The 141633-nt window shown below is 37.3% G+C and overlaps 14 protein-coding genes and 3 long non-coding RNA genes across 21 annotated transcripts in view; 1 reads left to right on the top strand and 16 right to left on the bottom strand.

Annotated features, from left to right (window-relative positions):
* LOC112575255 overlaps positions 1-615 on the bottom strand; it is a 28274-nt gene extending 27659 nt beyond the window's left edge. The window contains exons 1-3 of the mRNA XM_025256977.1: positions 398-615; positions 153-271; positions 1-12 (exon numbers count right to left, since the gene is read on the bottom strand). The exon at positions 1-12 is cut by the window's left edge and continues 97 nt beyond it. Of these exons, the coding sequence (XP_025112762.1) occupies positions 1-12; positions 153-185 (45 nt within the window). The 5' untranslated portion in view covers positions 186-271; positions 398-615. The remainder of the gene's footprint in view (positions 13-152; positions 272-397) is intronic.
* A 1047-nt stretch (positions 616-1662) lies between these two features.
* On the top strand, positions 1663-4085 carry LOC112575260. Its single transcript, XR_003101589.1, has 4 exons — positions 1663-1851; positions 2521-2650; positions 3401-3496; positions 3958-4085. It is a non-coding gene; the product is annotated as an uncharacterized LOC112575260 (long non-coding RNA).
* Positions 4086-4705: 620 nt separating this feature from the next.
* Positions 4706-6329, bottom strand: LOC112575259. Its single transcript, XM_025256982.1, has 4 exons — positions 6100-6329; positions 5655-5842; positions 4952-5428; positions 4706-4841 (listed from the first exon to the last, which is right to left on the bottom strand). Exons 1-4 carry the CDS (start codon positions 6298-6300, stop codon positions 4805-4807), a joined length of 903 nt encoding a protein of 300 aa, XP_025112767.1. The 5' UTR covers positions 6301-6329; the 3' UTR covers positions 4706-4804.
* An 8-nt stretch (positions 6330-6337) lies between these two features.
* On the bottom strand, positions 6338-8112 carry LOC112575702. The gene is made up of 4 exons (XM_025257681.1): positions 7722-8112; positions 7194-7235; positions 6401-6894; positions 6338-6359 (listed from the first exon to the last, which is right to left on the bottom strand). Exons 2-4 carry the CDS (start codon positions 7233-7235, stop codon positions 6338-6340), a joined length of 558 nt encoding a protein of 185 aa, XP_025113466.1. The 5' UTR covers positions 7722-8112.
* A 3947-nt stretch (positions 8113-12059) lies between these two features.
* Positions 12060-13803, bottom strand: LOC112575701. Its single transcript, XM_025257680.1, has 4 exons — positions 13677-13803; positions 13039-13562; positions 12816-12867; positions 12060-12428 (listed from the first exon to the last, which is right to left on the bottom strand). The coding sequence occupies exons 2-4, from the start codon at positions 13092-13094 to the stop codon at positions 12060-12062; spliced, it is 477 nt and encodes a 158-aa protein (XP_025113465.1). The 5' UTR covers positions 13095-13562; positions 13677-13803.
* LOC112575700 lies at positions 13327-16348 on the bottom strand. The gene is made up of 8 exons (XM_025257679.1): positions 16284-16348; positions 15805-15923; positions 15154-15288; positions 14739-14939; positions 14485-14619; positions 14047-14247; positions 13677-13811; positions 13327-13562 (listed from the first exon to the last, which is right to left on the bottom strand). The coding sequence occupies exons 2-8, from the start codon at positions 15908-15910 to the stop codon at positions 13327-13329; spliced, it is 1149 nt and encodes a 382-aa protein (XP_025113464.1). The 5' UTR covers positions 15911-15923; positions 16284-16348.
* Positions 16349-19255: 2907 nt separating this feature from the next.
* LOC112575763 lies at positions 19256-22001 on the bottom strand. The gene is made up of 5 exons (XR_003101687.1): positions 21871-22001; positions 20883-21260; positions 20667-20717; positions 19743-20421; positions 19256-19390 (listed from the first exon to the last, which is right to left on the bottom strand). It is a non-coding gene; the product is annotated as an uncharacterized LOC112575763 (long non-coding RNA).
* Positions 22002-24382: 2381 nt separating this feature from the next.
* Positions 24383-29151, bottom strand: LOC112575699. The gene is made up of 10 exons (XM_025257678.1): positions 28928-29151; positions 28506-28700; positions 28086-28208; positions 27667-27870; positions 27363-27480; positions 27139-27190; positions 26224-26913; positions 25662-25840; positions 25215-25309; positions 24383-24471 (listed from the first exon to the last, which is right to left on the bottom strand). The coding sequence occupies exons 1-10, from the start codon at positions 29055-29057 to the stop codon at positions 24383-24385; spliced, it is 1875 nt and encodes a 624-aa protein (XP_025113463.1). The 5' UTR covers positions 29058-29151.
* A 3299-nt stretch (positions 29152-32450) lies between these two features.
* On the bottom strand, positions 32451-47686 carry LOC112575762. Of its 5 annotated transcripts, none has more exons than XM_025257775.1 (14): positions 44181-47686; positions 43532-43671; positions 40654-40788; positions 40292-40486; positions 39942-40064; positions 39538-39741; positions 39242-39353; positions 39038-39089; positions 38108-38779; positions 37574-37755; positions 36967-37407; positions 36296-36657; positions 35417-35651; positions 32451-33412 (listed from the first exon to the last, which is right to left on the bottom strand). In XM_025257775.1, exons 2-14 carry the CDS (start codon positions 43653-43655, stop codon positions 33244-33246), a joined length of 3006 nt encoding a protein of 1001 aa, XP_025113560.1. In that variant the 5' UTR covers positions 43656-43671; positions 44181-47686; the 3' UTR covers positions 32451-33243. The 5 variants fall into 5 exon arrangements, with proteins under 5 accessions (XP_025113560.1, XP_025113558.1, XP_025113559.1 ...); XM_025257773.1 differs by having other exon boundaries at positions 39242-39359; positions 44181-47685; XM_025257774.1 differs by having other exon boundaries at positions 39242-39359; positions 47513-47685.
* Positions 47687-50004: 2318 nt separating this feature from the next.
* Positions 50005-66805, bottom strand: LOC112574912. The gene is made up of 8 exons (XM_025256285.1): positions 66711-66805; positions 65918-66049; positions 62181-62320; positions 60066-60194; positions 55322-55528; positions 54434-54569; positions 53038-53095; positions 50005-52402 (listed from the first exon to the last, which is right to left on the bottom strand). Exons 3-8 carry the CDS (start codon positions 62302-62304, stop codon positions 52361-52363), a joined length of 696 nt encoding a protein of 231 aa, XP_025112070.1. The 5' UTR covers positions 62305-62320; positions 65918-66049; positions 66711-66805; the 3' UTR covers positions 50005-52360.
* A 2842-nt stretch (positions 66806-69647) lies between these two features.
* LOC112575698 lies at positions 69648-77552 on the bottom strand. Its single transcript, XM_025257677.1, has 10 exons — positions 77346-77552; positions 76249-76371; positions 75843-76049; positions 75250-75355; positions 74115-74205; positions 73066-73719; positions 72566-72756; positions 71536-71997; positions 70944-71305; positions 69648-70003 (listed from the first exon to the last, which is right to left on the bottom strand). Exons 3-10 carry the CDS (start codon positions 75850-75852, stop codon positions 69648-69650), a joined length of 2232 nt encoding a protein of 743 aa, XP_025113462.1. The 5' UTR covers positions 75853-76049; positions 76249-76371; positions 77346-77552.
* Positions 77553-77943: 391 nt separating this feature from the next.
* Positions 77944-79128, bottom strand: LOC112574913. The gene is made up of 3 exons (XR_003101523.1): positions 78981-79128; positions 78405-78605; positions 77944-78072 (listed from the first exon to the last, which is right to left on the bottom strand). It is a non-coding gene; the product is annotated as an uncharacterized LOC112574913 (long non-coding RNA).
* Positions 79129-83783: 4655 nt separating this feature from the next.
* On the bottom strand, positions 83784-94465 carry LOC112574910. Its single transcript, XM_025256283.1, has 15 exons — positions 94374-94465; positions 93161-93285; positions 92728-92862; positions 91994-92197; positions 91730-91864; positions 90996-91202; positions 89757-89882; positions 89361-89564; positions 88225-88336; positions 87997-88048; positions 87044-87724; positions 86489-86667; positions 85676-86128; positions 84882-85246; positions 83784-84312 (listed from the first exon to the last, which is right to left on the bottom strand). Exons 2-15 carry the CDS (start codon positions 93267-93269, stop codon positions 83966-83968), a joined length of 3309 nt encoding a protein of 1102 aa, XP_025112068.1. The 5' UTR covers positions 93270-93285; positions 94374-94465; the 3' UTR covers positions 83784-83965.
* Positions 94466-99635: 5170 nt separating this feature from the next.
* Positions 99636-111450, bottom strand: LOC112574906. Its single transcript, XM_025256269.1, has 15 exons — positions 111155-111450; positions 109747-109865; positions 109112-109246; positions 108569-108769; positions 107790-107924; positions 107007-107213; positions 106260-106376; positions 105819-106022; positions 105335-105440; positions 104680-104749; positions 103431-104132; positions 102804-102943; positions 102026-102517; positions 101213-101565; positions 99636-100797 (listed from the first exon to the last, which is right to left on the bottom strand). Exons 1-15 carry the CDS (start codon positions 111169-111171, stop codon positions 100376-100378), a joined length of 3420 nt encoding a protein of 1139 aa, XP_025112054.1. The 5' UTR covers positions 111172-111450; the 3' UTR covers positions 99636-100375.
* A 4076-nt stretch (positions 111451-115526) lies between these two features.
* On the bottom strand, positions 115527-125641 carry LOC112575697. The gene is made up of 13 exons (XM_025257675.1): positions 124978-125641; positions 122348-122422; positions 121145-121284; positions 120674-120805; positions 120067-120267; positions 119688-119813; positions 118814-119020; positions 118379-118504; positions 117931-118134; positions 117515-117632; positions 117272-117326; positions 115963-116673; positions 115527-115580 (listed from the first exon to the last, which is right to left on the bottom strand). Exons 2-13 carry the CDS (start codon positions 122413-122415, stop codon positions 115527-115529), a joined length of 2142 nt encoding a protein of 713 aa, XP_025113460.1. The 5' UTR covers positions 122416-122422; positions 124978-125641.
* Positions 125642-125700: 59 nt separating this feature from the next.
* LOC112574911 lies at positions 125701-131433 on the bottom strand. Its single transcript, XM_025256284.1, has 9 exons — positions 131183-131433; positions 130866-131005; positions 130408-130539; positions 129815-130015; positions 128740-128865; positions 127694-127900; positions 127091-127216; positions 126630-126833; positions 125701-126454 (listed from the first exon to the last, which is right to left on the bottom strand). Exons 2-9 carry the CDS (start codon positions 130987-130989, stop codon positions 126390-126392), a joined length of 1185 nt encoding a protein of 394 aa, XP_025112069.1. The 5' UTR covers positions 130990-131005; positions 131183-131433; the 3' UTR covers positions 125701-126389.
* A 1879-nt stretch (positions 131434-133312) lies between these two features.
* On the bottom strand, positions 133313-136947 carry LOC112575696. The gene is made up of 5 exons (XM_025257674.1): positions 136757-136947; positions 135817-135971; positions 135022-135513; positions 134205-134557; positions 133313-133824 (listed from the first exon to the last, which is right to left on the bottom strand). Exons 1-5 carry the CDS (start codon positions 136928-136930, stop codon positions 133451-133453), a joined length of 1548 nt encoding a protein of 515 aa, XP_025113459.1. The 5' UTR covers positions 136931-136947; the 3' UTR covers positions 133313-133450.
* Positions 136948-141633: the final 4686 nt, after the last annotated feature.

Genomic DNA, 141633 nt, shown 5'->3' with positions numbered 1-141633 from the left:
TCGGCTCTTTGTCTAGAATTAGAAATTTAGTGTACACAAAATTAATTATTAATTATTTCCGCTGGTATACAACTACCCACGTAACTGGGTGGTCCGCCATTTAGTTTCTACAGATGGTATCAGTAGTCAAACTCATTTGTGACAGTTCTCACCTGCTGTGAAGCAGACGGCTGACCACGTGACATAACTGACTAGTAGTCTCCCCTGACAGACTGAAGTCTCTCTGCTGTCCTTGTAAGGGGAGGAAACTCATCAAAGCGCTAGTCACTGGCTGAAACAGAAACAACAAAACATAACATCAAACACTTACAAGTGTGACTATGTAGATACGTGGTATCGTAGTTATTACAAGATGTCTGTGCCGTGCTTTAGTGTCTTTGCAGGCTCCTGTCCTCACTTTTTCTCTCAACTTCTCGTCAATGACGTCACATGTTGCCCTGGGAGACGACTTGCCCTCGCTTCATAACGACCCCTGAATGGACTACACTAACCCATCTTTCTGTCGTCTTTCGGCAGTTTATTGACGACTGGTGTGACGACCACACCACACAAACCGTCCGTCACACTTCAGCGACTGTCGTCTCTCACTGATGCTCGGCTTGTGTGCACTTGGCCTCCCACACTCAATAATGTAAGACTCCAGACGACAGACGATTTTCGGGAAGTGACCTCTGACCTGATGTAACTATTGCCGCAACTTTCGAGAGGTTTCGTGTGGATGCAGTCCCTGACCTCTCGAGATTGTCAAACATGGTGACAACGGCGTTGTTGTCTGTTGGGCCAGACACTGGTGGTCCTCTGTAGTGTTGACACAAAGTCTTCATTGACTCACACGTGATGCAGCCTCCCACACAAACACTTCAACGTTTCCTGATGTTGCTGATCACCCCTAGTATCACCGGATGTTCACAACCGCTCACAGCCGGCACGAACACAGCCATCTAATGAACGTAGACCATAACAAAGACAAAATGAAAGAAATAAATAATCATCTTAATAAAATGTAAATAAAAAGATTGAAAAATTCACTCACATACGCAAGAAAACACAGATACCCTACTCACAATCAAAGTGCGGTAGCTTAACCATTCAATGTAGTTTTTACAGTGTAAGCTTATGTAAATACATTCATTTCAGTACTTCTATATTTCTAGGCATGTTGATATTTACATATGAACAAAGGCTGAAACAAAACTCGATTTATGAAAATACTTGTCAGTGAAGGTCAGCTAAGTAATTTTAATAAAAAAATACATTTTTCTATGGTTTTAAAAATCTGCAGATTCTCAATCCTTATTATATGTCAAGAGCTTTTGTTTTCACTTGCATTATCTAGAAAATACCGTCAAATACTGTTCAAAGCTAATTTGAGTATCATTTTCAATCTTATCAGTTGACAATTTATAAACTACTGCAACTTGTTTATCCAGTCGGCATAAACTCACAATAAACTTACAGGTGTTTAAATATATATATATATATTTCTAGTGCAATGTCACTTGGCTAATAAAGAAATTCTTTTTATCTTACATCCATAGACCAGTTCAACTAGAACGAGCATTCAATTTACATGCCGACAGTTCTATAATTCTTCAGAAGCTTTTCATAAAGAGATTTCCGTATGTTATTAATTTATAATTACATCAAAATATCGACTTTTCTAGGTAACAGCGAAGTGATTCACCGGCTAGGAGACCGTAGCTATACATGTTGTCGGCATTTTTCCGCCAAGTCTGCGACCAGTGCCTCAGGAGATGTTTACGAAGGAGTGTCCATTCGACAAGAAAAATTCTTTGAAGTTGCTGGCAAGAATAAAGCCTATATCGCAAATGACTGGGATAACAGAAGAAAGTAAGTTGTCTGCTCTTGATCCATCTGACCGTGAAATATTAAGTCGAACTGTCATTACTTAGAAATGAAACTAGATAGCTAAGGATGCACTAACCAAACATGAAATAATGCATTTTACCCTTGCTTCTAATAATGTAAGAAGAATAAAATACAAATGTTAAATTCCGTAGATTTTGTAAGACCCCAAGCAATACAGAATATAATAAATAGCAAATAATATCAGAAGCCTAGTATTTAGTTGTTAGTAAAAATAAACAAGCTTAAACTGTATAAAAATAAAGATACAAAAGCAATAAAAAAATAATGTTGAATACTAATTATTTGATTCATTGTTGTTCATTAGCTAAACATTGGCCCTATTTCCAATAAATTTATATTATCTTCTGTTTTATTCTCTGCCATTGAAACCAAATTGATTTGGAAATGCTTGTAATTATCATTTGATAACTTTTTAAGAATCTTTATCAGAATAGCATTAGGATTTAACGAGTGAATGCATCTGTGAGTCCATCATTTGCTGTCACTAAATTAAGTCAGCCTCCAAATTTGACTGGCTAATTGACTGATAGACGGATAGTCATGTTACGAGACAAACATGCAAGAAGACAAATGTATAAACAAGAAGCATGCCACACTGTGATTATATCAGCATTTAATTTGCATCTTCAGGCCACTCCCTCCTGACAGGATCATCCAGAATGCCAAGGACAAGGTGGGCGAGCAGGGCTACAACTTCATCTTCAATAACTGTGAACACTTCGCCACTACTTGTCGCTATGGACAGGCCAGAAGTCGTCAGGTTAAGGATGTGTTTAATAATTTTATAGGTCTAATTGTATTTGTTGCTTTTTTTCTTTCTATCTACCTTTGTATGACAATGAATATCGAGATTAATCCTGTATCTTTGTTACCTTACAACAGTAACCATACATAACATCAAATGACAGTTTTAATAAGAAAAAGGCCACACCTTGTAATCAAACTAAAAGATGGAGCTTTTTTTTTTCGCTATTTATCTCGTTTACATTTGTTTATAAAATGTTGCCTTCAGTATTAGAATCTAAAACACTTTACCAGAAAACAGTCTGGCAAGACCTCTAGATATTAGTTACCTTTCTAAATCGCCAGAAGTCATCTAAGCCCTCTTGAATTGTTGTTGAAACAAGTTTAAAGACTGAATTCTGTGCTACGTGTTCTTTTTTGGATTTCTCAAAAATATTTGTCAGTAGTTATAATATACCTTGTCAAAAACGATTGAATCATAAATCGCACCTAAAGCTAGGCTACAGCTATTAATGGAGTCAGGTACATAGCAAGTTGACAGGTGTACATGCCAATATCTGATGTGGAAACTTGAGCCACCAACAGTCGAGAACAGCATCTTAACATTATGGAAAATGATTTACCGACAAAAGTATACATTTCCTGACATGATTATTCCAAATCATTGTTCTTCTTGCTACTTTTATCTAGTCGCTGTCATACATACGTTTGGCAGATTTTAAAGAACTGAAATAAAAGAAACATATCCTGTTGTATGTAAATTCAGGTGTAGTACCTGGTGCATGTATGGGCATCGGGTGTGTAGCCAGCGCAGTTGAAGAGTGTCTCTAGTCTCGATGGTCTAGTCAAGATGGCCGACCGGGTTTGTTTACTCCAAAACTTTTGCAGACAAATCTTTTACATACTCTCTCTCACACACAATCACACCTCTGTGATACCCAATGTTCCTATAGTAAGAAGCTAACAATACACTTATACCTGAGGAGAAAATCGACATTCAGACTCATTACAGTCACAGAAATTTAAAGATAAGTTTACACTGTAATCATGTGTAATGTTTTTCAAAATCTTTATATGTAGTTTGTGAACAGCAACCGTGTTCTCTAATGACAAATTGTAGATTGTACTACTTAGGAAATAATATGCACAAAGACAAACATGTCGTCGATATAAGTTGTGTAAAGTAACTTGCTCTTCATCAGTGGGATCGTACCTAGTGATACGATGAAAAACGACATAAATAAAACTATGAAATAATGAAAACACGACGGAATACACAAGATTACAACAGGCAACAGATGAAAAAGTGTTATCTATGTCCAGGTGTCTACGTGTCAGGGGAGACAATCACAAGTTGTGATGCACACCTGGACATAACATGAAGTCGGGCGTAGACATCCAGACACACGACAACTTTTCTCTCCAGACCCTGGATACGATCTCCATACGCCACCCACACCACATCACTGCGGCCAATGGCCACGTCCACAGTGTCATCGTCTTCCATCACCCGCACTGGGACACCCGCTTCCTTCAGTCCCCTGACGATACCCGACTTGTCACTGATGTTCGCCCAGTACAACACCAGCACGTCTCTCCACTGCAGGTGTGGTGGTGGTGGTCCGCCGTTGGTGGAGGTGACGGTCGTAGAATCGTCCGTGTCAGTCTCTGTTAACATTCAAAGTAAGTTTCTTCATAAATCGGGTATCAACGATGGAGCCTACACATTCAAACATATATATATATATACTAACATTTCTTTACAAGAGTGTTTCTCACCTACTTGCTGTTTATCACATCGTTAACTGTCCAGCCGTTAACGGACATTTAACTGTACAATACCCACACCTACCCGGGACACCAACACGGAGACTGTGTAGGAAGCTGGCCACCTCACGACCACACCCGATGCAGTCAACTGGCAAGAGACTTGAGTGACCGTCACCTCGGTGGTGCAGTCGTGTGACTGGCGGGCCGTCTGTGTGGTCGGGCACACCCCGCTCCTTGTACTGCTGGACGTAGTGGTTAGTGAAAGTCACGTCCTTCTGCACTTCCCTGACGACGGCCGGTGGAGAGCGGAGGGGTCTGGTCAACGATTCCACTTGCCAGCCGGAGGGTGCGTAGTCATGGAAACAACTTGCCGCCCAAAGATGGAGACGAGGGACACGTGTCAGCAGCTTGTTGCAGAAGGCACTGAAGTCCCTTCCCTGTCATAGATATGACCAAAGTATTATTTCTACTATGTAATCTGTGTAATTATCACTAATGTTCTAAGCTCAACAAAAAATTTCATCTACTTCATAACATCACAACTTACACTTCATCGGCGATGACGTGTAACGACCCTCCTCTCGTCGCCTGTGACAAGTCGTTGACGGCCTTCTCTACATCTTCATCCCTTTTCAAATCAAACTGCAGGAGATGAAGCTGACGGGCTGATGATTCATCTGTCATTTGAGTCCTTCGTGTGTTTAATGATTGCTGCAGCAGGTGGTACAGCATGCAGCACGCTGCACGACTCCTCCACACAGTACTCACAATGAAGACCTCGTGGTCCAGTCGCAGCCATTCTGTGCCCATCAGCATCAACACTAAAGTTTTACCTGTGCCGGGGGGTCCGGCCACAAAGAGTCTGGGAGGTGACATGTTGAGCAGGTGAACCTGTTCCGGGAATAAAGTTATGACAGCAGTGTAGCACTGTCCTGTCCACGACACGGCCTGACCCAGGGTCTTGACCCTCAGACGTGGGGGAGACGTGCATGGGACAGTCACTGTTGTCGCCGGACCGCAGAACCTAACAAATACACAAAATAATTCCTTGATATATAAAAACCCTCTGTCATTAATTAAATCAAGGGATAAAGATTTCTTTTTCATTAATTATCCCAGACTGTGCTAGAATAATTATCATTAAAGATCGGATCAATGTGTAATAAATTAATTTTTTTATACCGAGTTAATTAACGACTAGAAGTTAACACTGTATGAAGTATTAACTACATGCAACATTTCTTGTTTACCGTGCTACCAATGTCTTGTACACGTGACAGGTCATGTGACTGTCAGGTCCAGCCTCAGTCACACGTCGCTGCCACCAGTTCTCCATCTCCTTCAGACCATCGCTACTGACCTCACCTGTCTGATCAGAGCAGAGACACAGACCAGGGATGTCGGCAGGTTCTACTGTTCCAAGACACCGACACAGGTCCTGTAACAACAATGTAATTAAAAAATAATTAAACATGCAAAGGGTGTTTGAAAACGCTGAATGTTAGAAATTCTTAATATGAAAAAGTCACATAAAAATGAAAAATGTACTTAATGTTGTGTTGTACTATAGAGAGGGCAGACAGACATCTGAACGCTGTAAAGAAAAAGATAATAATTCCAAGAAACAGCTCTGAAAATTAAAACAAAATGTTCACGAGGGAATACTGTATTATGTCAATACAATGTCAACATTACCTGTGTGAGCTGTAAGTCATCAGAGACAGCCTGTTGTACCTGGTGCCTCGTGAGGTTAGGGACGGCGATCGTCTTAGAGATTCTCAGACCAGGAGCGATGTCGGACACCAGGTGAGACAACATGGCCTCCGCCTTGTCCAGCTGTGTCATGGCGACTTTTAGTTTCTTCCTAATGTTGTTGTCTATATCTTGCTGTGTCATGTTAATTTCGGTCAAGTTGTCACCAAATGCTTTCACCTCACAGACGACTAACCCGTAGTCTCGGTGAATAAGAAGAACATCAAAGTCCCCCCGTTTCCACTTCCGTGGCAAGTCAGGAGAAAGGTTGGCGGGTTGGGGTAGGTGTGCAGCCGCAGCAGAGTAACAAGGTTCACCCAGGTACTGTCCAAACTGAAGCTGACTGATTCCAACAAAAACTTCTTTAGTCTTCTCTGACAACTTCTGAAGACAGAAGAGAACCCGCTGCATGGCTGTATCGTCTCTGACATCACTCTCCAGAACAAGAGACAGTTGTAGGGTGGACATCTGAGCAGCAGCAACGGCAACTGTCAACGGCTGGGTTGAATTCAAACAGGTTTGGTTTGACGGTGTAGTTGTATCACATGACACTGGTTTACTAATACTTTTAGGTGGTTTTTGAAGAACAAGAGCACGCTCACCAGCGACCGACACCTGGTTCATCGGCACGCGGTTGAAGTAGACAGGAGGCAGGAAGTAGGCGCGAGAGTCGAGGTCAGGGAAGGCGGCCTCAACCCATTGTATCCAGAATGCCTCGGCTTGTGGTAATAGTATTTCCTGTATTAAAACCACCATGGGATCTTGATATTTTTACTGCTAATAATAATGAATAAGGGAGTCAATCAGTTAAAAAAATATCTAAATTTTTGCCATAATTTAATAAAGGATTTTAAAGACTTCTTACTGTTTTTTGTTTTCAATTAACCATTAGTTTTTGTGTACCTTCGAACCCCAGTTTTGTGTGTGTAAAAGTTTCTACTGTTAAATCTACAATTTTGCTGTTATGTGTTAACACTTAGTTAGGTAATTAGTAATTACAGCTGTTTGATAGTTGATTATTTCTGTTGAACACAAACCTGAGGACTAGTCTTCTGACTGCTGGGCCTGACTGCCTCCATCTGAAATGATAGTTTGTCTCTTCCTTAAGCAGGGACCAATCATCATCATCTAGTTTGATTGATTCATGACTTCAATGGCCTTACCATGTTATAAATAAAGCGACAGAAACAAAAAATACATATCAAATTACTGTCGACAAAAAATGAAATAACAATACAACTTGTAACCACTGGCAACGGACTAGCATTTGGCTACAGCTACCCACAATCTCGATATTACTGCTGCTGACACCCAAAACACTTTTCTGAGGAATGTATCATGTGACCATGGGTTATATATTTGACCTTTTGATGACTTCTTACTCCATTTTATTCATCGTTCACAAAAGTAAATGCTCTATATGTTTACAGTATTTTTTCCAAGCTGCTAATTCAGCAGGTCATAGGTCAGTAACTTCGACAAGCTAAACACTGAAAATGTGGTAATTGTAAAATGACTAAGCATTAAAATTTTTGTCAAATTAAAGGAAAAATACAGAGATATACCTGATAGCTCGCCGCTAGGTCTCCCGCCTGTACATATCACGAAAGACTTCAGAATTGAAGAGGGAAGATCTAGTCGGAGAGAAAAGCAAAGCAAACAAACCACATGCACAGGTAAGTGTCGCAATACAGCAAACATCCGATGTCTGCCTGGGAGAGAGACTATAATAATTCAGCCACGCTGAGAATACTTTTGATGACACTATCACTCGTTGTGTAGCACACTTAACACATAATAAAAATGTTCGTCAAGTAACATGCATGTTTGATAGAGGTGAGATGCACAAGACAACAAGTGGACTCTGTACTCACGTCTAGCGAGGAGACGACAAAACATGTTCATCGCAACTAGACCGTGACAGTAACCTGCGGAGGGGCAAACATTTCCACCTCCCCACCAAAAAAAAAAAAAAAAAAAAAATTACAAGAGCATCTTAAATATTACCAAAGTGTTTTGAATAAATAATTTCGCACAAGCGGGGCTTGAGCATAGCACACACACACACATCTCTCACACTGAGTATCAGTGTCAGGGATACACGTGTACGAGCACAAAATATACAGACACACACACACTTCTCTCACACTGAGTACCTGTGTCAGGGATACACGTGTACGAGCACAAAATACACACACACACACACACCTACCCTCTCTCACACTCTGAGTATCAGTGTCAGTGTGACATGCCGGGTACAACACGTTACACTATATTCTCCGTGTCTCTCGCACGGCCTTCCTCGACCTTTGCAGATGTCGGGTAGGTCCCACCTACATTATGGACACCCACCCTCACTTTACAGACATTCACCTAAAAGTATACGCCGGGCCTAAACGTAGTTCGACAGAAATGTTTGCATGGAACTGCCTTTGTTGGTTTTATTTAATCGGGTAGCACACGCTGCTAATAGTATTTTTTTCTCGTCTTCCCCGAATCGCGGGGGTTGACATAATGTAGACAGTCAACTGATTCTGTCGGTTTTGATAAACCATAATATAACATCGATAATCACACACATAAAGGTAACTTTTGACATCGGGAGAAATCAATGTTGGGTGGTGCACCTGTGGTGTACTTATTTTTTTATTTGTACCCTACAGAGACCACCTGCGAAACTTTGAGAGTAGAAAGACTTTAAATAATAAAGAACACATTTAATCATAAAAATTGTGTAGTATAGTTTCATCAGTTTCAGTCAGGTAAACCAGGAGATTTATTTGAAGTATGCAATCTGCTCAGGTACAGTAGATAATTTATAGGTCATGGCAAAAGTGTCTATGCCATTCTTTTTCTCAGTTTGTCTACCTGTCACTGACACAGTTGTGTAGACACAGAAGAATTATTTATCCTAACCAAAACCCTATATGTAATCATTGACATATTCTATGAAGTTCCATGAACCCAGATCAGCTGAGAAGTCGCGCTGGTGAGACCTCGTAGTCGGTTCCACTTCATTTCCTTCGTCCCTTGTTTATTTAATTCCATCCTTGACTCACTTGGACCTTCTTCCACATAAATGACGATTTTCTTCTTCACACCAAACATGTGTTCTACTTCAGATACCATCACTTCATTATTTGTGGCCTGTACAATACTTTGAACAGGATCAACATTACCATTGTCAAGTAATTTCACTCTCGCACCTTGTTGATGAAGTGCATGACACAAAGGAGAGTTCCTGTTAATTCTACTTTCAACTAAAACCATCACATCCTTAAAGTGCAGATGAAATGAAGCATCGGTCATCTGAGAGCAGTCGACTGAAAACAAAACAAAATGCTTATTAAACTCCCTTCTTATTTACATTTGTGTATTTTGTGTTTACTACTTACATTCAACTTATAAATACCCACTCTTCATGTATGCACATTTCAATCTGCACATCTATAATAAACACATTCACACATACACTCCATATAAACATGTCCATATTTATTTTTTTTCCACTAATGACACTGCAAATGTGGATTCTCTTATTTATATTATTTTAAATGAATTAGGAAATACTGTCTGTTATTCACTGCACTTGGTATGTGATTGATAAATGTAATTTATAGTTTCCTATGGATCTACATGATATATATATATGTGTGTGCATTTATTTACACACACATATATTTAAAATAGATACCTTCTTTACAGATGGGTAGAGTTTGAAGGTATGCTTCGACTTCATTGCACATGTTTCACAGTCGAGTGGATGATTACCATGGTGATCGTTATTACCATGGTGAACTAATTTTACAGGTGGACCTTCTGTGGGTGCTGTGGCTCTACTGTCTGGATTCCACGGTCTGATTCCGCAGTCAGAGACAAGTTGCATCACTTCCACCTGCAGCAGGATTGTGGGTGGACAGGTGAAGCTGTTGCTAAAGACATGAACCTAACAACACTGGGGGGCGATGTCTGGGAAACAGCTGGCCGCCCACAGATGAAGGTTTGAAACCTTCGTGTTTAGAGCTTTCACAAATTTATTGAACGGTGAGTTTTTCGTGCTGGAAAATTCGAAAGAAAGACTTATATTCTATAGCACACAGGATGTCATCTTAACTAGTCAAAGTAACAAACATCTGTATAGACAAGCTAAAGTAAATTCACAAATAATGTCTTGTCTCTGCGATTTGGCAACTGATTTTACAAAAACAAATTTAACAAGATTCAATTATAAAAATGTTTGATAAAAGGTACAGAGACTATGTTCACGAGAATACACAAAACAAACAACCCCTCCCCCAAAAAAAAAATCAGCTTACTTTTTTGACACCAAAGATAAGAAATACAAATTATATCATAATGTGAATAAAAGTTAATACGTAGAAAAACTGTGAAGACGTACTCGCAAGGCCCTGCTTCATCAGCAAGTATATACAAAGATCCCTTTCCAGCCAACCTGACGATTCGTTTGACTCTTTCATTGACATCTTCGTCGTTAAAGACCACTAGTCTGCTTTCTCGTGGTCTTTGTTTTTGTATGGAGAATCTCTCCAGCTGTGAGTGTATCAGTCGACTTGCTGCATGACTTTCCCGCCTCGTGGACACCACGTGGACTGTGTGACCCTCGACCATCCATCGTATGCCTGCCAAGACGAGGGTCCTCGTTTTTCCTGAAGCTGGCGGTCCCTCGAGAAACACTAAAGGCTTGGCTTCCTTCAGTACATCCCATTGTTCGGGCTGTAGGACTGGCTTCTTGAAGAGACATCCGGTCATGCGCACTGAGTCTGCATTTGTCTTGGTAGCATACTGCTTTGGTGATCCCCGGGTATTTTCAAAGACCAGCTAGTGGCTGGCCCACAGAATCTGAAACAAAAGAAAAGCACAATAAATTGCATGTTTAATGTGCTTGAAAATCGACCATGGAATAACAAAGGATTAATTAAATTTTAGATAATTTATATTTATTTTAATAATTGTCGTTTCTGGATCTTGCAAAAAAAAAGTAAAAAAAAAAAAATACAAGGAGAAGTAGCTTTACATTTTTATAGTAAGCAGATCGTCCTACGTACATGTGCAAAATATTCGTCTACGTTTTCTACCTTTGTGCAATAGCTACCTTAAATGCATTTCAATCAGAGCTCCTAATTTAAATAAAGTCGTGTAAGCAGTTACCCTATCGTCTCTACAGGTTTTTTTCCCTAGCCAATGCCTCTAGTTTTACCTGGAAAGGATTGCCACATATTGGTTGTCATCAGCGAATGCACTGTCACCTGTCTGAGGAAACCGATGATTAAACCAATCCATTATTTTTTGTTCCCTCTTGTCCCCCATGAGATTATCTTTACAGAGGCAGTTGTGATAATGTCAGCAGCTTCCACACATCCAATGCATTTGCCTATGATCTGAAAGTATGAACTCAAAAATCTGACAAAAATGGTATCAATAAAGAAGATATTCAGTTACTGAGTTAAGAATTTGATTAATTTGCTAGTCAATTTTTTTTTAAAGTTGAGGCAAGTAAACAAAAAAGGAAACAAATTTGATGTCAATTATACACAAAGGGAATTATTTCAGTGTTGCAGAAGGTAAGTGTAATTTTTAAGCTTTCAGATGCAAATGATTTTATGGTTTCTGGCGCACTTACCTCTTCCACATGTTTGTTGTTATTGAGCACACTACACAGAACCTTTTGCGAAATATTTGGTAATATCAGTAGTTTATTGACATGAATTTTGTGCCTTTGGTCAGACAAAAGATGTTGAATCATTTCTTCTGCATCATCCAGTTCTTTGCAGCCTTTTATCAACTCGTCAATCATTTCATTTCGTTCCTTTTTATCTGCTTCTTCACGACAAGTCTTCACCACCCCGACCACTACCCCGTGCTTACGATGAACGACGAGGACATCAAAGTTTCCATAACGATTGTCTTCTTTCTTCTTTGTGTTCAACAAATTCTTGTTTAATAGAATTCAAGTAGCTGTCGTAGTTGTACTGAGTTATGACGAACATCACCTCCTCTCTATGTTTTGCCAGAAGACGAAGACTTCCAAGGACCCGGTGCATCGCCATGTTGTACCTCAGGAATCTTTCCTCGGGTGGATGTGTGACATACATGTCTTCCCCCGCAAACTTGACAGATTTGTTTGTGTTTATGTTGATGTACAGCGACGGCACAAGATACGATTTCGTTTTATACTCTGGATATATTCTCCGGAATTCTTCTGACAGAAAGCTCAAAAAGTTTTTGGTAGTCTCATCCACCTCCTGAGTGGACTGGAATGTAATGAATGTAAAGCTGGATTTTTTCATGATTTTTTTAATTCTTAAGTTAAGTAGTAAGCTAGTAAATACTTTCTTTCCAATGCAAAATACCCAATTTCGCTTCTTTCTTACAGGTCTTTTGAATGTATTAGAACTTTCTCACAATGACCTCATGGCATCGTTCGGTATAATTAACATTAAGATACAAGTTAATATTATGTCTGTAGAATGCTTAAAGCCCTGAAGTCCTAACTTTTTCTTATTCAAATATATGGTAAACGAATAAGATATTGTCTGAAGACAGCTCATTTGAATCATACTGGAAATAGTTTTAATACGTAAAATAATACTGTTGTCTCTTTGAGTAAAAATTAAAAAGCAAAAGTTGATATCAAATACCTCTGATAACATGAGCTCCGCTTCACCTAAAACCTTTTTTTCCTGTTGTACACTGTCGGTCATAAAAGAATAAATCAATTTGTACTCAGATGACATATTTAGTCAAGAAAAGAACAGAAAACACTTCTATTTCCTTTTTTGATTTAAAAAAGAAATGTATATAACAAAACACTTACACAAACAACATACGTACACCTTCAGTTAACAACAATTGTTGTCTTACCATGATCTATGTTTGAGTATGATGATAACGATGATCAGTGTTAGAGGAATCAACATAACGATAACAGCTGACGGTCACAGCAATGAAAGATCCGGTGAGGAGGGAAACACCTGAAGCTGACAGTCAAGCATCTTATTACTTCTCCTGACAGGTGTCAGCAGTCTAAGATACTGAAGAATATTTCTATCTACTTCGTTTGAGTATTTTTGTTTACGACTAAAATAAGACAACAGTAGGAGTAGAGATGCTATGAAAAGACTAATTGGTTTTGGATTGTTAATCATTCAATCATTCTATATCGTAAATATAGATTTTTATACCTGATATTACAACAAAGTTACACAACTCAAAGTTTTCGAACTGAACGCCTTGCAGGTCACAGACGTATGTCCCGTTATGATCGGGTGTGACCCGGGGTATCGTGATGACGAGATGATCAGTGACAGTGTTGTTGAACTCGAACCCCGGTGCGGTCAAGCAGAACGGTTGGTCCTTTTCCCACGTGCAGTTCAGGACATTGGTACCTAGGCATAAATAAGCGATTAAATGTATTTATAATATTTAGAATAGTATTATATTAAATAAAATTATATCAAACTTAATTATGTGTACGGGTATATTTATGTTATTTATATTACTTTTGTTTTCTCGACCATCGAAGTGGATCACATGGACATTCTGACGGGTCAGACTGATGTCAGCACTAAAGTCACATCTCAGTGTTGCTGACTCCATCTCGTGGACACTTGCAGCACTGCATGTAGACATTGTCTCTGAAACAGAGCAAAGGTGCAACAAGCTTAAAGTACTTATAACGGTACAGCTACAGAGCATTTACAGATATTTGGTAAATGACTGATTTGCATGTTAATAAAAAGACATTATTTAGAATATTAGCGACTTCAGAAAGTAACACACAACAACAACGACGACGACGACAACAACAGCAATGTCTAAACGGTTGTAGTTTGTAATTCATAGGGTAGCAGTAGCTCAATAAATTATTACCTTTTTTGAGAGAGAAGGAGCAGTTTTTAAAAGGAAGAGAGACAGCGCCCTCTGTCTGACAGCTGTATGTCCCTTCATGGTCTTTTCGTGCTTTGGGAATGCTGAGGGTCAAGTGAGAGGTCACTTTGTTGTCGAACACGTAGCCTGATAATACGCTGCAGCTTAGAAAGTCAGCTTTCCACTGGCATGTTAACACTGTTTCTGTACAAAAATACATCACATTACTCTGAGAGCTGATAAAATAAATAAAATGAAGAAAAATGCACAAATTAACGAGACTTGTAAACATTCATCTATTTGTTCATCTAGCGAAACCAATAAATACAAGTTGCCGGACTGCCTTTGTCACCGTTCAGAATTTTCACCTTTTATTAATTCGTATTCCAAGAAAAAGTAACTCTAATTTAAGCAATAATAATCGAGGATAGAGTGTACTACCTGTATCTCCAGGTGTGGAGTGGTGAGAGACAGAGAAGTCAGTTCGAGACTTTCTGAGGTCCTGAGGAAAGTAACACGTCAGCGCAGTTTGTGAATTTATTTTGACAGATGGAATCTCGCAGAGTGATCTCCCTTCTGAAATCACAGAACTCTATTCATCATCATACCTGTTAGTATAATTCCTGGGAAGACATCTGAAATAAAGTATTGGTTTTGATTGTATTTAGTCAAGATGCATTAAGCTCATACCTCACCTGAGAAGATATTGAGGTCACAGAGGTTAATGAGGTCAGGTGGGTAGCTAGCGACCTGACAGGCGTAGGTGCCAACATGTGATGATGAAACTCGTGGAATCTCCAGCGACAGTTTGTTGGATACCTGCTTGTCGTACCTGTATCCTGTTGCCACAAAGCAGTCGAGGATTCCAGACAACCACCAGCAGTCCAACACAGCATCTTGCCAGTCAAAAAGACAAAAATCAACATTAAATTATCACGACTGTTACTTCGTTATCACTTTTTTATTTTCATTTTATTATTCACATATTTTCTTTGCCAAACGTTTCCCACAACCAATTAAATTGCCACTTCCATAACAACATTGACATCCTATTTACCAGGAAACAGAAAAAACAAACGAAGGAGAGAAGGAGACAACATGCATGCAAACCTGGAGTCTCACTGTCGCTGTACTTGTAAACAGTAAAATCTTTCTTGGTTTGACCAACATCTTCAGGTAGAAAGCAGGTCAGGAAGGTGTCTTCATGTAGTCGGACGGACGGCACATTACAAGAGATTTTGACTTCTGTATTTCGGGAAAGTAAATAATTAAATAACAGCAAATAACTGAGATTATTATTCTTATTTTTAGTGAAACTTTTATCAGACATCAACCATAGTGAATAAATTTCATGATACTTTACTGTTTGTATATATATATATAGAGAGATAACGAGCAGTCTGCTGAATAATTTTAAAAATTTTTATATATTTGTCTGTCATCTTCAAAATTACACTCACATCGGGAGAATAAAAGAGAGATTTTGTAAAGAAAATTGTATTGTGGTAAAAAGAAAAGTTTTCGTGTTATTTACAAGGAAAGTATTGTGAATCAATACAAACCAATTAATGTAAATTGTTGTCATTGAGTGTTGGAATTGTTATCACAAAATCAACTACTGTATATTATTGAAATAGAAGTAATTGTATTCTCTGAAAACTTCAGTGATTTACAAATAAACATCTCTCTTTGTGTGTGTGTGTTTGCGAGTGTGTACGCATGTTTTTATAGAACTATATTATTTTAGTAAGTATTGCCGACCTTGTGCCGATGATTTTGCATGTAATGAGCCATGAATAATCCAGAAAACAGCAGAGACAGCGATGCGAAGAAAATATCTGCGGGACACGAAGTCCGTGTTCAACATACTGAATGTCAACCTGAAAACAGACTTAAAGTTTGAAGTGACTGGAGAAAAACTATTGTGCGAGTAAAACAATGTAGAACATCATGACAACAGATAACACACTTACAAGAATTGCATTGGGGTTGACACAGAAAAAAATGAGTAATGGGATGTTTGTATGATAAGATGATAAGACTTTCCTCAGCTTGCACTGTAAGTTCGTCACAGCATGGAGTAAGTTTTGTGGTTGTAAACAATTTACTTTGACTGTTGTCTGAATGTCGTGAAGCTATGAAGCTACTACTACTTCTTCCACCCTACTATAACTACTACCTGAGACGGCTGATAGTGGCTATCTTATAAAATATTTTAAAAAGATGAGAATGCAACTGACCTGTCTGTCCAGTGCAAGTCAAGGTAAGCTAGTAAAGAGGAGTGTCGTCTGTGTCTTCTCGCCAGAAATGTGGGGTCACATGATGTCGAAAATGTTATCTACATATGCTCATGCAATCGCAAAAAAAAAAATCAGTTTCTGAGAAACAGCTTCGTCTACCCCGTCACAGAACCACAGCCATCACAGGTATGGTGAAGCCTACTTCAGCCTGACTATCTCTGCCCTGACTTAGCTTTTTCAACCATTTTGATTTATTTTCGGAAACAAAAATGTGCTCCTAGTAATTTCTTAGGATAACTCTCTGACTAGGATAACTCTTAACAAATATGTCCAGCTCTGAAATTGCTTCTTTGTTGTACATAAGTCTGTATCCTTTTACTGCATTTGCTGCGATTCAAAAGTGAGTTTTTGTAATAATCATTTCAGTCACTGATATTAAGTTTAATTTTAGAGTAAGAATGATGCACGGGGTATTTACGAAGGAGAAATAATACATGAGTTCATTGTTGATTTCTTTGTTTAGGTGGCCGCTAGTCTGTAAAGTAGGGTCAAAGGCAAAGTAGCTCGCAATTAGTCAACAAAGATGGAAGTAAAAATGTTGAATCTTTACCTGTATGAAGGACTTCTACAATGACAGACTGAATGATAAAGGAACAAATATCTTGTATAACAGAGAAAGATTTTCATTCTCAACAATACTGACATTCTCACGATAAAATACGTTGGCAGTGATGTTAGAGAGCCTCTCGAAGAGTCTTAAAATTTATTAAAAGACCTGATACATAAATGATGTATGGAGAACAGGCTGTTGACTCAGTATTGAAGACGAAACCACGTGAACTTTGTGACCTTTGGACATCCAGCAACAAATACAAAAGTAACAAAAATTTACAGTTTGCGGACTACAGTAGGAGAGACAAGGAAAGACGAACATTGTAATGAAGAATGTTGAAATTCAAATATAAATTTGTGGCAAGTCAACATTAAGCATTTGTGCTTTACAAGACAATGTTTTCTGACAACTTTCCTATGAGTGAATATTAAAATATATGTACACGCCCTGGATGTCCCCCAATACAAAGTGTCTGTCAGTTAGACAAATACAATTTCTGTGCAGAAGTTTTTTTACTCTTCTTGGTCCTGTCAACCAGATCAGCTGAGATGTTGCACTAGTGACACCTCGCAATCGTTTGAAGTCGACAGACATTTTGTGTTTGCCCTTTGGCTTTCCTTCAACATAAACCACGACTTTCCGTTTTATGCCGAACACGTGTTTACCCTTAGCTTCCCACACTTCATTGTTGTTGGCTTCGAAAACTTGTTCACGGTTCTGTTCGTCCACTGTCTTCACACTCACTCCTGACTTCTTCAGTGCAGCACTCACAGCTGTCTCTCCATCATTTTCACACAGAACCAAGATGTCTTTACTCAACAGCTTGGTTGTCCTTTACCTTTTGGCTGGCACCAACTGTTACAAGAAACAAACAGAGGAGCAACAACAGTAATAACAAATTATGTTGAGGAAGCTCACCAAGGGATAAATGCGCTAGTTCTGGATTTTTGATACTTCATTTTTCCTTTTTCTGCCAACTACTAGTTTCGAAATTCAATCTCTCTTAATTTATTTCAATGTATATTACAGAGGTCTGCAGTATACACGTACCTGGTTTACGATGTTAAGGGTTTGAAGTATTGCCATGGCTTTGTCGGCACATGTCTTGCAGTCGTGTGGATAGTCACCATTGTGTCCTTCGCCATCATGGTTAACAACCATTACTGGGGACCATCCGTGGGCGCTGTGGTTCTGCTGTCATACCGCCAGGTGGCGACAGCATTGTCAGAGGCAAGTTTTGACACATCCTTCCTCGCTAGATTGCAGGTGGACAGGTAAAACTGTCTTTAAAATGCTCGACACTGTGGGGCGATGTCTGGTAAACAACTGGCAGCCCATAGATGGAGTTTTGGAACTTTCTTTAGGAGACCATCGACAAAATTCTGAAAACGTGATCTTTCAGCACTGCAAAAAACCCGAACCCCAACAAAAAAAACCCAAACAAACCCAGATTACTTTATGTCACACAGCTACACACGTTTATTTTAAGAATATTACTGCGTGCATCTTTGTTTGCAGTCTAGAAATAGTAATGAGAATGCATTTGTTTAATTGTGCTCTCCAAAATATGAATTATCACCACCAAAACCACCACTAAAAACAACTACCACCACAGAAATATCCAGGCACCACTTCATTCAAGCAAAGATCGTCTAATAAGAGTTAAATACTAAGACTCAAAGTGTCAAAGTATAAGTTACAAAATCTCACTTGTAAGCCTCATCAGCTATGATGTACACAGGTTTAGCCAGCTTCGAAAGTTTGTTGATCCTTTCTTTCATATTTTCTGTCTCGAAAGTGATCAGTTCACATGATCCTGAAATTATTTTTCTCTGGAGGCCGTCGACAGCTCTGTGTAAATCACATGTAACTTGCTGCCAGACTCTTTCTTCCAGTGGACACCACGTGAACCTTGTGACCCTCGGACATCCATCGTTTGCCTGCCAACACCAGCATCCTCGTCTTCCCTGAAGCTGGCGGCCCCGAGAGGAAGACCAGAGGACTGTTTGTGTTTAGTATCTGCCACTGCTGGGGATGTAGTATTGGCTTGTTGAACAGCTCACCTGTCATCCACACCCAGTCTTCCATTGTCTTGGGCACGATGCCACTCTGATGATTTGAAGACGAAATGGTTGCAGGTCCACAGAACCTGTCATTATCAATGGAATTATCTTTAAATAAAATAGACTAAAAAAATTGTAACATATGCGACCTAAAAAAAGAAGTCAGCGGTTGCAATAAAGATAATTTTAAATTATCCCTTCTTCTATTTTAGAGTTTTTAATAGTCGTTGTCCTTATTCACACTTTACCTTGCAACTATATCAGCGTATTCGTCGTCGCTGGTGAGTGTTTTGTCACGTGACTCAGAAAATCGTCGGCTGAACCAGTCTTTAATCTTTCTGGGGTCTGTTTGGACGCCACATGTGATCACCACAGAGACATTTTTTAGAAATGTCAGCAGTTTCCGGTAATCCAAGACACTTCTTTAAATTCTGAAATTTAAGTTCACAATTTAGTCACAAGTGAGTTAAAAAAAAAGTAATTACTGTAAGAAAAACAATGTAAATATAAATGTAATTTTACGTTTAAGCATTGTCGCAAATAATGTTTTTAAAGTTTTACAAAAAGAGACATTCTATTTTTTTAAATATTGTAGTTATTTGAAAACTTTAAACAAAGCACAGAAAAAACTTTAATGAATTATAGTTGGCAAAATTTAAGGCGAGTGTAAAATACACATTGGAGTTGTATTGCCTCTGCGGAAATCGAATAATAGTAAAACAAATAAGTTCAGTAAATCTTTAACAAGACAGGTAAGACATAAGCTCTTTTTAAAACACTTACCTCTGCCACATTTTTGTTTTCCTTTTTTCTAAGGACATCCCACAAAATCTCTTCCCAAAGATTTGGCAGAATTAATAATTTTTTAACCTTCATTTGTTGGTTTTGACTTCTTATGCGATCTGACAGAAGATGTTGTAACATTTTCTCTGCCTCATCCAGTTGTTTGCAGCCTTGTTTGAGCTCCTCGACCACCGTCTGGGGTGTATCCTCTACCCTTTGATTGTGACCCCCACCAGAACATGTCTTGACCACCCCGACCACCAGCCCGTGATGTCGATGAATGATAAGGATGTCAAAGTCTCCGTAGTGTTTGTCGTCCTTCCTCAGTTCACCAGGTCTTGGTAAATTGTGTTTAGTGAACTCCTTCTAGGATTAGACAAGTACTTGTCGTAGTCAAACTGCGATATGACAAACATCACTTTCTTTCCAAAGTTTGCTAGAAGGTGAAGACTTGTCAACACCCGACGCATGGCCATGTCGTGCTTCACAGTTTGTTGATCGGGTGGCCTGGTGACGTACACGTCTTCTCCAGCAAAGGTGTTCACTTCATATGTGACGTCATTGAAGTACAGCGGACGGCACAACATAGGCTTTTGTGTTATACTCGGGATATGTCTTCCGAAAACCTTGGAGAGGTCAGCCAAGAAGTTGTTTGTAGTTTTATCGACTTCCTGTGGGGCTGAAATAATGTAAACATAATTTGTTTTTTCACGTGTAACAGTGCAATTAAAACTCGTTATGTCTATTTTATTGATGTATTAAAAGATCATACTGTTTTGCAAAGTCAACCGTCTATCTTTATCATTATGATTATTTAAAATTATACACAAAGTTTATAAATAAGACATAAATATTTTTATAAAGTGAGCGTTATATTTAGCAAGAATAAAAAACAAAAGAAAGAAAAAAGTGTCTAATGCATACGGTTTGTATCATAGGCTGCCCTTCACCAACATTTTCTCTTCTGATGGTTTCCTGTAAGTAAGCAATATAAATATACCAATATGATTTTAGCTACAAATTTGAGCAATTAAAACGCCCTTAAAGGGTTTATCTGATTTGTATTTAGTCATAGGCGCGCGCTCACGTGTACACACAAACAAACATAAACAACTTAAAGCATGATTTAGTTTTCCTCACCGCGATCTGCGTTTCCTGATGAAGGCGATGATCAGTGTCACAGTAACCAACCTGACTATTATAACTACAACAGTCACAGCGATGATAGTTCCGACTGGTGTGTTAGACGCTGAAACTAAAGCAGGATAGTTATATTCAATAATAACATTTGATATCAAGACCTAGTATAGCAACTTAGTTTGGAAGATGATTATATTTTGTCGAAGTATATAACATGACAGGGTCAAGGAGCAAAATCATTATTTTTATTACCTGTGGTGCTTTGATGGATGACTTTGATGTTCTGTCTCGTGACCCTGAGGTCAACACTGAAGGTACATGTGAATGTTGTCGGCTCATTCTCCTTCACACTTGTAACATGACAAGATGAGGTCGTATCTGTAACAAACAGGAACGAGCACATTAGAACGGGACCTTGCGTACTGATCTTCTGACTGAAGAAAATTCATCATTATCGTCATCATCACCTTCATCATCAATCATCATGTGCACGTTACGTTATGTAATACAAATAATCTGTAATTTTACTTTCTCATACTTCACGATTATATCGATATAAATATGCTAAGAATCGTCGTTCAGTGATAAGAATTCGTTATTAAGGTAGGTACATTGAGGTCACAGGTGGTAATGGATTTGTCTCCATAGCCAGGTAGTTGACAGGTGTACACCTGTGGAGCTGAAACTTCTAGAATTTCCAGTGACAGTCTATCGGATATCACTTCGTTATACTCGTATCCCTGGTCATGTCGACACTCTACTTTTTCCAACATCCACCAAAAGTCCAGAACATCATCTTTGCAGATGAGAAAACAACATTTATCAGATAAAAGATAATGCTACAAGTGTTTATAGTTTTATTGCCCTGTTGTATATAATTATATATATAGATATTCATGGCTACAGTTTTTAAAGCTTTTAAATGTGCTTTTGAAATGTATTTGACTGGAAAAAGATAAACAAAACAGGAGAGAATATGTATACTCACCTGGACTGCTTTTATCTGTGTATAGATAGACACTGAAGTCTGTCCTAGTTTTACTGACATCCTCAGGAAAATAACAAGTGAGAGAAGTGTTACCATGTAGTTTGGCAGGGAGAACATCGCACTTTATTTGACCATCTGCGTGTTGACAATGAAATGATAGAACTGCTTTTCATATAATAATATGCACATTTGATGCTTTCTATTCATCGAAGGTGTTTTAATCATTAGGATAAAAGATTATTATTATCCAGAATGTCTCCAAAAATTGAAATCAGGTCAATACCTTCACCATGCAATAAAATCTTATCCTTTAGTTTATCATCATCAAGAAATTTTACAGCATTGTAACTATAGTACCAACTTGCTTCATTAATACACAAGAGTATTTGTATATTACTAACTGGAGTGCCCGGCGTCTGTCACATTATATTACTCCTGTAACCTGTCTTCGTTGCACGGTTCATGTACACCAGGCCTACCCTGGGTACATTAGGGTACATGCTGGGGTTTGTAATAAAGAGGAAATTCAAAACTGCAAGGGTGTCATTCGTCACAAGTCGCTTTCTCTCTCTCTCTCTCTCTCTCCCATTATTACCCTACGGTTTTTTTTCATAAGGTATTCTCCTGACTTTTACGGTGTTAAAGCCTTTTTTCTTTCATTCAAAACTAAGCCTAATATTTTAGGAAATGAAAAACAAACATAAGGCAGGATACACAAACTAATCATAATAACTGACGTGCTGCTTATTAAAGAAAAAAAATCTTGAGTGATGGTATGTGGCATTAGTCATGTGCACCACACAAATACACAATCCGATTAAGATTACAAAAAAATCTCTTCATATTTTTATGTCTCTTGAACAAAACATAATTACTGCGTATTATATTCAATGAAATTACTATGCATTCTCACAAATCCTATACAATAACAAGGAGGAAATTATAAATTTGCTAATACGGGATAAAATTTACTGAGACGAGAAAATTACAGACCTTGTGCTGAGGCTCTTGAACACAATGAGATTTGAAGGAAAAAGAGTAACGTAGACATAATGAGACGAAGCGGAGATGACGTGCTAGAAGTATAAAAGTCACGTGGTCTTTCACCTCCCTCCATTGTATAGGATGTCACTCTGAAATAGTGGCATTAAATATAAGTAAACAACATCCAGAGTCAAAATATCATCTGCCATGGCCACAGTCATCATGTAGAAAGAACATTCTAGAACTGAGCATGAAGCGATTAGGCTGATTAGGATAATGACAAAAGCCATGAAAAGAAATAAAAATGTGTTTTTATTTCTATTGAAGTCAAATTATCTCGATAACGGAATGAGAATATTGACCCATATGTAGAAACAGTAAAATTTACAGAGAAGTTAGACAGTTATTGTGGCTACTGTGCTAATTCTATGCTTGTAACTATTTCAAAAGAAGAAGCACATGATATTTAATGCTCTTCCCAGGGCTATTATTTGGAAAGCTTTTTTCTTTCTAATGATAGGTTTCCTTGTTGTGTGATATTATTTGCTATACTGTATAAAAGCGAGGTGGTCCGTTGGCACAGATTCGTCTTAGGCAAGCTGTTCTTTCTTCCTTTGTTCCACTTCTTCACAGGCTGGCTGTCTTCAATGATACCACCCTCATTGCTGGCTCAGCATAAAATATCAATTCCCTCACCTCCTTCGTCAAAAGCGTCGTCTTCATTATGGCAAAAATATTATCTGTTGTTAGTATAATAATAAACTCAAAACTCACCTCACGAACCTAAAGCTTAAACAAATTGTGTGCAGAAGGCTTCTTCTTGTTTTTCTTTTCGAAAATTACTGACACCAGTCTTCAGTTTAGGAGAACCACGCCATGTTGTGGATTTACCTAGAACCTATTTATAGGATAGAGTTTCTTGTTTCACTTATTCCCGGTATTCGTGTTTCAACCCTTTTATGTAGTTCGAGGTGACTGGGAAGTAGGCAGCCAACGACCACATACTACACAATGTCTTAATGAATATACATTTCACTTAGACATCAAGCCATCTGACTCAAGCTAGACCACAAGGGTTACCGCATGAAATGGTTAAGGTGACTTACAGCCACTACTATGGCAAAGTTCAAAGTATTAATACCTTACTTGATCATTCACTAACTTTGTCTATATTCCCCTAGTTATGTAGAGAATGAAAGCCGCTGTTTCAGGGCAAAATGGAAAACTCCGGGACAAAAGCATCTTAGTTTGATAGTTATGAAACGGATTCAACGCTCAGCCCACGGCAAAAGGCGGAGGCAAGTCCTTCTATGAAATAGTTGGAGGATATCTACCAAGTATTTACCCTACTAGCATACACAAGAAATGTATACGTTTCCTGCCTATTGTATATCTATGAGGTGAGAGGAAAGCGTGGCTCAGCAAACTCACCCAAGTGGAACTATCAGGTGCAGCACATGACATGGCAATTTATCCATCAGAGGGTGTTACTTTAGTAGATTGGAACCCGACAAGGAAGCTCCTGCGTTTAGTTTAACTTTTTAACGAGTCTTTTGAACAGAGAGAGGCTCCCGTTGCCGCCAATCACCTGGTCGTGGACAGACACCCGCTCCTTTTCTAACATAATAAAAAAACTAGACATTGATAACCTAATGACAGTTACAATAAGGTCTTGAATAGATATACTGATCAGTCTGTCTTTTTTTTTCTGCAAATTTAATAATTATGTTCAGCTGCTTATAGGTTATATAGCTCGTAGGAAACCGAGTCCATCACCACACAGGTTCAACGAAGGCGTTGGCGATGGACTGGACATGTGCTCCGCCAGCAGACAGCAACTCTTTACGCCATTCTAAGCAGTTTTATTTTGCCTTTAGAATCCCTTTAATGTTACCTATAAAATAGAAGCACAATCCACTGTCGTGATGCATTCTATAGGAAAGCGTTTTACAGAAAACAAAATAGATATAATTTAATACGGTGACATTTATTGAGTTTAATGTGACAGAGTTTCTACTCAGTAATTATTAAATTCATCCAAATCCTTACACACATCATTCATCCAAATCCTTACACAGATCTCTTACATACACTGAAGATATATAAACGCGCTGGTTGTCACCCAATACAAAGTGTCTGTGAGTTAGACATAATACAGACTTCTGAAGCAGGTACTAGTTGTTCTTCTAACGTCTCTTCAACCAGATCAGCTGAGATGTTGCACTAGTGACACCTCGCAATCGTCTTAGGTTGACAGACATTTTGTGAAGCTGGCGGCCCTGAGAGGAAGACCAGAGGACTGTTTGTGTTTAGTGTCTGCCACTGCTGGGGATGTAGTATTGGCTTGTTGAACAGCTCACCTGTCATCCACACCCAGTCTTCCAGTGTCTTGGGCAGGATGCCACTCTGATGATCCAGAACATTTGAAGACCAACTAATTGCAGGTCCACAGAACCTGAATCATTAACAAATGAGTGATCTTTTAATGAAACAAAGAATGAAATAAAAGATTATTACAAATACAATGAATTTTGAACTAAAAAAAAAATTCGTTTCATTTTAACCTCTATTGACTGTGTAAAGTGTTAGGTAAGACGCTGATGCTGTTGATAAAGATATTACATTTTAAAATTTTTAACAAAAAAAATTGAAATATTAAACTTTATACAAAAACAGTTAGCTTAGTGCTATAGACTGTTATGCGGGCTCAATCCAAAAGAAGTTATCGGTCACAATGAAGATAATTTTTAATCATCCCTTCTTCTATTTTAGGTTTTTAATAGTCGTTATCGTTATTCACACTTTACCTTGCAACTATAGCAGCGAACTCATCATCGCTAGTAAATGCTGTGTCATGTGACTCAGAAAATCGACTGTTGAACCAGTCTTTAATCTTTTGGGTTCTTTTTGAACCCCTCAGATGATCACCACAGAGACATTCTTTAGAAACACCAGTGTCCGGAAATCGAAGAAATTCCTTTAAAGTCTGAAATTTAAAAATTCAGAATTCATAGCCCCAATCTATCCACAAATGAGTAAATGAAAAAGTAATTAAAGTAAGAAAAAGACACGTAAATATAAATTCAATTTTTACATTTTAGCGTTAGTTGCAAATAACGCTTTTCAAAATTTTCAAAAAAAAAACCAAATGTTTTTGTTATTTTTATTATCCGAGAATACAGCCCAGAAAGCACAGAAAAATCTTTACCAGGAAAAAAGTTGACAAAACGTTTAGTTGAGTGTGACATACGCATTGGAATTGCAGTGCTCACTCGAAAATCGAATAAGAGAAAAAAGAAACACAGTGTAAAGTTCAAAACAAATCTTAAAAAAACGGTAAGATAATTAAGCGATTTTTGAAACACTCACGTCTGCCACATTTTGGTTTTCATTAAGTACACCCTCCAGACGTTCTTCTGAAAGATTTGGCAAGATTAAAAGTTTTTGAACCTGCATTTGTTGGTTTTGATTACTCATTGGATCGGACAGAAGATGATGTAACATTTTCTCTGCCTCGTCTAGTTGTGTGCAGCCTTGTAGCAGCTCCTCGATCACCATGTCGGTTGGTTCCTCTACCTTTTGTGTTGACTCACCAGAACATGTCTTGACCACCCCGACCACCAGCCCGTGATGTCGATGAATGATAAGGATGTCAAAGTCTCCGTAGTGTTTGTCAGACTTCCTCAGTTCACCAGGTCTTGGTAAATTATGATTAGTAAACTCCTTCCTAGGATTAGCCAAGTACTTGTCGTAGTCAAACTGTGATATGACAAACATCACTTCATTCCCGTGCTTTGCTAGAAGGTGAAGACTTGTCAACACCCGACCCATGGCCATGTCGTGCTTCACAGTTTGTTCATCGTCGGGTGGCCTGGTGATGTACACGTCTTCTCCAGCAAAAGTTTTCACTTCATATGTGTTTGTGTTGATGTACAACGACGGCACAACATAGGCTTTTGTGTCAAACTCTGGATATGTCTTCCGGAAACCATTGGAGAGGTCAGCCAAGAAGTTCTTTGTAGTTTTTTCGACATCCTGTGGGGGCTGAAGTAGCAACAGCTGGAAATAATGTGATACATTTAATTATTCACGCAAAACTCGTTTTGTTTCAGTCTTTTTTATCGATGTTATAAAAGCCCATACTGTTGTGTAAAGTTAACCGTCTATCATTATGATTTAAACATTACTTATATATATATATAACAATGTGAATATTTCTCTAAAGCGGGTGTTTTGTTAAGCAACAAAAAATAACAAAAGGAAGAAAAAGTATCTAATGCATACAGTTTCTATCATTAGCTGCTCTTCATCACGAATTATGTCTTCTGATCGTGTGCTGAAAGCAAAAAGTATACCAATATAATTTTTGCTACAAATTTTAGCGATTGAAACGACTTAAAAGGATTTATCTGATTTGTATTTACAACTTAAGGCACACTGTAACACGTCGATTCACACACACACACACACATATTAACAACTAGAATGCATGATTTATTTTTCCTCACCGCGATCTGCGTTTCCTGATGATGAAGACGATGATCAATGTTAAAGGAATCAACATGACTATTACTACTCCAACAGTCACTGGAACAATAGTTTCGACTGGTGTGGTAGTAGCTGAAACTAAAACGGGATAGTTGGTAATATTCAATAATAACAATTAATATCAGGGCCTACTATAACAACGTAGTTTGGAAGATATTTATATTTAATCAAAGTACACTGTCTCAGAGAAAAATCACACTTTATATCTTATGGATTCGTGTGAGATGTTCTTTATTCTACATGCAATCAGTGTAGTAGCTGTACCTGTCATTACAATAAAGTCACATGACTCAAAGTGTTCAGACTGTGAGCCTTGTGGGTGACACACGTACGTCCCATTGTACTGGAGAGTAGCCCGGGGTACTTTGATTGTCAGACGATCATTGATTGTGTTGTTTACTTCAAACCCCGGGACTGAGGTGCAGGATGGTTCTTCATTTATCCACGTGCAGTTGACGACTTCGGTACCTGTAAAGATTTAAGAGTTCAAGTTATTAATATATTATATTATATTAATGTTATTTGGCAACATCTGGGATACTCTGATCCGTTTTATACATAGTGTGTTAAAGAGGCGATTTATAAGTGTCCCGGGCTGTTCACGTGACCTGCTTACGAACTGTTTCAAATTTTGAAGCTGATATCCTGATAGGGTCAAGGAGCAAAATCATTATTTTTATTACCTGTGTTGCTTTGATGGATGACTTTGACTTCCTCTCTCGTGACCCTGAGGTCAACACTGAAGGTACATGTGAATGTTGTCGGCTCATTCTCCTTCACACTTGCAACATGGCAGCTTGTCTTATCTGTAACATAGGAACGCGCACATTACAATGGAACCTTGCGTAATCATCATCATCATCATCATCAGCAGCAGCAGCAGCAGCAGCAACATCCTCAATTATCAATCATCATCATCAATCATCAATCGTCAATCGTCGTCGTCGTCGTCGTCATCCTGTAAACTTTACGTTATATAATACAAATAATCTGTAATTTTACTTCTTATTCTTCACGAGCATATCAATATATAAATGTGTTAAGAACCGTTGCTCAGTGATAAGAACTAGTTATTAAGGTAGGTTTATAAAACAAGTTCTCACCTGGCTCAACCTTGAGGTCACAGGTGATAATGGACTCGGGTCCATAGCCAGGTAGTTGACAGGCGTACACCTGTGGAGCTGTAACTTCTAGGATTTCCAGTGACAGTCTATCGGATATCATTTTGTTATACTCATATCCTTGGTCATGTCGACACTCTACTTTTTCCGACATCCACCAACAGTCCAGGACATCATCTTTGCAGATCAGAAATTAACATTTATGACGTAAAAGATAATGCTACAATGTTTATAGTTTTGTTGCTCTGGTGTATATATATATATTCATAGCTATAGTTTCTAAAGCTATGCTTCTAAAAATATTTGACTGGAGGGAGAGAGAGAGAGAGAGAGAGAGAGAGAGAGAGAGAGAGAGAGAGAGAGAGAGAGAGAGAAAACCAAGAGGACAAAATGTGTAGACCCACCTGGACTGCTTTTATTTTTATCTGTGTATCGATAGACACTGAAGTCTGTCCTAGTTTTACTGACATCCTCAGGAAAATAACAAGTGAGAGAAGTGTTACCATGTAGTTTGGCAGGGAGAACATCGCACATTATTTGACCATCTGCGTGTTGAAAATAAAGTGAAAATTCAAAACTGCAAGGGTGTCATTCGTCACAAGTCGTTTTCTCTTGCTCTCGTTCTTACCTAAGGTTTTTATTCATAAGGTATTCTCCTAATTTCGACATTGTTAAAGACTTCTTAGAAGATGTGTTTTTTTTTCTTTCATTCGAAACTAAGTTTAATATCTTAGGAACTAGAAAACAGACATGGAGCAGCATACACAAGCAAAGCATAATCATTGACTTGCTGTTTAAAAAAGAAAAAAAGTTTTTGAGGCATCAGTCATATCCACAACAAAAATAATACACGATCTGAAATGAATTTCATATTTTTATGTCTCTTAAAACATAATTACTGCGTATTATAGTCAATGACATTGCTATGTATTCTTACAATTAATATACAATAACTACAAGCCAATTATAAATATAGTGATAGCGGATACATTTTATTAAAACAAGAAAATTACAGACCTTGTGCTGGTGCCCTTGAATGCAATGAGATTTGAAGGCACAAGAGTAAAGTAGACACAATGAGACGAAGCGGAAATGACGTGCTAGAGGTATAAATGTCACGTGATCTTTCCCCTCCTTCCATTGTATAGCATATCACTCTGAAAGAAGTGGCATTAAATGAAAGTGAGCAACACCAAGGAGCAAAGACCACGTGACACGGCCCTAACGCTCTCAGACCATCCATTAAGAGATACTGAAGTGGACAAAGGAAGAACTGAGACAAAGGTGAAGAGGTCAACTACTCTATTTATAACCTTCTTACCGCTGTTGTACTTGCACACTTTAAACCTCAATGCCTTATTTAGTTTTGTGATTTTAAGAATAAGTTTGTTATGAAATAAAAGATCAACGCTGTATATTTTAATTTCAAAAATTTTAAATCTCTTAAGTTTTCCAGTTAGGACTCACTCTGTCGGGGAAGGTTACATTTGCGCACTGAGCTTGTATCCACTTCCATGTCGATACAAATTTTGCTGGATATATATTTCATTAAGACATCAAACGATCTGTATAAAGGTAGTCCAGAAGGGTTACCATGTGTGTTCAGTGCATTACTTATTCTTGTATCTATTTCTACATTCTTTTGTCATACAAAAGATGACATTAAAGTAAAATTTCATGGACTCCAAACAAAGTAATAATAACCGACCTGTGCCAACTTAAACTGTTTTTTTTTTTTTCCGACACACACTAGCGTTCTCTTAGAGATCTTGCTAATGTTAGCTGGAGGTTATCATGACTCAGAACAGTTCCCTTATCTCTGTAGCCACACCGAAACCTTTAAACAGGAAAGAAGTACAGCACAACAAGTTGTTCACAAACATTGGGAAGTAGCAATAAAGTGTAACAGCTCAGACCTACTTTTACTGCTTCGTGATTACTAGGAGAATGTATTCCATTGCAGTTATTTATACATAACCCTGACTAGATTAGGGGTTGCCTGGAATTAGTATTTATTAGAATGAACTGTGGTGGTATATACTTTATGTGCCATTAGTAATTATCACGTTTTAATATTCCTCGGTGAGAGGTCTCACCATACAATATGATATTTATTAATCACAATTAAATGATAGTTACGGTGACAAGGATGATGACCGAGTTAAATAACACCACGAAGCATGAATCCAGCTTAAAGACTATCCTTCAAGATAACTTAGAAGATAATCGATGCAACGATGGACAAAGGACAAACTGGGGAAACATAAAAACAGAAACTGTTCGTATGTAGGATATTTTCACTACTGTCGTACTTGAACTCTTTATTCCTGCAGAACTCATTCAATTTTGTGACAAGTGAGATAGCTTTGCTAGCAAATAAAAGATCAAACGAGGACTTGTATTGCATAGTTTTTTAAAAAAAATTAATTTTATTTTTTAGTAAACAATTTGTGTAGGCTGGTCACCTTTGCGTACTCAACTGCTGACTACTTCCTTCTACAAACACAAACTCGTGTAAATTAACACTACAATAGAAAACAAACGTCTGTTGTTGTTATTATTTCAAGCTCAAAACTTACCTCACATAGCCAACATGGATTCCGACAGAGACGGACGATTAAACAAACAAACCGTGCGCAGAAAAAGTCGAGGTTTTCAAAAATTGTTTAGTTGTTTCGTACGGGTATGTCACCAAGGTTGTCTTTGTTGAACTATGCCTAGAACCTATTCTTAACTTGTCTCTTATCTTGTGGCAGTCACTTCTTGATTTGCTTTTCAAGACATTGCAATAAAGAACCCAACGATTGCCTTGGTCGTGTATACTCTCTATCACAGACCACAAAATTCACTGGACAAACAGACCCCTCTATATATGACTAGATGCACCAGACGGCTAATCTACTTTGACTCTAAGTCAATACCTAACGATGTCACATCCAAACGGTAAAATAGTCAAAGCCAGGGAGGGGTGGGGGAGGTAGTAAACATAGCTCGAACGATTATACAAGAAATTTTCTAAAATTTACATAATCATAAACTTGCTGTATATATCTTTAATATAGACATACATTCATCTGGCTCAGCTTAGAATGGCGAGAAAACCAAATTATTTGTGTGACTCATAACCACTACATGTCGTTTCACCTACAAATACCTCACTCGATCCTTCACTTGTATATTCTATATTCCTTTACTTACTATACTACAGCTCCATCACCGTCTTCAAAATTGAAGCTTTAGTTCAAATGTAACCGGGTAAACGCGGGGTATCGGTTACAGTTTTTAGTGTACAGGGGACTTTACTCTGTTTCTTATGACAGTTGGACGTGGTGGGACTGAAAGAGGAACACACAGTTGCAAGAAGCTATGCAAAAACCAGGTAAATATATATCTGGGGTCGGGGATTTCAAAACGTCAGGGTTAGCTGATAAACGACTTAGCATCTAGCTATTACAAGTGGTACAAGCCACAACACAATATTTCCAGGTAGCAAACACTTGGTGAGGATTTATCACCCTTGGATATGTGTACACAATCCCTCCCTCGGTAACCCCACTGACAATATTACGGTCGATGGGTAGCGAGTGGTTTTTCGGGGCCAGCTTTTCTGTGAGAACATCTTTCACTTCGAAGAGACGGTTGGGGAACCTTTATTCCTCCCAACTTTTTAGATTTATGAAATCATTCATGGGAAGTACAAAATTGTCTCCAAAAATACTTTACGAAGGTATAATAGATAAATAATCAAATTAATTGCAGTCTGTAAATGTGTCTTACCTCGACCTATAACCAAACAGGACGATTCACAACTCTTGTTTGACTAACACATGTACAATACTCACACGCCGATCACACACTTTACCAGGTGGCTCACGAGCCTCATCCTTGCTGTTCCTCAAACAAAAACTCGACTTGTGATGTAACGTATAGAAAAAGATTTATTGAACATAAAATATACAAATATATACGATGTAAAGACTCGTGTGAGGGGAGTCCCAGTCCTATCCGTGCTAAGCGTACTTCCACTATCCCGGTGCTGTTATCTCTCTTTATCTAATAAGAGTGAAATACGTCTTACAAAATTTTCAATGAACGTGTTAAGGAATACAACTGTTTATAAATGTAGTATTGAAATAATATATATTTCTGGCAACATCAAAGTATCAAGGAGAACGAATAAACGTATTATAATCATCTCATAAGTAGCCTATTACATGTCAGTTTAGTAAAAATAAAATGTTTAAAACGCTTATATAGTACGTTTACATCGTATGGCAAGCTTACTACACTTGAATAAAAAGCAGTTGATGACAAGAACATAAACTAAACATATAGTCAACACATGGGTATAAATATGTCACCAAGCTCTGGCTATGTAAATATATTTGTTGTTCATATCTATTGCGCATGTTTTTTTGCTCTCTTTTTCGCACATTGTAACATTTCCGACTGTGAACAATGGGGAATGTAATGCAATGAACGTTTGTGAAATTATTCCTTGGTAGCACGTGGGGCCTAGAAAATTTGTAAAAAAATTTCTTTTCGAAGTCTTTGTATGTGCACAGTTGTTATTATTGTTGTTATTGCGAACTTCTGCGTGTGGAATCTATTTGCTATGCTATCGCCATGCTCCTGGCTCAGTATAAAACATTGAGTTCTCCACCTCCGCCCGTCCCTACTTTACTACTCCACACTTCTTGAACTTCCCTAACTGTTGTTGCTATCCAAGACAAAGTGTCTGTGACTTAGAAAAATACACTTTCATCGCAGAAACTGTTTTACTCTTCCTAGGTCTCTTCAACCAGATCAGCTGAGATTTTGCACTGGTGACACCTCGCAATCGGTTTAGGTTGACAGACATTTCGTGTTTGTCATTTGGCTTTCCTTCATTGCTGCGATTCACATGGTGAGTTACATGTTATTGTAATAATCATTTCAGTCACTGATATTAAGTTTAATTTTAGAGTAAGAATGATGCACGGGTATTTACGAATGAGAAATAATAGATAAGTTCATTTTCCGTCTTTGTTTAGGTGGCCACTAGTCTGTAAAGTAGGTTCAAAGGCAAAGTAGCACGCAATTAGTCAACAAAGATGGAAGTAAAAATGTTGAATTTTTACCTGTATAAAGGACTTCTACAATGACAGACTGAATGATAAAGGAACAAATATCTTGTATAACAGAGAAGAGTTTTCATTCTCAACAATACTGACATTCTCACGATACCAATACGTTGGTAGTGATGTTAGAGAGCCTCTCGGAGAGTCTTAAAATTTATTTCAAAACCTGATACACAAATGATGTATGGAGAACGGGCTGTTGTCTCAATATTGAAACGGAACCACGTGAACTTTGTGACCCTTGGACATCCACCGTATGCCTCCTATCACAAGCATCATTATCTTCCCTAAAGCTGGCGTCCTCGTCAAAAACACACAATGACTGGTTTATTCAGAACATTCAACCCAGGGTGTAGTACTAGCGACCGGAGTAATCTCCCGTCACTTGCACAGAGCAACACTTGGAGGACGACCTGGAGTCTTTAAGGACCAGCTTGTGGGGGTTCCATACAACTTTTGACAGTCTTATATCATTGGCTTAACCTCCTGGATACCTGATGAAGTGCAAGCACTTTCTTTAAAGTTGATTATTATAGTTTTTGGATTCCTGCTGGCAAAGTTTCTTGTCAATATAGGCTAATAAAGACGACTTAAGCATCTTAAAATATTTTCAATAAACGTGTTAAGGAATACAATTGTTTATAAATTTAGTATTGAAATAATATATATTTATGGACTCAGATAAGTATTAAGAAGATTATATAAACATATTATAATCATCTATTAAGTAGCCTGTTAAATAAAACAGTTAATGTAGTAAAAATAGTGTTAAATAGCTTATATATCACGCTTCAACGCCTGACACTCTTACTGCACTTGAGTAAAAAAAGCAGTTGTAGCAACAAATACAAAAGTAACAAAAATTTACAAATTGCTGACTACAGTAGGAGAGATAAGCAAAGGCGAAGATGATAACGAAGAGTGTTGAAATACAAATATAAATTTGTGGCAAGTCAATATTAAACATTTGTGTTTTACAAGACATTATTTTCTGACAACTTTCCTATGAATCAGCATTATCCGTCCTCCGAAACAAATGCTACAAAGAATACAATAACACAATAACATGGACCAACCTGTGTCGACACGCGCATCCACCAAACAAATAACTAACACATGGGTCTAAATATGTCACCGAATATAGCTCTGGCTATGTAAATATATATTATGTTTATATCTAATGCGCATGTATTTGCTCTTTTTAGCGCATTCTAACATTTACGACTGTATTCAATAAGGAACGTATTGCTATAAAGGTTTCTGAAAATATTCTCTGTTAGCACGCGGAACCGAGAAAGTTCAGAAGAAAAATTCTTTTGGAAGTCTTTTCATGTGCTCATTTGTGTTACAAGAAACTCCGTTCTAACAACAACAACAACAACAACAACAACAACAACAACAACAACAACAACAACAACAACAACAACAACAACAACAACAGAATCTGCAACGTTACCTACAAAAATAAAGACACAATCCTCTGTGATGATGTATTCTATAGAAGAGCATATTATAGTAAACACATTAAGTGAATTAAGCGATTAAATGAATGCAAATCCTAATGCATGTTTCTTACATCCACTCAATATATGTACACGAGCTAAATGTCACCCAATACAAAGTGTCTGTCAGTTAGACAAATACACTTTCACTGCAGAAACTGTTTAATTCTTACATCCTACCAACCAGATCAGCTGAGATGTTGCACTGGTGAGACCTCTCAATCGTTTGAGTTTGACAGGCATCTTGTGTTTGTCCTTTGGATTTCCTTCTACATAAATCACGACTTTCCGTTTGATGCCAAACATGTGTTCACTCTTAGCTTCCCACACTTCATTGTTGTTGGCTTCAAAAACTTGTTCACGGTTCTGTTCGTCCACTGTCTTCACACTCACTCCTGACTCCTTCAGTGCAGCACTCACAGCTGTCTCTCCATCATTTTCACACAGAACCAAGATGTCTTTACTCAACAGCTTGGCCTGTCCTTCGGCCCTTTGGTTGGCACCAACTGTTACAAGAAACAAGCAGAGGAGCAGGAACAGTTATTACAAATTATGTTAAGACAGCAATTTAATGAACATTTTTACTCCTGTGAGCGACTGTTTGCTCACACACACTATAAACGTTAACAGCTACTCAGGTACACAAGTTTGCTTTGAAGACTATTTCGGTAAATTACCGATCGTTTTGCAAAGGTATATAAATAGAAGTATAATTAAATGAGCGTGTATATAAGTATACCTAAATACAAAGCCATTGATTAAATAAAATAATAAGAACAGATATTAAATACTGCTTTACTATTAAAGGGAAATGACATATGCTGAATATTTTTGTTATAGATCTTGTAATATGTAATTATATGTCTAAACATTTTTCTTTTTAGAATGATGTCTCTATTTCTCAGCATTTGTATTTTCTGAAATAAAGAACATTTTCCTTAGGTTACCTGCTTACCCACAAAAGAATCAACACAGAAACTGGTAAATTAGAACTTCTAATTCCTATAAGCCCACCAACGAATAAATGCGCTAGTTCTGGAGATTTACTACCTCATTATTCCATTTTTTGCAGACTATTAGTTTCAGTATCCAATCTCTCTTGATTTATTTTAAATTTAATGTACGTTAGAAAGGTCTGAGGTACATGTACCTGGTTTAATGACGCAAAGGATTTGAAGTAATTTCATGACTTCGTTGGCACATGTCTTGCAGTCGTGTGGATAGTCACCATTGTGACCTTTGTCATCATGGTAAACTTCTATTACTGGCGGACCATCCGTGGGCGCTGTGGTTCTACTGTCATACCTCCAAAAGTCGACAGTATTCTTGGCGGCAAGTTCTGACACATCATATCTCGCTAAGATTGCAGGTGGACAAGTAAAACTGTCTTTAAGGAGGTGAGGCTTGCAGCACTGCGGGGCGATGTTTGGTAAACAACTGGCAGCCCATAGATGGAGATTTGGGACCTTTTGGAGACCATCAACAAAATCCTTAAAACTTGAGCTTTCAGCACTGCAATAAACCAGATTACTAAACGTCACACAGCTACACACGTTTAATCTAATTATATTCATATGTCCTTCTTTGTTTCCAGTCTAAAAATAGTAATGAGAATGCGTTGTTTTAATTGTGCTACCAAGAAATATGAATTATCACCAGCAAAACCACCACCACCACATTCAACACCACCAAATATCACAACCACCACCACAACCACCACAACCACGACAGAAATGCTCAGGCCTTCGTTCAGGAAAGATCGTCTAAGAAAGCTTAAATACTAAGAGTTAAAGTTGTAAAGTATAAGTTATAAAACCTCACTTGTAAGCCTCATCAGCTATGATGTACATAGTTTTAGCAAGCTTCAAAAGTTTGTCGATCCTTTCTTTTGTATCTTCTTTCTCGAAAGTTATCAGTTCACACGATCCTGACATTTCTTTGGAGGCCATCGACAGCTCTGTGTAAATCACATGACTTGCTGCTCGACTCTTCCTTCCAGTGGAAACCACGTGAACCTTGTGACCCTCGGACATCCATCGTTTGCCTGCCAACACCAGCATCCTCGTCTTACCTGAAGCTGGCGGCCCCGAGAGGAAGACCCGAGGACTGTCTGTGTTTAGTATCTCCCACTGCTGTAGCTGTAGTATTGGCTTGTTGAACACCTCACCTGTCATCCACACCCAGTCTTCCAGTGTCTTGGGCAGGATGCCACTCTGATGATCCGGAATGTTCAAAGACCAAATGGTTGCAGCTTCACAGAACCTGTTATTATCAACGAAGTTATCTTTTAATGAAATGGAATTAAAAAAAAAGATTGTTACAAATATGACCTAAAAGAGAAGTAAGCGGTCGCAATAAAGATAATTTTAAATGATCCCTCCTTCTATTTTAGGATATTTAATAATCATTATCGCTATCCACACTTTACCTTGCAACTATATCAGCATACTCGTTGTCGCTAGCGAATGCTTTGTCACGTGCTTCAGGAAATCGACTGTTGAACCAGTCTTTAATCTTTTGCTGTCTATGTGGACTCCACATATGATCGCAACAGAGACATTTGTTAGAAATGTCAGCAGTCTCCGGAAATCCAAGGCACTTCTTTAAATTCTGAAATTTAAGTTCACAATTTAGTAAGAAATGAGGTAAAGAAAAACTAATTAGCATAAGAAAAACATATGTAAATATAAACCAAATTTTACCTTTATTGTATTGTCGCAAATGATGTTTTTAAAGTTTTACAAAAAGAGACATACTGTTTATTTTGATATTGTCGTTATTCGAAAAGGCAAAAAATCACAAATAAACCTTAATGAAACAAAGTTGGCAAAATGTTAAGGCGAGTATAAAATACGCAATGGAGTATTGCTTCCGCGGAAATAGAATAATAGTAAAACAAAGAAGTTCAGTAAAAATCCTTTAACAAGATAGGTAAGAATCAAGCTCTTTTCAAAACACTTACTTGTGCCACATCTTGGTCTTCATTCAGGACAATCCTTAGACGTTCTTCCCAAAGATTTGGCAGAATTAATAATTTTTGAACCTGCATTTGTTGGTTTTGATTAGTTATGCGATCTGACAGAAGATGTTGTAACATTTTCTCTGCCTCGTCCAGTTGTTTACAGCCTTGTTTCAGCTCCTCGACCACCGTCTGGAGTGTATCCTTTACCTCTACCTCATTATTTTCACACCCACCAGAACAAGTCTTGACCACCCCGACCACCAGCCCGTGATGTCGATGAATGATAAGGATGTCAAAGTCTCCGTAGTGTTTGTCAGACTTCCTCAGTTCACCAGGCATTGGTAAACTGTGATCAGCGAACTCGTCCGTAGGATTAGCCAAGTACTTGTTGTAGTCGAACTGCGATATGACAAACATCACTTCACTTTCAAAAATTGCTAGAAGGTTAAGATTTTTCAAGACCCGACCCATGGCCATGTCGTGCTTCACAGTTTGTTGATCGGGTGGAATGGTGACGTACACGTCTTCTCCAGCAAAGGTGGTCAGTTCATATGTGTTGTCATTGAAGTACAACGGCGGCACAACATAGGCTTTTGTGTTATACTCGGGATATGTCTTCCGGAAACCATTGGAGAGGTCAGCCAAGAAGTTCTTTGTAGTTTTATTGACATCCTGTGGGGGGGCAGAAATAATGTAAAAATATTTTGTTTCTTCACATGTAACAGTGCAAGTAAAACTCGTTATATCTCTATTTTATCGATGTATCTAAAAGTTCATACTGTTTGGTAAAGTGAATCGTGTATCTTTATCATTATGGTTTTTGAAAAATTACACACAAACTAATAAATAAGACACGTATCTTTCTATACATTGCACGTTATATTTAGCAATAAAAATAACAAACGAAAGAAAAAAGTGTCTAATTCATACGGTTTGTATCATTGACTTCTTTTCCTTACGATTTTTCGCTTCCGATGGTTTGCTGTAAGTAATAAATATACAAAGATAATTTTGGCTACAAATTTGAGCAATGGAAACGACCTTAAAGAGTTTATCTGATTTATATTTACAATCTAAGGCATACATACACACCGACATAAACAACTATGGAAGGCATGATTTATTTTTCCTTACCGTGATCTGCGTTTTCTGATGATGAAGGCGATGATCACTGTTACGGTAACAAACACGGCTGTTATTACTCCAACAGTTACAGCGACGATAGTTCCCACTGGTGTGGTAGTAGCTGAAACTAAAACAGGATACTTAGTTGTATTCAATAATAACATTGAATATCAGGGCCCAGAATAACAACATAATTTGGAAGATGTTTATATTTTGTCAAATTACATTATCTCAGAGAAATTGACATTGTATGGACTCTTGTATGATGTTCTTTATTCTACATGCAATCAGTGTAGTAGCTGTACCTGTCATTACAATAAAGTCACATGACTCAAAGTGTTCAGACTGAGAGACTTGTAGGTGACACACGTATGTCCCATTGTACTCGAGAGTAGCCCGGGGTACTTTGATTGTCAGACGATCAGTGATTGTGTTGTTTACTTCAAACCCCGGGACTGAGGTGCAGGATGGTTCTTTGTTTATCCACGTGCAGCTGACGACATCAGTTTCTTGGAAAATTCGAAAGTTTAAGTTATTAATACAATTATTTGGCAACATCTGGGACACGCTGAGCCATTTTATACACAGTGTGTCAAAGAGTCGATTTATAAATATCCCGGGCTGTTCACGTGACTTGCTTACTCATTGTTTGAAATTTTGAAGCTGATATCACGACGGAGTCAAGAAGCCAAATCATCATTTTTATTACCTGTGTTGCTTTGATGGATGACTTTGACGTCCTGTCTCGTGACCCTGAGGTCAACACTGAAGATACATGTGAATGTTGTCGGTTCATTCTCCTTCACACTTGGAACATGGCAGCTTGTCTTTTCTGTAACATAGGAACGCGCAGATAAGAGCAGGACCTTACGTCGTCGTCATCATCATCATCATCATCATCATCATCATGATAATGTGAAGTTTACTTTATGTGATACAAATATTCTGTAATTTTACTTTCCTATACTTCACGAATATATTAATATATAAATGTGTTAAGAATCGTCAATCAAGGATAAGTACTAGTTATTAAGGTAGGTCTGTAAAACAAGTTCTCACCTGGCTCAACCTTGAGGTCACAGGTGATAATGGACTCGGGTCCATAGCCAGGTAGCTGACAGGCGTACACCTGTGGAGCTGAAACTTCTAGGATCTCTAGTGACAGTTTATTAGATATCATTTTGTTATACTCGTATCCCTGGTCATGTCGACACTCTACTTTTTCCAACATCCACCAGCAGTCCAGAACATCATCTTTGCAGAATATAAAAAAGCATTGATAAGAGATAAGATATTGCTACATTGTTTATAGTTTTATTGTCCTGGATTCATGGCTACAATATCTGAGGCTTTGAAATGTGCTTCACAAAAGTATTTGAATGGAAAAAGAGAAAAAAGGAGGAGCGAATATGTATACTCACCTGGACTGTTTTTATCTGTGTATCGATAGACACTGAACTCTTTCCTCGTTTTACTGACATCCTCAGGAAAATAGCAAGTCAGAGAAGTGTTACCATGTAGTTTGGCAGGGAGAACATCGCACATTATTCGACCATCTGCGTGTTGAAAGTACAATCATAGGACTGCTTTTCTTATGGTGAATATGTGCATTTGATGCTTTCTTTTCATCAAAAGTTGTTTGATAATTAGGACAAAAGATTACTATCATGCAAAAGATTTCTAAAACTTGGAATCAGGTCAATCCATTTCACGTGCAATAAAAAAATCTTATCTTTTTGTTCATCATCAGGAAATTTTACACAATTCTATCAATATTACCAACGTGCTTCATTAAGCACAAGGATATTTGTATATTACTAACAGGAGTGCCTGGCGTCTATCATTTTACATTACGTCCTCTGACCTGTTAGCGCCAGGCTCACGTGCACCAGGCGTACCCTGGGTACATTAGGGGCGAGAGACGATGATGGGCTTTGTAATAAAGAGGAAATTCAAAACTGTAAGGGTGTCATTAGTCACAAATCACTTTATCTTTCTCTCGTTCTTATCCTACGGTTTTTTCATAGGGTATTCTCTTGACTTTGACAGTGTTAAAGACTTGTAGAAGATTTTTTTCATTTAAAACCAAGCCTAATATTTGAGGAAATGGAAAACAAACATGGAGCAGCATACACAAACTGCACTTTATTAAAACAAAAAAAAATCTTGAGAGATGGTGTGAGACATCAGTGATGTGCACCACATCCTTTCTGATTAGGAAACTCCGAGCTTTTCTCGGAGTTTGCTTCTATGGAGGACACTAACAGTCCTTTGCGCAGCTGATACTAACACTGGCAGCTGATACTAACACTGGCAGCTGAGAGTCTCAGCCGTTCCACGAGAAAGAAGTGCAAACTATTTGTAGTTTTGTGGTTATTTGTGGTTACTAAGGGCGATCACTGTAGATCTAACGGCGACGACTCCAGATAACAAGGATCGATGACATCGGAAAAATATTGAGAATATACTGAGAACATCTTAAGACTATGAAGGAATATTATCATCTTATACAATGACAAAGGGGATCGTCGCTTCACTTTATTTACTACAACTCAAGTTCGCTGTGACAGTGAGTGAAGCACGCGAGAGATCGACATCAGCCTGTAGATCAGTCAGTTCGCAGAATGCAACACAAAGACACTTACATCATGTGGCTTGTAGATGTTGATCACAACACAAAGACACTTACTTCATGTGGCTTGTAGATGTTGATCACAACACAAACACTTACATCATGTGGCTTGTAGATGTTGATCACAACACAAACACTTACATCATGTGGCTTGTAGATGTTGATCACAACACAAACACTTACATCATGTGGCTTGTAGATGTTGATCACAATCATCAGAGGGTGTCATCGTGCAGTTTAACAGTGTGGCCTGTATCGATCAGCTATATACAGGTCACTGAGATACGACCACAGTGCATGTAGCTCAGCACTCGTCAAGAGGACTGTGGACTGTACTGCAGGGCCAAGCACCTGATGATCTAACTTTTCATTTTTGCCATGCAAACACCTTTTTTTTTCCTTTTTCTGATTTGTGGTCCTGTGTTGTGAGTAGTGGTCATGCGCTTTGTAGCAGCAGATCGTTCGCTCACTACTGTGGTCCTTTTTTTTTTTTTTAAAAGACGTCCGATCGTTTGATTCTAACTTTCCTTTTGGTTTTCTGCAGCTGCTAATGTTTTATTGGTGTACTTTTCTTTAACATTTCGGCGCATTGAGCGTTTCCCAAGGATTCGGATTTTGCGCGTTATAAGTCTCCTTCATTCATTCATTCATTCATTCATTAGGAATATTACAAATAAATATCTTCATATTTCGTCTCTTAAACAAAACATAATTACTGCGTATTATAGTAAATGACATTACTATGCATTTTACAAACAATTATTCTACAATAACTACTAGGCAATTGTAAATATGCTAATACGGGAGAAAAGTGACTAAAATAAGAAAATTACAGTGGAACCAATGTTAGCGAACGCCTCGGATAACGAATATTTCGGTTAACGAACAAAAATTTCGTTAAAAGTTTGTCTCGGATAGCGAACAAAATTTCGGATAACGAACAGCCACGTGAACCACACGTGACCGACCAGCATGTCATCATTCGCGCTCGAGACACAGTTACGATCGGCCGTTCCTTAACTATGCGCATCCTTCTTATTTAGTGACTCTTGTGCTTTATTTTAATAAGATAATCCTCAATCATGGCTCCAAAGAAGATTAAGAGCAATTAATAGTAGTGAGGTAATGACAAGGAAGCGGCCACCACATGAATTGAAACAGGAAATGATTTCAAAGTAGGAAGGTGGCATGCGTCTGTCGGATGTGTGATGTCGTACTACCGCAGAGTTTTACAAAAAGACAGAAGGAACAGACACTGGACAAGTTTTTTCCTTTAACCTCAAAGCTACAGAAAAGGGAAGTCACCCCCGATTTTATAATGTCACGTGTGCTCATGGAGGGTGAATCCAAGCAGTAATTCCACCCCTTCCTCCCCACACCTGCTTCCACCCACGCCGTCAAAACGGCAAGTTTTCTGATGTTTAAATGCTTTCGTTAATGTTTTTATGTTTATTTAACTCCATTTATATTGCATTATAACTGTCCTCATTAAAACAAATACCTATATAGCCTGTAACTTTCAAATATTAGCGAGGGGGCTGGGAACCAATTAAATCTATTTCCTTTATTTCTTATGGAAAAAACTGTTTCGGATAACGAACATTTCGGATAACGAACAGCTTTCCAGAACGGATTAAGTTCGTTAACCGAGGTTCCACTGTACTGACCTTGTGCTGATGCTCTTGAATACAATGACATTTGAAGGCTCAAGAGTAACGTAGACACAATGAGACGACGCGGAAATGACGTGCTAGAGGTATAAATGTCACGTGATCTTCCATCTCCTTCCATTGTATAGGATGTCACTCTGAAATAGTGGCATTACATGTACGTGGACAACATCAAGTGTCATGTCATCTACCATCATCTTCATCATCAGGTAACAGGGACACCATGAACCCCTTTCTTGCAGATTGTTCTGGTCAGACCCCGTGACACGGCCCTAACGGTCTCAGACCGTCCTTAGAGATATACAGAAGTGGACAAACGACGAATTGGGGCAAAGGTGAAGAGGTCAACTGCTCACTCGACTAATGACCTTCTTACTACTGTTGTACTTGCATACTTATACCTCATTTACTATTGTGATTAAAAGAATCAGTTTAGTATAAAATAAAAGATCAACCCTTTAAGTACGGGAATTTTTAATATTTTAAATTTTCCAGTTCTAGCTCATTCAGTCGGGGCGGGTTACATTTGCGCACTTAACTTCTACCGACTTCTTTGTCGATACACAAAGTGGTGTAAATAGCGACATTGAAGCTACATTAACAGAGAAACTTCTGTTGTTATTATAGTAATAAACTCAAAACTCACCTCACGAGTCTACAGAAATGACGGAAGCTCAAACAAATTGTGTGCAGAGGACTTCTTGCTGTTTTTCTTTTCGAAAACTACTGAGGTGCTTCTTCAGTTTTTGAGAAACTCGCCATGATGTAGATTTGCCTAGAACCTATTTTAGCACAGCGTTTCTTGTTTCACTTCCGTATTCGAGTTTCAACATTTTTATGTAGGTTGAGGTGACTAAAGTAAGCAGACAACGATCACATACTATTTAATATTGTTGCTGGATATATATTTCTTTGAGACATCCAACCATCTGCCACAAGCTAGACCACAAGGGTCACCACATGGTGAAGGTGACTTATAGCCCGTATGTCCGATGGCAAATATTAAAGTATTAATACCTCACTAGCTTTGTCTATATTGACATAGTTACTTAGAGGACGGAAGCCGCTGTTTCAGTGATAAATTGGAAAAATCCGGGACAAATAGTATCTTATTTTGATAGTTTTGAAACGGATTCAACGCTCAGCAAAGGGGAAAAGATAGAGGCAAGTTCCTCTATGAAATAGTTGGAGGACATCCTCTGCCCCAGGACAAAACAGAGACTAATATGGCGAAAATGTATCGCGACGAAGCGCATTTAGAAAAAAAAGATTGGATATTGAGGAACGGATATCACTGAAAGGAATAGTTGACTGAAGATGTTATCCTAGAGAAGCTTAGAATAAGAAGAACAAGCTCATATTCTCAGTGAGGGACAATTCAGCGTCTGTGTATAACACTGTACCAAACACTATCTTCACGCATTCTTATACATTCTTTAACTTGATATACTCACTGTTTTAAGTCTTTTACTTAAAGTCAAATGTAAGGGGTCAAAATGTCTTGTGACACGAACTGGTCTGTGACTATGACTTCCATTAATGGGTTGAGCCGACTTTCCCGCCTTTGATTGATAATTGAAATAAAATTAAAGTATGAGGAGTGAGTCACTGTATGGAAATCACCGGTTCTTTTAAGGTAATTATTTATCTTTATCTCTTGCACCGTCCGTTCTGTGTGTGTGTGTGTGTGTGTGTGAGAGAGAGAGATACTGTGTGCACTTCAAGTAAACATTTTGCAAATGTTGGTGTAGTATTGGTAATGGTTATAAATCATCAAATGCAGGTCTTCTGTTGCTCTTTTTAAAATGGAAGATCTTATCATTCTATAAAACTTATAGTGGATTATAGTCAATGACATTACTTTGCATTCTCACGAACAATAACTATACAATAACTACTAGGCTCAAGAGGAAAGTAGACACAATGAGACGAAGCGGAAATGACGTGGTAGAGGTATAATGTCACGTGATCTTTCCCCTCTCTTGATTGTATACCTGCTTGATCGTGTAGTATCAAGTACCAAGAACATGCTAGAACTGAGCATGAAGCGAATTCAGACTGAAACGCTTATTGGACTGGCTGATTATGATAATAGCAAAAACCCATGGAAAGAAGAAATTTTGCTTTAATTTCTTTTGTAGTCAAATTATCTCGGTAAGGGAATGAGAATATATTTACTGATATGGGGAAACTTAGTATAATTTACAGAGATATCAGACAGTTATTGTGGCTACTGTGCTAATTCTATGCTTGTAACTATTTTATCAGAAAGATCATATAACATTAAATGTTGTTGCCATGGCTATTATTTGACAAGCTTTTTCCTTCTAATCATAGGTTTCCTTGTTGTGTGAGATTATTTGTTATACTGGTTTTCACGCTTAGCACACTCTGAAGAAACTAACTCTTGTAAGAGGTTTTGTGGCCGATACTCAATGTGCTGTTCGCTCTGTGGCTGAGCTAATGTCTGCAGGTTACAATGCCACAGAACAGTTGAGTCCCTTCAATCTGTTTTACTAGGATGAACATTGGTTGTATATACTTAATTTACCATTAATCACTATCAAACTTCTATTTCCATGGGTAAGAGGTCAATATGCAAAAGGAGGTTTGTAGATCACATTGAGATAATGGTAGGCACCAAATATAGACTACAAATATTTACCAACAGACTGACAGACAGCGCGAATACATGTGGACTGTAGACCAATACTGACGAGAACAAAGTTATCATAAAGTTGGTTGAGACCAAAGGCAACAACCAAACAGAGATCTACATGAACGGAGTACAGTTCGAGGGGGCTCAGTACCTGGGTTCAACCTTTCACACTCATTACAGTTTCCAGGCACTAGGATGGTAGCGACAGCAGCAAAGGCAAAGGGGAGAATTCGGGAATTGGAGACCAAGAGCTTGAGGCTGCTGCAGGTCTCGCACAGGGATTGCAAAACAGAGAACCTTGTACGGAACATTGTTGCCAACAATGAGAGAGACCAGGAAGAGACAATATTTAACCATTTGGGTGTTGAAAATGCTATGATAGTACTGCTTTATACCATAATGTAACCCTTAATTCTTTGTTGTAATCAAAACTGAGGGCGGTCCGGTGGCACGGCAGTTCGCGCCTGTCATGAATACAGTGAAGGTTTGGTGGCTTGGGCTTAGCTTCGTCTTAGACACGCTGTTTTTTTCTTCTTTTGTGAGATTTCTTTACAGGGCTGTCTGCCTTGCAATGATTCAGCCTTCATTGGTGGTGCAGCATAAAATACCCATTCCCTCACCTCCTTCATCAAAAGCGACGTCATTAAGACAAAAAATTATTATAATGCAAAAGATCTATAAAAACATTCAAAAGGGTCTTTCCATTCATCATAATATAATAAAAACTCTAATCTGTTTGTTTATCATCATCATCATCATCATCATCATCATCATCATCATCGTCGTCGTCGTCATCGTCATCATCGTCGTCATCGTCGTCGTGGTCATCGTCAGGGAACACGACACCAGGAACCCCTTCTTTGCAAACTGGTCTGTTAGACCACCATGACACGGCCCTAACGCTCTCAGAACGTCCTTTCAGATATACAGAAGGGGATAAAGGAAGAACTGAGGCCAACGTGAAGAAGTCAACTGCTCATTCTATTTATGTCCTTCTTACCGCTGTTATACTTGCCCACTTAATACTAATAGCTTATGTAATAGCTTATTTAATTTAGTGATTAAAAGAACAAGTTAAGTATGAAATAAAAGGTTAACCCTGTAGATTTTAATTACGTAAATTTTAAATCTCTAAGTTTTCCAGTTAGAGCTCGTTCTGTCGTGGCGTTTCGACTTCTACCGACTTCTACTTCTACTTGATATAATAAAATCTTATCTTATCTTCCATGTCGATACACAAAGTGGTGTAAATAGCGACATTGATGATACATTAGCAGAGAAACTTCTGTCGTTATTGTAATAATAAACTCAAAACTCACCTTACGAGTCTACAGAAATGACTGAAGCTCAAACAAATTGTGTGCAGAGGACTTCTTGTTGTTTTTCTTTTCGAAAATTACTGAGGCGCTTCTTCAGTTTTTGAGAAACACGCCATGATGTAGATTTGCCTAGAACCTATTTTAGCACAGCGTTTCTTGTTTCACTTCCGTATTCGAGTTTCAACTCTTTTATGTCGGTTGAGGTGACTGTGAAGTAAGCAGACACCGATCACACAAAAAAGTAAAACGCAATATACTGCTGAATATATATTTCATTAAGACATCCAACCATCTGCTACAAGCTTGATCACAAGGGTTAACATATGAAATTGTAAAGGTGACATGGCCACTATGTACGATGGCAAATATCAAAGTATTAATACCTCGCTTGATCATTTACTAGCTTTGTTTATATTCCCTTAGTTATGTAGTAGAACAGTGGTTCTCAAAGTTTTTCGGACCGCGGACCACCTTACTTAAGTAAAAGCTGTGGCGGACCACCAAGGCCTAAAAATCAGTCTGTACTATGAATTTCAAATTTAAATTGCCGCATTTGTTTCATTTTAATTCAAAACTAAATGTCCTTTTGTGACAGTAGTATAGTAATAAATTGACATAAAACTACTTATACCTCGTTCTTTGTAATTAAAATGTTAATGCGAGGAATGCATCACTTTAAACATCACTTTGCTGACACATGACGACTGTCAGCCGCGGACCACCTGACTTATGCCCGCTGACCACTAGTGGTCCGCGGACCACACTTTGAGAACCACTGATGTAGAGGAGGAAAGCCGCTGTTTCAGGGCAAAACAGAAAACTCCGGGACAAAAAACATCTTTTTTTAATAGCTATGAAACGAATTCAACGATCATCCCAGGCAAAAAGCAGAGGCAAGTCCCTCTACGAAATAGTTGGAGGATATCCTTTGCCCTAGGGCAAAACAGAAAAGAAAATAGCGCATGTTATCTCGACAAAAACATTTAGAAATTGAAGATGGAATATTCAGGACGGATATTACTAGTTTAAATAGTTTACTGACGATGTGATCCTAGCGAAGCTTAGAATTACAAGAACGAGCTACATTTCATGGCTTTTACATGATGATATTGAAAAGAATGTACAATTCTGGCACTCCAGGGCAACTTATCACTTGGTATGTTTAAAAATAAATTTTTAGACTTTTCTTTCGCATAAATGCTAACTTTCTTTTTAATGCAAAACATATTTTTCCCTTTAGTTACTAACACCTCGTTATTTATGGCAGTTATTTATAAGAGGATCGTAATTGTCAAAGACTTTTACTTTTATAACTTCTTTATTCATATACAAACACACGGACATGCATGCTCACACGATAGACGTAAAAAGCAAGTATTTACCCTACTATCATACACGAAGAAATGTATACGTTTCTGACCCATTTGTATCTCCATGAGGTGAAGGGAAAGCGCTGCTCAGCAAACTCACCCAAGTGGAACTATCAGGTGCAGCATATGACATGGTAATTTATCTGTAAGACGGTGTTAGTTTAGTAGATTGGACCCCGCTAAATAAGCTCCTGAGTTTAGTATAACTTTTTAATGAGTCTTTTGAACAGAGAGAGGCTTCCGTTGATGCCAAATACCTGATCGTAGACAGACGCCCGCTGCATTTCTAACATAATAACAAAACTAGACATTGATAACCTAATGACAATTACAACAAGGTCTTGACTAGATATACTTATCTGTCTGTCTTTTTTTCTTTGTGACTTTAATAATTATGATGTCAATTTAAGCTCTCAGCCGTCTCAAGATTCAAAAACTAACAACATGATGTGTAGATGTGTGGTCTATATCAGGTGGTAGACTCTAAAAATGCTGGAAATATTTGTGATTAAAAATGAAATTGAAAATGGTCACATTGGTACACTAGATAAAAAATTCATTAGATTAACAGAAGGACGGGAAACACAATGACGTGATTCGAGCGGGGGACAACAACAACAACAACAACAACAACAACAACAACAACAACAACAACAACAACAACAACACTCTCCCCAGAAGAGCAACATGTAAACTGTCTGCAGCTCCACCTGCAACCGAGACACAAGAACAATGGTAGACAGCAGGGAACTTCAACCTCTCGCTCTCCGTCTGCCCCACCTACCCACTCTACCCCAACAGTGAGTTGACCTTCTACACCAGCAACTGAGAAGATTTTACTCCAACTTCGACAAGAATCGGATAACTAACTGCCACGTCTGACAAAGGACATCAACTGTTAAAACACGAATTCTGTTGCCACTGAGACGGACATTTCGCTCACTATATGCATGACCTCGACCATCTGGACTCAGATTATTAGATTTTCAACACCTTCCATAAACTTTTACTTTTTTTTAAAAAACTGGCTGGAAGCTTTTCATTTGTCCCTCTCATTAGGTCTCCAGTTTGTCATAAAATTCAGGCAATCGCAACACGCATTAAGTAAGACGTAAGAAGGAATTTGACATTTTTCACTTAACATTTTATTTTGAAAAACAGACCGTATAAAGTATTTACAGCAAAATGTAGCATGAAGACATAAGACATTAAGTTATGAGAGTTTTGGTATTAATCAAGCCAAATCAAATAAAGCAAAATCAGTTGTAATTAGCACTTAAATAACTTTAATTTGCACACCAGCAGTGATCTGAGCATATTAGTAATTCTGCTTTATCAGGAACATCCTGTTATCAGAAATACTCAGAAGGGGGACTAAAGGTAATGGATATTAATGCTTTTCATAATGCACTCAAGCTGAGATGGATAAGGAAGATTTGTACATGAAATGCAGGCTGGAAGTACCTTTTGAATTCAATTCATCCACAGATTTTAAATTTTTAACAGTATGGAGGATACTTTCTGGAAAATATTGCTGAAACAAATGTATTTTGGAAAGATGTATTTGCTATTTTTTCAGACTTTTGCATTAGATATACCCCCTTGTCACTTACAGAATTTCTACATGAACTGTTATTTTTTAATACTTTTCTGTCCAAAAATGATACACAAAAAACAGTAGAAAAATGGTTAAACTGTAATATTATGAAAATTGGGGATTTACTTGATAATAATGGAATACCTATGAAATTTGAAATATTCCAACAAATACATGTCAAAAATATAAACTTTCTCGAATATTACAGTAGAATCATGGCCATTGTCAGATATAAAAGAAAGATTGGTCACTTATGGAAACAATCAGACAGAAATACTACATGCTATGCATCACTGTTAGCCATAATCAAGCATAAAAAAAGGCACAAAAGTTATATATAATAAACTGTTGTGTCCACAGACGCCTCCTACATGCATTAGAAAATGGGAAAAAGTTTCTCCAGACCTTCAGTGGGGACAAATATTTGCTCACCTTTTTATTGTTACAATGGATACAAAACTTCAGTGGTTTAAATATCGTATTCTGCATCGTGTTTTAGCTACAAACACACTATTATATCAAATAAAACTTAGAGACTCAGATCTTTGCACCTTCTGCACTCAGTCAAGGGAATCTATAGAACACTTGTTTTTTGATTGTATTATTGTTAAACAATTTTGGAAGTATCTCTTTACTAAGTTAAAAGAAAAATGTGCTCATTGTGAGCAGATAGAAGTAAAGAAACAGCTAATCCTATTTGGAGTCCAAAATGAGCTTATGACAGATAAGATATTCAGCCTTATTCTAATTATGGCAAAGTTTTATATTTATCGGTGCAAATGTTTCAATATTCATCTAAGTGTGAACTCATTTGTATTGGAAATAAAAAAAAAAGATATCATGTAGAAAAATATTACTACACAATAAATAGTAAGCCAGAATGTTTTGCACTAAAATGGATACCATGTAAGCAGCTTTTCTTCACACATTGAATGTTTCTGTCTGTGTATTTTGTTTTTAAGTGAGAATGCATTTACATTGTGGTCTAATGAGGAGCCCGCGAATCCTGTTCTTTTCCACATTCCTCTTCCTTTTTTTTTCTTCTCTTTCTCTCTTTTGTGTTTGTGTTTTGTGACATTTGTGTTTTTGTGTTTTGTGACAATCCATAGTTTTGTTTTGTTTTGTTTTTGTTTAATGTGCATAATGCGTAATGCTATTTAATGTCTACTAATTTAGTTTGTTTCATTATGTCACAAAAAAATCTGATGTATATTTGGTAAGAGTGATTTTATACATTTACAAGTGCAACATGTTACAGTTTACAGACAATATTCAAAAGTGTGTTAGCACGCTAGTTTTTCAAACATTCTTATATTTCTCTCGTCTTGCTAGACAAGTAAGAATACTTTCTTCGTGAGTAGGGGACATTCCACCTACAAAGTTTTCCGGATTGTTTTTTTTTTTTTTTAGAATTTCTTTTTAGTTCATAACAAAATCCATCTGTCCCTGGGCTCTTTCTTTATTGAAAACATTGACTGTCCATTTAATTTAAAATGTTTTGCTTTGATTCTTTTGTAACAAAGAAAGACTTTGTTTAGTACAATATACGGCGCAACAGATGACCTGTAAGACTATGGCTTGTGTTTATGTACCTTTATATATGCATATATATGTGGGTAGGGGATCGAGGAGAGAAAAAGACCTTGTGTACAATACCATGGATGACCTGTTTTGATGAGATACTGCGAAAAGACCGTGCTACCTTAACTATGCACTTACATAATGTGCTATTTGTGTGTATTTTATGTTTTTCTGTGAAATAAAAAAAACTTGTCTTGTCTTGTCTTTACTTGGCCTGAACCCGACATTTGCATGTCACGTGAGAGCAAGGTGGTCTTAAAATAGCTCAGCGCTACTTGAGCTGGAGTGGGCCGCTTTCCTTCACTGCGTCCCGAGCACGCGTGGAGCGGGTGTCCTTTTATACTGAAAATAGAGTTCACAATATCTTATGGCCAATAGGTAAGCTGTATGCCTCATTAGTTTAAACAAATCATCTATATTCTGGTGTTATCTTTGTTTATGTTTTCATGCTGTTACAAAGATTTAATGTTTATGCAATATTTTACAAAAAGTATAATATGCTTGAATACTATTCTGGTTTCCTAAACTAAAATTAAGATGAAAATAATAAATAATATTTTCTTGAAAATACCTAAGTGAAAACTTTTTGAGAACATTATTTTTTTATAATATATAATGTGAAATTATTTTTTTTTATTTTCCTCACTCTCCTCCCAGCTAAAGAAAAACAAAGCGATGAACAGTCGTTGCAATGTCACAAGTCCTTTTTTTTTACTGAAAAAATACCCTACAGCAACATGTACTTTCTTCACGTAAACAAAATTGAAAATTGGCTACATTATAACAGTTTAAAAGTCATTGCAATTCATGATACTAAGAAGATTTAGATACAAATAAACTTTGATGTAACTTCTCGGGAAACCTGTGTAAGAATCAGTAATCCACGTTCGGTTCCTAAAGAAGCTCATCTGTTTTACGCGTTCGAGCATCTTAGCTTTTACTATTATAAGATTCTAATAGTTAATGATCATGATTACCTCCCTAGACATCCTTTGCTTCCTCTTCGGAGATGATGGTTGTGTGCGGGTTATTTTACTGCAAAAAATAAAGCAGCATGATGACCTTTTGGTCCACAATCAAGACCTTTATCACTTGCTTTATGAATGATGTCTTTCTCGTTTGATGACTATTTTGTTTAAGCTGCACGTGTCTACATGTATTTTATTTTTGTCATTATATTTTGTCGCGATGATAAATTTATTGATAATATAATTCATTTATTCATTTATCTCTTTTCTTTCATGTAGACGACTTCGGTTGTGCCTAAATGTGTTTAGTGCTTTTATACAAATTTATTTTAAAGTTTATATAGAAAAGCAAAATGGAATGGGATACTATATGTGCAAAGTAAAAGAGACATCAGGTGCGATATTTTGAAGATCATTTGTGAAAAAAGTCAGTCAAGGTGAATGTACATGCTGTCGCTATGCAGTATAACAATGATGTATAGTTTACTGTTTAGTTTATGTTTTTTTCGCTGAAAAGCAATGCCTATCTTTGCACTGATATACTGATCACAAATTTCGTTAACATTTTGTGTGGGACCACTGTACCAAAAGCACTCAAAGTGACTATGTCATTGTTTAGTTTGGGGATGTTTCAGTACCTTTCTAATTATTACAATTTATTTTTCGTAATTTATTTAAGGAAATATTTTTTGACTAGTACACAAAATATTCCTGTTTATAAGAACTCTAAATGTCTTATTCTTGTATAACTCAAGCGAGATTAACTGCACCCATGTCTATTTAGACAATAGAGAGTTCAAGCATTAAATAATTTTGTTTTACATGCCACGTTATGCAGCTTCATGCATATTAAACTTAAAGTAAATTATTGACTCACCAGCCTAAAATATGGAATCGCATGACTATGTTAATCATTACACAGTTTATCACGCTTCCCATTAAACGAAAGGGAGATAAAAAATAGAAATAATGCATTTCAAACCTACGACCTTTTCACTAATGCGATGAAATGTCGTATATTGTAGCCCATCTTTGATAAACTAACATGTGTGTGTGTCACAGATTGTGACATAAGGATAAAAACAAATCACAGTGATGGTGGCTGAGCCCACCTGGTGAAGACAAGTGTGACTGTGGAAGATATATATAAATATAGATTTATGGAATATTAGCCTCAGTAACTGTTGATAGAGTGAAAGCAGTTATGTGTAAAACTGTACACTTCATTATTTTTAAGCTAATCATCAAAACAAAGAACTTTCTCTCATGACTGAGTTTAGAATTAAAGAGCATTAATAAGTAATAATAATATATCTTAGAAAGTAATAAGGATTGACTGATGTATGTTTATTAGGAAATTATTTTCAACATGTATTGTGAATTTTTAAAGTCATTAAATATATACATGGGTCCACTCTTGGTAAGACTCTCTTTCCCTCTTCTCCACAGTACAAAAAGAATGGCGGCTACTAAGACTATCAACACCAGCAGTGGAATAACAACCGCTGCAGCTACACCTGCGGAAGAGTCGTCGTGTGGATCTGAAAATCAAAACACAAATTAAAAGAAAACCTGTGATGAACATACAGTGTGTAGACTTTTTATATTTTCACGTGTTATCTCGACAACCGTACCTCTTGTGAAAATGTAAGTAGAACAAATCTCTACATCATAATCGCAAAACTTGCTTTCCGCTGCTTGACTATTGCAATGTGGCATCGTCTATACTGTTACAAAATTTATGCAAACAATTTGTCCATTGCTTAAGTAAGTAGCTCATTGTGTTATACAGAGAGCAAAGGTAGGAAGGTTAGAGGTCTAGACAGATACTTTCTCCTGAGATATTGGAAGTTACTTTCTATCTTTCAATAAAAAGAGATTTTAGTTTGTTTTAAAATTTTGTTGAAACAGTTTACATGGAAAACAAAACGTTAATACTCAGGATAAAGAGTAGCACTCACTTCAGTGCGGTTTTTTAAATCGTAAACAAAATAGGGCTTATGTTTATTACGCTATTAATTGGTACCTTAAAACTAGTTAAATGTCAATATTATAAACTGATAAATGACTAGTCGATTTAAGAGACGATTTGGAATTGCAATGTAAAAGTAACATGATATAAAGAATAATTACTGTAGAAATAGTAAATGAATTACACTCATCACGTGCAGTAAATAGTGTTCTATTTATACATCACTTCTGGGTACTACCGTGTTCTGTTCAGGTGGTTGATAGAGAGTGAGTCGAGTTTTTTAAAGAAGAGAAAGTAAGAGTGAGATGTTTTGATGTCTACCTCCTGGCATGACGACAAAATCACAGTGCGTGAAGCCGCCGTCATCAGAACCTTGCAGACGACAAGCGTATTGTCCGGTGTGAGCAGGTGTGGCTTGTGATAACCTGATGATCACGTGATCTGTGACTGTTTTGTTGACGTCGAACCCTGTGGTTGTGGTACACTCCAGTTTGCCGTTTGTCCAGGTGCAACTTGCAACATTAGGGCCTGAAATGATGGCAAATGGCCTTTGATTTTATGCTTTAAATGTAGTTTGCATGCACGTGTGTGTGTGTGTGTGTGTGTGTGTGTGTGTGAGTGTGGCGTTTTAAAAAGATTTGACAAGTTGTGGTTGTGTGCGGAGCGTGCGATCACGATTACACACCGAGTTTAGTCTTGTTCAAAATCAAAAAAAGATTGACAACAATTAACACATAAAATGTTAGAATTACTAAACTTAAGGTTTGATAAATATGAGGAGCATGGTTTCACGCTTCACAAATGACAGTGTCCCGCGACGAGGGATTTGTGCCAGACAAAACTCTAACATAACACTTACTATCCCTAACTACAGCCGCACAAGAAGAGGTAAGTCTTTTGTCAACAAAATGGAATGATAGTATAATGTGAGTATGTAACTGTAAATATCTGCGGAGGAAAGGCAGTGAAGACTTTTAGGGCTTGATCACAAGACACTAATAATAATGAGCTTTGACAATCTTTCTCAAACTGATGATGTGGACATCAGAAAAGAATAAAACAACAACAAAGCCAAAAAAAAAAAAAGAAGAAAAAGAACAGATGTCTCTGCCAGACCTACTCCAAAAGATAGATCTTTGCCCTTTGTACAAAACTGTAACAGTAACTTTTCCGATAACTCCGAAAAGTACAATCTTCCTTTTTCTATTTCTGAACTACAACAGGCCCTTCAAAAGTGCAAAGACTCTGCACAAGGCCCAGACAACATTTCTTATCAACTGCTTACTCATCTTCCACAGGTATCTCTCCTCCTTCTCGACATTTTTAACTTTATTTGGGTATCCGGCTGTTTCACTCCCTTGTGGAGAGAGGCAGTTGTGGTACCCATCTCAAAACCGGGAAAGCTCCCCTCTGATCCAAACTCTTACCGCCCTATCGCTCTCACTAGTTGTCTATGCAAAACTCTTGAACGCACGGTGAATGCTCGGCTCACCTGGCACCTTGAATCTCAAGGTCTCCTCTACAACCTGCAGTGTGGCTTCAGAAAACGCCGAAGCACCCTGGACCACTTGGTCCGTTTTGAAACCTTTGTCAGGGATGTCGGCAAAGAGCATGTATTAGGGGTGTTTTTTGATTTGGAGAGGGCATACGACACTACCTGGAAGCAGGGTATTCTGCTGGACCTCCATGCCCTTGGCTTCGGGGTCGTATGCCACTCTTCATAAAAAAAATTTCTCTCACATCGCCTCTTTCAAGTAAGAGTGGGGTCTATCTTATCTGATCCTCGGGAACAGGAAATGGGCGTCCCTCAGGGCAGCATTCTCTTTCCAACTCTTTTCAATATAAAAATGGACTCTATCTTGAAACATGTTTGTCCAGGTTTGGAGGCCTCGTTATATGTAGATGACTTTTCTCTCTGCATTCGAGGCCGTTCCCTACCATGCCTCGAAAGTCGGGTGCAACTGTGCGTAAATGCTGTACAAAGGTGGGTGACAGAAAACGGTTTAAATTTTTCTCCTACGAAGTCAGTATGCATTCACTTTTGCAAAATGAGAGGTATCTTTTCAAACCCATCTATTTTTGTCAACGGCACGGTACTCAAAGTGGTCCAGGAAGTAAAATTCCCTGAGGTCATCTTTGACTGTAAACTGTCCTTTCTATCTCATATTAAATCTCTACGCCTTTCATGCCAAAAAGCTTTGGACTTTCTTAGAGTAGTTGGCCATGTCAGCTGGGGGGGGGGGGCGGACCGCACGGTCCTGCTACGTCTCTACCGTGCCCTGGTCCGCTCCAAGCTAGACTACGGATCCATCATCTATTGCTCTGCTCGAGAGTCCTACCTCAAAATTCTCGATCCTATTCATCACCAAGGGCTCCGCATCTGTTTGGGTTCCTTTCGCACCACTCCTGTCCAAAGTTTGTACACAGAAGCTGGTGAGCCCCACTTTCTCTCCGTCGTTTGAAACTCATGCTATCCTATGCCTGTCGTTTAAAAGCTCATCCTGGAAACCCTGCGTATCTTCAGACCTCAGCGTGTATCCCATTCGTACCAAGGAGCAAAAGCCTCTATCACTCCGAGTAGCACCTCACCTACAAGCTGCCGGAGTAGATATTAATCAGGTAGAGCCTCTTTCTCATCTAACAGCCCCTCCTTGGACCTTTCAGGTTCCAGAGATCCGTTTTGATCTCACAGCTTTTAAAAAAGGGAACACTAGTGACCCCATATATCTCCAACACTATTATGAACTCATTTCTGACTATCCTGAATTATGCCTTGTGTTTACAGATGGCTCTAAAATCCCAAGTAGTGGTCCAGTCACGGCGGCAGCAGTTCCGTCCTGTGATCCGCAACGGTCTGCTTCAGTCCGACTGGCAGACGAATGTTCTATTTTCACAGCAGAACTCCATGCCATCTTGCTTGCCTGGCAGCATGCTCACCGCTCTTTGGAGCACACGTTTTTGATTATTTCAGACTCTTTTTTTTGCACTCCAAGCTCTCCTCTCAAATGATTCTGACCACCCCCTTGTGGTACAGATTCAGTGAAACAAGGACATTGTTTTTATTTGGGCTCCTGGCCATGCTGGTATCGCAGGCAATGTTAGAGCAGACCAGGCTGCCAAGGCTGCATGTCAGTCCCCTGGTAAAATACAGTCACTTATCTCATCAAACTTCAAACCTTTATTCTCAGCTTACATTCAGTCCTTATGGCAACGCCACTGGGACACTCTAGGCCAAAACAAGTTATATGCCCCCTTCCCTGCCTTTCCGACCGCCTACCTTCTTGTCACCTTTCGAGGAGGGAGGAGGTAGTTCTTACAAGATTAAGGACAGGACACACCTATGCCACGCAAGGACACCTCTTGCGAGGTGAACCACCACCTGTTTGTCCCTGGTGTAGCGGAAATTTTAATCTTTTACAGTTTCTGATTATCTGTCCGAAGCTTCAGACCACCCGTTATCAGTTTTTTACAGAGAAGTTTATATTTTCCTTATTTAGATCCGTCCCATCGGCAGCAATCTTTTCTTTTTTAAAGCAGATAGGAATTTACCATCAAATATAAACAATTTGGGTTTCACCAACCCTTTTTATACTTTATTCACCTCTTTACATCTTTTACTTACTATGTTGGTTCTTTACAAAATATCATATTTATATGACTTGGGAAGACTAATCCCTAATCCTTTAAAGTCAGAACTACCTTTTGCCGCGATATAGCCATAGTTGCTCGCACCGCATAAAAACAAACAAACAAACAAGCTGAGCAGTAACTGCAGAAGGCACTATTCTTTGCAGTGCATTGAATATTTATCTTTGTTTATTGCAGTTGTTTCTATTTAATTTTAATACTTCAACGTAAATTTTTAATTTATTTGTGTTAATTTGAACACCAAATTGTATATTGATTAGAAAATAAAGCGTTTTATATATATATATATTTAGTTTTGAATACACGTACAAGGGTCTTTCAAGCAAATTAAATTCTGAAACTACGTTAAGTTAGAATATGATAACTAGTAAAAGAAATTAATTATATAGTTAAGTAATTAAAAAAAACGCCTGATTTGATAATGTTAAAAATCCAGCTAAAATATTAGCATATAAAACGACTTTCTCGCATGATTATTTTCATGTCTTTTTTAATAATTCAAACATTTTTTTTATTAAATCGGTACGATACACTTTACAGAAGATCTCGTCAGTACGTCTTTATAATCATCTGCAACAGGCATTTAGCTGACACATTTTTGCAGTACAATTCCTTCCCGTCTTTGGTCGCATTGGTCCATGTAAAGGTTTGCATCACACGTACCTGTAGACATCTTGGCCACATGTCGTGGATCTTAAACTCTCTCATTTCCTCATTTCACCTCCATTCTTCAAAATCTTTTTGGAGAACATTATGCAAGATCACTGTACTACCATCAAAGAGGATCTACTAATATACTTATATTTCAAACGCTGCTTGCTAACATGGATCTTTTAGCGAGCAGCACCACAGATTTCACCAATAAATTTGACGAACAGTACAAACGCATATTCAATGAAGAGCAGGACTGACAAGAACATGTTATGGTTATTGGAAACTTCAAAACGGATATATAGGAATGGAGAAGGGCATCTAAAAGGTAAACAGCCATGTGTACTCGGATAAACGTTTTTCAAAGATAGAAGATGTACAACGCATATCCGGTTAATGATAATGGCAACAGTGGCAATGGCTACGATCGACATCTGAAGTAGCCATAGCATCGTTTACTTCAAAGTCGTAGTATCAATCCTAATTTATCATCTAAACGTTACGGAAAGAAGAATCCAGGCATTCGAGAACAAGTTATTGAATAGGATATCTGGATCTTGAAGAAATAAACGTAAATCCAGTGATTGAGTACAAGCCTAGTTGCAACACTTGTAGGACAACAGAAACCCCCGTCAAGCGGGGTAAACTGGTCGGATTCGTTCGTGTTATCTGGACCGATACTCTTTCGAAAACCGTCATCGAAGGTGCATTGGAAAAAGGTTCATGTCAAGGTAACCAGAGGAAGAGCTGGTTTATTAAAGTTTACCTTTGCCATCAGGACGGACCACTTCGAAGTTGTCTTTAGTAACACTGATATCGTAGCTGAAGACGCAAGTCAATGCTGCAGGTTCGTTCTCCTTGACACTTGAAATATTGCAGGCTGCTTTCGTTTTCGCTGTAAAGTCAAAGAAAACACATTTGTGTGATCGTGGTTTACAGTAAATTTGAACGAAGCCAAAGTCTACTATGGGTAAAAGCTGTACAAAGTACTATGTTAACCTCACACTGTAGACTGGTTTGCAAATAAGTTTTTCATAGCTGCATTTCTTATTTTAAGTAAAGTAAGGGACTATCGAGATCAGGATATTCTAACCCTATAACTACCTTCTGTCCTTCTCTGTCTTCCCTCTCTGTTTTCTCTGTATTTATCTATTATTTAATTTTTATCGACTGTTCAGTGGAGATATATTTTAGTATTTTTAATTCAGAGGGTGCCTCCATTAAAACATTTCTCCACTTCGATAAAGATTTTTCTATCTTGTTGTAATGATATGTTGTAATGGTATAATTGTCAAGAAAGCAGACATATATTTTTATATTTAGTATTTTAGAACACTGTAAAAATACTTACTTCGATCTAAAGAGAAACAAAAAAACTTTAATACTAGATTAACCAACTTGGTTTTACAGTTTAGATACTACATGCCTAAAAAATAATAATAAAAATAAAATAATAATAATAATAATTTAAAACAAAATAAAAAATGCAAAATTTGTAAAGCACATACTCACACTCCTTAGGAGGATGCACTTAGCGCTTAAGTACAAAAACAAAACATGGACAGCATACGAGGAACAGGAAAACAAATAACATATGAACTGTACAAAAATAAACAACCATACTAAACGAACAATAAAATCAAATACAGAAAACACAAAATTCAACCAAATAACAATAACAAGAGCTGAGAGAAACCATGACATTGCAAGAGGAATGGTGTGAATAAGGACTAGCATTATGGGAAAGGTTGTTAGGAATAATGCTTACTAAACAAGTGCGTTTTCAGTTTTTTGAAGCAAATCACCACAACTATGCGTAATTATGTCTCTGTTAGTACAGTGCTATGTACTATGTTTATTGATATTTGTAAAACCTTTTTTTTTCTACAATAGCCAATGTCGAAAGGAATGATTAGCTCCTCTTTTAAACTCTTTTTTTCTCATTCCTCTTTGTTTCCTTTTCCTGTTTGGTTTATAAATGATTTCTTGGGTATACGTATGTTGATCTTCGCTTTCACTTCGAATTAAAGTTTGTGAGAGGGCCTATAAAAACAGAATGAATTAAAATGCTACAGGCTACGGGCAACTTAGTGTATAATAACAGATGGATGAGACGCAAAACTAATTCTAAATACAGCAGTCTTATGTTAGTTTTGTAAAACTAAGCAATGTGTCATTCACATAATTTTGTCAATGTATCCTTGATTATTTTTACAAATTCTAATTCTTTGAAGGGCGAAGAAGCAGTCATACTAACGTGCTTCATTAAGCACAAGAACATTAGTATATTACTAACAGGAGTGCCCGGCGTCTATCATTTTACATTTAGTCCTCTGACCTGTTGTCAGCGCCAGGCTCACGTACACCAGGCGTACCCTGGGTACATTAGGGGCGAGAGACGGTGATGCGGTTTGTAACAAAGAGGAAATTCAAAACTAAAAAAGATTAATTCGTCTCCCGTTCTTACCCTACGGTTTAATTTTAGGTATTGTCCGGACTTTGACAGTGTTAAAGACTTTGTAGAAGATGTATTTTTTTCTTTCATTTAAAAATAAGACTGACTATTTAGGAAATGGAAAACAAACTTGGAGCAGCATACACAAGCTGATCATAATCATTGACGTGCTCTTTATTAAAGAAAAAAAATCTAAACAGATGGTATGAGATATCAGTTATGTGCACCACACAAACACACAATTTGACTAAGAAGATTACAAATAAATATCTTCATATTTCGTCTCTTCAACAAGGCAAAATTACTGTGTATTATAGTCAATGACATTACTATGCATTTTACAAACAATTAGTCTACAATAACTACTAGGCAATTATAAATATGCTAAAACGGGATAAAATTTACTAAAATGAGAAAATTACTGACCTTGTGCTAAAGCTCTTGAATTCAATGAGATTTGAATGCTCAAGAGTAACGTAGACACAATGAGACAAAGCGGAAATGACGTGCTAGAGGTATAAATGTCACGTGATCTTCCACCTCCTTCCATTGTACAGGATATCACTCTGAAAGTAGTGGTATTAAATGTACGTAAAAAACATCAAGTGTTCTTAGAGATATACAGAATTGGACAAAGGACGAATTAAGGCAAACGTGAAGAGGTCAACTGCTCACTTCATTTATGATCTTCTGACAGCTGTTGTACTTGCACACTTAAACCTCATTTACTTATTTACTTTTGTAATTAAAAAAATAAGTATAGTATAAAATAAAAGATCAACCCTGCAGATTTTAATTACGTGAATTTTAAATGTTTTACATTTTCCAGTTCGTGCTCATTCAGTCGGGGTAGGTTACATTTGCGCATGAACTTTTACCGACTTCCATGTCGATACACAAAGTGGTGAAAAATAGCGACATTGAAGCTACATTAACAGAGAAACTTCTGTTGATATTATAGTAATAAACTCAAAACTCACCTCACGAGTCTGAAAAAATGACGGAAGCTCAAACAAATTGCGTGCAGAGGACTTCTTGCTGTTTTTCTTTTCGAAAACTACTGAGGTGCTTCTTCAGTTTTTGAGAAACTTGCCACGTTGTAGATTTGCCTAGAACCTATTTTAGCACAGCGTTTCTTGTTTCACTTCGGTATTCGAGTTTCAACATTTTCATGTAGGTTGAGGTGACTGTGAAGTAAGCAGACACCGATCATACAAAAAAGTAAAACGCAATATACTGCTGAATATATATTTCATTAAGACATCCAACCATCTGCTACAAGCTAGACCACAAGGGTTACCACATGAAATGGTGAAGGTGACTTATAGCCACTATGTCCGATGGCAAATATCAAAGTATTAATACCTCACTTGATCATTTACTAGCTTTGTTTATATTAGACATTGATAATGTAATGACAGCTACAAAAAGTTCTTGAATAGATATAGTAATCTGTTTGTATTTTTTCTTTGTGACTTTAATAATTGTGATCTCAATAACGAATTCGTCTTCCGGTATCAACATGTTCTACTCTAAAGAATTGGTTTTTGTACAAATGTTATAGCTCTCTCTCGTTCTCTCTCTCCTCTCAAATACGTTTTCACGCATATTCAGGCTTCCCTTGGGGAGATCTGAGATTGGTTCATCGTATCCTAAGATAATCACAAAACGTGACAAATGTTCAACCAAAAGCTTTAGAGATTAAGTTGTGGGGGAATAGCAAGACCGAGGCACTGCGAAGTTGTTTTAAGACAATAGCAGTTGTTTGTGACAGATTCTGAGTTGACAATGAAGTTACAGAAACAGGGAAAGCCTAAATACACTTCAGGGAAAAAATGAGTTATGGAGTTAAAAACGATCAAACTGTTTGACAGCAAGTAGCTGTGGATCAGTACAGACCTTCAACCTCGCATTGTTGTCACCAAACACGCGTTTGTTCAGGGTGTTATGGTAAAGGTAAGAGATTAGAACAAAGAATTTCAATATAAACAAAGCTGAAGAAGACTGAGTATAATAAAATTATGTGAATGAAATGAAATAGAGGCAGTGCACGTGATACCTGGATGGAACTATACGAAGTAATAAGTCACAAGACAAAGAGAAAATTGAATGTGCTGTTGTAGGCCTCGCTAATGAATTGGGTTCGCTACTCCTGGTAATTGTTTTTACTTGAAATCCTTTGACAGTGTGTGTATCACCTGCGTAGCTGGCCGGCTCCCACCTTTAATTCGGTACCACGTGGACTGTGTCACCTTCGAATGTCTTTTTTTTTTACATGAAGATGGCGATCCCATGAGAAACATTAGAGAACTGTCTTCTATCAACATATACCACTGCTCGTACTGTAGGGCTGGCAAGCGGAAGAAATCTCTCATCATGCTCACTGAGTGCTTGAGTGCAATTGATAGAACAGCATTTGGAAATTAATTGGAATCGTTAATAATCAGCGTGTGGCGGTTCTGCAGAAGTTGTGAAAATCTTTAATTATTCTTTCACTTCCCAGAAACATGATGAAGTACAAGCATAACCACTTCATTTTGTGATTAATAGAATAAGTGAAGTGTAAAATAAAAGGTCAACCATGTATATTTTAATTACGTAAGTTTAAGATCTCTTAAGTTTTCCAGTTGGTACTCATTCTGTCGGGGTAGGTTACATTTGCGCACTTAACTTCTACCGACTTCCTGGTCGATACACAAAGTGGTGAAAATAGCGACATTGATGATACATTAGCAGAGAAACTTCTGTTGTTATTATAATAATAAACTCAAAACTCACCTCACGAGCCTAAAAATTGACGGCCGTTAAACAAGTTGTGTGGAGAATACTTCTTCTTGTTTTTCTTTTCGAAAATTACTGAGGTGCTTCTTCAGTTTTTGAGAAACTCGCCATGTTGTGCATTTGCGTAGAACTTGTATTTAGGATAGCGTTTCTTGTTTCACTTCGGAAATCGAGTTTCAACACTCTTATGTAGGTTGAGGTGACTGGGAAGTAAGCAAACAACGATCGCATCCTACACAATATCTTGCTGGATATATCCTTCATTAAGAAATCCAATCATCTGCTTCAAGCTAGACTACAAGTGTTACTATATGAAATGGTGAAGGTGACTTATAGCCACTATGTACGATGGCAAATATTAAAGTATTAATGCCTCACTTGATCATTCACTAATTTTGTCTATATTCCCCTAGTTATGTAGAGAATGAAAGCCGCTGTTTCAGGGCAAAATGGAAAACTCCGGGACAAAAAACATCTTAGTTTCATAGCTATGAAACGGATTCAACACTCAGGCCAGGACAAAAAGCGGAGGCAAGTACCTCTATGAAATAGTTGGAGGATATCATCTGCCCCAGGGCAAAGCAGAGAAGAAAATTGCGAAAATGTTATCGCAACGAATCGTATTTAGAAAAGAAAGATGGATATTTATAGCATAGGAACGGATATGACTAGTTGGAATAGTACTGACGATGTGATCCTAGGAAAGCTCAGAATAAGAAGAACGAGCTACATTTCATGACTTTGATAATGATATTAAAAAGAATGTATAGCTTCGGCACTTCAGGATACCTTATCACTTGGTATTTCTTTAAAAAGCAGTTGGAAGGTGAAATGCTTCCTTTCAACTTTTTTAACATGTGGGGTGTGGGTGAGTCTCCCCGTTTTACTTTATCTGTGATGGGTCTTGGGGCCTTTCTATTTTGAATTATTATTTAGTTTGATGCAGTGCTTATAAAATCATTTCATTGGATAACATATTTAAAATCGGTTGACTGGCATGTGAATGAATCACTTCTTTCCTTCCTCATATTCTCAATGGGGAAAATACAGTGTCTGTGTCTAACATTGTACCAAACACCTATGTCCACGCATTCTTATACATTCTTTAACTTCATATACTCCCTGCTTTTAGTCTTTTACTTAAAATACCATGTAAGGGGTCAAAATGTCTTGTGACACGAACTGGTCTGTGACCATGAGTTCCATTAATGGCTTGAGTCATCTTTCCAGACTTTTATTGGTAAACGAAATAAGTTTAAAGTTTGAGGAGTGAGTCACTGCATGGGAATCACCGGTTCTTTTAATGTAATTAATAAGGTAACTAGGCAATGATAAATATGGTAATACGGGATGAAATTGACTAAAACGAGAAAATTACAGACCTTGTGCTGCTGCTCTTGAATGCAATGAGATTTGAAGGACACGTAGACACAATGAGACGAAGCGGAAATGACGTGCTAGAGGTATAAATGTCACGTGATCTTTCACCTCCCTCTATTGTATAGGATGTCACTCTGAAATAGTGGCATAGAAGTAAATAAATACATCCAGTGTCAAAATATCAACTGCCATGGTCACAGTCATCATACCTGTTTGATCGTGTAGTATCATGTAGAAAGAACATTCTACAACTGAGCAGTAAGCGAGTTCAGACTGAAACGCTTTTCCGACTTGATTAGGATTATGGGAAACGGTTCGAAAAGAAGAAATAAAGCAAGGGCAGTCCGATGGTACAGCGGTTTCCTCCTGTCATCAGTACAGTGAAGGTTGGATGGCTTGGGCTTAGCTTTTGTCTTAGGCAAGCTGTTCTTCCTTCTGTGACACTTCTTTACAGGGCTGGCTGCCTTCAATGATGAAGCCTTCATTGTTTGCTCCGCGGAAAATACCCATTCCCCGGCCTCCTTCATCACCGCTGTTGTACTTGCATACTTAAACCTCATTGTTTTATTCAATTTTGTGATTAAAAGAACAAGTATGAAATACAAGGTTAAAGTTGTAGTTTTTTATTATGTAAATTTTAAATCTTTTAAATGTCCAGTTAGAGCTTATTATGTGGGCGAGGGTCTAAACTTCTAACGACTTTTATGTGGACACAAAGTGGTGTAAACAGTGTCCTCTATGCTATATTGGCAAAGAAACGTCTGTAGTTATGATAATAATAAGCTGAATACTCACCTCAGGAACCTAACAAATTCCGACGAAGCCTTAAACAGATTGTGTGAAGAAGACTTCTTGTTTTTCTGATTGAAACTACTTAGGTGCTTCCTCAGTTTATGAGAAACTCGCAATGTTGTGGATTAGACTAGATCGTATTTTTAGCACAGTGTTTCTTGTTTCATTATGTATTGGAGTTTCAACACTGTTATGTAGGGTGAGATGACTAGAAAGTAAGCAGACAACGATCATACAAAAACATACTACGCAATATTATGTACGGAACACTGTTGCCAACAGAAAGAGGGAGAGCAGGAAGAAACAATATTTAACAATTTGAGTGTTAAAATGCTATGATAGGACTGGTTTATAAAATAATGTAACACTTAATGCTTTGTTTTAATAAAAGAGTTGGCACAGCTTCGTCTGAGGCAAGCTGTTCTTTCTCCCTTTGTTACACTTCTTCACAGTCTGGCTGTCTTCAATGATACACCCTCACTGCTGGCTCGGCATAAAATATCAATCCCCTCTCCTCCTTCATCAAAAGCGTATTATCTGTTGTTAGTATAATAATAAACTCAAAACTCTTTTTTCTTTTCGAAAATCACTGAGGTGCTTCTTCAGTTTATGAGAAACTGGCGATGTTGTGGATTTGCCTAGAACGTATTTTTAGGATACCGTTTCTTGTTTCACTTCGGTATTCGTGTTTCAACATTTTTATGTATATGTAGATTGAGGTGACTGGGAAGTAGGCAGACAACGACAACATACTATACAATATCTTGCTGAATATATATTTCAGTAAGACACCAAGCCTTCTGCCTCAAACTAGACCACAAGGGTTAGCACATGAAATGGTTAAGGTGACTTACAGCCACTACGATGACAACTTTCAAAGTATTAATACCTTAGTTGATCATTCACTAACTTTGTCTAAATTTCCCTAGTTATGTAGAGAATGAAAGCCGCTGTTTCAGGGCAAAATGGAAAACTACGGGACAAAAGCATCTTAGTTTGATAGTTATGAAACTTATTCAACGCTCAGGGCATGGCAAAAAGCGGAGGCAAGTCTGTCTATGAAATAGTTGAAGGATATCCTTTGCCCCGGGTAAAAAACAGAGAAGAAAATGGCGTATGTATCGCGACGAAACGCATTTAGAAATTAAAGATTGGATAATCAGGAACGAATTAATATCACTAGTTGGAATAGTTTACTGAAGATGTGGTTCTAGTGAAGCTGAGAATAAGAAGGAGCTAAATTTCATGGCTGATAGATGTTGATACTGAAAATAATGTATAGTTTTGGTACTCCAGGGCAACTTATCACTTAGCATTAAAAAAATAATTTCTTAGATTTTTCTTTCACATAAATGCCAATTTTATTTTTATTGCCAAACATATTTTTCCTTTAGTTGCTAGCACCTCCTTATTTATGGCAGTTATAGCATTTATAACAGGATCGTAATTGTCAAAGACTTGAACTTTTATACCTTCGTATCCATATACAAAGACACGCACTGCTCATACGTTAGACATAAAAAGCAAGGCTACCAAGTATTTACTCTTCTAACATACACAACAAATGTATACGTTTCCTGCCCATTAGTATATCTATGAAGTGAAAGGAAAGCGCGGCTCAGCAAACTTACCCAAGTGGAACTATCAAGTGCAGCACATGACATGGTAATTTATCCATCAGAGGGTGTTACTTTAGTAGATTGGACCACGACTAAGAAACTCCTGAGTTTAGTATAATACATAGCTTTCAGGGCCATCACCGGTGTCGTCAAATCGCTTCCTACCCTGTATACCGAGGCCATAGGATGGATGCTATGGTGTCACAGTACAATTTGCAACCGTGTGCAAACATAAGGAGAGAACACGGGAACCCTTAGGACTTGTTTCTCCAACGATTACTTCCCTCCTTTAAAGGGTGAAAAGGTCAACCAATCGTGTGTTACATCGTGTAAATTCCACTATTATGTTTTGTTTACTAGAGCGCCATATTGACATTCTTTGGGGGAGTCACTCGATTTCACGTGGATTTGTACTCAAACAACAGAAAATGAGAAGAAAACAGTAAGTAATATTTAAATTCTAATTTATATTCTAATAAAATATTATCTTGTTTGGTACTTTATTCTTGTATATATCTTGCTGATTATTATCATCACAAGACAAATGGATACAAATTTATCAGTAAAGGAAATGAATACATAATATTTTTATACATAAAAAGTAAAACGAAAATTCGCAATTGACCATTGAAGAAAACAGAAAATTAGTGATCAGAGATTATGCCGTAGCATAAGAAATTGATGACAATAGTAAAATGTTAAAACACTTCCCGTTATGCAACATACAGTTTGTAAGTGTCAAGTTTTATCAGAAAGAGAGAAAAGCAAGCATGAAGAACACCTGACTGCTTAGATCCATAAAAATGAAGTGGAATAATCTTTCTCTTGCTTAAAATAAAGGAATATAATCCGCTACAGACTGTACATGTGTAGTAAGCTTCATTATTCAGATGTTGTCATACATAAAAATGCACCTGTCTAATTGTGGTGAGCTCATACCAACCAAAGAAAATAAACCATGCACATATACATACACACAAAGAAAAATACAATCACATAAAGTAAAAAAAATTGTTACAAAAGAAAAATTTCAAACCTAGACTATGTGTAAGAAAAGCATTAGCTTGAAGTCGGAAACATTAACTTTAACAGATATAACGATATGTCATTATCCGTAGATTGTTAGCAACATGTAATGAGTTGTAGTAAGTCTATATTGTGTCGTGTCGTGTGTAATGAATTGTATCAAGTCTTATATTGTGTCGTGCATGAGTGGGCTTGCTTCTCTGTGTAACTCCCTTGCACAAACAGGTAAACAAAAACATTAGTTTAGATGTCAACAAACATTAGGAATATTGGTACAACCTCAGTGTATATTATATTACAGTGTTTTAGTTCGTACCCAGACTAGCTGAGAGGTACAGCTGGTCAGGCCTCGCAATCGTTTCCAGTGTTGAGGCATGTCTTGAAATAATTTCCATTTTCCTTGCACATAAATAACAACTTTCTTTTTGATCCCGAGCACGTGTCTCCCTCTAGTTATTAACACCTTGTCATTTGTGGCTCTCATAGCACTCAGTACAGGATGGTCCTTGTCGAGGACTTTAACTTTTATACCTGCATCCATCAGCACTTTATAGATTGGAGTGGTAATGGGGTCATCAGTAATTTCATACAAAATTAGTATGCCTTTATAATGAAGGTGCGACAAGCCCTCAGTCTCCCGGGAACAATCAGCTGCAACAAATAAGATGTAAATGAATCTCAAACTGTTTATTTTATCAGACATCGTTTGCTGATGTCTCTCTATTTTGCTATTGGTATTTATCTGATTTATCTTATTTAAATGTAGCCTTTATTGACATGATCCATTAACCAAAAAGGTGTTTATATAATTATACACAAATTACACTTACACGACTGGGAACTCGAAAGACATACTGATATACATTACTAAATATTTAACTTTTCTACAATAAACCATTGCACTCTTTTTCTTCTATTTCTATTACTAAGAGACTAAAAGCAAAGTGAGTCTGCAAACTTTCTGGTGCAGTATATTATGTGGTGATTTAGTTAAGATAGTGTATTTAAGTTGACGACCCAGGCGAGAAAGATCCCACTTGACCCATTTCTTTTGCATCTTAGTGAGTCTTTTGAACAGTGACTGGCCGTCTAAGACTGCGAGGATGGGTGACTTCATATGACAGACCAACCCAACATACGGATCTAGTGCCAACAAGGTAATAAATATATGTAAAATAACAAAAATTACTTCAAATAAGTGCCATTGACCCTTACTCTTTTCGAAGTGTAAAGGGACGGTTGTGCGATCACTTAGTTGATGCTATTACTGATCAACTAGACCACTACCTGGGTGAGTACAAAGCAACACTAGGAGTGGTCTGCTTGACTGATCCAAATCATAGTAGCCATCTAGGCTGAGCTGGTACATGCGTATATATTTATTAACTTTTCGTCTCCGCTCAGTTCCGTTCAGCCACAATTATAGGAGCTCCTCACCAAAAATTTTCAATGTCAACCAAAATCATTTATTATTTTTTTCCCCCCTGAATAAACCGTTTATGGAAACGATCTTTGTAAATTGATCTTTTAGATAAATTAGCTTTATTTAATATTTAATTTTCTCTAGAAAAATATTAACACACACACACACCTTCGTTACAGATGTGTAAAGTTTGTAGAAATTCTTTCACTTCTGTTGCACATTCTCCACAGACACCTGGATGACTCCCATTGTGCCCCTCGTTGCTGTGGTACACAAATTTAATTGGTGGACCTTCTGTGGGTGCTGTTGTTCTCATGTCAGGTCTCCACGCAGTGATGCCACATTCAGAGAAAACTTTTGTCACATCCGCTTGCAAGAGAATTGATGGTGGACAGGTTAAACTCTTGGTAAAGGTTTGTGTCTTGCAGCAGACCGGGACGTTTTCTTGAAAATAACTGGCAGCACGTAGGTAAAGTTCTGGAACTTCTTTTTGTAGACGGTCCACAAAAGCCCTAAATTCCGGTTGTTTCCTTTTGTACAAATCGACAAACATTTATATTTTACAATGTAACAAATAGACACCTAACTAAAAATAAAAGAGACAGAAGCTGCGTTACTAGAGAATATGATTTGTGCCAATTATATAATAATCTGTATGTGTACTACAGACAAATATTATTAATCAACATTCTTTTAAGGAAAGGATTAAAAAAAGTAAGACAAAGACAGAGTAAGGAAACGAAAATATTTAAACCCCTACTTGTAAGACTCGGGCTCATCAGCAATAATATACAAATATCCATCAGCAGCCTTTTCTGTCATTTGTATAACTCCTTCTGTTATGCATTCGTTCTCGAAGGGGACTAGAATGACTGCTCCTGGTAATTGTTTCTCATGTAAAACCCTCGACAGCTCTACGTGTATCATCTCCGTAGCTGCCCGACTTTCATCACAAGTGGACATGACGTGGACTGTGTGACCTTCGGCCATCCATCGTATTCCTGTCAACACAAGCATCCTTGTTTTCCCTGAAGCTGGCGGCCCTGTGAGAAACACACGAGGACTGTGGTCATTGAGAGCATCCCACTGCTCGGGCTGCAGGACTGGCGCACAGAATAAATCTCCCGTCATGCTCAGCGAGTGTTTGAATGCCGTGGACAGAACAGCTTTTCGAGGACCACCTGGAATCTTTAAGGACCAGGGTGTGGCAGGTCCGCAGAACCTGTGATATTATTAAATTATTATGTTTCCCTTCCTTGGAACATGATGTAGTAATAACAGATGGGAGCAGATGGAGAAATAGTAACATACAGCTTGCAGACTACAGAATGAGAGACAAGGAAATCCAGAAAGTGTAATGAAGAGTGTTGAGCTAAAATGCAATTTCGTGAAAACTTAACATCGAATCTGTTTAACAATTTTCTTGCAAATTGAATTGTCTCTTCATTCTTAGAAACTCATTTTTACATTGCAAACATTACGATGAGCAAAAAAACGGGCAACCCTGTGTTATCACGAACATCCACGTAAGCTCATGTTTCCTGATAAGAGGTGTCATGTAGCCTTAACTGTACAAAATAATGTTTATATGTAATTTAAGTGTTTTATATCTTTTTGCGCATTGTAACGTATTAGCAGTAAAAACAATAAATGTTTTTGAAAATATTATCTTGTAGTGAGCTCTGACAACCAATCTGTAAAAATTAACTTTTGTAACTCTTCAAATTCTTTAGCAATCCGGTTACACTTCAGGTTTACAGGAGCATGTACTATATATTTGTATTTATTACCTGGAAATTATCGCCACATACTGGTCGGCGCTAAATGGCGTATTATCGTCTGACCTCATCAATCGACGAATTAACAATTTCTTCAGCTCAAGTCCTAACCCAATCCAATCGGCATCATCCAAATGCTCCGTGCACAGACATTCTTTATGAAGATAAGAAGGGTCTGAAATTCCAAGGCATGTAGCTAGATCCTGGAAATACATCATTTTAACAAACTATAGTCAGTTTGCATTGTTCCACCATGTTAGTGAATTAAAGAGGATTGTTAAAATATTTTCTACCCATGCTAAAAATAAAGCATTACTTGCAAAAAGTATAGCTGGCATGGATAGTTTATAATGTGAAGTAAGTGACAAAACAAAAATGAAGTAATATACAGCAACACAAAAGTAAATAATTTTCAAAGCAAGTCAGCTAGGTATAAACCCATTAATTATATACTGAAGTGAGACTTACACAAAATAATTTTTAAGGAATAAACCTATTAAGTGTATACCCACCTTTGTCATATCGTGGTTACCTAGTAATACGCTTTCAAGGCGGTCTTGAGATACATTTGGCAACATCAGTAATTTGTGTACAACAATTTCATTCTGTTCAGAAGACAAAAGATGTTTTAACATGCGGTCTGCATTGTTCAGCTCCTCCCAGCCTTTTTTCATCTCCTCGACAATGATTGTGTCATTTGTCGTACCTGGATCATCACTACAAGCTTTGACCACCCCAACCAGTACCCCGAGATTGCGATGAAGGATAAGAATGTCAAAGTCCCCAAAATGTTTTTCTTGCCCTATAAGACCCGCAGGCATGGGCAGCTTGTGGCTGAGAAAGTCTTGTCCTGGTGTAGCCAGGTAGTTGTCGTAGTTAAACTGTGATATGACAAACATCACATCCTGGTCCTCCTGCTCCACCAAGAGACGGAGACTGTGGAGGACACGAGCCATCGCCAGGTCATGTTTCACGGTCTCCTCATCGGGTGGCTGTGTGATGTACACTTGTTGTCCACCGATGTTACCTTCTATGTATGTGTTGCTGTTAAAGTACAGCGGTGGCACAAGATACGATTTTGTGTCGAAGTCAGGATACATTTTTATGAAATCATCAGACAGGTAGGTCAGAAATTTCTCTGTCGTCTCATCCATCTCCTGCGAAGACTGAAAATAGAGTTTGCTACATCTTATGGTCAACAGATGAAGTTGTTTGAACAGACTGACTACATTCTGGTGTCATTTTTATCCATGTTACGAAGCTTTAACTAAAGTTTATGTATTATATTCTATAGAATATTATATCATATAGTATATACTATAATACTTGAACTCCTGGTTTACCAAACAAAAAATAATATAAAAATAAACGACATTATACAAAATTATCAGTATATAAAGATGCAGATGAAAACTTTGGTGTGCATGCGCTTAAACCTGTGTAAAAAAGAAATAATGCAGTTCCTTCAACCATAAAAGTTCATCTGTTTTTATGTGTTCGAAAAAGTAGCAACTAAGGTTTTACTATTCGAACATGTCAATATTGTTTATGATGATATTACCTTTTTGGGCATCATTGACTGACCCTCTTCAGACTCTTCTTGTTTCTTAGAGAATCTTTGTAGGAACGGAGGATGCTTGCACACAATTTTACTGTAAAAATAAATTAAGATAATGACCGTTTGGTCCTTAGTCACGCCCTTTGTATCGCCTTTGCTTTAAAAATGATGTTTTTCTTATTTGATCCCTATTTTTAATTTAAGCAGCACATTTGTGGCACTATATTTGATAGTGATGACACGTGTTATGATAATTCTATTCACTCCTCTGTTCATTCGTTTAGAATATTTTGATTGTGCCTGAGTGTGTTTAGTGTTCTTGTACACTCAGGTTATAGAGAGAAATGTCAAAAGGAGATTATATATGCATAGTGTAGACAACATATTTTTTTCGAAAACGTTTGTGGAAAAATACTCTCAGTGAAAGAAAAAATCTGGCAGAGCATATGGAAATGATCAAATGGAAAACATTGCAAACCAAAGACCTTTTCACTAATCGGATGAAATGCGATGTGTTTCACCCACATTTATTCACTAGCGTTGTGTTCGTGGCTATTTGAGAATAATTTCTTAAAAAGATGTTCTCATCACTTTTCTCTTGCGTTTTGGAATAATTCATGTCTTTAGACTTTGTTGGTTTATTATTAAGAAATTATTGAGTACTCTATAATGATGACACACTATAATTGTCCACTATTCGATTGAATTTCTTTTCAATTTACTGTTATTTAGTTAATGAAAAATCTATTTACTTGTGAACATTTATCAGAATTACATTATCGCTGACACAAGTTTTCCTTAAAAGAAATGGTTGAGTTACTGCCATGAAGATTTCTTATGGATTTAGCGGAAAAGACACTTTTGCTTTTCTTTTTCTCTGTCCAATCTGTGTAAACCAATCAATATAATTACAAATTATTCGTGTGTTAGCAAATATAATAGATAATGGGGACTAGACTGATGAGCAGACAGACAAAGGGATGAGCACAAAATATGTAAGAACATGCAATCATACATATATTTCCCACAGCATAAACTTGTGCACATATATATGAAACATAATTCAACAGAGCACATCATTCCTCCATCTTCCCACATTCATACATTTTAGAGGAGACTCTTGGTTAAACTCTCTTACCCTCTTCTCCACAGTACAAAAAGAATAGCAGTTATTAATGCTATCACAACCAGCAGTGTAATAACAATCCCTGCAACTACAGCTGCATAAAATTCATCACGAGGGTCTGAAAATCAAAACACAGATTAAAAGAAAACATTTGTGATGACCATACAGTGTGTAGACATTTTATATTTCCTCGTGTTATTTTGACAACCGTGCTCTTCTGAAAATTTAAACAGACCTCACCATAATCTCCCACCATTCGAAGAACTTGCTTTCCGCCTGCTTTACTATTGCAATGGGAAATCGTCTAGATTGTTGCAGTAGTTATATTTTCAATCTGTTCATTGCTTAATTGCTTAGCTTACTGCAGAGGACATGTGTAGGAAGATTACAGGTCTATATAAATACTTTCTGTTGACCTAGTGGAAGCTGTTTTCTTACCTTTAAACGAAAAAGAGATTTTAGTTTATTTCAAAATTTGATTTACAACAGTCTATTTCAAAACCTTACGTAAGGCGAAGAGCAGCACTAACTTTAATGTCTGTATGGAGTGCTTCTTTTTATGTTGAGTTTTACTAAAGAAAATAATGAGATGTGTTGATGTCTACCTCCTGCCATGACGATCAAAGCACACGGCGTGAAGCCGCCGTCATCAGAGCCTTGCAGACGACAAGCATATTGTCCGGTGTGATCAGGTGTGGCTTGTGATAATCTGATGATCACGTGATCTGTGACTGTTTTGTTGACGTCGAATCCTGTGGCTGTGGTACACTCCAGTTTGCCCTTTGTCCAGGTGCAACTTGCAACATTAGAGCCTGAAATGATGGCAAAATGTCCTATAGTTTAATGCTTTAAATGTAGTTTGCAAGTATTTGTGTGTGTGTCTCACACCTACATTGCAAGTGTGTCTTGCCATTCGTTATCTCACTATTAAGCTAGCTATTTATTATGTAAACTTTTTTTTGCAAAGCCATTATACGCTTGTACGTATCTAGTTTCCATAAGTTTTTGTACCTTTGCCATCAGGACGGACCACTTCAAAGTTGTCTTTAGTAACACTGATATCGGAGCTGAAGACGCAAGTCAATGTTGCAGGTTCGTTCTCCTTGACACTTGAAATATTGCAGCTTGCTTTTCCTGTAAAGTCAACATAAACAAAATTGTGTGATTGAAGTTAACAGCATGTATGAACAAAACCAAAGCTCCACAAAGTACTATGCTAGTCCTACACTATAGACTGTTTTCTATAACTGTATTTCTTATCTGTAGTCAACAAGTCAATAAGTGCTTGTTTAGAAGATTTTGTAATTTCTGGTTCATACATCGTCTTGAGCGTCAGCCTACCAATGACCTTTTAAATCCGTCACTGAACTACAAGGCAGATTTTAATTTTCCTCAGATGATGAAGGATGATAATTGATACAGTAATTAACTTACTATAATTACGCCAACAGTCATGGCGATGACTGGTACGGAAGTAGCTAAAGATAAAACACGATCGCTTATTGAAAGAACTAAGTATTTTATTAACGTTCATTTGCCTAAGAGACAACGAGACACTCAATATTGTATGGATTCTCTATTTAATGAGTTAAAAAAATTTTATGGAGTGAATGAAGAAACAGTATCTATCATAATGATAAAGTCGCAGGATTAAAATTGTTTAGTCTAAGAACCTCCAGGATACAGAGCTATATTCCCTTGAGTTCGAGTATACCCCGGGTTACTTTGACTTAAAGACGATCAGTCAGAGTGCAAAATTTTTCTTTGCTAAAAGTTTTTTTGAAAGAAGATAAAACTTTATTCAGACTTCCGTTCCCTTCAGGACAATTGTTTCTTTGCGCTTGCGCAGAGCATCTAAATGGCATAGAAATAAATTTCGAAACAAATAGTTTAAACTTTTATCAAGAAGAAATATGCATAGTTTTCAAAATATGTGCAACTAGTCTTTCAAGTTTTAAAATGGTGTTCGTTGATGAGTGAGATTAGCATTATTTATACCTATGTTGATATTTGTTGATCAGTTAATTTGTAAGTTTATTTAATGATTTCTGGTTCATAAATCGTCGTCAACATCAGGCAAACTATGATTTCCTAAGAAAAATGTTAACCTTTATATCCGTTATCTTGCTCAAGAGCGAACGAGCAGGTCTTAGAAGAGACAGCGCTCGCTGTCTGACAGCTGTACGTCCCTTCGTGGACCTCCAGTGCACTGGGAATCTGGAGCGTGAGGTGAGAGGTCACCTTCTTGTCAAACAAGTAGCCGAGGGCCGTGGTACAAGTGGGACTGTCACCAGTCCATGTGCAGCTTAACACTCGGTCTGGCGTGGAAGATAACTTGAGTAAATCATTTAAAATCACCCACACAGAAACCAGCCTACTGAGTAACACACATAAACCAACAAGGCAAGTAATCAGACAATAAAATTAAATCAAACAAATTGTATCTGTCCGTTATATCTTTTAGGCCAGTATCTCAAATTTGATTTCTCACCCTTTCTCCCACAGACTTGTTAATTTAAATAGCTAATGGTAAGATTGGTCTCTATTATTAATTATTTATTTAGTTGTTGTTTTTTAAGTTTTTATGCAGTTACGAAAATTCAAAAATTGTTAATTGTTATGGCTGTTTTACTTACAGCTATTATTTATTCTTTAAATTGTAAAGGCTTCATAGATTCGGAAAACATACACTAACTCTACCTGAAACACCGAGCCTGGAGTGGTGAGAGACTGAGAAATCCACCCGAGTCTTGCTGAGGTCCTCACGAAAGTAACACGTCAGCGCAGTTTGTGAATTCAGCTTCACAGACAGGATCTCACATTCGGAGATTCCGTCTGAATAAAAATCACAATCAATCAATCAGTCAATCATCATCATCATCATCATCATCATCATCATCATCATCATCATCATCATCATCATCATCATCATCATCATCATCATCATCAGCAGCAGCAGCAGCAGCAGCAGCAGCAGCAGCAGCAGCAGCAATCATCACCAGCAGCATCACCTAAAAACCACTTTGAAGTTCATTGTTTTGTAATTCTAATGATCTTTAATTTCACTTTCGTATACTTCACACGAGTATATCGATATAAATATTTCAGAATCGTCCTTCACTGATAAGTACAGGTTATTAAGACAGCTCTGTAAAACAAGTTCTCACCTAGCTCAACACTGAGGTCACAGGTGACAATGGAGTGGGGTCCATATCCAGGGAGTTGACAGGCGTAAGTAGCGACTTGTGGAGCTGAAATTTCTAGAATTTCCAGCGACAGTCTGTTAGATATTATTTTGTTATACTCGTATCCCTGGGCATTTCTACACTCTACCTTTCCTGACATCCACCAGCAGTCCAGAATCTCATCTTGCAAATGAGAAATAAAACATGATGAAAGATTACAATGTTTGTAGTTTTATTGCAAGGAGTTGACATACATTCATGGCTACAATGTCTGGCGATATAAAATGTGACACAGAAAGGTATTTGACCAAAAGACGAATAACTTCTGGACCACTCGTTAAAGCACAATAATGCTGATTATAATTAGAACTATTTGTCCCCGTAGTGCAACAAAACAATGATATATAATTGGGTGTTTCCCGCCCCATCACACAGCATCCATGAAAATGAAAGACATTAAGGAAACGAAAGATAGTGTTACACAGATAGATAAATATAAAGAGAGAAAGATATACAGAAAGACAGATACAAATAGTAAGAGGGAATTTAAATACACACATGTATTGTTCTTATCTGAGTATCGTGACACGCTGAAGTCTCTCTTCGTTTGACTGACATCTTCAGGAAAATGACAGGTCAGAGAAGTGTTACCATGTAGTTTTGCAGACAAAACATCGCACCTTATCTGACCATCTAAAAAAGAAACAATGGGGCTGCTATTCTCATAATAATCTATGCCCTTAATGCTGTCTTTTTTTTATCAAAAACTTCTTCATCATTTGGAAAAAATATTATATATATATGTAGAAGATCTTTAAAGACCTTTAATTAAGTCATCTATTCATCATCATCATCATCATCATCATCATCATCATCATCATCATCATCATCATCATCATCATCATCATCATCATCATCATCATCATCATCATCGTCGTCATCGTCGTCGTCGTTGTTAATTGAAGGTAATAGTATGTAATAACAAAAGCAAACTTCCCAATGCACAAGAATATTAGTATAGTATAGTGCCCGGTGTCTCCTATTTTTATATTCCGTTACTTACTGTCGTCACATAGGTCACGTGCTCAGGGCTTACAATGGATAGAGTAGAGGAGAAAGTCGCCGCTAGGGTTAGCATTATAGAAGATATGCAAAACTACAGTGGTTCTATCCTTCACAAGTCACTTTATCTCTCTCCCTATCTCTAATTCTAAAGTGTTCAAGAACAGAAGATATATTATTTTCTTCAATTTTAAAATAAGCTCAGAAGCAACTGAGCAAATTTATTGACATGCTGTAGACGAAACACAATCACGACAGTTTGTTTGAGGTATAAGTCATTTCCACCACACAAATACCTTAAATTTTAACAAAAATTACAATACACTAACTAGTATGTATTTATAAATATGATAACACCTGAGAAAATTTACCAAAGTTCGCCAGTTACTGACCTTGTGCTGATACTGTTGAATACAGTGTGATCTGAAGGCCTAAGACTAACGCAGGCAGAGTGATACGAAGTCCAGATAACGTTCTAGAAGTATTAATGTCACGTGATCTTTTACCTCCTTCCATTGTATAGGATGTCAATCTGAAATATTGGCACTAAATGTAAATGAGCAACATCAAGTGTCCGGATACCCTATGCAAGGGCCACAGTCATCGTATAGTTTGATAGTGTATTATCATGTACCAACAACATTGTAGAACTGAGCATGAAGCGAGTTTACACTGATACGCTTTTAGGACTGGCTGATTAGGAACCCTAACCCTGACGAAAGTCAAATGCAAAGAATACATTGTATTTTAATTTCTGTTGAAGTCAGATGTATCTCCATAACGGAATGAGGATATTTACTCGGATGTAGAGACTTCGCTCCTTTTACAGAACCATCACACGAAGTTATTGTGTTTACTGTGCGATGGTTATTCTTGTAGATGTTTTCTACAGAAGGAAGATATAACATTAAATCTTGTTGTCGTGGCTGATATTTGAATAGCTATTTCCTTCTAAATATAGGTTTTCTAGTTTTATAATGTGATTGAAGTAATGCCGATGGTCACGTTCATTAGAAACTGAACAAAGTTTGTGAGAATAACTGACCCTGTGCCAATACTATTTTAGCTTCTGGTTACCATGCCATAGAACAGTGCACCCGTCTCTGTAGCCGCACCTACAATTTCGAAGAAAAAAAGAAGCACATCAAAACAAGGACAAACACCGTAAAGTAGAAAAAAAACAACAAAAAAACAAAAAACAAAAAACAAAAACAAAACAAACAAACAAACAAACAAACAAAAAACCAAAAAACAAAAGCCAACCTAAAAACAAAAGAAACAACAAAATCAAAAAAAGCAAACGCAACAACACTGACGTACTAGTGATGACAATAATGATGATAGAACACTGCGGTATGGTCCTAAAAGTTCGCTTATAGCATGTTTTTTGCATGTAGAGAAAAAATTCCATTAAAACAAATCTTACTGAAGGAGATTTATGCACATTGAACTATTTGTTCCTGGTGTAAAGAGAAACACGAGTAAACAGCATTAAGGGTAGAATAAACCCACATTACCAGGTTGCCTGCACCATATTTACCATCGTGATATTGATAGTGTAAAGCAAAGCATGGTCACAAACTGCATTCATACATTTTACGACCTTAATATTAAACTTACCTGGAAGGTGCAAAGGTAAACCTGTGTGTTGTGTATGGATTCTGACAGAGAAGCAGGCAAATTCCATGCAGCAAAGAAACCCTGATTTTTTTTACATAAATGGGTTCATTATGTTTTCAAACATTTTCATGCTTCATGAGAACAATATTACAAAGGAGAAATATGTAGAACCTATTTTTAACTGTTATCTTGTGATTATTCCGACGTACGATACTTGACCTTTTTCGGAAAGATACCGACTTCATAGCACCTCTTCGTCTCCTTTTAACTGTTTTGTTATCTTATCGCAAATTTCCGTTCGACCCGAACCTTACCCTGCGATAGGCCTCAAGTGAAAGAGGGCGAAGATGTGGTCTGGTGTACCCAGGTCTGCGGCTGCGAAGAGGGCCAGGCGTAGGCGAGTGGACTTTTTGCATGTTGGTGTTTTATGACCACAAAAGGCTTTATTACAAAGATGAGCTGCGATTGTTGTCAAACATTGTTTTTAATAATCGTCATCAAACACTGCGCATGCGCGCGAGAATTTCCGAGACATGGAGCACCAAACACTTCCCTGCGAAACTGCCTGCATTTTACAATTCTTGAAGCATATGTAGTTGAAAGTTTGATTTTTTAAAAATAAAAAATGATTACAAAACTTTCAAAGACAACGGTGTTTCAGCATTTAAGGTACATGTAGTTTGTAGACCGTATCCCTGGACTTTCAATGAAAATCAGGGCCCGCGAAGACCGAACATAAAAACATTATGTTGATGAAATGAAATGCAGGCAGCGCGTGTGAGCCATGGCTGGGACATAAAACAAAATGATCATTTGATAAAAAAAAAAAAAAAATCAGCAAGCTGGTATGCTGCTATGGGCTTAGTAAATGTCTTAACTCTTAGGCCACTTTCACAGGATTTGTGAATGGCTTTTTTCATAACTGTCGACCTGTGATATTTTAGAGGACGAGAGTGTTAGAACCTTTTGCCTCACTTTAAATTTGCAGGAACAGACGATTGGAAAAAGGTTTGTTGGGTATATTTTATTCATGAGTACAGCTGTGGCCACGAAAAACAAAGCAGAGATAATTAAAAAACCCTTGTGTAGTACATAATATGAAGTTACCTCGCAAACCGCGCCTCTTGTAGAACGAATCAAATGAACTCCCTTTTACGAGTAGTGTGCTTGAAATTTCGATTTTTTCTACCGGTTTAGTTTTAAGACTTAAAATTACATTTGAAAGTTTATAAGCTAAATAAGCATTATTTGTTTACTCCAAAGATTTTTTTAGTTCAATTCTTAATTAAATATCTAATAAATCCGTCACGTTGCTCAAACTGCGAATTCGAAGCTGTGCTTCACGTCTGTCTGTACAACCGATTCTAGCCAATTTTACTTTCACCTTTTACTACACCTGTGAGCTGTAAATGTTTCATTTTTTTCTCAGAGACAACATTTACACTACCGCACAGCGCAGACGTTCAAATCACTGATGAATTAGTAAACCACACTTACAGCACACAGAAGACATAAAGCGAACTTGTTTATCGTCTCTACGCTACAGTGTCATTATAGTTATAAACACAACATATTTTTACATCCTTGTCGTCCCCTTTTTAATAATTTAGAATGTCTTTTAATGTCTAATGTTTAAACACCTTAGCTGACGTCTTTAGAACTTGCTTTCCAATGTTATTTGTATAACCTAATTTATGCATATAAATAAAAAAGCTACAGCCCACTTTTTGCAAGGTGATAACATATTTTCTAACCTACATAGAGAAGCTAGTCGAATATTGAATGTGATTAACATACATACTTGTCTCTCAAATGCATACACATATGTAAATGCACGGATGCTCGCACCCCTATGTGGCTTGTATGTGTCCTCTCAGAATTTCTCTGTTGGCGGAATAAAATAACTATGCTCAGTCGAGTCTATCAGAATGTTTAAGTGTCAGTACTTTAATCTCATCGGCGGCATCCTTTTAAAAAGAAATATTGAAAATTGATAACAAATAACTCAAAGTATACAAATATTTCGATTAAATGTAGCCTTGCAGTCCGAGTGGTGATGTGGAAGAAAATTTTACTGTTTAGCAGCACAGAGGGAGGACCGTCCGTTGTCCGTATGTGACTGTCTTTGTGGGAGGAAGGATTGAATGAGGAGTCTGATGAGGAGTGAAGGTTTCGGGCAGGGACAGACAAGATTTCAGTAAAGTAATGGAGTGGAGGAGCCTTCAAAGAATACAGAGCATAGAGTTGAGAGCTTATTGTCAATTCTAGCTTTAACAGGTAACCAGTGAAGAGAGTGAAGAAGTGGTGTGATATGTTCCCATTTGTGAGTCTCGTAAACGCGGCGAGGAGCTGAGTTTTGGACTTTCTGAAGCTTGTGGATGAGGTACTGTGGAGAAGAAAGTTTGAGTAGTCTAGTTTAGACAGAACAAATAAGCACATGAGAATTTTGGTGGTTGAGATGAACAGAGTATGATGAACGGAGCTGACCAGAGCTAATAGTACGAAAAACGACAGGCGTGAGAAACATGTTCAACAAAAGACATGTCAGTAGACACTATATAACTTAACTAATCGACAATACACTTCCCTAAGAATCCGCATCGTTACCTACAAAAAAAGACAATTCTCTTTCGTGATGTATGCTGTAGAGGAGCATTTCATACCAAATAAACTAGACAATTATATATATACACTTTTATTGATATTAACATGAAAGTATTTCTAAAAATGAATTAAGTGAATACAAATCCTTATGTACGTCTATTACATACACACAAAGTATACACGCATTGGTTTTAAAATCAGTAAAAAATGTCTTTCAGATAGATGTATAGACACGGCGCCGGAAAGCTTTTACTTATTTAAAGTCCTTTTAACCAGATCAGCTGAGATGTTGAACTGGTGAGGCTTCGCAATCGTTTTAGGTCGACAGGCATCTTGTGTTTGTCCTTTCCTTTTTGTGCATTTCCTTCTACAAAGACCACGACTTTTCGTTTGATGCCGAACATGTTTTCGCCCTTACCTACCCACACTTCATTTTTGTTTGCCTTGAAAACTTTCTCACGGTTGTTTTCGTCTACCATTTCAACGCTTATTCCCGACTTCTTCAGCATATCACACAGGGCTGTCTCTTCGTCATTTTCGCACAGAATTAGGATGTCTTTACTGCACAGTTTGGGTTGTCCTTCTGTTCTTGGACTAAAACCAACTGTTACAAGAAAATAACAGAGAAGCAGATCAAATTAAGGCAGCAGTTTAAAGAATATTTGTGTTCCTGCCAACCACCGCTAGCTCGCACACACTACAAACATTCATAGTCATTCAGATCTACAAAAATATGATTTGAAGAATATTTAGGTAAAATACAAAGTTCGAAAGGTATGTTAATAAATTTAAATACATCTACACCAATTCATAACCATTTCAATAAAAAAGAATAATAACAGACACGGAAGACAGCATTGGTATTGAAGGTAAATGATTTGTGCTAAATAAAACATAAATATCTTTTCTGATATGTCATTATTCGTTATACCACTTTTTTTGCTTAATGCTATCTCATTTGTCAATATTTTTACATGACAAATAAAAGGTGAAAAATTTCCTTTAAGTCACGAACTTCCCCGTTAATCTCAGAAGCTTCTAATTGTCATTAACTTACGAGAAAAAAAAGAGCTAGTTCTAGAAATTTAGTACTTCATTTCTCCTGTTTCTGCAGAATATTAGCTTGAGTGTCCAATCAATTATACATAAACATTACAAAGATTTCGGGTATACCAGGTTTAATTATGCGAAGGGTTTGAAGAAATGTTATAACTTCGTTGGAACATGTCTTGCAGACGTGTGGATAGTCACCATTGTGACCTTCGCCATCATGGCAAATAACTTTTACTGGCGGACCGTCCGTTGGCGCTGTGGTTTTGCTCTCATACCGCCATGGGGCGACCGAATTGCCGGAAGCAAGTTTTGTAACATCTTCTTGTAGCAGGATTGAAGGCGGACAAGTAAAACTGTCTTTCAAGAAGTGAAGCTCACAGCATTGTGGTGCGATGTCTGGTAAACAACTGGCAGCCCATAAATGAAGTTGTGGGACTTTGTCAAGCAGACCATCAACAAAATCATTAAAATGGGATCTTTTAGCACTGCAAAAAAACCCAAAAAACCAAATAGTAATAATGATAATGATGATGTTGATGATGATGAAAATGGATATTTGTAATGCCCAGCGTCACAACCAAGATAGATCACACTCGCTGTGCAGACCAGTAATGATAAATAAACAGATACTGAACGGGGAAATAGGCACAGGCATATGACTTAAAGCAATGGATTGAGGTATCAAGGATATTGTGAGCAGTTGGCGCTGTACTTGATGGTTAGCATGACAGACAGTATTACAATAGAGTTAATGATAGTATTGCAGGGATAGAACTTTGTGAACAGATATTTTATAATGTCACAACCTTTGAATGCACTTCCGGATGTACCAATAAAACCACGACCACATTTAAGCGAACAGCGCTCGATACAGGATTAATACAAAGACAAAAATAAAAGGAATTAAACTTTACTTGTAAGCCTCATCAGCAATGATGTATATATGATCTTTCTTTGATAGCTTGAAAATTTTGTTGATCCTTTTCTTCATAATTTTTTTCTTGAAAGTGATCAGTTCACACGAGCCTGAAATTCGAGTTTCTTTGGAGGCCGTACACAGCTCTGTGTATATCATTTGATTTGCTGTATGACTCTTTCTCCCAGTGGACACCACGTGCACCTTGTGGCCCTCGGACATCCATCGTTTGCCTGTCAGCACAAGCATCTTCGTCTTCCCTGAAGCTGGCGGCCCCGAGAGGAAGACCCGAGGACTGTCTGTGTGTAGTGTCTGCCACTGCTGGGGCTGTAGTATTGGCTTGGTGAACAGCTCACCTGTCATCCACACCGAGTCTTCCAGTGTCTTGGGCAGGATGCCACTCTGATGATCCGGAACATTTAAAGACCAAATAGTTGCAGGTCCACAGAACCTAAATCGTTCACAGAAAAGGTTTCCTTAAGATTATTTACAAAAATCATGACAAATATAATGAATTCTGTGATAAAATTAACTAAATTATTTTATTAGAATATCTATTGAATTATAAGTGTTTTAGTAAAAGCGTTGAGAATGTTGATGTCGATATTAATCTTTTTTTTTACTTCGAACAGAAAACTTTTAAAATATTAAAATTTATACGAAAACATATTAATTGTCCACTTTGGTATCATGACTTCTGATAACAACTTGGTGAAATATAACCACGGTATCTCAATAAAAATAATTTTAAAATCATTATTTATTTTATTTTACCGGGGTTATTTATTGTCGTCTTTTTTAACACTTTTACCTGGTAACTATCGCAGGGTACTCTTCATCACTAGCGAGTGTTTTGTCACGCGACTCAGAAAATCGAGTGTTAAACCAGTCTTTAATCTTTCGGGTTCTATTTGAACCCCGCATATGATCACCACAGAGGCATTCGTTAAAAACATTATTTTCCGGAAATCTAAGACATTCCTTTAAAATCTGAAATATAAAACAGACCCCAATCAGACGTGACGATCTTGCCACAAATGAATTAAAGAATGAGTAATAAAGTTAAGTAAAAAAAAAGTAATAAAATGTTACATTAAAGAGATAGTAACAAATAAGTTATTTTTGTTTTAAAAAGAGACAATAATCTTTTTATAATTTTCCTTATCCAAAAATAAAATTTAAACTCACAGAAAAAACTTCACAAAAGTGTTTGCAAAATGTGAAGCTAAGGAAGAAATATGAATTTGAATTGTATTTCTTATGCAGAAATTGAATACTAGTAAATCAAACGCGCAGTATAATGTTCAGTACAAATTATTTTAAAAAACTGGTAAAAAATTAACTTAAGCACTTTTAGAACACTTACCTGTGCCACACCTTGGTTTTCATTAAGGATATTACCCAGAAGTTCTTCTGAAAGATTTGGCAAGACTAAGAGTTTTCGAACCTGCATTGGTTTGCTTTGGTGACTAATTAGATCGGACAGAAGATGTTGTAACAATTTCTCTGCCTCGTCTAGTTGTGTGCAGCCTTGTTTCAGCTCCTCGACCACCTTCTTCAGATTATCCTCTTCCTCTACCTCCTTATTTGGACTCCCACCAGAACATGTCTTCACCACCCCGACCACCAGCCCGTGCTTTCGATGAATGATAAGGATGTCAAAGTCTCCGTAGCGGTTGTCAGACTTCTTCAGTTTACCAGGCCTTGGCAGTTTGTGATCAGTGAACTCCTTCCTAGGATTAGCCAAGTACTTGTCGTAGTCAAACTGCGAAATGACAAACATCACTTCATTCCCGTGCTTTGCTAGATGGTGAAAACTTGTCAAGACCCGACCCATGGCCATGTCGTGCTTCACAGTTTGTCCATCGGGTGGCTTGGTGACGTACACGTCTTCTTCAGCAAAGGTCTTCACTTCATATGTGTTGTTGTTGAAGTACATCGAAGGTACAACGTAGGCTTTTGTTTCATACTCTGGATACGTTTTCCGGAATTCATTTGAAAGGTAAACCAAGAAGTTCTTCGTAATTACATCAACATCGTTTGTGGGCTGAAATAATTTGATACTTAAGTTTTTTTTCATGTCACATAAGAAAATGAAAGGTCTCTATGCTTCCGTTTATGTATTAATGTATTAAAAGTTTATACTGTTTGTCCAATTTAATTGTCTAATTTTATAACCTGGTCCACTTAAACATTACAAAGGTAGTTATAAATAAAACGACAATACTGGTATAAAACTTGAATCAAGCAATGGAAAAAAAACCAAGAAGAAGAAACCAAAGAAAAAAAAAGGAAAGAGAAGAAATGTCTAGTGCATACAGTTGGTATCATTGGATCCTCTTCGTCTGAAACGTTCTCTTCCGATTGTGTGCTGTAAGTAAGCAATAAAGAGAGCAGTATGATTTTAGCTATATATTTCAGCAAATAAGACGACCTTAAAGAGTTTATCTTGTTTGTAGTTACACTCTCAGGCACACAAGATATTAACACACACACACACGTGCACACACACACACACAGCTAAAAGGAGGGAATTGTTTTTCTCACCGCGATCTAAATTTCATGATGATGAACACGATGATCAATGTTACAGGAATCAACATGACTATAATTGCTCCGACAATCATACCGATGGAAGATTCGACTGGTGCGGAAGTAACTGAAGCAAAAAAATGATCGTTAGTTATATTCCGTAAGGACAATAAGTATGAGGACCTAGTATAACAAAGTAGTTGTTAGATCTTCATATTTTATTAAAGTACATTTTCAGTTCTGGAAGGCTGTTCGTTATCCGAAATGTTCTTTATCCGAAACAATTTTTTCCATAAGAAATAAAGGAAATAGATTTAATTGGTTCCCAGCCCCTGTTGACTCGCTAATATTTGAAAGTTACAGGCTATATATATATATAGGTATTTGTTTTAATGAGAACAGTTATAATGCAATATAAATGGAGTTAAATAAACATAAAAACATTAACGAAGGCATTTAAACATCAGAAAACTTGTCGTTTTGACGGCGTGGTTGGAAGCAGGTGTGGGGAGGAAGGCGTGGAATTACTGCTTTGATTCCCTCTCCATGAGCACACGTGACATTATAAAATCGGGGATGACTTCCCTTTTCTGTAGCTTTGAGGTTAAAGGACAAAACTTGTCCAGTGTCTGTTCCTTCTGTCTTTTTTGTAAAACTCTTCGGTAATACGACATCACATATCCGACAGACACACGCCACCTTCATACTTTGAAATCATTTCCTTTTTCAATTCCATTGTTGGCCGCTTCCTTTGTCATTACCTCACTACTATTAATTGCTCTTAATCTTCTTTGGAGCCATGATTGAGGATTATCTTATTAAAATAAAGCACAACAGTCACTAAATAAGAAGGATGCGCATAGATAAGGAATGACTGATCGTAACTGTGTCTCGAGCGCGAATGATGACATGCTGGTCGGTCACGTGTGGTTCACGTGGCTGTTCGTTATCCGAAATTTTGTTCGCTATCCGAGACAAACTTTTAACGAAATTTTTGTTGGTTATCCGAAATATTCGCTATCCGAGGGGTTCGCTAACCGAGGTTCCACTGTATATACTATTTCAAATAAAAAGAAATTTCTAGACAATGTGTGGCTTTTTTGTTTGATGTTTTCTTTTTAGTTTATATGCAATCAGTGAAAAAACAGTACCTGTCATTACAATGAAGTCGCAGGATTGAAAGTTTTCAAACTGAGAGCCTTGCAGGTGACAGACGTACGTCCCGTTGTGTTGGTGAGTAGCTCGGGGCACTTTGATTGTCAGACGATCAGTGACAGTGTTGTGAAATTCAAACCCCGGGGCTGTGGTGCAGGATAGTTTCTCGCTTACCCATGTGCAGCTCAGTACTTCAGTACCTTGGAAGAATTAGATGTGTATTATTTCTTAAATTATTGTTACTTTTTGAAGCGATTAAGTCTGAAAAGATATACAAATTAGAACTAAACGTTTTTTTTTACATGATTTGTTTACTCACTGTTTCAGGCATATTTTGTTACAGAAGTTAATATGATAGCGAAACAGGGCATAATCAATTGTATTTCTATTACTTGTGTTGCCTTGGCGAATCACTTTGATGTCCTTTCTCGTCACATTGACGTTAACGCTAAAGCTGCAGGCGAATGTTGCTGGCTCATTCTCTGTCACATTTAGATGATTGCAAGTTGATGTCTTTTCTGCAGCACATAGGCAGACACATTGTAACTATTTCTTTAATGCAAACAGCTCAAAATCCCAAACAAAAATACACAATACACAACAAATAAGATTTCCTCGGTTGTTAACAATCTGAATCAAGACAAGAGATGAATCAGGAGGTTCCATGCCAGCTATTACTGAATTCTTTGTTGCCGCGTAGAGGTGTTTTAGCATTCAATTTATTTTACTCTAATATGTGAGCACGGGGTTGAAATTCTAAATAGGTAGCAACAGTTTGGTCCAATCCAAGTAGAATCAGTTTAACACAAATAACAGATCTTTCAATCACAGTCGAGTAACCGATAGAAAGTCAAATAACTGATGTAAAATATGTTGGGAAAAATATTAAATATCTTGGGTATACTGTAGGTCCAGCTTACGTTGCATTTGGAGAGAAGCAATATTAAAGTCACTTCAAATTTAAAGAAGGAAAAGTTGATATTGCAAGATAATTTCTTAATTATACTTAAAATTCAACATAATTTATTCATGTATGCATATCATAGGTGACGATAGTGAGCTTTGAGTCCTCCGCACAATGACTTTTTTCTTAGAAACAAATGTTATAAAGATGACGAACAAGTATATATATATATACTTAATTGTAGTAGCCTCTTAATTAGATCTGACCTTTTGTGATGATTCCTAACGTAATATTTGTAAAAAAATTCTCAGTTGGACGAGGTCTTGACATATTTTTTGGCTGTTTATCCGTAATGTTAAAAAATGCAGCTGAATGGCGTTGGAGACCCGTTTAATCATGTCTGGTGAATAAACTGACACGGGATGATTGAAGATTATTTACACAGAAAAATATCAAGACCAATCAGAATCTATCTTTTTTCAATATCTTTTGTTTAATTTATTGAGTATAAAAGGTTCCATACATCACAGGTTACAGATAAGCTTTCTCGATGGAAGACCTGAGACAACGAATTATCGTAGTTCATTAAGGGATAAGGCTTTGGTCTAGATCGTTGTAGGTTTGCTTGTGTCTCTTGTTTTAATGAGTTGGCACTCTCGTATTATACACATTTTGGCATAACAAATATACGAATGACAGACTTTCAGTGAATTCATAAACTAGTTACCTTTTTCAAGCATAAAGGAACAGTCTTCATACGTAGAGCCCTCGGCATGACAACGATATGTTCCCTCGTGATTCTCTAGCGCTTGGTTGATCCTGATGGTCAGGTGAGAAGCTGAAGTGTGGGAGATCACTTTCTTGTCGAACACATAGCCGGAGACTGTGTCACAGGTGAGACTTTCTCCTTGCCAGGTGCATTTTATCACGGTGGCTGGGTTCAAGTCAGATTTAAATTAACGGGTGGCAGTGCAATATACATGATGTAAATCAAAGAAGCCAACATTTCACGAAACATTCAAATTAGAGTTTTTTTCAGCCACAACATTTACATAATTATTTGGGCAAGTTATGCCGTTTGTTGTCTGTATGTATGTGTTCTCATTAGTGAATGTTTTGACGATTAGCAAGATGTAGTAATATATAAAATAGGATCGGAATATACTAGGTGGAAGCTGAGCAATTTGAGTACATGACTTACAATTATCAAATATTATTTTACTCTCTATATATAATTAAATCATTATTAATGGGTTTTGTTGCAATTGGTTTGATAAATCGTGCAACATTTCTAAGACTTCCACCTAAAAATACATACGACATGTCAAACTAGTATCACCAGGGCTAAAGATTATAATTCACATGTCAGATTTTCTGCTTAAAACTAAAAATATTTTGTTAATGTGGCAAAGTGTTAACACCATGACTTGATAATATAACAATAATACTAGAGCTACTTACTTTCAGCACCTTGACTGGAGTGATGACTGACGGTAAAGCCAGTTCGAGTTTTGCTGAGGTCCCCAGGAAAATAACATGTCAGCGCAGCTTGTGACTTCGGTTTGACAGATGGTATCTCGCAGGCCGATTTTCCACCTAAAGAATAATGATGATCATCATTTTCCCTATTGGGGCATCTACAAATGAATGTCTCGAGAATAGTTAGTTAACGAGAAGTACTGGATGTTTACAACTGTTCGTGAAAGCATTTAAAACATTTCTCACCTAGCTGGACACTAAGCTCACAGGTCTTAATGGAGTCCGGTCCATAGCTAGCGAGTTGACATGCATACACGGCGATTTGTGGTGCTGAAACTCGTGGAATGTCAAGCCTGACAGTGTTGGAACTGATCTGTTTGTTGTATTGGTATCCTGGGGCAACAAAACAGTCAACATTTCCCGACAGCCACCAGCAGTCCAGGACGGCATCTTGAGAGAAACACATGTCTTGTGTAAATTGTAAAGGAAGAGATGATAAAACAATATTTATACGTTCAGTACATCTAGTATTTCTAATACCTGTCTTAAAGTGTTTTCAATCCAGTCTTTAACTCAGACTGAAAAAAATACTACTGGTAAGAAGTTTTCTAGAGGAGCAGTGCACAGCATCTATTGTAATGCCTCACGTGACGCCGGTGTTTTTGATGCCACAATTATCTTATAATTGATGCCAAATCGTTTTAAAATGCCCTTTCCTCATTCACACGTGTAGAACATTAAACATTCTATTTTATTGTAAACATGATTATTACTGTTTATTGCTAATCATGCAAAAATATCTTCACAAAACATCAATTAATGCAAAAAAATTAGTTTTAGCTTATATAAAGCATTAGCATCCTACACAGAAGGGATATAAAAAGAGAGAAAAAATAATTACATACACATTAACACCGGGACATTGTCTTCAAAAGAAGCGAGATAAAAGGCAAATAGATGAGAGAAATGTGTAAGCTCACCTGGGTTTCCCTTTTCCAGATAGCGATAAATAGTGAAGTCCCTCTTCGTACTCGCAACTTCTTCAGGAAAAGTACACGTCAGCGAGGTGCTTACATTTAGTTTGACAGTATCAGCATTGCACGTTATTAGACTCCCTGTATGTTAGAAAAATACATTAATATGGCTTTGTTATTGCTAGTAACAATATATCGATACAACAAAAAGTGCTACTACCTCTCTCTCTCTCACACACAATCAACAGAACACATCGTGATGATGATGATGATGATGATGATGATGATGATGATGATGATGATGTGCACTAGCCTTATTAAAAAATGAACACCCAAGCCACCCCCAACCCCCAATAATGAACATCATCAATCTCCATACTTGTATTGCTGTAATATGCATTTGCAATATTACTAAGTAAATGTAATACGAGTTACTGACCTTGCGCGGATACTGTTGCATACGATGAGATGTAAAGACTCCAGACTAAGACAGATACGAGGCCGTGGGACTGAAGATAACGACTACTTGATACCAAGCCTCCTTCCATTGCAGCAGATGTCAACCTGAAATAACGACTTCACACTCAAGTAGACGGCGAAGAGATGTTGCCTCATTGACACAACCTATAATGATATCTAGATATTTTTATAGGCAGATGTTATGAGAAATCACACGCTGTAAATAATATTCCAGCTTGACTTATTCCTGCGTCTAAGCCTGTTAAAACCGATTTGTTAAAACATGGTTTTTTAAAAAGTTAAAACATCTTAAATTATAGCTCAGCAGTTTCAACTTTAGTATGCGACTCTGATCTTATCAGTTTTGCTAAGAGAAGTTGCTGCTGGGTGATATCAAACGTGCACCATGAGTATCTGATAATAGACACATAAAGTAAAAGAATTACAAGTGGAGGCTGGAAGGGAACCTTGGATAATCGTTATCGGTTATCTTTTGATAGGTCAACAAAACCTTCCTGATAAAAGAGCAGAGGTAACAACGAATGCATAAATAAGTAGTAAATTAAGCAAACAAAAGTGCGTGAAATTAAATAAACAATTTCCAGAATAGCCAATCAATAACAGTTATCTAAATTCTGATATATTACTAGCTTAGCTGACTTAAGTATACAGCTAACAGTTATCAGTGTCTTAACTGAGTGCTACGCGTTATCTAGCCAGCGGTTAGCAGTCTGCTAGACACTCGTGTACACCCCTCTCCTGTTCTAATCTCACCGGGAGGCTTGCTCGTATGACCTTCTATGAATCCCAGTGTCACACACCTCCCGTAGCTTCTATCTCTCTTGATCGCTGCATTGTTATCGCTCCACACATTGTTATAATGGAGCGACTGACACAACTACTTGTTAACTACACGAGTGTTAATGTCGTCGACGACAACTAGCGAGAGGAGACCACCATACTAGAAATTGCTATCTGCGATAGGTGTATTAATAATATAAAACTATATGCATAATTTTTACGTATAAAAATCAAAAATAGTTCCCACATATCTATATATACATCACTATAAAACAAAGAAAGTACAGTACTGTATTATGCAAGAAAATTAACTGTGCCCTGTAAGCTGTTGTGGTCTTGTTCATAGTAATCAAAAGAATGTATTACATGTCAATACTTGAGTGAAATATTACCTGCACGGTGTCTCATCCAACGGTGACCTGTTCTGCTTAGGTAAAACCAGTCGTCGTGTCAGCCAGGCGGATGTTGCTTTGATTATATCACATCAACAACACAAATAATGTTTACAGCATTGAGCTCCACACCAGACAGCCACAAGACATTTCTCATAAACTAAAGGGTGAAAATGTCTGCCATCAGTTTTTCAGAAACAACCTCGTGACCCACCAGGCTGCAGCCTCTAGTTATCTAGTCTACGAAAAGATGAGTAGAATCTATTTTTAGCCATCAATGGGTTTTTTTTTTCTTTTAACCTTGAGGTGCACTGCCTGCACAGTTGCGCAAGTACTGCCATCAGCATGACAGTTATGACATGACATGTCTGTCTAGCTAAACTGCCATTGGCTTGTCAGTGTGTTGTCTGTACAACACACTCACAGCACACAGTGGGTCGTTTATTATTCACTAATACTCCTGTCCTTGACCTTTTATCGGAAATTCCCTTTCGTGTAGTTTCAAAATATAAACAAGAAAATGGGCTTGTCATTTGCCGTTAGTGCTTAGTGCATGAGCGAGACAAAGATTAATTTATTCCTCTATGTCGAGGAACAACAATTATTTGAGAAAAGTCTGTTGTAGTAACAAAATTATCAAGGCATGATTTATTTTATTTGGGTGTCGTGCACTTTTCATTGTTGGTTAAATGCCACATAAACACTAATAGACATCGCATTATTGCTCAGTGGTGCATAGAGAACAGCTAAAGATATACCCTAGTCACATCCTCAAAGGACGAATTCGTAAACAATTCACTAACTTACCACTTAAGGAGGAAAGCTTTTAAATGTTGTATCAAGTTAAAACCTGTCCTACTGATTGAACTCTACAAAGCATGGTAGTGGGATTTATACTTGGTGTTTACCGTTTGTTATAGAACTTGTTTTAATGTATAATAGAGGTAGCAAACTTTATTCTGAAATTCATTTACCAGAGCACCTCTACTGCATTCCAAGGTACATGAAATAGGAATACAGGGAAGGTTAATTGAAGCATACAGAGAGGGGAGGAGTGGATTGTCAACTTGGATATACGCTGTCAGGTCGTCTTAACCTCGCAATACATACACGAGACTACATCCTCATTCACAATCACCGTGTAACGGGGTGTAAATACCCCTTTTATTGCCAAACATTTATTCCTATAAGCTTGTAGGCAGGAAGGCTTGCTAAAAAAAACTGAATCCATCGGCGACAAAATGCGTTATGATATTTTCTTTCAGCGCTCCAACCATATACCTTTTTCAATCGCTTCCCTTCAGACATTTGGGAAATAGTATCCTGTTTACCTCGTCATGGTCCGTAGAAAAAAAAATGTGCATAGCTATACTTTTGAGCTGTCTCTTCTGATTAATGCAAAAAGAAAATTTGTAATCTTGATGTCAATTCAGTAGTCATCAGTTTAGCTTTAATGGAAAACCGTGTGGTTTAGATGGCAAAAAAAATTCATATAACAACAGGCCGGCCACATAGACTAAATCTCTGCTCTTGGTTTTGTTCTCCGGTGTAAATATTTAAAGCTTTGCTGGCCGGCGATAGATACGCATGCGCAGATAAATTAGAATCGCTATCTTGGTATACGGAGAGATAAAACTATTTTGAGAAGAGTAGCTGGAGTCTTCCCCTGTGGGACCCCGGGGTATGCTTGCCTAGCAAGCATTGTAAGAATAGGGTCCCTGCCATCCAGCCAGGCATGTCGTAAGAGGCGACTAAGGTGGACACCTCACCTAGAGGTAAAATAGGTTGTGGTAGGGCTAACAACCCCACCATGTAAAAAAAATCATGTTACAGAAACTAAAACCAGAGAACTCGTCACAGATGGCGAAGGTAATGAAGCACACCAGGTGACTGGACTAATGACGGACGACAGCCAAACCCGAAAGGGAGCTGGCGCCCCGACAGCGGATTTACTGAAGCCGAGGCAAAAGTTGAAGGTGGGGTGCTGGAACGTCCAGACCTTGTACCAGACTGGCAGGATGCTCCAATTAGTCAAGGAGTTTGACAACTACAACTTGGACATCCTGGAGTCAGTGAGGTTCAGATGGACCGGCACGGGAAAGAGGAGACTAGCGTCAGGACATACCATCTTGTTCTCAGGAAGATCAGACGCTCAGCACTCTGAAGGAGTAGCTCTACTCCTCAACAAGAAAACGGAAAAGGCACTGCTGGAATGGAAGCCTTATGGACCCAGGCTTTTGAGAGCAAGATTCCATTCAAAGTACACCAAGCTGACAGTGCTAGCTTGCTATGCACCAACAAATGACTCTGAGGCAGAAGACAAGGATGCTTTTTACGATCAGCTCCAGGCAGCCTCAGAAAGCGTTCCAGCCCACGACATGTTGCTCATCATCGGCGACCTCAATGCCAAGGTGGGAAGTGACAACACCTACAGGGAGCATGTCATGGGCAAACATGGAATTGGAACCATCAATGACAACGGAGAGAGACTGGCAGACTTTTGTGAAGAAAACAACCTACTGATTGGAGGAACACTCTTCCCACACAAAGACATCCACAAGGCAATATGGACATCACCAGATGGGATCACAAAGAACCAGATAGACTATGTCATCATCAACCGAAAATGGAGGAGCTCACTTCAGATGTTAGAGCCTACAGAGGAGCAGACGTTGCCAGTGACCACACTCTGTGATAGCCACAGTTTCTCTGAAGCTGCGTCGATCACGAGGAAAACAGGCACGTCAGCAGAGAGTGGACTCCGGCAAACTAAAAAATCCAGCCACCGAAAGGGCCTTTGCTATGGAAGTAAAGAACAGGTTCCAGCACTAGGAGACCAACAAGAGATGACCTTAGACGACTTCAATCGAGTCTTACAGGAATCAGGAGAGAAAATACTGGGCTTCCAACGAAAAAGAAAGAACAGTGGATCAGAGAAGAGACATGGAAGAAGATAGAAGAGAGAAAGTCAGCCAAACAAAGAATCAACAGCACCAGATCTGAACGCCTGAAGGAACAACTCAGACAAAAGGTATACAAAACTAAACAAAGAGGTAAAGAGGATGGCAAGAATCGACAAAAGAGACCATATAGAGAAACTGGCAGATGAAGCAGAAAATGCAGCAAGTAAAAATGACCTGAAGACACTGTACAAGATAAACAAACAGCTAAACAACGGGTTAAGAACAGTGATGTTCCAGTGAAAGACATGAGCGGTAATGTTATAGAGGGAGAGCAGGAAAACTACAGCGCTGGAGGGAACATTTTGAGTCGGTTCTGAACAGACCAGATCCCCTCAGCTTGCAGACATCCAGCCAGCAGCTATAGACCTTGACATCTGCACAGACCCACCAAGCCTGGAAGAAGTGACAGCAGCAGTCAAGACAATGAAGAGCGGCAAAGCACCAGGGGCAGATGGAATAACAGCAGAGATGTTGAAAGCAGATATAAATGTGACAGCTCCAAGCTGACTGAAATCTTCAGGCAAATTTGGGAATCAGGGCAGGTCCCTGTTGCGTGGAAGACAGGGCTCATCTTCAAGTTACCCAAGAAAGGAGATCTTGGAGACTGCAATAATTGGAGGGGCATAACACTTCTTTCCCTCACCAGCAAGGTCTTCAGCAAGATTGTTTTGTCAAGACTGACGGCAACTCTTGAGAAAGACCTCGACCACAAGCAAGCAGGATTTCGCCCTGGGCGATCCTGCTCTGAACACATCTTCATTCTGCGACAGATTCTGGAGCAGAGCAACGAATGGAACACACCGCTGTACATCAATTCATCGACCTGGAGAAGGCTTTTGACAGCATCCACCGCGAGTCCTTATGGAAGATCCTGAGACATTACGGAGTCCCTGCAAAACTTGTTCAGGTCATTGCAATGCTGTACAGCGATTTCAAATCCCAGGTTGTCTGTGACACGGAGCTCACAGACCCCTTCAACGTCAGTACCGGTGTGAAGCAGGCTGCATTCTGTCGCCGTTCCTCTTCATCCTGGCCATGGACTGGATCATGAAGACTTCCACCAACAGTGAGAGGAGAGGATCAGATGGACCATGACTATGACAGCAACAACAACGCTGGAAGACTTAGACTTTGCTGATGACATTGCCCTGCTGTCACACCGCCACCAAGACATGCAGGAAAAAACAAAGGCCTTCTCAGAAAACAGCTGGAAACCTTGGCTTGAAGGTCAGCACAAAGAAAACGAAAAGGATGAGAGTGAACGCCAGAGTCCAAGACAGCATCAAACTAAATGGAGAAGAGATTGAGGAAGTTGACAGTTTCACCTATCTTGGGTCCAAAATGTCAAACACCGGGGATGCGGAGGTGGAGATTCGAGCCCGACTGGCGAAAGCCAGCCAGGCCTTCGCCTCACTCAGGAGCACATGGAAGGCAAAAAACATCAGCCAGAAGACCAAGCTGAGAATCTTCAAGTCAAATGTGATCAGCACCCTCCTTTATGGATCAGAATCTTGGAAGATGACCAAAACCATCAGTAACAAGCTTGACGTCTTCCAAAACAGATGCCTCAGGCGCATACTTAACATCTTTTGGCCAAACACCATCACCAATGAAGAACTCCACCGAAGAACTGAAACCGAGTCCATCACCACGCAGGTTCAACGAAGGCATTGGCGATGGATTGGACATATGCTCAGCCAGCAGACAGCAGACCTCTCCACAGTCGCCCTACGATGGACTCCAGACGGCCGAAGAAAACGAGGCCGCCCAAAGGAAACTTGGAGAAGAACAGTGGAAAGGGAGATGAAGGGAAAGGTCTGGACATGGGGTCACCTAGAGCGGGTTTCAGCCGATCGACATCGGTGGCGGACTCTGGTTGAGGCCTTATGTGCAACCTGATGCACGAAGAGGAATAGATAGATAGATAGCTGGAGTCTTTCTCTAATATTATTATTTTCCTAATATTATTATTTTCATCACACGTGAAAAAAATATGTATGCTAAACGTAATACGATTTCACGGTTGAAACATTTACATGTATACTCCTTTTTTATATCTGTTAGGCTAGCACATTCCTATCTCTTTTTGTTGTCAATACTTGTCTATACTCCGTCCTTTATTTTGTGTGTGTGTGTTAGAAAGAGAAAGAGAGACTATTTTAAGTTTTGTTGTCGAAAATGATGAATAAGAGTTGTTGAACAATCTACGTTTTTAATGGGGCGGGGTGATAGCAAACATCCATACAACATGAAAAAACCACATATTTATGAGAAGAATAGCCTCTTTCCTTAATGTTTTAGTTGTACTTTTTATTTACAATAAAAATGACTGTACACTGGAAGCGATCGCTTTCACTATTTTAAAACATTTCAAACCAAACTGTAAGTTTTTTTATTACGCAATAGGAAAATATAAAAGAATGATTGATACAGTTGTTCGAGAAAATGCTTTGGCAAACTGAAGGTTAATTTAATCGGCTCTTTTTTCAGATGTTGCGATTTACCTGCCTCATCTGTTCCGTGCAATTGCCCCACACAGATATGTAGTCCAGGCAAAATATCAGCTCAAAAATCATGCATTGCCCATAAAAGAAAAACTATAACTACATTTGGTCTCTTTCTCTAGGAATAGACAAGATATCTGCAATAATCTCCGTTCTAGGATTTATACCAATAAGGTCACTTATAAAAAACGGTTTGCTGCATTTTAGTTTTTAAAAAAATAATCTTTCAACTATTGAATAATTGTTTTTTTCAATAGCTTGTAGACAGGTGGGCTTTGTTTATTTTACACGTTGAACTAGAAGTAATATTTGTTTATAAAAAGTTTATTTTGTAATATTTCATTATTACTTACATTTAAACATGGTTTATATGTAATTACTTGATGCAACTCTGTTTATAAAACCACACGCTGATTTTTTTTGTAACAATCATTACTACACATATAAATAGCAAAGGGATGTCAATTTAAGATGTAGATTATAACATCCTCAAAATTTCTTATATCGAAAATCATTGAGTTCAAGTTGTGTAATGCTAGAAATTATGTTTCTCTGGAATCCTAACCCATATTAGCTGGGAAGTGCAGCTAGTTAGACACCGCACCCTGTTTAAGTAGTCTGGAGGTTTTCCAGGTTTCTTTGACTTTGATTTAGTGGGTGCTGCTTCCAAGAAAACCACAATTTTTCTTTTGATGCCATGAACATCTTTCCCATTTGCTATGAGGACACATTCCCTTGTGTCTTTTAAAATACTATCTGTCTGTGGAGCTTTTATTAACTTTGTCTTGAAACCCAAATTCTTCAGCATCTCCAAGCACATCATGTTCTCCTTCACATCACATTCAGTCAGCAACATCATGTCCTTGTCTTGAAGGCAAAGCTCAGACGCAGGTGAACCAGTTCCAATGCTTGGAGAGTTTGCTGTGAGAGCAGATTCTGAGGTCAAAAGTGGTTTACCTGTGCACACGAAAACATAAAGGTATTGATGCTGATCAAAGCCAATTAAGCTTTTATAGCTTTAAATTATCTGGCTAGTCAACCTGTAAATTAATCGAGCAATCAGATTAAAACTAAAGAACTCAGCTTCCCATTTTATGGACAATTCTTTCAAAGAATCCTTTACTGGACACTCGTTTATGGGAATGGGAAAGGTAAAAAGACTATGTATTATTGGTTATCAAAGATTTTGATACTACAACAGCCACACTGTTGATTTCGTAAACATTTGACTAATGTGTAGTCTGTCTTTATAAATGTATCATTGCAAATGTCTTAAAATGATTAACATCTTGGCTGGCACATGAAGACTTTTTTAAAAAACAAGCAATCACCTGATAGTATGTATTGACTAGATAAAACATTGGTTACTTACCAGTAAACAGAGGTTGAAGATAGCGAATTACTTCTTCGGAGCAGGCTTTACAGTCTTGTGGATCTCCTTCAGAGTGCTCTTCTCCAATATGGTACACGTACTTGACTGATGGACCCTGTGTTGGCGTCCGTGTATTAGAGTCCACAGTCCACTTTGTTATTTTGCAAAGTTCAACTGCGTCTAACACATCTTTCTCTTTCAAAATTACTGACGGACAACTTATAGGATCCAAAAATAACTTTGCTTGCCAGCCAGTTGGAATATTTTCTATGAAACAGCTAGCGAACCACAAATGAACCGTTGGGACCTTCTTTACAAGCTTTTTACAGAAATAGAGGAACAATGTGTCATTTCTGCAACAAAAGATTGCAAAATCTAGGACCAGTGTGTCAGAAAGTTTCTTGTAATTCTAACTAAAGCAAGAGTATGAAATAAGTAAAACTATTTTCCAGGATATAAATCGATACAATATATGACATTTAATGCTTATTGTTTTGTTCTCTTTATTTGTCACGAAGAATGTTTTTAGCTTAAAACACAACTCAATGAAACTAATACAAGTTCAACATAAAGAGATATGTGTCACTAAAAGTTATGTTGCATCAAGTGTATACCATGCTTCTAAGGAATTAGACATACAAACTTTTAATCTCTAACCATTGATCTGCAAAGAGGGAAAGAGGTGATACCAAATACAAGAAAACTGCCTGATAAGTGTTTGTTAGCCGAAAAACGCGCACGTGACACACAAAGTATAAGCACACAAAAAAGTATGCACACGTTCCATTAAATATGTTACACACACAATCTTACCCATCATGATCCACTTCATCACACAAAATAAAGAGTTCTCCTCTCTGTGGAAACTTGTCTTTTAGTACTCTGACAATGTCTTTGGCATTATCTCGTTTCAGATCACAGGCCATTGGAACAACACGACCCTGAGGTGCTTGTTGACTTCCTTCCTTGTGAGTTCTGTCTGTCTTCTTGCCGAGGACCTCACATAACATGAAGGAAGCCGCGAGACTGGTCTGCCACAAGGAGACCACGTGCACATCATGACCTTCTGACATCCATCGTCTTCCGATCAGCTCAAGGGTTCTTGTCTTCCCTGTGCCTGGAGGACCGCAGAGACCAACTCGGGGTGGAGCTTCTTTCAGCACAGACAGGTGGTCCTCATGAAGAATTGTGGTTTCAAAGAGCTTCCCTGTCAGACACACAGCGTGTTCAGGTGTAACGGGCAGAATGTCACATGATCTAGTGTTGGGCACTGGAAGTGGTGACTGTGAGGCTGGACTACAAAACCTGTAACAACAAAAGAATCAAAGTGCAGAAAATCTCATTAAGAAAATTAGCATAAATGACAACATTTATGTCACAGTATCTTCCTCTAAGGCATATTTGTCTTTGGTGTAACGCGAGCTACTTTGATAATCATCTCATTGTGACATTATCTAGTAATTTCTTCTACCTATCCTCTGAAATACAATATAATATGACTCAGTAAGGTTGCTTTAAATTTTTTTTTCAAAATGTTCTTAAACCAGTGCTCTTAAACTTTAAGAAACAACAGTTATATATACTTAGTTACCTGGAAATTATTGTAAGATACTGTTCATAATTGATAATGGAACTGTCACTCTTGAACCATAATTTTGGACTCCTGCTTTTTAGCTCTTCAGCACACAAGCACCTGTCCTGATTACTGACATTTGGAAAGGCGTTTCTTTTCTGGAAAGATGAATAAAAAGAAGAATAAAATGATTATTACACTACACCAATCCAAGAATAATAATTATAAGACTTACTATGGCAAAGATAAATGATAACACTGTGTAAGGTCTAATGCATTTCGTTTGGTGATTGACATAGTTTTACAGAATGATCACGGCACCAAGCCAATACCAAAAATTTGTCAGAACAAAACAGCGCAGCCACCCCCATCCCCTGCCAGTTAAACGAAGGGACATCAATTTAATAATGATCTATTTTCTCTTGCTCTCTCTTGGTTTTACCACCTGCTATCTTTCCTTTTCTTTGTGTTTGGTAAAAAAGAAAGATAAAGCAAGTCTGTGTGTGTGCGCGTGCGTGCTCGTGAGCTCAGAGCCTGGTCTTTCATGAAAGCTAGAGTGCTCTGTATAAATCACGCTCTCTTTTTTGTTTATTAATCATATTATTACATTTCAAAATATAAAATTTCAAGTTTTATCAATTAAACCTTGGTCCCCTTTCTGCGGAACATTGGTAGTGTTAGATTCATTTTCCCGTTACTGTCCACCAGTCCCTCCAGACTGTGTTTCCCCAGCTCGCCTCTAAGAACTCCCTCTGAAATGTTGGGTAGCATCAGTGTTTTGTGTACAGCAAGGTTCCACTGCTGATCAGACAGAAGATGTTGCAGCATGTGCTCTGCATCTAGCAGCTGGTTGACACCTTTCTTGACCTCATCCACTAACTTGGTGTCATCTTGACCATCTCCAGACCCAACACTGCAAGTCTTGACCACAACCACGACTAACCCGTACTGGCGGTGGACAATGAGCAGGTCAAAGTCACCGTAGTTCTGGTCTTGTTGCCTTAGTTTAGCAGGCATTGGAAGTTGGTGACCAGAAAAGGTGTCTTTTAAAGTAGTCAGGTAGCTGTTATAGTTAAACTGTGAGATGACAAACATTGCCTCCTTCTCACTGTCCGCCATGTGGTGAAGATTTTGAAGGATGCCTTGTATGGCCTTGTCGTGCTTCATATCCTCTTCATTGGACGGCTGTGTAATGAATATTTGCTCGCCGGCAAATTCTTCAGATGAATATGTGCTTTTATTTACATAAAGAGATGGCACGAAATAGAAACCTGTTTCCATCATCTTATATATTTCTTTGCTAGATTCTTTCAAGATCTTTACGAAGTTCTGCGTAACATCCTCTTTCTGCAGAGGAAAAAAACACAACACTAATTTTTGTTTTAAATGGAAAGACACAAAACTAACAAGTTTAAATTTTAATAACTTTAGCTCATTAGCAAACTGGAAGCAACAAATCCATTAAATAAAAATCAATTTTAAAGTAATAACTAAACCAGTGTCTGTTGGTACTTTAATTTGGATTCAAATGTAATTTTTAATATATTTTATATTGGTAAACTTATGGAAGAGTTAAATATGTATTAAAAAAGCAAAAAGTAGAATACGAGCTATCAAAAAAGGACATCTAGTCTTTTTGCAATTCAAGAAATCAATCTTTAAAGGAACAATGTTCTTTATATTGCACATGTTTGTATGACTAACTCTCTTCTAAGATATTCTTCTACTCGTAATTACTACCCTGAACAATACATCTGATATCCAGGAGTGAAGATACTGATTTATTAGAAAACTTTCGACAGTTTGGAGTGATTGGTGTTTTCAGTTTTACTATCTGTTGCATGTAAAGTTCTCTATTTTAATAATTAACCAATGAGCCACTTTATTCTCTTACCTTAATGAGCAATGTAACCTGTTCCTCTTTAGAAACTGTTTTCTGTGGTGTTTGCCTCCAAAACAAACATCTGAAAACCATTTTGTAATCTTACCAAACAGCCAGAAAATGATAAGCACGTCATTAGACAGGAAAATAACAAAGAAAGATGGTCAATACACATTCACGCAAAAAGATAACATGCGTACAGACACATAAAAATTCTTTAGGTGACAATCACTTATTTTGCTTGATGTTTATAAGCGTCGTCAATTGAAATGTAGAAGTGCAAACACATAAGAATGCTTTCCCTCATGGTATGTTAAAAGTGTATTTTTGTTTTAGCTAATTACTTATTTTATTTAATGCAGCATTATATTTATTGGTTATTGTCTTTTAGACTAGTGAAATTCTGAAGGTTAATGTCAATGGATTGAACATTTGTCAAGACTAACAATTAATAAAACCTAATGTCCCTCAACAGGTTTGAAAAATGAAATGTTTCTGAACAAACATTTGGAGAAATTACAAAGAGCGAACTCTAATCAGCTGCACCTTAATGACAAGAACCTACACACTTCTGTGGATAGTCTCTTTCTTCCATTAAGAGCGCGTGCAAACACACACACACACACACACACACACACACACACGGCATATATAATTTTTCTCTTACCGACGCTTATATAAAACAATGACGACAGTGATGATGATCGCGATGATAAGCAATAACGCTATAACAGCTCCTACAACAGCCCCGACATCCAGGGAAGTAACCGAGGCTGAAAACCAAATAACAAACTACTGTCTCGAAAATAATTGATGCATTCTCGTTGTTGTTTTTTTTAAATATTATAGATTTTTATATAACTTAACAAATAACATGTGAAACGTGTTTCAGTAATAAAGCACTTTTGCATTTTTAGGGGTGAAAATAACATTTAATTACTGTTTATAAGTAAATATTTATTCACGTTGGTTTAATAGCTTATTTTGTTATCTATAATGCTTTGTCATCTAATAATTGAAATCGATGTCGATATCTAATGACACCTAAAAACATATCCAACTCAAGTTATTCTGAACTGTTAGCTTCGCAGACGTAAAGTGCTGTTGAACTCAGTAAAACAATACAAGAGGAAATGTCTGTTGACACTTACCTGGTGTGACGATGAAGTCACATGACTGAAAGTCACTGGGATCAAAGCCTTGCAGGTGACAGGTGTACGTTCCATTCTGTGTGGGTGAGGAGCGAGGTACTTTGACGACGAGGCGATTGGTGACGATGTTGTCAAACTCGTATCCCGGAGATGTGCTGCAGACTAACTTTCCGTCTGGCCAGGTACAAGTCAGGATGTCCTCGTCTGGAAATTGTTAAAAAGATTTTGTGCAAAATAGTTGAATGGTAGTGTGTGTGTGTGTGATGTACATGTTGCAATAAGCTTGATGTATGTTTGTGTGGTTTGCCACATTTGTTAGAGAGGTGAGCATTATTGCATACACTCTTTTGGGAGAGATCACATATGGCATGTTTGCAGGAACGTTTTGTTTACGTTTACTTATGAGGAGATGAACTCATCACCTGTCTAAATACTAGTTACCTTGGCCTTCACGAACCACCTTAAAATTTTGTCGAGCCACACCAACATCAACATTGAAGTTGCATCGTAGTTCTGTAGGCTGCACTTCCGTGACATTCTGAATTGAACACGATGTTACTGTTCGGGAAGAACAAAACTTCAGCTGTTCACTAAAATTTTGACTTAATGACATGTAAAACGATGTATTTTGAATTTTAGTATTGTCTGAAACACTAAACAAGAAATACTTGGATATAAAGGACAATAGAAAACATTAATACTAGAAGAAAATTGTGTTTTTACTGACTACAAAAAATCTTTGTTTTTCACTTCAGATGCCTTTTCGATAAATTACAACAACTACACTTAATTATGTCTATGTAAGTATAATGCTATGTATCCTATTTTAATTGGTTAAACCATGGTTTTAAAAAGCCGTTGTCAAATTGAATGGATAGCCTGTTTTTATCTCTCTTTTTCTTATCCCTCTTTCTCTTCTTTTCATGTTTGTTTGGGCAAATAAATGTTTTGATATCAGTATGTTAATCTCCGCTTATAGTTATGATTAAAAGTTTGTGAGAGGACCTACAAAAACAAAATAAATTCAGACACTCCAATCTAGGTGCAATTGCATGTATAATAGACTAAAATAAGGATTAAAAGCGGTATTAAGGAATCAGTTCTATGTTGCATAGAAAAGAAACATTTAATTATTATTCGTTATAGTATATTTTAACTAAAAATCTGCCCAAAATTGCTTTTGCCTACTTTTTTGAGCTCTTTGAAGGGAAAAGGAGCAGTTGTTATAGGATAGAATATCTGCTCCCTTGGTCTGACAACTGTATTTTCCTTCCTGATCCTGTGAAGCTCTGGGAATTTTAAGAGTGAGGCGATCCGAGACTTTATTCTCAAAGTTGAATTTTCGAACAGCGCAGTTCAGATTATCTCCCTTCCAATCGCAGTTTAACACAGCATCTGAACATGTGCGAGTGAGGAATGTTATTTTCATTAAAAAAAGAGCAGCACTCCTTTCTCGCTACACTGTAAATGAAAAGAATCTGACAAGACATCAGTTCAGAAAGAAAGTAAAATCACAAACAACTTTTGTATTTCTAAAATATTCAAAATGGGGAAATAACCTTTACACACTCTATAACATAGATTGGTCCTTACATAATAAACTGAAGGGTGTGACCTCACAAAAAATAAAAAGGACTAAATAAATAATGTTTGTAAACAATTGGAGGGACGTTAAGTCTTTATTTAATATCTCTTATTCGATCTTCTTTAAAATAATAAATATTTTTAAACAACAAGGAAAATAATCGTACTTTTAAGTCTAACTTTTCTTTTACAAAAACATAGCAATCATTCCTGCTAATTAAGTAAAATTTGTGGAACTGATAAAAAAATTAAATAAAGCAAACAGAAACTTAAAAAAAAAAACTAGACACAACAATTGTTTTAACACATCACAAAAATATAAAAGGAATGTTATATTCTTAGAGTTGAGCGGTGGTATCAACGAATATTGCCTATGATTCACAATACCTGCATCACCACGGATAGGATAATGATAGACGGTAAATCCTAATTTGGACTCGTTGAGGTCTTTTGGAAAGAAACATGACAGAGATGTTTGTGTGTCAGGCTGGACGGACGGGACTTCACAAACGGATTTGCCATCTGAAATAAAGGAACTTTTCAGTGAATGAAAGTCCCGTTAGACGAAACTCTCCTTTTTTAAAAACGTGTTTCATACTACAAACATTTCTAAAAACTGAAAAGTTGGTTTACTGTCCTTTGATGAGAGGATATATTACTCTTAGAATAACCCTGTATGTATATACAAATACCTTATTGACATAAGTTTAGTATTCTCAAATGATTGCTTCCTTATGGACACGGATTCAAAGCGCTGCACACAAAACTAAAAAAAAAAAAAACAAAAACAAAAAACAAACAAACACTCAACTATGTAGAATTATGAGTATTAGCAACCAGATGACAGGCCGAAGAATTAAGAAGCTGGCTGAACTGTACTCCTAATTATGCAAAATAGTTCTTAAAGAGAAAGGTTTGGTTCCGGATTTGAAGGTTTGAAAATGAAGATTCTGCATACAGACAGGAAGACATAGAAATGCAAACAGTGAGGCCACAAAAAGAAAAGAAGCCCTTGCCCAAATTTTCCCATAGCAAAGTAAGGAGAGCAGCAGTCAGACATTTATTAAAGACAATTGTTAGCTTAAATGTGTCAATAGCAACATTGCAGCTCACATATCTCAGTAGTTTAGTACTTACAATGAACACTATTTCTATGATAGACTTACCTAATAAAAGTTTCAAATCACAGGTGCTAATGGAGTCAGGCCCATAACTAGCAATCTGACAAGCGTATGAGCCAATCTGAGGTCCTGAAACTACTGGAATCTCAAGGAATATTTCCCTGGATATTTTTTTGCTGAACTTGTATCCTGGTGCAATGAAGCAGTCGACATTTCCCGACAGCCACCAGCAGTCCAGCACTGCGTCTTCAAAAGTAGAATAAAATTAATTGATTGACAATTAATCACACAATAAGCATTACAACTAACAAGAACATGTCTCACTATTAAGCCAATAGTTACCATCAATATGTAACACGGTATGTGATATTATAAAAAGTGAGATGTTTTACAGCTGTCGACTTGAAATTTATCTTTAAACGGTTAGCAAATGATCAGAAAATCCAGATCTTTTAAGTAAGAGTAATTTTCAGTGGACTTTTCAGAAATAATACCAGCAAGTAAAATGATCAAATCGAATGGTGATGAGAAATTAAAAAGAAAAAGCTTTTAAAAAACTATAGAAGACAGTGGTACATGTTTGCACACCTGGACGTTCCTTGTTTCTGTAATAGTAGACAGTGAAATCCCTCCTCGTCTGTTGAACATTTTCAGGAAAATGACAAATCAGCGAAGTGTTTCCCTTAAACTTCACGGACTGAACGCTGCAGCTTATTAGGCCACCTTTATCATGGAAATAGAAAAAATAAACAAATATGATTCTTATGTCTACAATGAATACAATTTCTGCATTTATAAACCGAATGAAGTCACCATCCCGACGATTATTTATGACCAGTTACATATACTTGTTAGTTTTATGTGCAGATATATATATACTCATTTGTGACCTGCCACCACCTAAGTCTTAATTAAAATCTCTATATTTTATAGATACCAAAAGCGTACTTCTACTCCCAAAATTGAGTTTGAAGTGTGAAAGCACAATGGCGGCCATTTTAGGAGAACGTTAGTAAAACGTTTTCCATCAATCACACAAGGTTTTATATTGGCAGTGTGTACCTCAAACTTCACAATCATTTTGGACAATGGCAAACACATCAGACTATATTGTTTCAAATCACACAAATACGAAAAAGTAATAAAAAAACAAATGGTGACTACGACTAAATGAGTCTCACAAAAAAGAAGAAAAGTGGAGATAGAGAAAAGAACTGTCTCACCTTGCGCAGATACTGTGGCACGAGATGATGTGTAAAGAGTCCAGACAAGTGCAGCTACAACCAAGTGAAGAGTAAACGACGATTGCGTGAGATGGATGTCCATTTTACTACAAGTCAACCTAAAACATAATCAAGTGTTAGTGAACAGTATCAATCTGTTTGGTTCAAGTGAGCGTCCATTATATTTGGTTTTATTCTTTGCAACTCGCTTTGAGCCAAACTTGATTTTGGTTAAAGCACTTTGTATATATATATTAAATTCCCTTTTTATATTCTGCTGTGCATGCATGTTTCTGTGAATGCGTGTTCACGAAGGTGCACTTAATGCCTGCACTGAAAGGTGCGACTGTATGTCTCTAAAGTGCTTTGAGTCGGGTGATACTCAAAAAATGATATGTTTCCAGCATTTTAGAGAAAAAGGAGTTTGTAAAAGTACAGTTGCAATGAGAATTATACCAATTCGCTACTTCGAGGTTGACATTCGTGCTTAAGATAATTGCTGTTGACGACTTGCTACACTAGTGTCACTCGACTGAGCAGGTCAAAGTTAAACGTGTGATAAAGAACTCTGCACGGAGCTTGTTTAGAAACTAGAACACCTCAGTTTTCAAACCAAGCACAAGTAGCTCCGCGCGTAGACACACAAAAAAAAAAAAAAAAAAAAAAATGCATGACAAGATAAACCCGTCATGGGACAACGGTTGGGTGGAGGTGAAGGTGACTCATGAGACAGGTGCCTGGTAGCTTAATTGTGAGTTACGAAGTCGATATACCCGAACATTCACACCCGACTTCAACGCGAAGCGGTTTATCATACAAATCAGCTTTTGTAAGCTACCGTGTGGGCGGCCGCACGGCGGGCTGTGTAGTCTGTGTTGTCTGCATTGCGTAGCAACTTCACCCTTTGACCTTTCAGCAACACTTAGTTGCAACACTACACATTTCATTGTCAATATCTCTTTCTCGTTTGTAATCTATATAGTTTTTCAATCAATCACAGCAGACATGTTTGCACAGATATTATGCGTTTATATATTCCTTGTGCTACCTATAATAATGAACAGAATAATAAAGGTAATAAAATACTACGGCAGGTGCTAGCAGAGGAAACATTTCCCCAATCTACTGCTTACTTTGAATACTACTACTTCCTGGTTGGAAGTAACACACAGGTAAACAACACCATGACTATGATAAACCCGCCATGGCCGTCTCTGTGTCTTGGCAAGCCCTTATCTCATCTTATATCTGTGATCGCTCTAAATATATACATGCATTGTTATCCTACATAATATCAGGCTACTGCACCGTGTTAACAGCCATGTATTTGAACTGATATGGAGAATGCTGAACAAAGTATACTCACAAACCGCGTTTAAACATGTCGCGAACTCAACACAGGACTTACCTTGAAGTCGCAAACATAAACCTGTGTCTTGTGCATGGATTTCCACAGGGATGCAGCTAGATTACATGCAACAAAAACCCAGGTTCATTACGAGAAAAACATCGAGTTTTTTTGTGCTTCACTTTCTGAGAAAGAGTTCAGTCGCCATTGTGGATGTCTACAAAGCTATTTTAGCACAATGGTTACCTGTGATTCCTCACGCGTGAGATACAGGTCAGTTCTCAAGCGATGTCGACCTTATAGGCCTTATCAAACAACATGTTAAGAAGGCTTATCTAGCGTGCTGAGCTTAATGGAATTGAGGTTAGTTTGAAGTATAAAGGGTGAGACATTGCATGAGAAACCTCGACCGTCTTGTATATATATATAATCGGGAATTCCCCTTACTTCCCACCACCTTCGATCGTTCCTTTCTAATCTTTTGTGTGTGTGCAACGGTGATGATAGCGATGATAAAACATTGAGTGTACTTTGTACAGTGATCCTTTAGAGAATGAGTACTTGTCACCAGAAATTTGCAAGAAAATCAAAAAGGAAGAGCAATCAGTTACATGTCGTGGGGCTGAAAGTCAAGGGAGGCAACACCTGAGCAATACAATTCCGCAATTTTATATCATGTGGTGCTTAGAGCGTCTGCTTTTCTTCGCCACTTCAAATATTTAAGTTTGTCACACACACTTCCATTTTCTAAATAGATTATGATATGTGCACGATTTAAAAAAGGCAATGTCCTTTGACAAATACATTTCAACTGAGCTATTAAGCAAACATTACTTCACTTGTGACACACAAACATACAGTCACACTTATAAATATAAGAAAAATTGGATAAAGCTAGTCAATATTGAAACTTTAATTGATTTTACAGCTCCGTAGTAATAAAAACTAACTTAAGAGGTCCAACTTACTAGATAGAATAGGTTTGACTCGGGCGATTGGGAGGGAGATTGAGAGATAAGTAATTAGTCTTTAAATATGGATAAATACATTTTTAAGGTTACTATGACACATACATTTTACTTAAGGCTTGTAAACAATATAAATATGTCAAATTGAAGAAGATTCTCTAAATTGATCCAAAGTTAAGGAAGAAGATGAGGGAAAAAGCACTATAGGAAAGTAGGGGTAACACTTAGCATTCACATGAATCACTTTCATCCAGTATACAAGACAAAGTCCAAAGTAAAACAGTAAAACAGGTTTCAGGAATTAACCTGTGGAATGCAAAGTCAAGAAAACACCCAACTAATTTTACCTCTATATCTTTATTTGTTAGAATTATTTTGATGTTCTAAAAAAAAATTAAAAAAGACTTGAAGCAGGCATGTGTATGCATGCATATGGGTACCGTTCTGAAACTGTGTTAAAAAGACTTAATTGTAAATTTTTTTATTAAATGCGAAGAAAATGTTTCTGCTTACACCAAATAATCTTTGCACATAAACTACATACAATAAAAACAGAAACAGATATTTGCATTACTGGACATACGAATGTATTGTATGTACATGTTGTGTATACGCACGTACACATCTTCCACTGGACGGAAATGTATTTGACATATATATATATAACACTAAAAGGAGAATAAACATGCACATGTTGCAATTTTTATATTAAGCAGACATTTCCTTTGTTTTTTCTCAATCCCTCCAGAAAAAAGCAGAGAAGGTCTTTTTGAAATTTTTATAAAGTATATAATAATCAGAGCAAAAAGACAGATTTTATCAAATGTAATTAATTTGGTGAATTTACATTGTATTCGTAGTTTCACACTGCTATCTGTTTTGGTTTAAACTAAGAAAAGAATGAACTCCAGTCTCTCAAAGCCATGAACTCTTTGGAACTGTAACCCAGATTAGCTGAGAAGTACAACTGGTTAGACTACGTAGTCGGTTCAGTTTTTCAAAATCATCAGACGACCTAAATGAAACGGGGCTAAATTCCATTAAATCCCCTTGATTGGACTCCAAATAAATCACCACTTTCTTCTTAATTCCACGAAGATGTTTTCCTTTCGCAATCAGCACACGTTCACTTGTGTCTTTAAAAAAAGTCTCCAGACTGCTCTCTTCAAAATGTTCTGTGGTGAAGCCACGTGCTGCCAACACTTGTAGGAGCATCGCATCGGTCTGAACATCACACTCAGTCAACACAAGCACATCGTGTTGGTAAAGGTGTAAGCCCGACATTCCGTCTACTGGCGGAGAATGGAGAATGTCGACAACTGATGACCCAGGTATAGAGGGTTCAACCGATGTTTCTGTTAGAAGGAAACACAATGTAGGGTTCACTGGCATATTAAAAAAAGCAATATATACTACTCTTGTTTTTTTCCAGGGATGATGATCTTTCTTACTTTATGGTACAAACAAACAAATATGTCAAAAGCATTTTACACATATTTAATCACTCGTTTTGGGTTCGATCTGGATGGTACCAATACAATGTTTCAATAACCATTATTTGTTAAATTTTTCATTATGATAATTTTTGGACAGTTAAATATTTGTTTTATAGCAGAAAAGGAACAATATCTACCAGTAAATAAGGACTGGAGGTAGTTGACCACTTCATTGGAGCAGATCGCACAATCACTGGGATCTTCACCAGAATGGCCATCCCCGGTGTGATGCACGTGCTTAATCATCGGTCCTTGTGTTGGCGCTTGTCTTTTAGAGGTGTGTGTCCATTCTGTCATTTGACAGTCATTAGCTAATTGCAACAGTTGTTGTTCTCGCAGTACTGCTGGTGGGCAGCTTACAGGCTCAACAAACTGTTTTCCTTGCCAACCACTTGCCACTTTGAGATGGAAACAACTGGCATACCACAGATGTAGTGCTGGCACCTTTTCCAAAAGGTTCTCACACAAAGTCATGAAGGACGAAGAATTGCTGAAAAATACAATGAGTTAAGCCTTAGTGACTCATATATATATATAACTTTAAACTCGCAAACCTTCCTAGTATAGAGCCAACTTCACAGAAGCGCACTGAATATTGTTTGTATGCTAGAGATGATATTTGCATTTAATAGTAACAGTTCTTAGCACAGACAAAGATGGAGTGTTATGTAACATAGTGACTGTAAGCACATAAAAAGCTTACACATGGCTTCAAGATGAGGTAAATTTTTCTAAAGGTTTTGAGCTACTGTAAATACATGTATTATATGCTAAAAACATTTTTAAAAAATACAAGTATTTTGATTTTTAAAAAAATGTCAAATCATCAACTCAAAATAATAGTCCATTCTAGAAATATGTTCAGTCTCCTGTATGAACCTATCAATTTAAGAACTTGCGCGCTAACAAAACATTAAATAAATAAGCAAATATAAATAACATTGAAAACACAGGGCATGATGTCAGACAGGAACAAATCTCAAACTACCTGTCAGGTTCCGCTTCATCGCACAGGATGAATAATTTTCCTTTCTGTGACATGTCCTCCAATTTTTGGACAACCTCTGTGACGCTCTCCTTCATTAAATCAAACTCCATTAAGGTGACCCGCCCCTTGCGCGACCCTTGCTTTCCGCGGCCTCCATCCTTCGTCTTGCTGAGAATCTCGAAGAGCATGCGCGAGGCCGCGCGACTTGTCGTCCACGTGGACACTACGAAGACGTCATGACCCTGAGACCGCCATCTTCGTCCCATCAGCTCTAGCGTTCTTGTCTTCCCTGTGCCTGGCGGGCCAAGAAGACCTACTCGAGGTGAGCCTTCTTCCAGCAAAAACAAATGTCCTTCGTGCAATATCGGACTTTCAAAAAGGTCTCCGGTCAGACACACAGCGTGTTCACATGTTACTGGAATAATGTCACGTGGTATGATGTCGGGCAGAGAAAGGGAAAATTCTAAGATTGGACTACAGAACCTGCAAGAAATGCAAAGTATCTATGAAGTCAGATGCTCATTATCTCAGTGGTAAATAGAGTGGCAAAATCATTAACCTCGTGAACTCTGGTGAAAGTGTCTTGCCACCTTGCAAAATTTAGGACTGGCTTGCAAAGTTTACTTGGTAATTACAAATAACTACAATCTTCTCATAATGTTTCATATAACATATTTACAAAATAGAGCAAACACATTTTTGATCTTCAAATTATTATTTAAATTTCTTGCAAAGTCAGTGACGACAATTAATTAAACAAAGATTTTGCTGATAAAAATTAACATACCAAAATTAGCATAATTCACGCATGCACATTTTTTTTCTCATTAGCAGACTTTAAGACAGGAGAAAGATGGCAGTACCTGGAAATCACTGTAAGATATTGTTCATGGCTGATAATAGGACTGAAGTCGAGGTTTGTTAATCCACAGTTCATCAACTGTTTCAGATGCCATGTAGTGTTGCCATTGTTAAGCTGTTCAGCCCACAGACATTTGTCTTGAACAAAGCAGCTCGCGGTTAGAGCGTCCTGTCTAGAAATATGATCATCATAATATATCATCAACTTAGAAGAAAGTAAGGATAAAAAAATACATTAACCCGTGACAGGCAATGGTATGGTAACAGTGTATTTTTTCAGTGTCCTTCTTTATGCTTGTTTGCTCTTTTTTTCTGAACTAATTTAAACCTTTAGTTTATTATCTCTTGTTTGCTCTCATGCTGTTTTTTTTTTGGGTGTTTTTGCTAGATAACACTTTTTCAACCATAAAATCTTAGAAAAAATATTGCTCTATCCTATTTTCCTGTCTGTGTGTATGCGTGCTCGTTTGCAGAAGCAGAGGACAGTAATTTCAACATGGTATAACAAATATATCAAATGTTTTAGAACTATTTATATAACGACAATAAAGGAACCTTTAGTTTATCCCTGCGGAATAAGGGTGGTGGTACATTCAGTCTCCCTTCAACATCTACCAGCCTCTCCATATTGTTCCTTTTCAGCACACGACGAAGAATCTCTTGTGAAACATTCGGTAACATCAATGTCTTGCGAACAGGAACATCCCAGTGTTGGTCAGACAGGACATGTTGGAGCATGTGTTCTGCGTTTTGTAGTTGTCTGACTCCACTATCTATTTCTTCAAAAATATTTGAATCATCTTTCTCTTCGTTGTCGCCTCCAGGCTCAGGACCACAAGCCCTGACCACTACAACCATCAGTCCGTACTTGCGATGGACGATTAGAAGGTCAAAGTTCCCGTAGTCTTTATTCAGTTCTCCAAGTTTATCAGGCATAGGCAGCAGGTGGCCATTGAAGACATCTTGTGACATAGCCAGGTAGTTGTCATATTTGAACTGTGAGATGACAAACATAGCCTCGTTCTCGGATTGTGCCAGCAGGTAGAGATTTTGTAGGAGGTCATGCATGGCCTGGTCGTGCCTCAGGACCGTGTCAGTGGATGGCCGAGTTATTAAAACCTTCTCACCGGCAAACTCAACAGGTGTGTATGTATTTTTATTTAGGTATAACGATGGTACGAAGTAAAAACGTGTATCAATGTCTTTATATGTTTTTAGGCAGGACGATGTGAGGTAGTTGATGAAATTATGTGTGATTTCCTTATTCTGAAACAGATATAAGTAACCATAATTTAAAATTAGCGTAATTAATTTTTAATATGCAACTTGAACTATGACTTAAAAGTAAGAAAATAGTAACAGTAGATCCTCTGTTAGCTCATTTTTTCTGTGGGTTATAAATAAATATATTAAATGTATTATATACTTGACAAAAACCTATTACAAAAAAAAAAAAAACTAAACTCAATGTTCTTTATGGACAACAATCAGCATGTTGAAAAATTATGCTAAAATCAAAGAGCTGTAGCGGAAGACTAGTAAATTCTATAATAATTTAATAGACAACCATAGGTAACTAATGAAAATAAAAAAATAACTAAATAGTAAACAACCGAGTAAATGATTAATGAATCACAACATGATTTAAAAGTTAAGTTAAGAAGGGGAGTTAACAGGTACTTATCAGGCTTCGATCACAAAAGAGTTTAAAGACACAAGCAAAACATTCTTTAGCACACTTCGATGTAAAAGGAAAGCTATGAAGGACACCTACTGTGCTACTGTTAGTTTGTAAACATAAACAAAAATTGCTGCCATTAACATATTATGTCTTTACATTTATAATTTCAGTAATAATTTTCACCTTCTTTCGCAACAGCTTTAGCTTGTCTTCAGAAGCTCGTCTCTTCAAAGAACGTCTGCACACACAAGAAATTCTGTAAGAAAACTAAAAACAAGTAGACAATACAGGATGAAGATAAACAGACTGGATAAAGGAGAAACAAAGAAGTGTGCTTAATGGGACCTGTTCATGGTTAGGGAACACTTTATCTGCATAAAGAAGTTTGGGTACGAAAATAAACGAAATGTTTCATTTTTCATTTACCTTTTTTCTCGTCGTAACCTACACAGAAGAATCATACAGGAGATGATGATTGCTATCAGAGAAGCAACTCCAATAATTGCTACTACAATAACGGTTGTGTATGAGACTTTCACAGGGTCTGAAAAAGGAGAAAAAACGTTTTTCATTAAAACCAACTCATTAGCAAATAGTTTTATACTTCATTTCTATAGTAAATTAAAATATTCTTTATTCATGTTCCTCTCACAGTAAAATTATATTTTTAGTAATTGGCACCGTGGCTCGATTATTTGCATACATATTTTTTTGTCAGTTTTATGGTCAAATATGTTAAATTAATGTAAAATATAACAGCTTTACTTTACTGACAAATTAACAACAATTAATTGAAAACTGCAATGAGGCTGCAAATGAGTACAATATGTTTTGACTTCTACCTGCTATAAAGGTAACATCACACGACTCAGAGTCAGCAGGCTCAGAGCCATGCAGGTGACAAGCGTACGTCACATTTTGCCGACGTGACGTTCGAGGCAGTGTGATGACGACGCGATCCGTGACGTTGGTGCCGAGGGCGTATCCCGGCTCGTTGGTGCAGTCCAGCTGGTCATCCAGCCACGTGCAGCTAACGACAGTGACGCCTGCGATGTATAAAATTCCCTTTTCATATACATAAACATGCGTAAGATATATATATATAGAGAAAGACAAATAAAGTTCTGAGTTCACCTCAAAAGATTAAACTAATTTATAACCGTATTTTAACGTTTCTTGAATTAACTGCAAAGAAAATACTGCGTCTGTTCCCATATTACTGAAAAGATAATAACACAGTGGTTACAAATATAATAAATGATACATTCTAATATTTTCGTGTTTCTTTACCTCGACCCTTCAGACGGATTACCCTGAAGTCCTGCCTGGCTTTACTGATATCAACACTGAAGATGCATGTTAGTTCTGCCAAGTCCAAGTCCTTCACATTTGAAACTGAGCAGGATGAATTGGCAGCTGTACAAAGGATGAACAAAAGTATTAAAGACTACAAGTGATAATAATAAATTATTAATACAACCAAGATAAATTCATGTATATCTAGGTGGAGAGACTTACAGACCATTTCATGCCCATCTGAGAGAAGTAATTTCTCCCTCTGAATCTCCTACTCGAGGCACAGATGTCTGTGTATACTATGTAGACTACAGTCGCCTTACTAGAGGACCACAAAAATCAACTGGCAACATTCTAGGTAGAAGGCTTTCATGGTTTTATCCTGACAACCCCCGCGATGGGAACGGGATACCTGTACTTATGTCCTACCTTTCTGAAGTGTAAAAGAACAGTTGTCGTAGAGAAACGGCTCAGTGCCTGAGCTCTGACAGCTGTATGTTCCTTCGTGAGACTCTGTAGCATTGGTTATTGTGAGACTGAGGTATCTGGACACTCTCCTGTCAAACTGAAAACCTTCAGAAGTGGTGCAGTTCAGAATGTTTCCATCCCACGTGCAGTTTAGCACAGCATCTGAACCTAAAGATACGACATAAGATATTGTACATCTAAATACTTAAAAAAACCCAAAAATAATCAAACAAAAAGTCTCATAACTGACCATATATTTTGTTATACAAAATGTCCCATAAGGTAAAAACTAAAAAAAAAAAATTCGCTGCAGCTTGTGAGCGATACCTAACCTGCTTGTAATGATCTGATTCAGCATTGCGTTTGTGGTATAATTTATTACCATGTGCAGAAAGCAGTTTGTTTCTATTCTACAAGTTTACAACATGTGTGAACGGTGTTCTAGTTCTCTCCCTTTCCTCAAGAAAGAATTGCATCACCAGTAGTCTTCCCAGAGAAAATATTAGATAATTTGCCTGGTGCGAATTAAAAATATTAATTGAAGATAAAACATGTAGCAACTGTTTAAGAAAACCTACTTCTTATTAAATAAAATATTTAAAAAAATGTTAACGAATATAAATATGCAAATGCAATCCTTTCCTATGATTTCAATAAGTACTAATATTATCGCGAGGTACGTTTTCATCGAAAACAAACCAGTTGAAGAAAATAAGAATCCTTTGTTACAAACTGTGACTATGAAGCACTTCGGGAAAGATTTTGAAAATGGGCACGCAGGCTAACAAGGGACATAAACTACAGCACAACAAAGCAAAAATAATGTCTGTAGGACCTTCTCTAGAGTGATGATAGACTCTAAAGTCTGTGCGAGACTTGTTGAGGTCCTCAGGAAAGTAGCACGTGACTGCAGTTTCTGTTTCCAGTTTGACGGAAGGGATGTCGCAGGCTGACCTTCCATCTAAAGAACAGAAAGTAAACACTAAACATCAATAAGATACAACTTTGTGGACAGTAAGCGGTCCCTGGTTTGAAAACATGTCACTCATAGAAATAACAGTTCTCCAGTTTCTGCTTCAGAATTTGTAGAAAAAAAAAACGTTTATCATATCTGGTACTCTGATATTCCCACAAAAATATCTATAAATAAACACTTTCATAATAACTGTTATATTTACTTTGACTTATAAAATAAATTGAAGTGTAGGTCTCACCTAGCTTGATGTTGAGGTCGCAGCTAAAGAAGGAGTCTGGTCCATAACTCACTAGTCGACAATCGTAGGTGCCGAGCTCAGATGCTGAAACTCGGGGAATCACTAGCGACAGTTTGGTGGATATCCTTCTGTCGTACGTGTATCCTTGACCCGTGAAGCAGGATAAGTTCCCCGACCACCACCAGCAGTCAAGGACAGCATCTTCGCACATAGGGAAAATTTTATGGTAAGTACGATCATCAATAAATGAGGAAAAAAAACTCTTTTTTAGTATGATAACTTATTGCCATATAGAGATATCACATCCATGATGACTACAAACTTTCCCATAAAACTGAAAAACCACAAAATGTAATCCGGACAGAAAGAGAATGAATAATTCCAGGTATCATGAGTTAGACTCTAACTGTTAGAGTAATATAAACTGTAATATTTATCTATGAGCTATATCATATAGTTTCAATCATGCATATGTGTATGCAACAAATAAGTTAATGTGTAGTATTATCCTCTACCAACCGAAGCAAAGAAATACATTTGGGAAAATTAGAATTAGTGAGAAAAAAACAAACAAACAAAGAGAAACAAGGAAAAATGTGAATGTAACCTGGACGGCCGTCACTGTATCGATAGACAGTAAAATCTCTCTTTGTTTCACTGACATCTTCAGGGAAATAACACGTGAGGACTGTGCTTCTTCTTGGTTTCACTGAGGGAACAGTGCATATTATTTGGCTTCCTGTATTGGTAAAATACACGATATTATTATTATTATTCATTATTATTATTAAGGTAACGGATGTATTTATAACGAGGATGAAAGAAATGTATAACTTCATTTCAATTATCATGATATTCAAAAGGTCTTTATTCTTCTTCATCGTTAGACTGTCCCATACTTTATAATTACACAAAAATGCTTATTATAACAAAAATTAACTCTTTTAAGTTGCTAGCAGAAAAATCTTCGTAGTATAAAATAATGTTGAATGGAACACGAAAGAGTAATTTAGCCTTAAAGAATTTGTGTATATATATATTAGAATCCTACCAAACAAATGTAAGAAGAGTTACTGACCTGCTGCTGACACGTTTGAATGTAATGAGATGTAAACACTCAAGAAAAGTGCAGACACAAAAAAACGAAGCCGAAACGATCTCCCAGATGGATGTGAACCACGTGATTTGAAACACCCGTCCATTATACTGGATGTCAGTCTGAAATAGTGAACAAAAACAAAAAATATATATACATGTATACGGCAGAGTAAACATTAAGATAATACAACCCCTTGTGACACATCAACACAACATTTCACATCACTCTACAATGGTTACAGTTTTAAAATAGGTGATATATGTTATTGCCTCACCCTAGTAGAAAAAAGTCTGTTAACTGCTCTTCGAGTTAACAGTTGTGACCCTAGATTGCACTCTGGTGGACTTGTTTTATGAAAGGATGTTCGTTTAGGGTCACTCAGCTGTGACACCGGTTGAGGAATACGAGGTTCATATTAAAACCGGTTTACCAGAAACCAGCCACTGCATTGTATCTATTGACAATAAGACTTCAGAAGTGTAGGAAGGAAGTGTAGGCGGGTAGGGTGGAGGCAAGGGTCACGGTGTCGGCTTGAATGTCTGTCGTCAGGTCAAGGTAATTAAACACACATGAGAAGGCAGTTAGTGTCACACGAAACTGGATAAAACTTTTGATTGTCAGATATAAACTGTCTCCGGTCTGTGACAGAAACCCACTGTAAGCCGTGAGGCCCAAAACAAGGAGGGAAGTCTCGAGGGTTTTCATATAAGGGCACTTTCGGTTGTTGCTGTGTCGTCTTCTAACAACATCCTATAAATGACAATGTAACGAACTCAGTAATTCTGTTTCGACTAATCCTTTCAATGACCATAGACGAAGCAAACGCACAAACACAAGCTATTACTATTGAGGGATGCTTATTCTAGTATATTGTTGAATAAATGTCACAATATCCAAATAGAATTAAATTTTACATTTTACAAGACAATACCGTAAACATGTTGCTAGAAATACATATCTTGCTAGATATACATATTTGTTTAATAATGAACTCATCTCTTAGTGCACACATTACTTAGTAATCTTATATATTCATAAATACATCTCTGTAGTCTTATATCAAATAGCTTATGATCACCGAGACCAAAAGGTATGTAGTATATTTTCTTCACATGGGGTATACCATTGTCAATGCAACATTCACTAGTAGGACAATGACACAATAACTCGTTCATAACATACCTGGGACAACCCGTCGAATCGTATTTCTGCTTCAGTATCTTCTTAACAATCAGCGACCTCTTCTTCATACATAATCTGTGCACACACAGTGTAACCAGTCGTCAGTGTTTGTAGAACACACCTTTGTCACTGTCCGACTGTGTGGCAGCCATGACAGTTATGACTAGAATTACTATTTTTAGGTTAAGTGGATTATTTTTTCATAGGTCTGGATTGGTGGTTCAAACGAAATTATATTTCAATGACACATTGCTGAGACGACTCCTGTGAGTGGCTGGCCTCGTCCTGATGGTATGTCATCTACAGACCACTCACCATGAAATGGACAGCTTTGATACTCTGATACTTAGGTACTTTTATCGGGAATCTCCAAACCACCCAACAATAGAATAACTACTCCATTTCTGGCAACAGTGCGTGTGCGAGTAACTGGGGTAGGTTTACGAATTCGAAGTGTTTTAGTTTTGATAAACAATACATTAAGCCGTATTAACATGCTTCTTTACAGGAGACAAGAGTTTATATACACATATATATCCCGTAAGAGTTTAGATGACATTTCACAGGTTTAAATAAGGATGAGGTTGAAACTTATTGTTTTTAGGGTTGACTAGATCGTTTTAAGGTTTGGAAGATACTATCTGCGTGCTGGTGCTTATTGAAACTATCTGCTCTCTGTAAGATCAAGAATAATCAGAGACCGCTGGGATGTGCACTGAGATGTACACTGGGATGTACACGGGGCGAGAAGATTATTGCCTTTTTATGGATTGTATTGTTGAAAAAGACACTGGGAGTAATCACTATCACAGATACAGGTGGTAAGCTTCACCTATACACTTACCAAAGGATGAGAACTATAAAGCGAATGTAAGTCCTTGCCCTCGGCGAAAAGAAGCAGGCCAACGACAAGTGTCATGTTTTCAAAGTTGTCCAACGGTATCCAGACCCTGCGGATATTGTCTTGTGTCATTTGTGTCAGTACAACACTCATCAGTTGAGCTACAACGGAAGGCTGTCCCAGTTAGACAATAATAAACCCAGATTACAGCATGCTGGCAATGAAGACTAAATGTCTGCTTCAAGGTCTGTTATCCGGTGTGACCTTTGAACCTTGTGTACCGGCGAGAGATACGCATGCGTAGACTAAGTCGACTCGCCACCTTGATTACTTTAGACGAGTACAGCTAATAATGATATTTTCATTACAGGAGAATTTATATACTAGACTTAACATCTTTCACGGTTAAAAGACATACATATGTAAAATTGTTTACTTTACCGTTAGACTAGCACTTTGATATCCCGATAGGTTGCATTCACTTGTCATAAATGTCTTTACTCTTGCCTTCTTTTTCTCTCTTTCTCTGTGTTTGTGTGGGAAAAGAGAGAGAGAGAGTAGAGAAAAACGAGAAAATGAACAGTATTTTATGCAAGCATACCATGTTTCATTTCAGAAATGATCTACAGAAATCGAAAGAGCTTTATATTCATGACAGCAGTTACACCTAATGGAACATCCTACTTTTAACCTTTAAATGTCCGCTTTTTCAAACCTTTTTAACACATAATTGACACGAGAATGTTAAGAATGTTAATTAACAGTCGCAAGATTTCTGGGACGAACACCTGTCAGGAAGATCGGATTGCGTTCTTCATTTGCTTAATATTATGTGACTTTCTAAACATTTACTTTGCCTTTTATCCATCTGGAAAAGACGCTTATCTCCCTTTCCTCTTCTGTATGTGCGTGCGTAGGCGTACAATGTGTGTGTGTGTGAGCGTGAGACAGAGAGAGAGGAAATGTTGACTGGGCATCATGGCGATGGAGTAGTAGCAAACATCTTTACACAAAAAACATAGGGTGAAAACACACATTTTTTACTTAGAAAGATATAGAACTTTTCTTGGTGTTGTAGTTGTTCTATTTATTTGAAGAAAATGATTTTGAAATGAAAGCGATAGGTTTCATTGATTTCAAACATGTGCAACATGTTTATTACTTAGAAGAAAAATTAAAAATTTAAAAAACTGGTTTATAGAGTGGTTGATGAACTTTTGCAATGTGCGGACATTAAGATTTCTGTGATCTGCTCTTGTATCCACTAATGCACTTTACCTGCTCCAATCAGTCCCCGCAAATACGAATGTAAGGCTGTATGACAGGCCAGTTGCCTTGATCAGATATTCTTTAATTCTGTATGTGTTTTTATTTATATGAAGAGATTGTACGAAATATAAAATTTCTTCTATGTCTTGAGATATTTTTTTGCTAGACTCTTTCAAAAACGTAATGACAATATGTGTAACCTCTTCTTTATGCAACTTGAACAATGAAACACATTTTTTTTATCAAGGGAAATACTCCGAAATGTCAAGTTAAGATTTCATTAAATTCACTTTATTGAAAAATCTAAGCAGAAAATAAACTAAATAGATATAAATAATTTAAAATATGTTTTATAATGGTCACGTTCAGGAAAAGTTAAAATTTTTATAAGACAAATTGTCACAATATGTATCATAAAAGGACAGCCAGCCTCATGGTATAAGTACATATGTCTTATTCTTCCCTATAACATATCACTTTATAATTTATTTACATTTATAATTTAAGTAATAATGTTTACCTTCTTTTGTAACAATTTTAGCTTTTCTTCAAAAGCTCGTTTCTTTGAAGACCGTCTGCACACAGAAGAAATTCTGTAAGAAAACTAAGAACAAGTAGACAATACAGGATGAAGATAAACAGATTAGATAAAGGTTAAGAAGCGTGTTTAATGGGACCGACCTGCTAAGGGTTATGGAACCTTTATCTGCATAAAGAAGTTTGGGTACGAACAAAAACGAAAAATGTGTACAAAGATGCAATTCATGGGTTGTTTTATTCTTGTGTATGGGAAAACCAGCCTATGTGAATTTCGGGAACAGCCCTTCCTGGCCCCCAAAACAAGATCCCCAGGGTACCTGTGGAGTCCTGACTCAGTCACGATAAAACAATGATGCTCCCCTTGCATTTTGCTGAGGTATTCTTGCTTGGCCTTGTCTTCATGCCCAATCCCCCATTTTTGAGGTGTAGGCACTTGCATACTCGAATGACATTTAGCAGGTGTTATAAAATCTGTTAAAAAGTGAGGCACTTGGTGCAGTTCTGCTGGTCTAACATGCAGATTTAAAGTTCGATGCAGTTATTCAACCAGTTATTCTGGCCCACAGTGCAGACTTTAACTGAAGCCTGGTTGATGTCTGTACAAATTCTGCCTGGTCATGTATGAAGAGTAGGCAGAAGTTATCTGCCACCCTCCTGATATTTCCATAGTCCTTGTCTGGATAGCTGTTGACAAGTCCGGTGGAAGCCCAACCATTATGGCTTTTGGCATAAAATTAGTAGAATAATCCTTAACAACAGATAAAACAACTGCATTTGGATGAGTGGATTCAAATCTTTGAAGAAATCTTCCACATTTTCCTTACAACTTGAAAATTCACAATAGGCAGTCACATTACCTTGGCTTTTAAGACTTGTGATGTTCCAATCAGCTTATGAAGCATCTCCTTGATCCAGGCATCCTGGAAGAGTTTGTAACTATCCAGAGTCTTGTAATGCTTCATCTGCTCTTTGGTGTAGGCATTGAAACTGGTGATAAGCAAAATACCAAAGACAGTTTAATGCTAGTGAACTAATGCAGAAAGTTGTGTTTTTGAATTAAAGGCATCGACTGCAAACAAATGATATATTATTTTACTTGTTTGTGCTAGAAGAGAATATTGAGCCACAAAAAAATATTAATCACATTTTATTGCTCAACAAGCTCACCTGCAGGCAAGACAGCTGTACACGTCAGTGTAGGTCACATCTAGCCATGCCATTCTGTCTCTTCCATATTCCTTTTCTTGGATGATGTACGGATGTACGTCGCCAGTCCCTTTCATTTTTGAATCATATCTCAGTCTCACGTCGGGTGGCAGTGAGAACTTGTAGTCAGTTTGTAAATCAGATATGGCCACAAACCGATAAGAGTCGCTCAAGAAACGCGAAGCGCTAGAGATGCAATATGGCGGACAGCGCCTCGTTGCTAAAGTGTGTGTCACGTGAGGAAAAACGACCTATTGGAACCGTGGCCCAATTATTTGCATACAGTGATTTTTTGTGTTTGTTTTTTAGTCAAATATGTAAAATAAATGTAAAATATAAACAGCTTTACTTTACTTACAAATTCAAAGCACTTAATCTAAAATTACAATGAGACCCTAAATGAGTGCACTATGTTTTGACTTCTACCTGCTATAAAAGAAACATCACATGACTCAAAGTCAGCAGGCTCAGAGCCTTGCAGGCGACAAGCATACGTCACATGTTGCCGACGTGACGTTCGAGGCAGTTTGATGACGACACGATCAGTGACGTTGGTGCCGAGGGCGTATCCCGGCTCGTTGGTGCAGTCCAACTGGTCATCCAGCCACGTGCAGTTAACGACAGGGATGCCTGCGATGTATAAAACGCCATGTTTTTAATATGTGTGTTTTTGAGAGAGAGAGAGAGAGAGAGAGAGAGAGAGAAAGAGAAAGAGAAATAAAGCTATGAGTTCACCTCAAAAGAGAAAACTGATCTATAAACCATATTTCCACTTTTGTAGAATTAACCGCAAAGAAAATCCTGCGTCTGACATTACTGAAAAGTCAGTAACATAATGATGATCCAAATAATAAATGGTACATTTGAATACTTTCCTGTTTCTTTACCTCGACCCTTAAGACGGATTACCCTGAAGTCCTGCCTGGCTTTCCTAATATCAACACTGAAGATGCAATTTAGTTCTGCCAAGTCCAAGTCCTTCTCATTTGAAACTGAACAGGACGAATTCGCAGCTGTACACAAAATGGAAAAGCTTATTAAAGACTACAAGTGATATAACGAACTATTAGTACAACCAAGATAATTTTTTTTCCTTTCCTGAATCCCCTGAACGGGGAGAAATAAATGTTTATGTATACAGTACAGTCGCCTCACTAGAAGACCACAAGCATCAACTGGCAACAGTATAGGAAAGCAAAGCTTTCGTGGTTTTACCTCTGTAAAAGACCATTCTTCAGGGTATATAAAACAATAACAAGATAGAGCATAATGTTGCTAGAAACTGGCAATATCATGGAGAAACTTTCTGAAACATGTTCAGAAAAGGCCAGAGTAGCTAGCCTTTTCAACCTTCGCGTCTATTCAATAAATAAATTTCCTTTTCTGTTATTAAGGGAGAGCCTAACATTTAATGCTGATTAACCAAATTGGGTGGGTGCCGCCCCTACACCACCCTCGATGGGGAAGAAATACCTGTACTTATGTCCTACCTTTCTGAAGTGTAAAAGAACAGTTGTTGTGGAGAAATGGCTCCGAGCCTGAGCTCTGACAGCTGTATGTTCCTTCGTGAGCTTCTGAAGCCTTAGTTATTGTGAGATTGAGGTATCTGGACACTTTTTTGTCAAATTGAAAACCTTGAGAAGTGATGCAGGTCAGAATGTCTCCATCCCACGTGCAGTTTAACACAGCATCTGAACCTAAAGATGCGACATAAGGTATTGCCGATTTAAATATTAAAAAAACCTAATCAATAATCAAGCAAAAAGTTTCATAACTGGCCATATATTTTGTTATGCACATGGTCCCATAAGGTGAAATTAAAAAGAAACCTCTGCATCTTGGGAATGATACCTGACCTAGTTGTAGCGTTTGTGGTGTAATGTATTACCATGTACAGAAAACAATTACGACTAACTAAATAATCTTCCAGACTGTAAGAAAGGTTAAAAACAATTCCCTATGAAATTAGCAAGAACAACAGTAAATGTAATAATAATAAGAAAATAATAATTCAGCAGAAAAATATTGCAGAAAAAAGGAAAAATGCAAAAAAAAAAAAACAAACCAAACAAACATTAAAACATTTTTCCATTGTATACGTTTACAACAAGGTTGAACGGCGTTCTAGTTCTTTCCCTTTCTTCAAGAAAAAAACTCATTTCCAGTAGTCTTCCCTGCCGAAAATGTTAGAAAATTTGCCTAAAGTGGGTATTGAAAAAAAGATAATTGAAGATAAAAAGTGTAGCAATTGTTTAAAAAAACCTACTTCTTAGTAATTAAAGTATTTAAAAAATGTTAACGAATATAAATATGAGGATGCACTCCTTATCTGTTAAATGATTTTGACGATGTAACGATAGTATCGAGAGGTACCCTTTCATCGAAAACAAACCAATTTCATTGAAGAAAATAAGACTATTTTGTTATAAACTGCGACTATGAAGCATTTCACGAAAGATTTTTAAAATGAGAAGGCAGGCTAACAAAGGACATAAACTACACCACAACAAAGCTAAAATAATAATGCCTGTAGGACCTTGGCTAGAGTGATGATAGACAATAAAGTCTATACGATACGTCCTGAGGTCCTCAGGAAAGTAACACGTGACTGCAGTTTGTGTTTCCGGTTTGACGGAAGGGATATCGCAGACTGATCTTCCGTCTAAAGCACAGAGAGTAAACAATAAACGGCAATAAGATACAACTTTGTCAACTTACTGTTTTATATGGACAGTAAGCGGTCAATGGTTTGAAAAGCATCATTTCACTCATAGAAATAACAGTCCACCAGTCTCTGCTTAAAGATTTGTAGGAAAAAAAACATTGATCAAATCCGGTACTATATTTTCACAAAATGGCAATAAAAGATTTACATCCTCCAAACCACCACCTCCTCCTCCTCCTCCTCCTCCTCATGATCATCATCATCATCATCATCATCATCATCACCACCACATTTATTGGCTCATAAATCAAACCGAGAGAATGAGCTTAAAAATATACACGCCATCTTCATACACACAACTGTAAGATATTGGATAAGAGCTGTGAGGTTAGAACAAAGGTTAAGAGTTAGGATCAAGGTTAAGGATGGGGAATAATGTTATGATTTAAGCCTCAAAAATGACTTGTGTAACATTAGGGTATAGTAAGGATGTACCCTAATTTTCATTTCATTGCAGTTTTACCGTATGAAAATGTTTAAAATTGCAGCGTTAAGAAACCAAGGATGTTCCCTGGTACAATGATTATTATCACTAACTTTCAAGGAAGTATTTTAAGGATTTGTGTTTAGATCATTTCCAGAAAAAAATCCCTTGCAAATTAGTTTGATATTCACCTAAATGTAAATATTACAGGAAAAGCACATTACCATGTCGTTGTGATATCTACGATAGCGAGTAAAAATGTCAGTCCTCGCCATGGATCTCTAATATTTCTTGACTCTAGATTATATTTAAGTCGACTATTTATACTTGATCTTAACCACTCTAACGTTTCCTAGCGTTCTGTTGTATTATCGTAAAATTTCTCTCTATAAAGAAACACTGTCATAATATTTGCTGCTTTATTGCTTTGACCTGTAAAATAAATTGAAGTGTAGGTCTCACCTAGCTTGATGTTGAGGTCACAGTTAAAGAAGGAGTCAGGTCCATAGCTCACTAGTTGACACACGTACGCGCCGAGCTCAGATACTGAAACTCGGGGAATCACCAGTGAGAGTTTGGTGGATATCCGTCTGTCGTACTTGTATCCTTCAGCCGTGAAGCAGGATAAGTTCCCCAACCACCACCAGCAGTCAAGGACAGCATCTTTGCACATAGGGAAAATTTCATCGTAAGTATGATCATCAATAAATGAGGAAAAAAAACCCCTCTCTTTTAGTACGATAACTTATTGTCATATGGAGATAACACATCCATGATGACTACAAACTTTCACATAAAACTCAAAAATAAATACTACAAAATGCAATCCGGATAGAAAGAGAACTAATAATGCCAGGCATCATGAGTTAGAGTGATATTTACTGTAATATTTAACACCAAACTATATCATACCGTTTCAAACATGCATATGTGTATGCAACAAATTAGTTGATGTGTAATAGTATCCTCTACCCACAGATGCTAAGAAATACATTTAGGAAAATTAGAGTTAGTGAGAAAAAACAAAGAAAAGCAAGGAAAAGTGTGAATGTAACCTTGACGACTGTCACTGTATCGATACACAGTAAAATCTCTCTTTGTTTCACTGACATCTTCAGGGAAATAACACGTGAGGACTGTGCTTCTTCTTGGTTTCACTGAGGGAACATCGCACATTATTTGGTTTCCTGTGTTGGTAAAATACATGATTCATTATTATTATTATGAGAAGTAGTATTAAGCTAATGGATGTAGTTATAACGACGATGAAAAAATATGTCTGCATTTCAATTATCGTGATATTCAAAAGCGCTTTATTCTTATTCATCGCTAAACTATCCTTTACTGTATTATTACATAAAAATACTTATTATAAAAAAATTATTGTAACTTGTTAGCAGACAAATCTTCGTATCATAAAATAAAGTTGAATGGTAAACAAAAGAGTAATGCAGTTTTAAAGAATATATATACATTAGGATCTTACCAAACAAATGTCAAAAGAATTACTGACCTGCTGCTGAAACGTTTGAATGTAATGAGATGTAAACACTCAAGAAAAGTGCAGACACAAAAAGACGAAGTAAAAACGAACTGCCAACGGGATAAAAGCAACGTGATTTAAAGCTCCCGTCCATTATATTGCATGTCAGTCTGAAATAGTGAACAAAAGCAAAAACAAAAAATCACAATGGTATAGTAAATACCAAGATAATACAACCCATAGAGTCACATCAGCACAAAATTTCACATTACTCTAAAATGATTACAGTTTTAAGAAAGGCTGTATAGGCTATTGCCTTATCCTAGTTGGAAAGTCTGTTAACTGACCTTTGAGTTTGCAGTTCCGACCCAAGATTGCACGCTGGTGGACTTGTTTTTATGAAAGGACTGTTCGTTTAGAGTTACTCAGCTGTGACACCGGTTGAAGAAATCGTGATTCATATTAAAACCGGTTTTCCAGAAATCAGCCACTGCATTGTACAGCCTGGCAATAAGACTACGGAAAAAGAAAATGGAAGTGGGTTGGGGTGAAGGCAAGGGTCAAGGTGTCGGCTAGGAAGTCTGTCGTCAGGTCAAGGTAATTAGACACACACAAGAAGGCAGTCTCACACAAAACTGGATAAAACTTTGGATTTTCAGTTATAAACTGATTGTTTCCGATCTCTGACAGAATCCCACTGTAAGGCCCAAAACGAAGAGGGAAGTTTCGAAGGCTTACATTTAAGGGTCTCAGTCTTCTGTACAGTTTCGGTTGTTGCTGTGTCGTCTTGTACCCACATACCATAAATGAGCATGTAACAAACTCAGTAAATCTGTTTGGACTAAGCTTTTTCAAGGCCATTTTTACGAAGGAAACACACAAACACACGAACACAAGCTATTACTAGTGATTTTACTGTATAAGATTGAATAAATGTCACAATATTCAAATATAGTCAAATTATACATGTTACAAGATAATACTGTAAACATCTTGTTAGACATACATATAATAAACTGCTGAAACATTTCGTAGTGCACACACTAGTTTACTGAGTAATCTTAGATAATTATTCGTGAATACATCTCTATAGTAAAGTCTTACATCACATTGCGTATGATCACCGAGACCAACAGGTGTGGAGTACATTTTCTTCACATTGGGTACATGGTTGTCAATGCAACGGTCACTATCTTCTTAAAAATTAGCGACCTTTTCTCCATACATAATCTCTGTGCACACACAGTGTAACCTGTCGTCAGGCAATGAAGAGTAAATGTCTGCTTCAAGGTCTGTCATCCGGTGTAACCTTTGAACCTTGTGTACCGGCGAGAGATACGCATGTACAGACGAAGTCGACTCGCAACCTTGACTAGTTTAGACGAGTACAAATAATAATGTTATTTTCATTACACGAGAAAAAATTTTCTATACTAGACTTAACACCTTTCACGGTTGAAACACAGACATATGTAAAATTGTTTACCTTACCTTTAGACTAGCATTTTGATATCCCGATAGGTTGCATTGTCATGACTGTCTTTACTCTTTCCTTCTTTATCTTTCTTTCTCTCTGTGTGTGGGCAAAGAGAGAGACGAGTATTTTATGAAAGCATACGCCGGTTTTTGCCAGAAATGATCTACAGAAATCGAAAGAGCTTTATATTCATGACAGCAGTTACACCTACTTGAACATCCTACTTTTAACCTTTAAATGTCCGCTTTTTTCAAACCTTTTTAACAGATAATTGACACGAGAATGTTAAGAATGTTAATTAGCAGTCGCAAGATTTCTGGGATGAACACCTGTCATGAAGATCGGATTGTGTTCTTCATTTGCTTAATTAATATCATGTGACTTTCTAAACATTTACTTTGCCTTTTATACATCGGGAAAAGACGCTTATCTCCCTTTCCTCTTCTGTATGTGCGTGTGTAGGCGTACGTGTGTGTGAGTGTATGCCTCAAGGGATGGAGTAGTAGCAAACATCTTTACACAATAAACATAGGGTGAAAAGACACATTTTTTTACTTCGAAAGATACAGAACTTTTCTTGGTGTTGTAGTTTTTCTATTTATTTGAAGAAAATTATTTTGAAATGAAAGCGATAGGTTTCATTAATTTCAGACTTGTAGAACATGTTTATTACTTAGTAGAAAAATTTTAAAAACTGGTTAATAGAGTGGTTAATGACCTTTTGCAAAGTGCGGACATTAAGATTTCTGTGATCTGCTCTTGTATCTACTTATGAGTTTTACCTTCTCTAATCAGTCCACGCAATTACGAATGTAAGGCTGTATGACAGGCTAATTGCCTTGATCAGATATGTAGTACAGGCTAACTTCAGCTGAAAATTCATGCGTTGTCTCTAAAGGAAAACAGAGAATATAATTTATCTGTTCGACTGTGAGAATGAACAAGATATTCGCAATTATTTTTATTCCTGAGATTACACAAAACCTGATATTCATACTATTGCATTACCACTGACAATTAAACATGGTCTGTGAAAAATAGCAAATGGGGGTCTATGTCACGTGTTCATTACAACATCCTTTAAGATTGTTAGAAAACATTAGCTTTAATTTGTGTACTGCTATAAAATGTGTTTCTATCAAATCCTAATCCAGATAAGCTGTGAAGTGCAGCTGGTTACACAGCGCACTCTGTTTATGTAGTCTGAAGGTTTTGTGGGTTTCTTCTTTGCTTCCAAGAAAACCACAACTTTTCTTTTGATGCCATGAACGTATTTCCCGTTGGCTATGAGGACACATTGGCTTGTGTCTTTTAAAATACTATCTGTCTGTGGATACTTTATTAACTTTGTCTTGAAACCACAATTTCTCAACAGCTCGAAGAAGGTCGCATTCTCCTTCACATCAGATTCAGTCAACACCATCATGTCCTTGTCATGAAGGCGAAGCTCAGACGCAGGTGAACCAGGTGCAATGCTTGTGGAAGTAGATTCTGAGGTCAAAGTCACTTTTCCTGTAATCACGAAAACAGGAAAGTAAACTATTAGTGCCTACTAATCATCAATAAAGCTATGAAAGACGTTTACTTATCTATCTAGTCAATTTGTAAATTAATCGATAAAACTAAAGAACTCAGCTCCACATTTTATGGATCAATTTTTCCAGGTGAAGGTGCAATGCAAAACAAACCACGTATATTAGTTTTTACAGATTTTGAGACTACAACCATATAGTTAATAAACATCTGACAGTAATAATGTGCAATGTGTCATTATGAATGCTTAGTGTTTCATTATATCTCTAAAAGAAGGTAGAAACTCGGCTGGTACTTCACGAATTTCTTAAGCGATCTCCTGGTAGTAAAAAGGTGCTGAAAAAAAACATGTTGCCTACTCGTAAATAAAGTTTGAAGGTAGCAAATCGCTTCTTCGGCGCAGGCTTGACAGTCCTGTGGATTTCCTTCAGAGTGCTCTTCCCCACCATGGTACATATACTTGACTGGTGGTCCCTCCGTTGGCGTCCGTGTATGCGACTCAGGAATCCACTTTGCTAAGTTGTATACTTCAGCAGCCTCTGACAGCTGTTTCTCTTTCAAAATGGCTGGCGGACAACTTATAGGGGAAGCCAGAATTTTCACTTGCCAGTTCCTTGGACTATTCTCTGTTAAACAGCTGGAGAACCACAAATTAATATCTGAGACTTTTTTTTGAAGCTTTTCGCAGAAATCCATGAAGAATGTAAAGTCTCTGCAACAAAAGATTACACAAGTCTAGGACCAGTGATTTACAAAATTTCTTTCAAATATTCTAAAGGAAAAACATGAAATCCCAGTAATTCCCAGAATATGTCTATTCATAAAATAATTGTGCGCTGGATATAGGATGCTCATTGTATTTGTCTCTATAGTTGTCAAGAATTCAAACTAAAATCTACTGCATGTAAGACAATGAAAGCTAATACGAATTCAAAATGGCTTAACGTACGTATCAACAAATGGAATGTTTTGCTCAGTGTAAACGGCTTGGGAATTATTACAAATACAAGCATGAAAATTCTTCTTTAAAAAGGGAAAGGGCTGGAAAAAACATAACATAAAAACTACAATATGCAAATTGCTAGGCCGAAATACGTGCACACTTACAAAGTATCACACAGACTTACGCTCTAATGCCACTGAAACATATCTACACAAACGCACAGAGAATCCTACCCATCATTATCCACTTCATCACAGAGAATGAAGAGTTTTTCTTTCAGTTGCAACTTGTCTTCCAGTGCTCTGACAAGGTCTTTTACGCTATATCGTTTCGGGTCATAGGCCATGGGGACGACACGACCCTGAGATACTCGAGGACTTCCTTGCTTGTGACTTCTATCTGTCTTCCTGCTGAGAATCTCACAGAGCATGGAAGAAGCTGCGAGACTGGTCTGGTACAAGGAGATCACAAGCACATCATGACCTTCAGACATCCATCGTCGTCCGATCAGCTCAAGGGTTCTTGTCTTCCCTGTGCCGGGGGGACCGCAGAGACACACTCGGGGTGGAGGATCTTTCAGCACAGACAGGTGGTGCTCATGAAGAATTGTGGCTTCGAAAAGCTTCCCTGTCATACACACAGCGTGTTCTTGTGTTACGGGTAAAGCGACAAGTTTTATGTTGTCGGGCACAGGAAGTGGGGACTGTGAGGCTGGACCACAAAACCTGCAACAACCAAAGTGCAGAGAAACTCATGGAGATTTTTTGCAACAGTGTTTTCCTCTAAGGCATATTTGCTTGCCTCTTTTCTTAGATAAGTTACTTTGACAATGACCTCTTTTTGATAATTTTCAAATATTTTCTCATACCAGTTATCTAAAAATCAATGTGTATCAGTGAATTTGCTTAATTTTTCCTCTCGAAAATTTCCTTAAACGAGTGTTCTTAAACTTTAAGTAAGACAGCAAAAACTTAACATGTAAGATTGAAACACTGGTCTAAAGGGAAACAACCAGCATGTACGGTTACCTGGAAATTGTTGTAAGATACTGTTCATCATTTATAATGGGATCACCGTTAAAAACACTTTTTAACCATAATTTCAAACTCGTGTTGCCACTTTTGAGGCTTTCAGCACACAGGCAGCTGTCCTGAATACTGACATTTTGGAAAGTGTTTTGTGTCTGGAAAGATAAATAAAATTAAGAGTATAATGATTACAGCACTACAGAGAAATAAAAAACAAAAAAGAATACAAGAATATAAATTATGAGATCATGCGACAGGTAGAGCTTAACACCGAGTAAGGTGAGGTAAACTTACTTCGATGACATACAGTTGTACAGAATGATCACGGTAACAATAACACATTATGTGCAAGAAAGATTATTACATCCTTAACTCTTTTTATAATGATAATGATAACCACAACAACCACCACCACCAGTCACGCTTGAAGAACGAATGAGCCATGGCGCGCGCAAAAAGTTCACTGATCAGCAAAGGTCAAAAGGAACTGGAGCCTGTGAAACTGCACCGAACGTAAAGTCTTTGTGTTGAAATTGAAGCAAAGCTACTAATACAAACAGGCACTACATTCCAGATACATGCACGATGGCAAGCTCGTAAACAAAACAACAACAACAACAACAAAAACCCCAAACAAACAAACCAATCAAATGAACAAAAAAAAAAACAAACAAACAAACGAAAACAATAACGCCAAATGTAATTCAAAAATACGCCACATAACACGAAAACACCTGCTGCCTTTCTGTCGCCTTTGTGTTGGATAAAGAGAAGAAGAAAATGAGTGTGAATTTGTTTATGCACATGCGGTGAGGATGTTCTTTTGTGAGAATGAGTATGCGCTGTATAAATCATACGTTGACATCATCATCATTTTTATTATTATTAATAATATTAACCAAATAAATTTTAAAGAGTTATTCAGTAAAATCTTGGTCACCTTTCTGCGGAACATTGGCAGTCTTAAATTCATTTTCCCGTCACTGTCCACCAGTCCCTTCAGACGGTGTTTCCGCAGCTCGCCTCTAAGAACTTCTTCTGAAATGTTGGGTAACATCAGTGTTTTGTGTACAGCAAGGTTCCACTGCTGATCAGACAGAAGATGTTGCAGCATGTGCTCTGCGTTCTAGCAACTGGTTGACTACCTTTCTTGACCTCATCCACTAACATGGTGTCATCTTGACCATCTGCAGACCCAGCGACTGCAAGTCTTGACCGCACCACCACGACTAACCCGTACTGCGAGTGGAAACAATGAGAGGTCAAAGTCCCGTATTCTGGTTCTTGTTGCCTTAGTTTAAGCTGGCATTGGAAGTTGTGACCGGAAAGTTATCTCCTAAAGTAGACAGGTAGCTGTTATAGTCAAACTGTGAGATGACAAACATGGCCTCCTTCTCACTGTCCGCCATCTGGTGAACATTCTCAAGGATGTCTTGCATGGCCTTGTCGTGCTTCATGTCCTCTTCATTGGATTGCTCTGTAATGAATATTTGCTCACCGGCAAATTCTTCAATTCTGTATGTGTTTTTATTTATATAAAGAGATGGTACGAAATAGAAACTTGTTTCTGTGTTTGGATATATTTCTTTGCAGGACTCTTTCAAGAATTTGATGAAAGTCTGTGTAACCTCCTCTTTCTGCAACAGGAGAAACACAACAATTAATTTATGTAATTAAATGAAAGACACAAAAAATGTTTAGATTTTAATAATTTCAGTTCACAAGAAAGTTCTAAGCAGAAAATAAACTAAATAAAAATAAATCTTAAAATAAATGTCAAACTGCTGACTGAGGAACTTGGAATTCAAATATAAGTTTAAATACTTTATTTTATTTTGTTAAAATTCCAGTTAATTATGTAAGAAAAATAAAGTAACACATAAGGTATCCTAATAGGACAACCAGACATTGCAATAAAAATCATTCTGAAGGGCACAATTTGTTTTTTAAACTGCAAGTCTAGATTCTAACTCTAAGTACATGCATATTTCAGAATAAACCATTCTGTATTCCAGATGGAAACATCTTGTAGGCATTTCATTCTATTAAACAAGTTTTCCAGATTTACACAGCACTCAGTTAAAGTATATGCTTCTTTTAAATGGTGAAGGACAAAAGGCAACAGACAAATGACAAGTATTTTTTTTATTTTTGTAATGTTTGAGCAAGCCAGGAAGAGTGCTCAATTTGAATAAAAGCGTTTTAGTTTAAAAAGACAATTAATTGCCATGTCTGTTTCATTAGAATTTTCAATAGTGTAGTCTGAAGAAAGATGCAGCTTTTTTCTTTCTGTAATTTATGAAAAAAACTTTTTTTCTGTTTCGAATAATTGGTATTTCAGTATTAAAAATGTTTTCTATATAGTAACGTATTCTAGTGTTATAATTAACCAGCGATAGAGCTCTATTAATACTTTAAACCCTCTCTCTTACCTCACTTAGTAATGATTCTTGTTCCCTTGTAGTAGCTGTTGTCTGTGGTGTTTGTCTGCATAAAACAATCTCACTTTCTATTTTGTAATATTACTAGTCACCAAGATAATCATAAAAATAAGGAGATCATTAGAAAGTAACCTAAGATGATAAAAGACATGCACAGACTTACAGACACAAAGAGGTCTTTAGGTAACAATCACTTGTTTCGCATGATCGTATCACACGCACACATGCAGACAAACACACACACGCATGTGCACGGTATCTGAATATCTCCTCTTACCGATGTTTATGTAAAACAATGAAGACAGCGATGACGATCACGATGACAATCACAGCCGCTCATAAACCTCCTTAACATCGCAGCTACATCAAGGGAAGTAACCGACTCTGAAAACGAAATAACAAACCACCGTCGAGAAGAAATGATTTATTATCATTATTGGTTTTAAGTATAATGATTCTCACACATCATACTAAATAAAATGTGTTAACATGTATCGACAATAAAACAAGATTACATTTTTGAAAGAAAAATCACGTTTTTTGACTTGTGAACCATTTGAAGGTAAACCTGTGTTGACGTCGGTTTTATAGGTTTATTTGGTTATTTAAATAGTTTATTATTTAATATTTCATGTTTTGTTAACGAAACGAAATGGAACTAATTTAACTAAAACATATCTGCTGTTAAATCCGCATAATCGTAAAGTTCTGTTAAGCCCAAACATAAGTGTAAGACATCGTGTATGTTGACACTTACCTGGTGTGACAATGAAGTCACTTAGTTCACTGCAAAAAGCTTCGGACGTGGGATCACTAAGCTTGCAGTGACAGGTGTACGTTCCATTCTGTGTGTGAGGATCGACAGTACTTGATCGAACGAGAACATTGGTGAAGCTGTACCTGTCAAACCGTATCCTGGAAAGGATGTGCTGAGGACTTACTTCCCCGTCTCCAAGGTACAAGGTCAGGATGTGCCTCGTCTAGAATTTGTCAAAACAATGTTATCTAAGATGGTTTGATAATAGTGATATATATATATATGCGAACGTATGTTCGTTCACGTTTGTTTTTGTTTAATTTGCCACATGTGTCAAAAAGATAACAACATTAACACAAACACTTTTGGAGAGATAGTGTATGCTATGAGTTTGCTCTGACATATTCTTGACTTTTCCTAATGAACAGATATATTAGTTCTCTATCAGTTACCTTGGCCTCGAAGTACCACCTTAAAGTCCTGTCGAGTGGCATTAACATCAACACTGAACATTATCATTCTGAGCTCTGTAGGGCTTGCTCCTCTGACACTTTGTATTAAACACGATGTTACTGTACAGTAAGAACAATATGTCAGCCTGTACATTAAAATGTGACTCGACTTTACTAATATGACTTGCTTAAGATCTTATTGATGAATAACAGTTTATTAAAAACATTTTCTCAGCGTCTTTAATCAAATATGACAATGACGATGATCAACTTTATTTGTCCCAGAGGGCAATTTAAACATAGAAGGTGCTCTAGTCACAGTAAAATTAAAAATAAAACCAGAAGAAGTTCACTGCTAGGTGCATCGTTAAGATGTACATTAGCACGTGAAAGGAAAGAAAATTAGATATATACTATAGAAAAACAACAAATTGCACCAAGAATAATCATGTGCACTTCAGAACATCACATATATATATATACACACACATACACACACACCACTGACACTTCATGGAGGTTTGAGCAGCGTCGCCGCAGATGTCACAATGACGACTTTCAGGTGCTGTTACTTTTGTATATTGAGTGACTAGCATTACCTGAGGGCTTATTAATTACAAATTCTTTTTATACTGTGGTATGTATAGACAGATGTGTGAAGCTTTCCAGTTTGTTGATCAGAAAAAGCAAGCTAAATTCCTCTGCCGACACCAATTTACTATAGACAGATGTGGACAATACTTCAGACGTGGCCACATGGACAGACTGATGCCTTATACCGCAGTCGTACAAATGAAGAAGGAATAAAGACTAGAGCTATAACGATTGTAGAAAACTGCCTGCGATTGCCTGACTAAAAAACTATTGAGCTTAAAAAGAAGGTACATTCTTTGTTGGACACTTTTATTGGGGTAGGCAGTTTCATAACTTTATTGTAACAGTTATACATTACAAGATGTTTTGCAAGAATTCAAAAATATACCTCAAACATTTTATCACTTTTGTATTTACCAACTTGTTACCTTTTTGAAGCTGTAAAGAGCATGGATATTGATATGAGAAAGCTCATTGCTTGTACGTTGGACAGCTGTATGTTCCTTCATGGTCTTGAAGTGCTGGAATGGTCTAAGGTGAAGTTGATCTAACACAGACTCCGTCAAGCTGAAACTCTGGGGTGAGGGCAACGATGCATTTCAGTTCTGGTTGTCTTCCCCCAGGTACACTTAAACAGCGAGCTGTGTATCGAGTGCCCATGGAGAAATGAGAATGATAAATATGTAATTTCTAGACCACACCCCGATTTTTTCCCCAGCAATAAGTGAGTAATCTACATCACGAATATAATTTCCATTGATTGTAAAAGCTACAATCAATAGTTCTTTATCTTCTGGTGATAAAATTTCAATACAGGTCCTAATACCAATAATAGATGATTTTTACTCTATCATTACATCATAATTTTATCACCCTGTATTAGTATTATGTGATACTTATCAATCGTGTTGATAGATCACTATGCATAAGTCAGTATTTATGGAAGAAACAGGAATATAATTGCTTTTGGTACACTTTTCTGAAACTTGCTTTCACTTCTGTCTACTACTTGTGACCACCGCTGTGCTCATATGATAGACAGCAAAGTCTTGTCGGGTTTTTTGTGACGCGTCCGATGGGAAGAACGAGGACAACGAGTTTCTGATTCTGTGTTGACGACGGATGGACAAACAATCCACCACTAAACAAAAATCATGTCTTTACCCTTTCAAGATGTACTATCCGTATTGGCAACCAAATTTTTTGCAAAAACATTTACTGAATAACAACAAGGAAATTTTTCTCGTCATTAAATAGATGCGACGCACATAAATATTTTTTTTCATCAGTAAGATTTTCAATACAAAATATAGCTAACACATATAACATAAATTATATGAAAAAATGCGCTTGAGAAATTATTTACAAGAAATAAAGCAAATAAAACTAAAATATAACCAAAGCAAAACAAAGATATTTTAAAGATCAAATAATAGAGAGCAATGATAAAATAATTACAAAGATCAAATTAAACTAATTTTTTTGCTTTTAGACGCACATAGACTGAGTGGCAGATCTCATAAATTTGCCACATGATTAGAAGCTGAGTGATAAGCGGAAGATAAAAATTGTT

Source organism: Pomacea canaliculata, linkage group LG11, assembly GCF_003073045.1.
Source record: "Pomacea canaliculata isolate SZHN2017 linkage group LG11, ASM307304v1, whole genome shotgun sequence".
Taxonomy (NCBI): Eukaryota; Metazoa; Mollusca; class Gastropoda; order Architaenioglossa; family Ampullariidae; genus Pomacea; species Pomacea canaliculata.
This window is presented reverse-complemented; position numbering and strand designations above follow the sequence as displayed.

What these genes read in the sequence shown, in the direction of transcription:
- LOC112575259 (XM_025256982.1), bottom strand. Translation starts at nt 6,300, where the DNA reads ATGACACAGCAAGATATAGACAACAACATTAGGAAGAAACTAAAAGTC. An exon ending in ATGACTTACAGCTCACACAG is followed by an intron (nt 5,843 to 6,099) that starts GTAATGTTGACA and finishes TTGTTGTTACAG; the next exon opens with GACCTGTGTCGGTGTCTTGG. An exon ending in CACGTCATCGCCGATGAAGT is followed by an intron (nt 4,842 to 4,951) that starts GTAAGTTGTGAT and finishes TATCTATGACAG; the next exon opens with GGAAGGGACTTCAGTGCCTT.
- LOC112575702 (XM_025257681.1), bottom strand. Translation starts at nt 7,235, where the DNA reads ATGGAGGCAGTCAGGCCCAGCAGTCAGAAGACTAGTCCTCAG. An exon ending in GTCAGAAGACTAGTCCTCAG is followed by an intron (nt 6,895 to 7,193) that starts GTTTGTGTTCAA and finishes GTTTTAATACAG; the next exon opens with GAAATACTATTACCACAAGC. An exon ending in TCTCCTGACTTGCCACGGAA is followed by an intron (nt 6,360 to 6,400) that starts GTGGAAACGGGG and finishes TTATTCACCGAG; the next exon opens with ACTACGGGTTAGTCGTCTGT.
- LOC112575701 (XM_025257680.1), bottom strand. Translation starts at nt 13,094, where the DNA reads ATGTTGATTCCTCTAACACTGATCATCGTTATCATCATACTCAAACAT. An exon ending in ATACTCAAACATAGATCATG is followed by an intron (nt 12,868 to 13,038) that starts GTAAGACAACAA and finishes TATGACCGACAG; the next exon opens with TGTACAACAGGAAAAAAAGG. An exon ending in CGGAGCTCATGTTATCAGAG is followed by an intron (nt 12,429 to 12,815) that starts GTATTTGATATC and finishes ATTACATTCCAG; the next exon opens with TCCACTCAGGAGGTGGATGA.
- LOC112575700 (XM_025257679.1), bottom strand. Translation starts at nt 15,910, where the DNA reads ATGTTGAACACGGACTTCGTGTCCCGCAGATATTTTCTTCGCATCGCT. An exon ending in TGCAAAATCATCGGCACAAG is followed by an intron (nt 15,289 to 15,804) that starts GTCGGCAATACT and finishes CCCGAAATACAG; the next exon opens with AAGTCAAAATCTCTTGTAAT. An exon ending in CGATGGTCGAGAAAACAAAA is followed by an intron (nt 13,563 to 13,676) that starts GTAATATAAATA and finishes ATTTATGCCTAG; the next exon opens with GTACCAATGTCCTGAACTGC.
- LOC112575699 (XM_025257678.1), bottom strand. Translation starts at nt 29,057, where the DNA reads ATGTGCGATGTTCTCCCTGCCAAACTACATGGTAACACTTCTCTCACT. An exon ending in TAAAAATAAAAGCAGTCCAG is followed by an intron (nt 28,701 to 28,927) that starts GTGGGTCTACAC and finishes TGATCTGCAAAG; the next exon opens with ATGATGTCCTGGACTGTTGG. An exon ending in AGCAGCTAATGATAGAAACT is followed by an intron (nt 26,914 to 27,138) that starts GTATGCATTAGA and finishes CATTATTTCCAG; the next exon opens with CTGTTGCTACTTCAGCCCCC.
- LOC112575762 (XM_025257773.1), bottom strand. Translation starts at nt 43,655, where the DNA reads ATGGAAGGAGATGGAAGATCACGTGACATTTATACCTCTAGCACGTCA. An exon ending in TTCAAGAGCATCAGCACAAG is followed by an intron (nt 40,789 to 43,531) that starts GTCAGTACAGTG and finishes TTCAACACGCAG; the next exon opens with ATGGTCGAATAATGTGCGAT. An exon ending in CACAGATAAAAACAGTCCAG is followed by an intron (nt 40,487 to 40,653) that starts GTGAGTATACAT and finishes TATTCTGCAAAG; the next exon opens with ATGATGTTCTGGACTGCTGG.
- LOC112574912 (XM_025256285.1), bottom strand. Translation starts at nt 62,304, where the DNA reads ATGGAAGGAGGTGGAAGATCACGTGACATTTATACCTCTAGCACGTCA. An exon ending in GGTCCGTCCTGATGGCAAAG is followed by an intron (nt 55,529 to 60,065) that starts GTAAACTTTAAT and finishes CCATCATTTCAG; the next exon opens with GCCCTAATGTTGCAAGTTGC. An exon ending in CTTACCAAGAGTGGACCCAT is followed by an intron (nt 53,096 to 54,433) that starts GTATATATTTAA and finishes TATTTTTTGCAG; the next exon opens with TAAAATAACCCGCACACAAC.
- LOC112575698 (XM_025257677.1), bottom strand. An exon ending in AGTCAATGATGCCCAAAAAG is followed by an intron (nt 73,720 to 74,114) that starts GTAATATCATCA and finishes CTCTATTTTCAG; the next exon opens with TCTTCGCAGGAGATGGATGA. An exon ending in TTTACACATCTGTAACGAAG is followed by an intron (nt 70,004 to 70,943) that starts GTGTGTGTGTGT and finishes TATTTGTTGCAG; the next exon opens with CTGATTGTTCCCGGGAGACT.
- LOC112574910 (XM_025256283.1), bottom strand. Translation starts at nt 93,269, where the DNA reads ATGGAAGGAGGCTTGGTATCAAGTAGTCGTTATCTTCAGTCCCACGGC. An exon ending in GATTCGCCAAGGCAACACAA is followed by an intron (nt 89,565 to 89,756) that starts GTAATAGAAATA and finishes AATTCTTCCAAG; the next exon opens with GTACTGAAGTACTGAGCTGC. An exon ending in CCTTCGCATAATTAAACCTG is followed by an intron (nt 84,313 to 84,881) that starts GTATACCCGAAA and finishes TTCTTGTAACAG; the next exon opens with TTGGTTTTAGTCCAAGAACA.
- LOC112574906 (XM_025256269.1), bottom strand. An exon ending in ATTGTTTTATATAAGCGTCG is followed by an intron (nt 104,750 to 105,334) that starts GTAAGAGAAAAA and finishes AATGGTTTTCAG; the next exon opens with ATGTTTGTTTTGGAGGCAAA. An exon ending in AGGTTACATTGCTCATTAAG is followed by an intron (nt 104,133 to 104,679) that starts GTAAGAGAATAA and finishes TTTCCTCTGCAG; the next exon opens with AAAGAGGATGTTACGCAGAA.
- LOC112575697 (XM_025257675.1), bottom strand. Translation starts at nt 122,415, where the DNA reads ATGAAGAAGAGGTCGCTGATTGTTAAGAAGATACTGAAGCAGAAATAC. An exon ending in TTCAAACGTGTCAGCAGCAG is followed by an intron (nt 120,806 to 121,144) that starts GTCAGTAACTCT and finishes TTACCAATACAG; the next exon opens with GAAGCCAAATAATATGCACT. An exon ending in TTCTTTTACACTTCAGAAAG is followed by an intron (nt 118,505 to 118,813) that starts GTAGGACATAAG and finishes TCCTTTGTACAG; the next exon opens with CTGCCAATTCATCCTGCTCA.
- LOC112574911 (XM_025256284.1), bottom strand. Translation starts at nt 130,989, where the DNA reads ATGGACGGGAGCTTTAAATCACGTTGCTTTTATCCCGTTGGCAGTTCG. An exon ending in ATACAGTGACAGTCGTCAAG is followed by an intron (nt 130,016 to 130,407) that starts GTTACATTCACA and finishes CTATGTGCAAAG; the next exon opens with ATGCTGTCCTTGACTGCTGG. An exon ending in TGACCTCAACATCAAGCTAG is followed by an intron (nt 128,866 to 129,814) that starts GTGAGACCTACA and finishes TCTGTGCTTTAG; the next exon opens with ACGGAAGATCAGTCTGCGAT.
- LOC112575696 (XM_025257674.1), bottom strand. Translation starts at nt 136,930, where the DNA reads ATGCTGCAACATCTTCTGTCTGATCAGCAGTGGAACCTTGCTGTACAC. An exon ending in TATCTTACAACAATTTCCAG is followed by an intron (nt 135,514 to 135,816) that starts GTAACCGTACAT and finishes TGGTTGTTGCAG; the next exon opens with GTTTTGTGGTCCAGCCTCAC. An exon ending in GATGAAGTGGATAATGATGG is followed by an intron (nt 134,558 to 135,021) that starts GTAGGATTCTCT and finishes CTTTTGTTGCAG; the next exon opens with AGACTTTACATTCTTCATGG.